Source organism: Euprymna scolopes, chromosome 42 (genome assembly GCF_053919585.1).
Source record: "Euprymna scolopes isolate OS-2025 chromosome 42, ASM5391958v1, whole genome shotgun sequence".
In the NCBI taxonomy this organism is placed as follows: Eukaryota; Metazoa; Mollusca; class Cephalopoda; order Sepiida; family Sepiolidae; genus Euprymna; species Euprymna scolopes.
Genome location: NC_136523.1, coordinates 29660495 through 29804673, shown reverse-complemented (window position 1 = coordinate 29804673; position 144179 = coordinate 29660495). Strand labels below are relative to the sequence as shown.

The 144179-nt window shown below is 34.1% G+C and overlaps 2 protein-coding genes across 2 annotated transcripts; both read left to right on the top strand.

The window, feature by feature from the left end:
* The first annotated feature begins 9923 nt into the window (after positions 1–9923).
* LOC145267207 (uncharacterized) lies at positions 9924–12915 on the top strand. Its single transcript, XM_080123271.1, has 2 exons — positions 9924–10061; positions 12068–12915. The coding sequence occupies exons 1-2, from the start codon at positions 10046–10048 to the stop codon at positions 12451–12453; spliced, it is 402 nt and encodes a 133-aa protein (XP_079979397.1). The 5' UTR covers positions 9924–10045; the 3' UTR covers positions 12454–12915.
* Positions 12916–24741: 11826 nt separating this feature from the next.
* LOC145266977 (insulin-degrading enzyme-like) lies at positions 24742–134819 on the top strand. Its single transcript, XM_080122817.1, has 29 exons — positions 24742–24969; positions 40903–41109; positions 45053–45129; positions 45731–45757; positions 50639–50742; positions 52389–52558; positions 60504–60626; positions 64174–64286; positions 66199–66288; positions 66935–67007; positions 73281–73373; positions 74688–74779; positions 74977–75057; positions 77032–77135; positions 89977–90079; positions 93292–93387; positions 93918–93944; positions 94957–95039; positions 95484–95628; positions 97686–97796; positions 101295–101415; positions 102206–102297; positions 105488–105596; positions 118241–118408; positions 118810–118934; positions 126070–126217; positions 130195–130256; positions 133645–133779; positions 134673–134819. The coding sequence occupies exons 2-29, from the start codon at positions 40944–40946 to the stop codon at positions 134772–134774; spliced, it is 2940 nt and encodes a 979-aa protein (XP_079978943.1). The 5' UTR covers positions 24742–24969; positions 40903–40943; the 3' UTR covers positions 134775–134819.
* Positions 134820–144179: the final 9360 nt, after the last annotated feature.

Below are 144179 nucleotides of genomic sequence, written 5' to 3'. Positions count from 1 at the left end.
AACCCCAACCCTAATCCTAACCCTAACCCTAACCCCAACCCTAAACCCAACACTAATCCTAACCCTTACCCTAACCCTAACGCCAAGCCTAACCCTGACCCCAACCCTAACCACAACCCTCACGTCAACCCCAACCCTAACCCTTAACCGTAACCCCAACCCGTACTCTAACCCAACCCTAACCACAACCCTAACCCCAATCATAACCCTAACCCCAAGCCTTACACTAATCCTTTACCTAACCCCAATCCTAACCCTAACCCTAACCCCAACCATAAGCCTAAGTCCAAACCTAACCCTTACCCCAACCTTAACCCTAACCCCAACCGTAACCCTTACCCTAACCCTAACCATAACCCTAACCCCAAACCCTAACCCCAACCCTAACACAAACCCCAACCCTAACCCTAACCCTAACCTCTTACTCCAACCCTAACCCTAACCCCAACCCTATCCCTTACCCCAACCCAAACCCAAACCCCAACCCTACCCAAACCTTAACCCAAACCTGACCCTAACCCTAACCCCTAACCCTTACCCTTACCCCAATCCTAACCGTAACCCAAACCTTAACCCTAACCCCAACCATACCCCAACCCTAACCCCAACAATAAACCTTACCCCAACCCTATGACCCCAACCCTAACCCCAACACCAACCCTAACTCAATCCTAACCCTAACCCCAACCCTAACCCCAAACCTAACCCCAACCCTAACCCTAACCCTAATCCTAACCCTAAGCCCTAACCCTTACCCTAACCCTAACCCTAACCCTAAACCCTAACCCCAACCCTAGACCTAACCCCAACCCTACCCCTAACCCTAACCATTACACCAAACCTAATGCTAAGATTAACCCTAACCTTAACCCCAACCCTAACCCCAACCCTGCCCCTAACCCTAACCCTAACCCTAACCATTACACCAAACCTACCCCTAACTCTCACCCAAACCCTAACCCCAACCCTAACCATAACCCCAACCCTAACCCTAACCTCAACCCTAACCCTAACCCCAACCCTAACACTAACCTGTACCCTAACCCAAACCCTGACCCTAACCCTAACCCTAACCCCACCCTAACCCTAACCCTGATCCCAACATTAACCCTAACCCCAACCCTAACCCTAACCCCAACCCCAAATCCAACACTAATACTACCCCTCACCCCATCGCCAACCCTAACCCTACCCCTAACTCTAACACCAACCCAAACCCTAACTCTAACCTTAACCCCAACCCTAACCCCAACCCTAACCCTACCCCTAAACCTAAACCCCAACCCTGACTCTAACACTAACGCTAACCCAAACCCCAACACTAACCCTTAGCCTAACCGCAAGCCCAACCCTAACCCCTACCCCAACTCTAACCCTAACTCTAACCCCAACCCTAACCCCAACCCTTACCCCAACCCTAACCCCAACCTAACCCCAACCCTAACCCCAACCCCAACCCTAACCCTAACCTTAACCCTAACCCAAACCGTAACCCTAACGCCAACCCTAACCCCAACCCTAACCCTTACCCTAACCGTAATCCTTACCCTAACCCTAACCCCAACCCTAACTCTAACACTAACGATAACGCTAACCCCAACACTAACCCTAAGCCTAACCCCATGCCTAACCCTAACCCTAACCCCTAACCCTAACCCTAACGCTAACCCTAACCCCAACCCTGCCCCTAACCATAACCCTAACCATTACACCAAACCTAACCCTAACTCTCACCCCAACCCTAACCTTAACCCCAACCCTAACTCTAACGCTAACCCTAACCTCAACACTAACCCTAACCCTAAACCTTAATCCTAACCCTAACCCTAACCCCAACCCTAACCCCAACCCTAACCATAACCCCAACCCTAACCCTAACCTCAACCCTAACCCTTACCCTAATGCTAACCCTAACCCTAACCCCAACCCTAACCCCAACCCAAACCCCAACACTAATCCTAACCCTCACCCCATCGCCAATCCTAACCTTAACCCCAACCCTTACCCCAACCCTAACCCCACCCCTAAACCTAAACCCAAACCCTAACTCTAACACTAACGCTAACCCAAACCCCAACACTAACCCTTAGCCTAACCGCAAGTCCAACCCTAACCCTTACCCCAACCCTAACCCCAACCCTTACCCCAACCCTTACCCCAACCCTAACCCCAACCCGAACCCAACCCCAACCCTAACCCTAACCTTAACCCTAACCCAAACCGTAACCCTAACGCCAACCCTAACCCCAACCCTAACCCTTACCCTAACTGTAATCCTTACCCTTACCCTAACCCCAACCCTAACTCTAACACTAACGATAACGCTAACCCCAACATTAACCCTAAGCCTTACCCCAAGCCTAACCCTAATCCTAACCCTAACCCTAACCCCTAACTCTAACCCTAACCCTCAACCCTAACCCTAACCCTAACGCTAACCCTAACCCCAACCCTGCCCCTAACCCTAACCCTAACAATTACACCAAACCTAACCCTAACTCTCACCCCAACCCTAACAGTAACCCCAACCCTGACCCTAACCCTAACCCTAACCCTAACTCTAACACTAACCCCAAGCCTTACCCTAACCCTAACCCTAACCCCTAACCCCAACCCTAACCATAACTCCAACCCTAACCAAAATTCAATCCTAACCCTAACCCTAATGCTAACCCTAACCCTAACCCCAACCCTAACCCTAACCTGTACCCTAACCTAAACCCTGACCCTTACCCTAACCCTAACCCTAACCCCACCCTAACCCTAACCCTGATCCCAACACTAACCCTAACCCCAACCCCAACCCCAACACTAATCCTAACCCTCACCCCATCGCCAACTCTACCCCTACCCCTAACCCTAACACCAACCCAAACCCTAACTCTAACCTAAACCCCAACCCTAAACCAAACCCTAACCCTACCCCTAAACCTAAACCCCAACCCTAACTCTAACACTAATGCTAACCCAAACCCAAACACTAACCTTTAGCCTAACCGCAAGCCAAACCCTAACCCTTACCCCAACCCTAACCCTAACTCTAACCCCAACCCTAACCCCAACCTTTACCCCAACCCTAACCCCAACCCCAACCCTAACCCTAACCTTAACCCTAACCCAAACCGTAACCCTAACGCCAACCCTAACCCCAACCCTAACCCTTACCTTAACCGTAATCCTTACCCTAACCCTAACCCCAACCCTAACTCTAACACTAACGATAACGCTAACCCCAACACTAACCCTAAGCCTAACCCCAAGCCTAACCCTAACCCTAACCCTAACCCTAACCCCTAACTCTAACCCTAACCCTAACCCTAAACCCTAACCCTAACCCTAACGCTAACCCTAACCCCAACCCTGCCCCTAACCCTAACCCTAACAATTACACCAAACCTAACCCTAACTCTCACCCCAACCCTAACCTTAACCCCAACCCTGACCCTTACCCTAACCCCAACCCTAACTCTAACACTAACCCCAAGCCTAACCCTAACCCTAACACTAACCCCTAACCCCAACCCTAACCATAACTCCAACCCTAACCCAAATTCAACCCTAACCCTAACCCTAATGCTAACCCTAACCCTAACCCCAACCCTTACCCTAACCCCAACCCTAACCCTAACCTGTACCCTAACCCAAACCCTGACCCTTACCCTAACCCTAACCCTAACCCCACCCTATCCCTAAGCCTGATCCCAACACTAACCCTAACCCCAACCCTAACCCTAACCCCAACCACAACCCCAACACTAATCCTAACCCTCACCCCATCGCCAACCCTAACCCTACCCCTAACCCTAACACCAACCCAAACCCTAACTCTAACCTTAACCCCAACCCTAAACCAAACCCTAACCCTACCCCTAAACCTAACCCCAACCCTAACTCTAACACTAATGCTAACCCAAACCCCAACACTAACCTTTAGCCTAACCGCAAGCCAAACCCTAACCCTAACCCCAACCCCAACCTTTACCCCAACCCTAACCCCAACCCCAACCCTAACCCTAACCTTAACCCTAACCCTAACCCAAACCGTAACCCTAACGCCAACCTTAACCCCAACCCTAACCCTTACCCTAACCGTAATCCTTACCCTAACCCTAACCCCAACCCTAACTCTAACACTAACGATAACGCTAACCCCAACACTAACCCTAAGCCTAACCCCAAGCCTAACCCTAACCGTAACCCTAACCCCTAACCCTAACCCTAACCCTCAACCCTAACCCTAACGCTAACCCTACCCCCAACACTAACCCTAAGCCTAGCCCCAAGCCCAACCCTTACTCTAACCCCAACCCTAACCCTAACCCTAAATCCTAACTCTAACCCTAACCCTTACCCCAACCCTACCCCCAACCCTAACCCTAACTACAATCCTAACCCTAACCCCAACCCCAACACTAACCCTAACCCAAACCGTAACCCTAACCCCAACCCTAACCCTAACCCTAACCCTAACCCTTACCCTAACCCCAACCCTAACCCTAACCCTAAATCCTAACACTAACCCTAGCCCCAACCCTAACCCGAACCCTAACCACAACCCAAACCCTAACCCTAACCTCAACCCTTACCCTAACCTCAACCCTAACCCTAACCCCAACCCTAACCCTAACCTGTACCCTAACCCTAACCCTTACCCTAACCCTAACCCTAACCCCACCCTAACCCTAACCCTTACCCCAACACTAACCCTAACCCCAACCCATACCCTAACCCAAACACTAACCCTAACCCCAACCCCAACCTTAACACTAATCCTAACCCTAACCCTATCGCCAACCATAACCCTACCCCTAACCCTAACACCAACCCTAACCCTAACTCTAACCTTAACCCCAACCCTAACCCCAACCCTTACCCCACCCTTAACTCTAAACCCCAACCCTAACTTTAACACTAACGCTAACCCAAACCCCAACCCTAACATCAACACTAACCCCAACCCTAACCCCAACCCTAACCCTGACCCCAACCCCAACCTTAACCTTAACCCTAACCCAAACCGTAACCCTAACTCCAACCCCAACCCCAACCCTACCCCTTACCCTAACCCCAACCCTAATCCTAACCCTAACCCTAACCCCAACCCTAAACCCAACACTAATACTAACCCTTACCCTAATCCTAACCCCAAGCCTAACCCTGACCCCAACCCTAACCACAACCCTCACGTCAACCCCAACCCTAACCCTTAACCGTAACCCCAACCCTAACTCTAACCCAACCCTAATCCTAACCCTAACCCCAACCCTAACCCTAACCTAACTTCTCATGCAAGTATAAAAATAGAGAGATTAGTTAAAATGAAAATAACACGAGAGAAAGCAGAAATCGAACCCTGGACATAAGTTTTAAAGAACAATAGGTTTAAATAGAATGTCCAGTAAATTGTTAATTCGAATGAAATAAATAATAAATAAACTATTCAATTGTTAAAAGAATGTGGATAATAAAATATTGGTTAAATAAATTAGATATGTAGGTTGAATTCCTTTGTAAAAAAATCAAAGAAAAAATAGGTTATTGGGAAATCATAATGTTCGGGAAACGTGCGACTCGCGCATGTGATGGCACATGAGTTTCGTCACGTTGGCCGGACATGCATGCATTTCTCAATATAGGAAGTGAGAGTTGGTCAGGGGACAGTCAGGGAGAGACTCAGAGGGTCTGGGAATTCGAAAGTCTGGGAAGCGAGATGATCACTTTGAAACTAAAATGTGAAGCTTTGAATTCTTGATGATGAAAACCACGGCCGGTCTCGTGTGAAGAATAAACTCATCATGTGTTTTTTGTAAAACGTCGTCTTATGATTCTACAAAAAGGTAAATTGAATTGTTATTATATGTCTGTGTTATAAAATGTCGTGACATACACATCTCATATCTACACTAAGACTGTCTGAACACTATCCCCTTCACTCAAAGAGTTTCCCCTTCTCCTTCTTCAACAGATCAAAGGAATGAACATTTAATATATAAGAATCATAACATAAACAATCTTTCTCTCTGAGTCTTTCATAATCCTTCTTAATAAATCTCTCTTACAAGAACATCTCTCTCTCTAAGATAAGCATCTCTCTCTAAGATATAACAAGACTCTCATCTCACTTAAGACTCATATCCTTTATAACATGTAAACAAAAGAACATACATTATCCTTACTAAAAAGAACACATTGAAATGTATAACTATATAACACCCTAACACCAACACTAACCCTTACCCCAACTCCAACCCTAACCCTAACCCTAACTTTAAGCCCAACCCTAACCACAACCCTAACCCAAACCATAACCCTAACCCCAACCCTAACCCCAACCCTAACCCTAACTCTAGCCCTAACCCCAACCCTAACCCTAACCCCAACCCTAACCCTAGCCCCAACACTAACCCAAACCCCAACCCTAACCCTAACCCTACCCCTAACCCTAACCCAAACACTAACCCTAACCCTAACCCAAACACTAACCCTAACCCCAACCCTACCCCTAACCTTAACCCTTACCCTAACCTCAACCTTAACCCTAAACCCAACCCTAACCCTTACCCCTATCCTAACACTAACCCCAACCCTTACCCTAACCATAACCCTAACGCCAAGCCTAACACTAATCCTTAACCTAACCCCAATCCTAACCCTAACCCTAACCCCAACCATAACCCTAACTCCAAACCTAACCCTTACCCCAACCTTTACCCTAACCCCGACTGTAACCCTAACCCTAACCCTAACCTTAACCCTAACCCCAACCCTAACCCGAACCCTAACCCAAACCCCAACCCTAATCCTAACCCTAACCTCTTACTCCAACCCTAACCCTAAACCCAACCGTATCCCTAACCCAACCCAAACCCAAACCCCAACCCTACCCCAACCCTAAGCCAAACCCTAACCCTAACCCTAACCCCTAACCCTCACCCTTACCCCAATCCTAACCCTAACCCAAACCTTAACCGTAACCCCAACCATACCCCAACCCTAACCCCAACACTAAATCTAACCCCAACCCTATAACCCCAACCCTAACCCCAACACCAACCCTAACTCAATCCTAACCCTAACCCCAAACCTAACCCCAACCCTAACCCTAATCCTAACCCTAAGCCCTAACCCTTACCCTAACACTAACCCTAATCCTAAACACTAACCCCAACCCTAACCCTAACTTCAACCCTACCCATAACCCTAACCATTACACCAAACCTAACGCTAAGCCTAACCCTAACCTTTACCCCAACCCTAACCCCAACCCTGCCCCTAACCCTAACCCTAACCATTACACCAAACCTAACCCTAACTCTCACCCCAACCCTAACCTTAACCCCAACCCTAACCCTAACGCTAACCCTATCCCCAACACTAACCCTAACCCTAAAGCTAAATCGTAACCCTAACCCTAGCCCCAACCCTAACCCCAACCCTAACCATAACCCCAACCCTAACCCTAACCTCAACCCTAACCCTAACCCTAATGCTAACCCTAACCCTAACCCCAACCCTAACCCTAACCCCAATCCTAACACTAACCTGTACCCTAACCCAAACCCTGACCCTAACCCTAACCCATACCCTAACCCTAACCCTAACCCCACCCTAACCCTGATCCCAACACTAACCCTAACCCCAACCCTAACCCTGACCCCAACCCCAACCCCAACACTAATCCTAACCCTCACCCCATCGCCAACCCTAACCCTACCCCTAACCCTAACACCAATCCAAACCCTAACTCTAACCTTAACCCCAACCCTAACCCCAACCCTAACCCTACCCCTAAACCTAAACCCCAACCCTAACTCTAACACTAACGCTAACCCACACCCCAACACTAACCCTTAGCCTAACCGCAAGCCCAACACTAACCCTTACCCCAACCCTAACCCTAACTCTAACCCCAACCCTAACCCCAACCCTTACCACAACCCTAACCCCAACCCTAACCCCAACCCTAACCCCAACCCCAACCCTAACCCTAACCTTAACCCTAACCCAAACCGTAACCCTAACGCCAACCCTAACCCCAACACTAACCCTTACCCTAACCGTAATCCTTACCCTAACCCTAACCCCAACACTAACTCTAACACTAACGATAACGCTAACCCCAACACTAACCCTAAGCCTAACCCCAAGCCTAACCCTAACCCTAACCCTAACCCCTAACCCTAACCCTAACCTTAACCCTACACCCTAACCCTAATGCTAACACTAACCCCAACCCTGCCCCTAACCCTAACCATTACACCACACCTAACCCTAACTCTAACACTAACGATAACGCTAACCCCAACACTAACCCTAAGCCTAACCCCAAGCCTAACCCTAACCCTAACCCTAACCCCTAACCCCAACCCTAACCTTAACCCCAACCCTAACCCTAACGCTAACCCTAACCCTAACCCTAAACCTAAATCCTAACCCTAACCCTAGCCCCAACCCTAACCCCAACCCTAACCATAACCCCAAGCCTAACCCTAACCCTAACCCTAACGCTAACCCCTAACCCTAACCCTCAACCCTGACCCTAACGCTAACCCTAACCCCAACACTAACCCTAAGCCTAGCCCCAAGCTCAACACTTACTCTAACCCCAACCCTAACCCTAACCCTAAATCCTAACTCTAACCCTAACCCTTACCCCAACCCTTACCCCAACCCTAACCCTAACCGCAATCTTAACCCTAACCCCAACCCCAACACTAACCCTAACCCAAACCGTAACCCTAACCCCAACCCTAACCCTAACCCTACATCCTAACACTAACCCTAGCCCCAACCCTAACCCTAGCCCTAACCACAACCTAAACCCTAACCCAAACCTCAAACCTAACCCTAACCTCAACCCTAACCCTAACCCCAACCCTAACCCGAACCTGTACACTAACCCTAACCCTTACCCTAACCCTAACTCCACCCTAACCCTAACCCTGAATCCAACACTAACCCTAACCCCAACCCTAACCCTAACCCCAACCCCAACCTTAACACTAATCCTAACCCTATCGCCAACCCTAACCCTACCCCTCACCCTAACACCAACCCTAACCCTAACTCTAACCTTAACCCCAACCCTAACCCCAACCCTAACCCCACCCTTAACCCTAAACCCCAACCCTAACTTTAACACTTATGCTAACCCAAACCCCAACCCTAACCCCAACCCTAACCCCAACCCCAACCCTAACCTCAACCCCAACCCTAACCGTAACCTTAACCCTAACCCAAACCGTAACCCTAACTCCAACCCCAACCCCAACCCTACCCCTTACCCTAACCCCAACCCTAATCCTAACCCTAACCCTAACCCAAACCCTAAACCCAACACTAATCCTAACCCTTACCCTAACCCTAACCCCAAGCCTAACCCTGACCCCAACCCTAACCCCAACCCTCACGTCAACCCCAACCCTAACCCTTAACCGTAACCCCAACCCGTACTCTAACCCCAACCCTAACCCCAACCCTAACCCTAACCTCAAGGGCTGTCCCCTTCTCATGCAAGTATAAAAATAGAGAGATTAGTTAAAATGAAAATAACACGAGAGAAAGCAGAAATCGAACCCTGGACATAAGTTTTAAAGAACAATAGGTTTAAATGGAATGTCCAGTAAATTGTTAATTCGGATGAAATAAATAATAAATAAACTATTCAATTGTTAAAAGAATGTGGATAATAAAATATTGGTTAAATAAATTAGATATGTAGGTTGAATTCCTTTGTAAAAAAATCAAAGAAAAAATAGGTTATTGGGAAATCATAATGTTCGGGAAACGTGCGACTCGCGCATGTGATGGCACATGAGTTTCGTCACGTTGGCCGGACATGCATGCATTTCTCAATATAGGAAGTGAGAGTTGGTCAGGGGACAGTCAGGGAGAAACTCAGAGGGTCTGGGAATTCGAACGTCTGGGAAGCGAGACGATCACTTTGAAACTAAAATGTGAAGCTTTGAATTCTTGATGATGAAAACCACGGCCGGTCTCGTGTGAAGAATAAACTCATCATGTGTTTTTTGTAAAACGTCGTCTTATGATTCTACAAAAAGGTAAATTGAATTGTTATTATATGTCTGTGTTATAAAATGTCGTGACATACACATCTCATATCTACACTAAGACTGTCTGAACACTATCCCCTCCACTCAAAGAGTTTCCCCTTCTCCTTCTTCAACAGATCAAAGGAATGAACATTTAATATATAAGAATCATAACATAAACAATCTTTCTCTCTGAGTCTTTCAAAATCCTTCTTAATAAATCTCTCTTACAAGAACATCTCTCTCTCTAAGATATAAAAAGACTCTCATCTCAATTAAGAGTCATATCCTTTATAACATGTAAACAAAAGAACATACATTATCCTTACTAAAAAGAACACATTGAAATGTATAACTATATAACACCCTAACACCAACACTAACCCTTACCCAAACTCCAACCCTAACCCTAACCCTAACTCTAAGCCCAACCCTAACCCCAACCCTAAACCAAACCATAACCCTAACCCTAACCCTCACCCCAATCCTAACCCTAACCCCAACCCCAACCCTAACCCCAACTCTAACCCAAACTCTAGCCCTAACCCCAACCCCAAGCCTAACCCTAGCCCCAACACTAACCCCAACCCCAACCCTAACCCTAACCCCAACCCTAACCCTAACCCTACCCTTAACCCTAACCCAAACACTAACCCTAACCCTAACCCTTACCCAAACCCTAACCCTAACCCCAACCCTACCCCTAACCCTAACCCTTACCCTAACCTCAACCCTAACCCTAAACCCAACCCTAACCCTTACCCCTATCCTAACACTAACCCCAACCCTTACCCTAACCATAACCCTAACCCCAGCCTAACACTAATCCTTAACCTAACCCCAATCCTAACCCTAACCCCAACCATAACCCTAACTCCAAACCTAACCCTTACCCCAACCTTAACCCTAACCCCAACCGTAACCCTAACCCTAACCTTAACCCTAACCCCAACCCTAACCCAAACCCTAACCCAAACCCCAACCCTAACCCTAACCCTAACCTCTTACCCCAACCCTAACCCTAACTCCAATCCTATCCCTAACCCCAACCCAAACCCAAACCCCAACCCTACCCCAACCCTAACCCAAACCCAAACCCTAACCCCAACCCTAACCCTAAACCCTAACGCCAACCCTAACCCTAACCCTAACCCCTAACCCTAACCTAACCCTAACCCTAACCCTAACCTAACCCTAACCCTAACCCTAACCTAACCCTAACCCTAACCTAACCCTAACCCTAACCCTAACCCTAACCTTAAAACCCTAACCCCAACTCTAACCCTAACCCTAACCTAACCCTAACCCCAACCCTAAACCCTAACCCTAACCCTAAAATCCTAACCTAACCCCTAACCCTAACCCTAACCCTGACACTGACCCTAACCCTAAACCCTAACCATAACCCTTACCCCAAACCTAACCCTACCCCTACCCCTAACCCTAACCCCCACCCTAATCCTAACCCTAAACCCTAACCCTAAACCCTAACCCTAACCGTAACCTCTAACCCTAACCCCCTAACCCTAACTCTAAACCCTAACCCTAACCGTAACCGTAACCCTAACCCTAACCCGACCCTAACCCTAACCCAAACCTTAACCCTAACCCCTAACCCCTAACCCAAACCCATTCCCTAACCCTTACCCTAACCCAAACCCTAACCCTAACCCTAACCCAACCCTAACCCTTACCCTAACCAAACTCTGACCCTAAACCCTAACCCTTAAACCTAAACCCTAACCGTAATCCCAGCCCTTACCCTTACCCCTCAGTTTACTTTGCTTAAGTTGTTAGGTCGATAAGCACATTTCCTAACATTCATTCCAAATAATTTATCCTTTGCTAAAAAATAATCTAAGGGAAATAACTCATTTACTTTCCATTTTCGACAAAATGTTGTTAGTTTTGTTGATAATGCAGAGTAAATGAGTCCTTGTCGTACTAGAAAAGACAACATTATTCCAATTTCGTATGATGAAAACTAATTTCTTTTTTGTTTTGTTTTTGGCCAGCTGTGTACCAACGACAATTGGAGCCTGAAAGTGACACGAGTGAGATTGGACGCCGCTGTTCCACCAATCCAAATAATGACAACATGACCATTACCAGCAGCCTCAAAATGCATCACTGGATTCCTACTAATAGGTGCCCAGGTGCCCAGGGTGATGAAAACAAAGTTTCCGGCCACGGTTACGTTTTTTTTTTGTGTGTGTTGTTTCCATCACATCATGCCTACTCATATCTTCGAAGTCGGCTTGAAAATCAATACCAGAGTGTACCTGGATGTGCTGAAGAGTCTGGTGATCCCGGGACCCCCTGCTGCAATAAGATGGCTGTACGTGTGGCAGCTGGACTCAGCGCCGGCCCACAAGTCCAAAAAGACTTAGAGGAGTGCTAGTGCTATGACTTTGTACCCTTCTCTCACTGCCTCCCTACTCCCCCGACATGAACCCACTGGACTACTTCATTTGTTCATATCGAAAACATCACCAACATGACCTCCCACAACACCAAAACCATCCGCTTGTGGAAAAGGCATGCTTCCAGTTCTCTGGACCCGTATCAAGGATTGAGGTTGAAGGTTGCTATATTGAATATATCATATCTACTACATAATCAAGTTACCTCCATTGATTTTTTCAATAAAAATTTTAAAATAAATCTGTAGTGCTGTTTTCTTTAGGACAACACTTTGTAACTACATATTCATATGCGAAACCACTTTTTAACTTCTGTATGCACGCACAATATAATCAACTTGAACAGCTGTTTAGCAGCATTAATATAGCAAAAATGTAAGGGAAATAACTCTATTTAACTTCTAATTAATGTAATTAGCGACGTCAATAATGTGAGTTAGGGTTAGGGTTAACTACAGTGTTAGGATTAACTACAGTGTTGAATGATAAAATTATCGCCCTGAAAAAGACGCATCCATGATTCATAATTTTACTAAAACATTCGTTAAAATTTTCGTTTTTCTTATTCGATAATTTGGGAATTATATTGTAAGAAAAGATGAATGCTACTACTTTTTTTTAGATTCAAACAAAAAATGTATTTCAACTACTCTATTTAATGAAACAAAAATAAAAAAAAGTAAATATAAAAGATAATTTTATAGTTTTTTCTTTTTTTGTAATGTTTCATTTTACAAAACATTGTGTAAGAAAAATTATGATGCTTGTGAATCTATGTTACTGCACTTTAATGTTATTAAGAAGCCCGTTCTTAACATTGTGAGAAGGAGAGTACGCTTTTTAACTAATCTGTATCTTCACTATACATTTTAATTACAAAAATACCGTAAAAATGGACAATAAATTGAAAATAATAGTATTTTAAAGTTAATTTCAATTTTTACGACAATGATGCAGTAACATAGATGAACAAGCACAAAAATCACAATATCGTCGTATTTTACTTTTTTCTTTCTTTTTTTTTCTTATTACTATGCCAATTTGGCAATTATGAAGTTGAACTCTTTGTAAAGAAAATAATTGCTCCTTTCTTTTCTTACAGTTCCTCGAATATTTTGATGTTACAAAAAAGACCGTCGGGTTAGGGTCCAGGTAGGGTTGTTTGAAAAAGAAAAAAAAAAATAGTTGCATCTTTCTTTTCTAAACATTCTTTCAATTTTTTAGCTTCCCAAATTAAAAAAAAAAAAAAAAAAAAAAACGTATCGCTTAGTAAAGTAGTTACTTCAATTAGACGGACAGCATAACTCTTTATTGTATTTATTTGCTTCCCCACCAAAGCAAATTAGGCACAATACCGTTTTTAATGTGGGGTAAAAACCAGCTCCCCTAAAAGTAGGCAAAAAGGGGGCACTCTGGTTACCAAAAATAATAATTGTCCCAGTATAGAGGGTTTTCCCTCCATTGACTGGTACAAATTATCTTAAGTGCAGCATCTGCAGAACAGATACTACACTTTGATCCCAGCCCGAAGGCCAAGAACAATAGGGTATTTATTTGCTCCCCCACCGAGCAAATTAGGCACAAGGCCGATTTTTAATGTGAGGAGTGAAGGGGAAATGGAGACCAGCTCCCCGGGGAGCAGGGGAGCTGGACAGTGACAACTGGTATGAAGGGCCACCCCACATTGACCAAGGTCTTACACGTGAGGTTGCCCCCACATATGGTCCCTACCTGCAGCACCTGCAGACACTACACTTTGATCCCGGCCCAAAGGCCAAGAGCAACAGAAAAAAATCAAGCCTCATAACTCTTTATGATTGCCTAAGATAAGAAATTATTAAGCGACAATTATGTAAGGGAGATAATTCTATTTAACGTCTGTTTAAACACTATAATCGGCCATTAACAGAACTCTTTAGCAGTGTCGATTTAACAACGTTTATATAATAATGTCAGGGAAATAACTTCATTTAAGTTATATTTAAGCAATATAATGTAATGAATTATAGAGAGATTATCGTAATTTACTATTATTTAATCAATATAATCCTCATTTAGGAAATCTATTTAGCCAACTTACTATAAAAAAATAATCTAAGGACTTTATTTAACTATTGCTTAATTAATACAATCTGCTATTAGAAGCTCGGGGAAGGTTATATCACAATAATATATAACTCCAACTTCCATTCAAGCACCATAATTGGCCAGTACAAACTCGATTTAGCCAAGTAATATAAGTAATAATATAAGGAAAATAATTAACTTCCATTTTATTAATATAATTAACATTTGAACTTCTATTTAGCTGAATTAATATAATAATTAGATAAGTAAAATCACTATTTATTGACCTTAATCATACAAGTGTAGCAGCATTATATAGCGACAGATGTATAAAGAAAATTACACTATTTAATATATTTTCCTCCTGTATATAATATTTTGATTGCAGAAATTCCATACTGGACCAAATTACTGTAGATTTACAACAACAGATGCCACATACAAATTTATTGTGCTTAGACTACATTATGTAACTTTACAACTGCATTATAGACAGATTTAGGCTGTATATCAAAAATCCTACAATTAATCCTAGAACAGAAATCATCACTATCGCCAATATCATTAGAGGAAGTAGTTCCTATTTTTTCCTCTAATTCATAACTGCTTTCACCACCCCACTCTACACTGCATAAAATTACACACAGTAGACTTGTAATACCCCGTCACCCTTATAAACTGACTCATAAACTCTTACAAATTCACTTCCGATTTGCAGATTCAGAAAATAATGATTTCTCTCTATGCAAATCCCATCCTTTCCCTTTCTCATTGGATGCGAGCTGTAATTCTCTTATTTCAGATTTTAAACCTTCAACAAAAACGAACGATGATGGATTCTACACAACATGATATCTGCAAACCACGCTTTACGCAAAATTGTTAAACCATGATTAAACCATTGTTACTCATGACACCAACATTATGTGTGAATTATTTACTTCTTGGCTGCTCACATATATTCAAACAAAATCACCAATAAAAACTTACCGAATGGTTACAATTTACTTTACAATTAGTTCATCATCTATTCTCTCTCTCTCTCAATTTCTCTCTCTCTCTCTCTCTCTCTCTATCGCTTTTTGTATTACTAATGTCATCAACTTTGTTACATCAAAAACATCTTCGCTGCTTTCTTTTTTAAATGTTTTCATTCATTAAAAACAAGCCAATTTTATTTTATTTTTTTCATAAGCTACCGTCCGATTACGTTTTTCCTTATTTTCTTTATTGAAGTCATGATGAATTTCGTCTGTCATAAATTACTGACTTTCCCTCTCTCTATCTCTCGATCACTCAATCCATCTCAAAAGTCAACATACGCCTTCAGATGAATGACCTTATATTTTTACCTGTGGATGTCACGGCTCAATGGTTTCCTTCTTTTCCTGCTTCATGTTACAAGTTCGAGCCTGTTTGCCTACAATTTTTTATTTTATTTTATTTTTTTTTTATATACCTAGGCTGCCTACTGTCTATTTTTTTTTATCTTTTTCCCCTCACAGCTATTTTTGTTTAAATTTTCGACTGAGGGGGTTGTTCAATATCCTTACTAAACCATCTCAGTCCACCCGATCTTGCCATGGGGAGGTTGGGGATATCCATTCCGATAGCCATTCTTACCATGAGGAGTTGGAGGTGTCTATTCCAATAGCCTTCTGTAACATGAGAAGGTTGAGGGTTGGGCAGCAGCAACAACAACCATAATTTAATTTATTTGAGGAAGTCAGCATGCTTCCACCTCGTAATGGCGGCTAGTGAGTACTGCTAGTTATTAATATAATTGTCTACTATAACATATAATTAATCGTGTATAACAACGATGCTAATAAGTTAATTATATATTTTCTATTTAATCAATATATTTGCCCATTAAAAATTTTATGTAGGAGCATTAATATTACATAATGTAAGTGAAATTTTCTACTTAACATTTTTTCTTCATATAGTCACCACTCATCAAGACCTCAAGGATAAGGGTTAATGGTATACTGTAATAGAAATTTGTTAATAATTTATTTTAGAGGACAGCTCTTCAAGAACTTGAAAACAACCATGTTATAAGGACTTGAAAACAACCATGTTATAATCAACTGAACAGCAGCTCCATAATATGGAGTTCCACAGACGATCAGTTCTGAAAAAAAGCTCTGCTTATGGAATTTACTGATTTATTGATTCAGGCACAGATAGTAAGAGAAATTGCTGATGGTTGTTGAACATAGTCAGGTATTTGCTGCAAGTGACTTATCAGGGGAGGAACCATAAAGTGAAGGTCAGTCGAGCACATGCCATGAAATTAACGGTAGAACAATGTGATATATAATAATTTATAACAGATTCCAACTGACAACATCTCTTCTATGAGACAGAGGCTGCAGAGAGGAGAAAAGGACATCACCAACCAGATTCTGAAGTCAGTTTTGTACCCTGTTGAGGCAGATGAAGATGCTCTGAGCAGCTCTTCTCCAGATGTGGTAATAGTACTCCATCCTAGGATGTACTTGGCTCTTTTACAGGTAGAGGATTACATCAGTAGTGAGATATCAACTGGAGCGGCAGAATGATCCAACCAGTTTCCCGGCGATCTTAGCAATGGATTTGATGTATGTGTTCCATTTCAGGTCACGAATCAAAGGTTGTCAAAACAGACAGCTTGTCAAAACAGGGTGCTTGTCCAGAAGCTTGTCAAAACAGGGTGCTTGTCCAGAAGCTTGTCAAAACAGGGTGCTTGTCCAGAAGCGTGTTAAAACAGGGTGCTTTCCCAAGGTGAGAACAATTCATTTCAACTGGGGCAAAGTGAGGGCCAGAGCATTGATAATGGAAAGGAGAAACTTGGTTTTAGATGCATTAAAATTAATTAGCCACCTTTGCCTTCATTGCACCATGTTCTCAAGGTCAGAAGAAAGAGATTTTTGTTATTGCCGACCTTTGAAGTATTGCCATAGATGGTAGTGTTGTCTGCAAATGTCTATAAATGATCTAAGTATGTGATTTAGGAGATCATTGATGTATATCAATAAAAGAGTTAGGCCAGGATGGAACTCTGAAGGGACGCTGGTGTTGATACTATGAGCTTCTGATTTCTGCCTCTTATAAATCTAACAATGGGAAAGGATTTAATAATAAAGAGGATATTTTTCAACTATTCCGTAGTTGGAAATCTTTATACTATACTCTATCAAAAGCCTTTGATATGCCAAGAGCAATTGTATGCCTGGGAAACGCTGGGCGTCTAGCTTGTATTGTAATAATTTTCCTTTTGAAATGTAGTGAACTACCAACTAAGGAGAATTGATTTTGGATTTTTGAAAGTCTGGAAAGGGATTTTGCCTACAACACGTGTGGAAGTTCTTTCTTTATTCTTCTGTATGAGTGTTAAACTCTCTTCCTTTTTTCCCTTTTTCTATATTTCTTTCTGTTGGTGTCTCTCACGACTAGCTAACCATTATTAGTGTTAGAAGGTTGTTCCATTATAAATACTAAGGACTGAACCGTGTATAGGTCATTCCACATATTCCAGAATTCTTTGATATTGGGTTATGTTATGCTCCTTATGTTCACAGGGCTCAGGTATTGATAATCTGTCTTAGCCTCTTGCTGTATGCATGCCATTTTGATGTGGGGGAGGGTGTTTCCTGATTGATTCTATGACAGCTTGCAGTGCTTCTTCTAGATTGTCTGATTCAACTGCTGTGACTTTTCTGATAAGTGCAGGGATCTAAGACATTGCATTTGCCCCACCATTGGCATTGCCTGAATTGGTACATCAAGGTCTGTTCTCTAACGTCTAATATCCTGGGGTTATTAATCTCATCTAAACTATGTCCACTGAATATTGATACCAGGGGTTTGTAATCAATAGCAATTATCAGGTGAAAGTAAACCATAACAAATATTCTACAGCCTTTAAAACCAAACTTTCTCTTTTGATTAGTGTGTAATGGCTTTCAGTAACCGAGAGTCTGCCTAAAAACCTCCCAGTGCCCTGGTCAGCAAAGATAGCTTATTGTAGATGAACAATCGAAATGCTTTGGGAATAACTCCAATATATGTCCAGGTATGCTGAATAACTTATCTTGAATGTTTGAACATCATCCTGGATGTTGTCTAGAGTTCTATCTTTGGATTGTTAAAAGAATTGTTTTAAGGTATCATCCCAGTAAAATTTGCTTATACGTTTAAGTAGTTTTTTGAAAGGTGACATGACGGGCATCTTGGCAAATGCATATGATATCCAGTTAATCAGCCAAAAGAAAGACCTAACTCCTATTATATTTGTTGGGATAGGAAATCTCTGATGTCCTCAAATAATTTTGGGAATAGTTTATACCCTATTTGGATGATATCAATACCAGCAAATTCCATATTGTCTTTTGCAAAATGAAATTTATCTGGGTTGAAAACAATTCCATTTTCAGCACAAATCATGGTGTATCTAATAGTGTGTCAAAAGGATAGTGCTTTATCATCATCCCATAAAATGGAATCATCCACACAATGGACCACACAAGGGAAACCTTCTATAATGTTCTTGAATCTCCTTAATTGGATGTCTAGAAACCTCACGAATATCGATATCTGCCTCAGAATATTATAATAGTGGTAACATTACACACTTTCACAGCAAGATGTAACCTCTGATATTCATTACAGGCATTAAGAATGGTTTTCTTTTTCCTTGGGAGTATTGTATTGACAAGGTTGAATGGCGAAGGTGGGTGGTGTATCTCCTGTCTTATTTCTGTATTCAAATGAGAAGTAGTTTTTTCTTTTGCATTTATGGCATGAGTTACCTCAGGCGGGGCATGGTCTGTGGCCATTTGGGTGTGCCCTGTGACCGAGCCCTTGCCTTTGTTGTTATTTTTTATTTTGTTTTTGTTATATGATGGAAATCTTTCAACAATGAAAATTTGATTGAGGCAATTTATGGAGTCTCTGTTTGTTGAAATGGTTTGTTGCTCTAGCAATTGATTCACAGGCATCCAATTAGGTTCTGGTAGAAAGTGCCCAGTAGTCTGGTAATAATTTAGGGTTTAATCATATCCTCAGAGAATGAAATACATTGCTAGTTATCACAACCACACTGTCTTTTGAAGGTGCAGAGCATGGCCTGAGATTTCAATCTGTATATGAATGACATAATAGGTCCCCCTTCATCACAAAATATTGTTGACTGTTTATCTCAAGGTGGATGGATTTTATTATGATGGATGTAATGTATGCCAGTAATTGTTCCTCTGGGGCATTATTTAGGTCATCAGGGTCAACGAAATTAAACAGCAACCTACACATCTCTGAAAATGATCCATTTATTATCTGACTGACGTTAAATTTGAACTCAACCTTAGATCAAAAGTCTCAAACTCAAATCCAACTGTTCTCTTCTCTCTGCACTTTCCACACTGACGCCCAAAATAAAGAAGACGGCTCTTTTATAGAGAGACCCACCCACATCTCATTTGCATACCCCCTCCCCCCTCTCGTCACATCACATGATTTTCAGTCCATAAATACCAGGGGCGACCATTTTTATTTTCTCTTTTTTTCTTTCCTAACACGAGCCGCACGATGCATGAGGTAAGGTTCTTTACTTTTAACCACATGCCCCCTTGATCTCTAAGATCAATAATTAGTATCATAGTCTGCCATCCATGCTGGGCGTCTTCGTTCATGGTGCGATCGTCGAAGAGGCTCTTCTTCAGACACTTCAACATCAGCATCAACCTCCCCTTCCTCTGATGGCAAGGAGACTCTCCATATACCTAAAATGTGACGAGGCATTCTGTCAATCGCTACCTTGTTTTTGGAGAGTACTTCAGTCACTGTACCTTTTCCCCAGCGAGTCGTGCAACGAGAATTGGGTGGTTTCACCCACACCTCTTCACCAACTGCGATGTTCACGCAGGCCTGTTCTTCTCTCTGTGTTACAGTCAATGGATGTCGCCATTCATAAGAAAAAATAGACCGGTGTGGCACTGAAAATCACCCCTTCTCAGGTACATGCTATTATAAAAAACCTAGGCACCTCAAAAGCATGTGGACCAGATCTCATCCCGGCTGTGCTATTAAAAAAATGCTCTGCCGAGGTTGCTCCAGTTCTGTCCAAACTTTACAATAAATGCCTTAACGAATCTTGTTTTCCCGACTGCTGGAAAACCGCCTCTGTGGTACCAGTCTTCAAGAATTCTGGTGAAAAAACTGACCCACTAAATTATCGCCCCATTAGCCTCCTCCCGCTTTTCGCCAAAATATTTGAATCCTTAGTTAATCAAGCCCTAGTCCAGCACCTAACAGCTGCTAAACTCCTGACTGACAAACAATATGGATTCAGGCAAGCCCGTTCAACAGCAGATATCTTAACTGTAGTTTCTGAACGTATATACCGTTCATTGGATAAAACAGGGGAGGGTAGAGCGGTGGCCCTTGATATATCTAAGGCTTTTGACAGGGTATGGCACAATGGTCTTCTAAGGAAAATTAGATCATATGGAATCACTGGAAGAATTCACAATGTAATTAAATCCTTCTTAAGTAATAGAAAAATCAAAGTTGTCCTCGACGGTCGTACATCCAAACAATATGACATAAATGCGGGAGTACCTCAGGGGTCTATCCTTGGACCTCTATTATTCCTGATATTCATAAATGACCTCCCTGATAAAATTGTTTCGGGGATGGGTATATTTGCCGATGACACCACTCTCTATAACAGATATGAGGGGAAAACAAATGAACACATATCCAAGGAAATGGCAGAAACACTAGAGGATGACCTCCAATCCGTAGTGGAATGGGGACAAAAATGGTTGGTCACATTCAATGCTGCTAAGACTAAGCTTGTTTCCTTCAATAACTACAAGAAACCTTCCCTACCACCAATTGCAATGGCCAAGAACACATTGCTTGAAAGTACTTCTTTTAAACTCCTCTGCCCAACGTTTACAGGGAATATGAACTGGAATAGATACATTGAGAGCATTGCCAAGGCTGCTGCAAGGAAGGTTGGCTCCCTCTACCGTGCTAGAAAACTACTTACGCCTGACAGTATCCTATACCTCTATAAGGCAACCATTCACCCATGTATGGAGTACTGTTGTCACATCTGGGCTGGTGCATCTGCTGCTTGTCTCTCGCTCCTTGACAGGATTCAAAAGAGAGTCACCAACCTGATAGGTCCTGAACTTCAGCCTCTGTCCCATCGACGAGATGTTGCATCCCTCTGCCTATTCTACGAATACTTTAATGGTGAATGCTCTGACGAACTGCAAACATTTGTACCTCCCCGACGTAACTACCCCCAACAAACCCGACAAGCTACTAAGTCTCATCCCTTTACAGTAGAGATCCCTAGGTGCAAGAAAGCCTTTTACTCCAATAGTTTCTTCCCCAGAACTGCGGGTCTTTGGAACTCCCTTCCGGGATTCTGCTTTCCCAACTGCAATGATATGCAGAAGTTCAAGTGTAATGTTAGCAAACATCTTTCTACTCTTCTCCCTTCATAATGACCCCGCAAATTAAGTCCCTAATAGTAGCCCTCTGCTTCAAAGTGGCACTGTTCCTTGTTTGGGGTGAAAATTGAATTAAAAAAAAAAAAAAATTTTCATCTTGACCAGCCTTCGGCGTCATATTGTACCAAAAAACTGCTTCTTGGTGCGAAATCTGGCTTCTTGATGCCACAGCTTTTATAGTGCGATGGTGCCTCTCTATAATTCTACCTGTATTGACAAATCGGGTCAGCTGCTACAAAAGCACACTGAAAGGAGATGCGGAGCTGCAGTTTGAAAAAGAAGTTGAGAGATCGATAGATGAAGGAATATTAATACTGTGGTCAGGGAAAGTTGAAGGAGTTTTGCCACTCATGGCTGTGGTCTAAGCTATTAAGAAGAAAGTTAGGCCAGTGTTGGATTTCCGTGAGCTGAACAAGTTTGTCGCTTGTCACACAAAAAACGGAATTGACGTGTGTGAAGAAGTCGTAAGGAAATGGAGAAGGATGAAGCAAACAACTAAAATTGTGGACCTGAAGTCAGCCTACCTCCAACTTCATGCGGATGAGAAATTGTGGAAATATCAATTGGTAGAGTACAAAGGTCAAGTTTATTGTCTGACCAGATTAGGATTTGGTCTGAACTCCACACCAAAGATAATGACGGCAGTTTTTTAAACATGTTTTATCAACTGTTTGCTCTTATTATAAGCTCTATCTCCTATTTGATTTTATTGAGCTTTTACATCTGGTTGAGATTACTTTATAAATATTAATTCTTTAATATTTATAATATACTTTAGCTTTACCATCTTGGATCATTTTGGTAAATGTAATTGTAATTTTTATTTTATATATATATATATATATATATATATATATATATATATATATATATATATATATATATGTATATATACATACTTCCTATGCAGAAGGTTAGATACAAGACTAAATGAAGTTTTGAAAACTAAGACATTAGGTGAAATGCACTCAGCTGATTATAAACTAACCCTTTCTCAGAGAGAAAGTAAAGTCTGGTAGAGAGAACCTCCTAGAACTGAACTGAACTATACTTCAAGCGGACAGCAGCAAAGCCATTGTCAGTATTTACTACTTTCCAACTGCAAGAAGATGTGACACAGGATCAGAAGGTGTGGAGTGCAAGCCAGTATAAAAACCTAATACATAATGGGGAAGGGACATCCTAGCCTCATAAAATCGCCTGGGCAGTTTTGTGAGTGTTCTCCATTCAGAGTATCTCACACAGTCAGCAATCAACTAATTTTTCTCAAGAGAGGGAAGATAAGGCCTGGGAAGATGGACTACTCAAGACTATACATTTTATTTGTATTATTTGGACTACTGTTTTCATTTTGAGCATTCGTTTTGCGTTTTCGGTTGATGTAATTGCCGATCTTCTTCAGGTATATCTTGTTGAATTCAGAAATCTTTCTGTTGAGCTGAAAGATCTGCATAGAATTTAGAATGGAACCTGTGCCAGTTGGCACAGTTTAATATTCAAATTTAAAATTGTTAAATACAATTTAGGCGCGCAGTGCAATTGATTGTTTCGGCGCGTTAAAAAAATGAAAAATGACACCCACGCAAATTCCGGCGTGACCTTTATATACCAAAGGTGCGTACGTAGTTGAAAGCACCCCATGTGATGTCTTCCGTCCAATGGAATTCCTCCTAGGACACATTTTAAAACTGATTTTCTAGAGCTCGTTTGGAGCCAATCAAACCAAATATAAACATGCACAAACACAAAATCTATCTGTTTAGTCTCTTAGCCTTTCGAGCATTCTTTCGTCTCTTTAAACTCTTCCGACTCATTCAACGCTTTCTCATTAGGACTTACCACGCGTGCAAACATCAATTATTTCATTTCCACTGCTCCGCGCATTAATACTCTCTTTTAACAGACGAACATTAATATTGTCTATGTTACATATTTGAACATTCAAAGAACACAAAAAAGAGACTCTCCACCTTTCATATGAACTCAAAAAAAAGAACTCTGAAATATTGAGAACTATGTTTTAACTTGTTATTATTTGTTATTTCTATTCCGGAAATAAACCTCCGTTTGTGTTGCACATAAGATTTCTTATTTTTATTTTTATTCTTTGTGGAGGAAGTCAGTTCCCAAAAAAAGGCCAGGCGACCCCCACAAACCCTTTATTTAATCTACGGGAGTAGCATGGTTTTGTTGCATCAGTTAAAACTGTGTAGAATTCCTAAGTAATTTGCAATGGTATTTTGAGTGTCGCCTGCAATAAACATTTAACCGTGTACCTTATAGCTGAATTTTATTCACTACTCCATGGGTTTTGTAGACTCAAAATACAATTGCAAATTACTTAAGATTTTTACTCAGTAATGGCGGACGATACGAGAGCATGCTACTTCCATGGATTAAATAAAGGCTACCATTCGAAATTTCGGGCAAATTCCCGAATTTGACAAAATATACTTGAAAAAGGTCGGAGACTATATTGACCGAAACGGCGAAACGTTCTACAAATATAACTCAAGGTGAGAATAATAGTCCGAATAATCAAAATAATACGAATAAGCTATCCTTATCGCAAAAACTTAGAAAAATAATACCCATGACTAATACCTCAGCTCGACAGATAAAAGCTAACGAAATAGAATAATATCTGCCATGATCATGATCATTGAGAATCGATCATATTAGTAATATAAAAGAACACGTTTTCGCAAGCCAATCAGCCGGCCTTTTTTTTAAGAGGGTGATTTTTGGTGTATCACCGATGTCGATTTGGAAACGAGTCTTACGGAAATTGCTGTATAATCTTTCTCTCTGATTAGTTTCCTCCTTTAAATTATTTTTTTCCATGAAAATTAAATAGTCTTCCTCAAATATTTAGTTTATCTACTTAATTTGAAAACAAAGAAAAGCTTTAAAGAGGTAAGTATTAATTTATTCATTTACACACACATATTTATATATATTTTTCAATAAAGATTTATGACCCTAAATGGAGATTTAAAATTAAAAAAAAAAAAAACGAAAAAAAAAAAAAAAAAGAAGAACGATGGACACAAAAGTAACCTGTTTATTTTTAACTTTGACTTATCAAAATTATATATATATTTTTATTAATTAAAAGATATTGTCTGTGGAATTAATACCTCTATGAAAATATACAAGCCAAAAATAGATTTTATAAATAAATTTGAAAAAAATCGATCAATTTGAAAAAAATTCAATTATGAAATTTATTTCAAAATATTATTTTAAGACTGGAAAAAAATGTTGAATTCGTAATTAATTTAGCATACATTTTTAAAAGTATAATTTAATTATTCATGTACACTCATAGATACAAAAAAAAAATAATTAAAAATTTTCATACAAAACATTTGTAAAAAAATCTTCCTTGAAATCTAAGTTTCTTTTAAACATATGGACTTAAATTTTAATTTGTAAAACAAGAATTGAATTTTTGTGCCCTTTTAAAGTAGTTTATTAAATGACATTTGTCTACTTTAGATGAATCCATATTAAATTTGCAATAAATAGTTTAAAAATTATCAATAAGATTTTCTACATATTTTAACTTACATTTTATGTTTCGTTGTGTTTCGATATGACTAATAATGGCATACGTTAAAGAAACAATAGCACATGCATAATACGATTGTGTGTGTATGTATTCCGTATGTATTATACAAGCTTGCCGTTAGAATTTCCTTCTTGCTGCCTGTTTCTCCGACAATATCAACATGCAGAAATTTAAATGTAATGTGAACAAATATCTTGCTTCCTAAGTTCTTGTTCTCTACTCGACACTTCTAAACCCTTACCTCTACCACAGTAGGTCTATACGTTTCACTGACAATACTGCCTTGTTGATGATGAATTGAAAAAAAAACAAAAACGTTCATTTGCTTGCCTCCCCACGAGGACAGAGAACACAAGGTTGGTTTCTGATGTACAAGGAAAACCCAGTTCCTTCACACCCAAAAGTGTTATCTCGATTGGAGCAATAACAAATGTAAAAGAAAAAAAAAACTTCCCCAATCTAGAAGGATTTCTTCAGTAACTTATCGATAACAGAAACGTGAAACGAGATGTGCAGTAAACCGGTACTAAATCTTGAACCGTTTTATTTACAAAAATAAATAAAGTACATTTTGAAAAATCAGGCGCAAGGCCATCAAAAAAGTTTTGTTCAATGAAAGTAGGTTCGGTTCAAATTCTGTAGAAGAACTGATTAAACAAATGTCTACTTTCCCCAGGTTCCATATTTCTGGAACTTCAGATGCTTCCATTAAATGTTTGGTGCTTCTACAATTTACAGACCATGCTATTTTTTTTATTTTATTTTTTTTTTAATTTTTTTTTAGATTTTTCAAGTTAAATTCATTTTTTTACGGTATCTTTATTAAATTGTGAGGCGAAAGTACAAAATGTTCAGAATTTTTTTTAGTTAAAAGAAAACAAAACTTCTTGATCAATTTACGTCAGGTTTGGAATATGACATTTTCGTTCCGTGACGAGTAGGTACATCATAAAAATTTTTCCGTATTTAATTTTTTTTTATTTTCTCAAATAAGTATAATACTGTATATAAGTAAAGTAATGTTTCGATTTTGGAAATTGGTTTAGTTAGTAGTTACAGTCACAGACTTTTTACTTTGCATGCTGGGTTTCGAGTTCTCTCTGGACTAACGCTTCGTTGCTTCGCTTTTAATAATATCCTCAGGAAAAATGTGATTCCAGTAAGTACGTGCAAAATTAATGGCTGATCCCTAAAATGTATAATTCTTTTGATCCCTCTCTTCACTTAAAAATTCACCCAAATTCAGGAAATCAACCAATTTTAATGAAATTTTCAGTATTTATTAATTAATGATCACAATATAATGAACCGATTATTTTTTTTAAATTTTAGTGAAAATGTATTATTTTGTGTAAACAAAACAAAAAAAAAACCTTTGCTAAAGTTAATGTTTTAAGTACTAAAAAAAAAAAAAAAATGACGCATGACTTTAAAAAAAAAATTTTTTTTTAATGAAAATAAAGCACCGTAATATTTTTTATTTCCAGAACAATACAAAATATCCTAAAGTCCGTGTTAATGAAATCAATGTAATGCGAAGAAAAATTAATTTCTCGAACTAATGATATTCTCATTGAATTAAGCATTTTTTATTCAATAGTTTCACCCCCCCCCCAAAAAAAAATGGCAAAAAATATTTAATGTGATTTTAATAACAATTCTCGCGAAAATTTCCAATGTAAACTTGATATTTTCCTTCTACACATGATGATATAAATATCAGTAGAATTTATTTATTTTTTTTTTTACAATCTTGAAAATAAAAAGAAATGAAAACTTGAAATCCAGGAAATAATTTTAAAGATTGTTTTTAATAAATATTAATTTCAACAAATTTGGATGGACACCAGTGTAAAAAAATAATAAATAAATAAAATTACAAAAAAAATTGTCTGTGTAATCAGTGAGTTTAATTGATTTTTTTTCACACTTTATTTTATACTAGCGGGGGTACCCGGCGTTGCCCGGGTATTTGGAGGTGTGTGTTGGTGGAGGGGGGGGTAGATTAAAACAACCCTGTTAAAAAAAAAAAAAAAAAAAAAAAACGTTGGCCGGTTGTTTGGAGGTGTAAAAAAAAAAAAAAAAAAAATAGTTTTAGTATAAAGGTAAGCTTGAACCCCGAACGTTTGATGCGGAGGTGGAAAGGAAATGGAAAAAAAAGCCCTGCGACCTAACTATCTCGACCACGGGAACAGATGAATTGATAAGTGTGTTAAGTTGACGTTTATAAACCGAAATTAGCAGGTGTCACAAAGTCAAGTTGCGGAAGCCAGTTTCTTTTTTCCCCCCTACGCAGCGATCAAACAATAAAAAAAAAAAAAAAAAACTAACGTAAGGCAAACGAACGATGAAAACAGAAAAATGAACACGTGAAAAATGGCTTAAATAAGCCTGTTTCAATATTAAAATTTAAAAAATCGGTGGGTACCCGGGTGTTTTTGGGTGTCGCTAAGAATAAGCGAAGTAAAAAAAAAAAAATTAAAAAAGCAGAAAAACGAACGTTATGTGAAAAATGGCTTAAATAACACTGGTTCAATATTTAAATTAAAAAAATCGAAAAAAAAACAAAAAAACATCTCACACCACAATTCGAACCCAAAACATTTAGATAATGAACCAAGGCCTTAACCAACTGAGCTAACGCAATGTACATGAAATTTGTTCAGTTTTTCAACTATTTAAAGTAAATCAGGTCATGACGTCATCTGACGCATGCGTAGAATCAATCATTGTCACGAGAGGACCGTTTTTGTTCTCCCCCCCCCCCCCGGTCGAAAATTGTCAATTTTGGGGTGAAAAAGTTAACGTTGTTGGCCAATTTTTCGATATTTTTCGAGCAAAGGATGGAACTTCAATGTGATACCGAGTTTATGAATTTTCGTCGCGTGTGTTGAAAGTCTTTAGCAGACATCCAAACATACACACACACATACATACATACATTTTCGCTTTTATATATATAGATAGATGCACTTTTACTTTTGTTTAAAAAGGATTAATTTCATTTATCATCACAACACATTTAAGAATAGTCTTGATGTAAAAAGTAACTAAATATTCTAATTAAACAATTCTATTTTATTACAACAAAATAGGATTACCTAAATTAATGAATACTTTTATAATCTTCAAAAATACAGAAATTAAGGTATAATAATGTTTCCATTCCTAATTTCCACCAATCTTTATCTGTGCTTCTCTTAGAACTACACACTTGTGGAACGGAACTCTCTTCCGTTTACCTGCTTTCCAGCTAACTACAATATGGCCATCTTCAAGTTTAATATAAGCAAGTTCTTGATGAACTTTTCCCCTTAAATAAGCCAATTTACCAAATTTACACTTCTAATGATTACGATGATATTGTCTTTTTGACCAATGTACACTCTTTAACCCTTATCCTCGAGTGGCATCTGAACCTTGACAAGTGGTAATTCCTTCGTAAAAATAAAATAAATAAAATAAACTTGACATTTTGACATTTTGGACTTCCATAGAATTTATGTACAACACTTTGTTATTTTGATTGTGTGAAGCTGGAGGAATTTAACATTACATTTAATACCGGCCAACGTCATGTACATCTTCATCCTGAAAAAAAAAATGAAAAAATTGAGACTTGGAATTACTAGCAGTGTCAGAAATCGTCAGTAAAAAATCGCGGTAAAAACTGGAATATTTAGACTTACTGTCTTTCGAAGTTTATAACTTCTTGAAAAATGTAATTTAAACCCTAATTTTTTTTAAAATTAAAGTAGCAAAGACCAAAATTTAAAATAACCGGTTTAATAGCTAATTATGCAATATTTGTCTTTTTAAATCGGTTTTCCTTAAAATATTAAAAAAAACGAAATTTTACTTCCTTCGATTATAAAAGATATATATAAATTCCAAAAAATTACTTACCTATAAAAACTAGTATTTGATGAGTAGTTCAGTTGTTCATTGTTAAGAATTTATCCATATTTATACTTATATTCCATGTCCTTTTTTAATAAAATACTTTTTTAAACAAGGATTAAAAACAAACACGAACTCACATTTTTTTTTTTTTTTTAACTGTTCAAATAAAGGGAGACAAGTTTGATTTTATTCGCCTTTATATTCAGGTGCCTTGAAGGGAAATAATTTTTTTTTTTTTTTTTTTTTTCATACTGTAAACCAAATTTAATATTTTGGTCCTCCGTACTTAAAAACCGAACATATTCACTTACAAGTTTTTATTATTAACCAAAAACCCAGTTGACCGATTTTTTTTATTTTTTATTCTCTTTATGAAATACATGAGTTTTTGATTGATATTTAATACTTCTTTATCGACTGAATTTTTTGTTTTTTTTATATCTAAAAAAGAAAACATTGAATGAAATAGAAAAATTGTTGTAAGCATCCCATATTTACTTGACATTCTAAGCATAACATAAGCTTCCACTTAAAAATAAAATTCAACGTATTTAAAAAAAGAAAAAAAAAAAAAAGGTTGACCTTTGGACTTTACAGGTAAATTTCCAAAAAAACTATTCTTTTTGTTTTGAATTAGAATATTTTATTTATTGATCTTTTATCTTCAATTTGTGATTTATAAAACTTTGGTACATAAATTATTAAAATTTTAATAGACATTTCAAAATGGGGGGGGGTGAATTTAAAAAAATGAACGTTTGTCCAAAATATTATATTTGGTTTATTGGAAAGAGCATAAAATTTCGCATTGACCCTGAAAATATCGTAAAAATTGAACCAATAGAAAAATTTTGATAGATTTTTAAAGTTTAAAAATTGAAAAATATTTAACTCGTAAAATTCAATTGATTTCATTACGTAAAAAAAATGGCTGCATGAAGGCATGCTGGCACTTTGTAAACACTGTTTTTAAAAAAATAAAATGTAACATTTCTATTATTTTTTAAACAACTTTAATAAAGAAAATAAACAACCCACTTTAAAAAGAGAAATTACGAGTTTTTTATATTTTATTTGCAGTTTTGTGTGAGAGGTGTCAAAAATTCCCTCAAAATTCTGATACACCTACAGAATCACTAAGAAAAAACAAAAGGGAAACAAACAGAAGTTGCATCCCACCCGCCGTATTCTCTTTAATTATTAATAAATAATTGTTTTTGCTTATTTTTTCCAATAAATTCTTGGTTTAATCAGTGATTTTAATTGAGTTTTTCTACATTTAAAGTGCACTTTTACTTTATTTTAAAAAAGGATTAATTTCATTTATCATTACAACACGTTTAAGAATAGTCATTATGTAAAAAAGTAACTAAATATTCTAATTAAATGAACATTTCTATTTTATTACAACAAAATAGGATTACCTAAATGAATATTTTTATAATCTTCAAAAATGCAGAAATCAATGTATAATAAATGTTTCACTTCCTCTATAAATTTTGAAATAAAATTGACTTTTCAACATTTTGGGCTTCCATAGAACTTATGCACGACACGTTGTTGTTTTGATTGTGTGGAGCCCGATCTATTTCTAAACTCTCATTTTTGAGACTAATTAAGCAATTTTTTTGTAATAACTGCGTTTTTTTTTAATTTTTTTTTTTAATTCAATATCTTAAGACTTTACTAATTATCTTTGAAATGTCTCAGAAAACTAATATTTATTTTTCAAGAGATTTTTACAATGAATTTATTTAACTTTGAAATTTAGCTGATCTTGGAGTTTTCAAAGCTACCGTAAGAACATTTTTCATTATCACATTTTTTTTTCTCTCCTGTAAAAATATATTTTTTCTATTTAGAAATTAACTTTAGACTTTAATCTTTCAAACACAATTAAAAGTAATTGGAAACTTACAACAAAAAAAATTATTAATAAGCTGGCTTTCAAAACCATTGGCCCTATCAGTTTCCACCATAAATTGCATGTAATGATTCCAGGTAATGATAAAAATCGAGGGTGCAACAGTTTCTTCAAAAGTTTGATTAGAATTGGTGTATAGTCAATAATATATTTTAAAAGATTATGACACTAGAAAAGTTTTGGAGTTAAAATCAATGTATTATGTAGTAATAGGTAACAATGTTTTCATATTTTTTTTGTCTTAGGCGATACACACGCACACACACACACACATGGTGGCAGCCACTGACTCCATTTTGTGAAAATCACGACTTTTGAAGCACATTTACACACTTCAAACATATTTTCTTCCAAATAACTGCGTAATATTAACATAGATTAACTTAAAATGGTTCTTCATTTAATAATATTGAAAAAAATAAAAATAAAAAAACATTTCTCTGCTCCACCACCGGCTGAGGATGTGACACAAGATTGGAAGTTGAGGATTGAAAATTCAGCAAATAAGAGGTGTGTGCAATCTGATCGTCCAAAAGATGTCTGAACAGACCCGTAAGAAACCCAAGTGATTAGCAATAAACTATCCCCATTTTAAAAAGAAAAGGTAAAGTCTGAGAATGTGGAACTCTTGGAACTTCACAGGACCACTATATGAAGTACATGACAATAAAATTTTTCAAGAGAAAAAAAACCCAACAAAAAAGCATTTAAAATATGCTTCTATTAAACAGGATCTTTATTGATGCAAATGTATGATTGTTTCCAATTGTGACTTGAGCAACAGATCGAAAATTGCTGAATCAGTTTATGATTTGAAAACCATGAAAAATAATTGTACAAAAAGGCAGACGAAATTAAGCATGCAAAAACAATATTCGTTTATCTACAGAAATTGAATCGAACTACTTTTCTATTTTTCTGTTAATCTTAACTCAACCGTAACTTAAGTTTTAGCTTTAGTTTGGTAGTTCAGTAAATTCTGTAAAAGCACCACAAAATCAAAAGGGTTAGTTAGAAGAAAAAAATAGTTAAACACAACAGAAAACTCTGCAACGCTTTTTATGCCCACTTCTGACTGCTATTATTCACAACCAATTACAATAAAAAATTTACCTCAAATATGTCAATCAAATTAATCACAATCATCAAAAGAGAAAAAGAATAATCTGCCTTCAATATTAAAAAAATATATAAAAGTCGATGCTTGTTTTTATATATCTCCTCTTGATCATTGACTAAATTTACAATATTTTTACTTTTCAATGTATTTTTATTTAATTACTTTTCAAAATAGAATTAACGTTGACGGATTTTCCCCACTTTAAAAATCTTTTGTCTAACTCTGCTGCTGATTTAAATGTTTTTATTTTTACATTTATTTTTTTTTTTACTTTTCAAGATAGAATTAATATTAATTTCTCATATCTGTTCTGATCATATATTTGATTTGGTACTGATGTTTTTGAGTAATCCCAAATTTCTGGTCTATGAAAATTTTAAGTAAGGTGATATTTTATTTTTATTGTTTTTGCTTTTGTGGTGTAAACTAAAAAAGTATCCCGATCTAAAATTTCTACATGCTATTTCATCAATTTTTTTTAGAATACATTATAACTACGTTTTTGATACATTTATTGAGTGGGAAAAATCGTTTTCATCCATTGAAACATACTATTTTTGGATAGTGTTTTCAAGTTAAAGTCAATTTTTATGTTATCTTTCATTTATTAAATTGTTAGATGAAAGTACAGAATAGTTAATATTAAGAATGGTTTTCTAAATAATAATGTTATTATTTCAATACTGTCCATAAACTGCATAACGGTGTAGAGTCATAGTAATAATCACTCATGGCGTGTGCCAACTGTAGAGGAGCACTTACTTGAACATGGAAAACTAACACAAATGCAAATTTAAACTCTGTCAAGATTCGAGGTGGCAGCATAAAAAGAGGCATTTTAATTTTTTTTAATGTTATTTTGTTTGTGTGCGTTCGTTGTTAGCTGGGAAGAAGTTTTAGTTTGGCAGTTCAGTAAAATTCTGTAAAAGCACCACAAAATCAAAAGGGTTAGTTAGAGTTAGGTTATTCTCTCTCAAAAAAAAAAACTAACAACAAAAAATAGTTAAACACAAAAGAAAACTCTGCGTGCGTTCGTTGTTAGTTGGGAAGAAGACTAAGAAAAGGATTACTATAGCTTGGATGAATATAAGAGCGAGTTGTGGAAGAGGAAAACCTTTTGTGCTGGCCAAGTACTATGCTGAGAATTGATGCAGTGAACTGAGAGTTAAGAGGAATTAGTGAGAAAGAGTTCTGACTCTTTATTTCTGCTTTCAAGCTATTTCAGCCATTATTATAGTGAAATTACGAATCAGCAGTGATATGGTGAAACCATTTATTGGCAAGGGAGATATGGTAGCTTGACTGAAAAATTTGAGGTTAGTAGCAAGACTTCAGAAGGTGAATGATGTGGTGAACCTATACACATTGTAACTGGAGAGGGAGGCTTTGGTCCTCTTCTCGAGATGAACAAGAGTGACCACCTCGACATTGAGAAGATAGGGACTTGGTTAAAAGAGGCATTCATGGATGGTGCTTTCACACCCTATAGGAATTAACCGTCGGCTTAGATATGTGGAATATTGCTATCCTGGAAAACGCTGGATGGCCTAATTGAAGCAAAAGTTATCAATGTTTATTTAATAGAAAATATTTCGATAACAAAAAGGAATTCATTAAAAAAATGTTTCGGTAGCAAGAATATATGGAAGGACATATTTACAGTTAGATATTTATAATGAAAGATTTAGGAATTTTAGTTCATAACAAATCGAACATCAGAGAATCAAAGTACCAAAAAAGGTTTTTTTATATATTCACAGGACAGACCAGACAGTTAAGTTAGTCTGTTAGTTAGAGATGCAGAGTTGTGAGCCATCCACAAGAGGAGGTTGGCATTGCCAGTTAGGAAGCGTTTGGCGAAGATATAATAACAAAAAAAAACAAAAAAACAGATGTGCACTCCGAGAAACAGATTAAGTCATAGAATAAATGTTATGTGTAAAATATAATTGTCATTACGAGTTTCTTCAGAAGAAAATTATTTCCACTTTCAGGAGCACGTCGAAGAACTATTTGTTAAAAACTTGTCTCTTTGTCTGATGTTGACACAAAGATATTCATCTTTTTGTAAACAAATGTCCATTAACTGTTATGTATTGTTCCATTATGAAAATATATTGAATGTATATACACCTACAAATTATATAGACTAGATGCCACAGAACTGCATACGTTATATAGACCATATACTGTTATAAATATACACAACACTGCTAGATGATCACACTTACTGACATGTACATACACTCATAACTCTAGACAGACACACATGTATAAATATACATACTGAGGGAGATGACTGGTCACCTTCTCCACAAACAAAAGTGACTATGTGAAGATCGATGGTCTGGTAGTGCATGGTAAACCACCGGGGTTTGATGTGTTGTTAGGGATCGATGTGTTAAAAGCATTGGGAGGCAGGTGCAGTACAGATCAGCGGCAGAAAAATCTCCATGTGTGTGGCCATCTCCATCAGTGAACCTGCTTTTACTGGTACATTTGAACATAGGAGATGGATATTGATTACTGCAATGGGACAATGACTGCACACTTAAAGGACTGCCCAATGGAGTGCCTGAATAGTGAGTAACTGTGGAAATCTGACCAGAGTATGATCAGGAACTCTGGGCATGAATGAGCAAGGGTTGACTTATGCCATACCTAAAAGAAAGATACAGACCTCCCAATAGGTTAATTCCGTTAATAGCCGTGATACAGTAGAATGAGGCAAAGGTGCAGCCAGTGATGGACTGTCGCGAACTTAACCATCATGGGGACACATTCACACTAACACTCAAATCTGGAGCCATTTTGATACAAAAATAATATGAATGCAAATTTTGGCACTGTCAGGATTCAAGGTGGCAGCATAAAATAACATTTTGTTCAACAAGCAACTCTTTTTGGACATTATCTCATTCGTGTTAGTTCATTGTCCGTTAGTAAGAAGATGAAGAAAAGTACTACTACTGCTTGGGTGTATGAGTTATGAAAGAGAAAGCCTTTTGTACCGGCCAAGTACAATGCTGAGAGTTGGTGTAGCGAATCGGGAGTTAAGAGGAGTTCCAACCCTTTTTTTCTGCTTTTGCTGCAGAAGTACCAAATGTAATTTCATTAAAGAAAAATGTACACTTTCTCCTCCCTTAACTGTAATTTTGCATATGTAAGTTATACTTTTGCAGTTTACAGACCATGCTGAAATAAAATTATTTAGAATTACATTAATAAACAAAATATATTGTAAAAATTGAGTATGATTTAAAAATACAATGTTTTTATTGAATAGGCATCTAAGAGATATATTAACAGAGAAAACCAAATCCATTTTCACTGCTTCTAAATTTTAATGAAATATACGAATGGCACTTGCTTTTCTCTAACTTTTGAAGTAAAATGATTAATTTCCAACTGTAATGCTTTTCACAATTTATATTTTGAAATTGTTGTTACCAAATGATATTTCTATTCAGTTAGAAAAATATCTAATAAAGTAAAGTGAATTTTATCCTGTTCAAGTTTCCAAAATTAGTACAAGTGGAGTCACATGAATGAGATACGTATCTTGAGATACTTGTTTTGTCTACTTAACATTCATAGTATTTACAATATTATCTATTAGTAGTAATAGATAATATCAACCAAAAATAATGAATAGTTCAAGGTTGCACATGAAATTTCTTGAGTTAGTCAACTTTCTCAGGCAATGCTGAGACAAGGGCCAGCTAGTATTTTTTTAATTTTTTTTTTTTTTTTCAGAGTATTTGATTTTAAATTATTTAGGTAACTGAAATAAGAATTAACTTTCAGTTTGTGGCTCTTATTGTATTTTCTGATCCCAAAGTAACCATAACTCTCGACTAATGAGTTAATTCAGTAGTGCTCTACAGAGCGTTATCTTCATTCTTAAACTTGTTACGAAACTAATTTACCCTTTTAAAATTTATTTTTCATATTGTCGTCCAGGACTTAAGGTGAGTGCTTCGGTTAAGTGATTTCTGAAGCACTGGAAATAGCCAAATCAGTTTTGGATTTTAAAACTTAAAAAAAAAAACAATGGTAAAAAGATAGATGACACTAATGCATATGAATACAAAGCTAAGTTTGATTGGTGGGAGGTGATATATCATTAAAAAATCTTCCTATAAAAAATAATAAAGTTTAATCACATACTGATTTTTAAGAAAAAATTATTAACGCAGGTTGATTGAGCTTTTTCTTTTTTTTAACTTTTATAATGACTGTTTCATTTGGAAGTGAATGTCTTCAATATAGCCAAGAATTATTCTTTTCTGAAAACAGTGTGAAGCATTTGTATCAATAGGGGTCCTGCTCTTCAGAATAACAAACATTTTTTAGTGAGGCGGGGTAATTGACTATTATGTCAGGGAAAAAAAGTTTTTTCATTAAATGCCAATACTAACTGAATGGTCTTCTGTTATAGAAGTAAATACCCTTCATTAACTCTAATCCTAAGTTTGGATTAGCAATATGAGGGGGAAAAAAACCCAGCAAACCCAGAAAACAGCAATTCTTCCCCCTTTTGTCAGAAACATAGCTCATGAAATGTGAGGACTAAAGGTCAAAATAACCTCATGATTCTCGCTTTCCTCTCATGCAGCATTGCATTTTTGGTATAATTCTGATCAATAGTTTTTAATCCATACGCCCTATTGCTGTGAGTAGTAGTGTGACTAGTATTATCATCTTGACCCTCGTCTGACAGCTGGTATCTTACGATTACATCATACCAGATTTGGTGAAATTTAACAATTGATCATGAGTATTTATTATCAGTATTAGTATCGGACCCCCCTCCCTTTACCCCAACCTCTCCAATGATATATTTGGCTTGCCAAGAGTTCTATATGCCAAATTTGCAATTCGGGTCAATAGTTCTGGAGTTTAAGTGACCGATTAAAACAGAACAGAATTTCTTAATTATTATAACTAGCAGATGTGTACTTCCTCCAGATGCATATTTTTGCTAACGGACATATATCCCCACTCTCCGAGTTACGGTGGAAAAAAAAAAACCCCTATTTTTTTTCTTTTTAATTTTCCAAATTTTCTGTTTAATTATTATAGATAAATTTTATGATTTACAATTGCCAACTGTCACCTGTTGTCTTGCAGTCTGATTGGCTAAAAAAAGAAAAAAAAATTTTTCTTTTAGGTTTCTAATATACAATAATATTGTTTTTTTTTTTTTTGTTTTGTTTTTTTCCAAACGTAACTCAATTCCAAAACTAAAGAAAATAATATTGATTCATTCAGATTTATATAGAGATAAACAATGACTACATATAATTGTAACTCCATCCTTTTATATAAATATAATAATAGTGACAGAAATGGTATCAACCCCATTTCTTTCTTCTCTCTCTTTCTCTGCTTTCTTTTGTATCACTTAAAGAGAGTAAAAAGTTGACCATGGATTTACTTTCAGCAACTTTATAATTTTTGCCTTATAATTCTTTTGTCCTTTAATTCTCACATTCAACCATGAATGATGATTCTGAGAAAGGAGGAAGAAAACTTTTCTTTTTTTTTTTTTTTTTTTTTTTTAGAATAGGTGAATACAAAGATCTGGGATAATATTTTGTTGGAGTACAAATTCTCAGTCAAAACCATTTTTTCATAAATCTAGTTTCTATTTTTCTATTTCAACTACAATACAAAATTCATGTGGCGACATGTATCACATGATTCAGCATGATTAAATCTTGAGCCTCAATATAACAACTTAGGAGATTGACAGATAAGCAATGCAATTTACATACATGTGATGATTGAATTAAATACCTGGACCTTCAACTTTGAGTGTCTAAAAACAAAAATTCTGCCAAATAAATTAAGCAGTGAGTGGAGTGACAATATTAATGACAGTACTGGAAACGGGTTATCTTTATCAGTTTAACTTCCATTGTACCTATTTACAATGCCTCCCCACAGGACAGAGTTAGACACCAGGGTCGTTTTTTAATGTGGAGAAAGAAAAAAAATTCATAAAACCATTAGACAAGATCTTGTTTATCTGTACATTTCTATCTGTAACTTTAATATTTACACATTGAATTACTTTTTTATTATTTATGGGAATATCTTTTATTTACAAAAAAGGAAGGTTTTGCTAAAAGTTAAGAGATGTGTCTTTTGCTAAAAGTTAAAAGATGTGTCTTGTTTGATTTTAGGCTAGGATCACAGTGTATTATCTGTCCCGTCAGTTAAGAAATCAACTTTTCTTTCCTTTCACAGAGAACAGCCTTTGCTAGGTGATTTTGTTAAATGACCGATCAACCTCCAGGGCATATTAACAAAAACGGTCCTCTCGTGACAATGACCGATTCTACGCATGCGTCAGATGACGTCGTGACCTGATTTACTTTAAATAGTTGAAAAATCGAACAAATTTCATGTACATCGCATTAGCTCAGTTGGTTAAGACCTTGGTTCATTATCTAAACGTTTTGGGTTCGAATCGTGGTGTGAGATTTTTTTTTTCTATTTTTTAAATTTAAATATTGAACCAGTGTTATTTAAGCCATTTTTCACGTAACGTTCGTTTTTCTGTTTTTTTTTTTTTGTTTTTTTTTTCTACTTCGCTTATTCTTAGCGACACCCAAAAACACCCAGGTACTCACCGATTTTTTAAATTTTAATATTGAAACAGGCTTATTTAAGCCATTTTTCACGTGTTCGTTTTTCTGTTTTCATCGTTCGTTTGCCTTACGTTAGTTTTGTGTTTGTTTGTTTTTTATTGTTTGATCGCCACGTAGCAGGGAAAACAGAAACTGGCTTCTGCAACTTGACGTTGTCACACCTGCTAATTTCGGTTTATAAATGTCAACTTAACACACTTATCAATTCATCTGTTCCCGTGGTCGAGATAGTTAGATCGCAGGGTTTTTTTTTTTCCATTTCCTTTCCACCTCCGCATCAAATGTTCGGGGTTCAAGCCTACCTTTATACTAAAACTATTTTTTTCTTTTACACCTCCAAACAACAGGCCAACGATTTTTTTTTTTTTTTTTTTTTAACAGGGTTGTTTTAAACTACCCCCCCCCTCCAACACACACCTCCAAACACCCGGGCAACGCTAGTTCCTATATAAAAGATGTTAACGATTTTATATAGATTGCTGAATGTGATTATCTTATGTCTCTTAAGAATCATTTAGATTAGCCAACCTTTGTAAACATAAATGCTTAGGTTTCCAGCCTCTTTTTCTCATTTTCCCTAATATGATTGATGTCTGTTTACAATTGACTGCATTATGACTGTTGCAAGCAAAACCTAAGACTGAAACGGAAAGAACCAGGAATTGTTTCAGCTGAAGCATGTTAACCTGTTAACAGAACACTTCTTGACATAAGTTTTATAAATACAAAAGTTTTATAAAAAAGGAGTAGGCACAGTACACAATTTTTGTGTAAATTTAAATAATTATTTTTGAATAGATACATGTTTTATAAAGAAAAATTCAATCGATCAACTTGCTCTAAATTGGAAGGAATGGAGAAAAATAAGTCACGTGGGTTTGCAATCTGCACCAAGCGGAAACTGTGATGTATGATGAAAGAAAACATAAATATTACATTTTTTTTTTTTTTTTTTTTTTTAACTAAGTGAACATTTTTCTTTTTAATCTGCAAAGGAAAGTAAGTTTAAAGTGTGTATGACATTGAAAGCAAATTATTTTTACTTAAAAACAAAATTTCTGTTTTTGAATTTTTGAGATGAGGATTAATTATTTGTATTTAGATTATTCAGAATACTGTTCTCATCTTGAATGTTATTCTCACAATGTTTTGGTTGATGGTGTAACGGATGAAATATTAGGTAAAAGTGACACTCTTCTCCAGGTTGAAAGTTCAATCTCCAGTGCGGATGATACTAAGAAATATAATAGCGAATTAAAACTGACTGAGCAAGTGCATGCTATCCCTCTGGATTAAATAATGGGCTCCATTTGAAATTACATTTTTATTCCCAAGTTAAACAGGATACACCTAAAGAAGGTTAGAGGTTACAGTGGCAAAAACGTGAGAATAATACTCAAGATGAACACAATAGTCTGAATAATCCAAATAATACAAAATTTGTTCTTTTTGCAAATGAAAATATGTGAATACATTTATCGTAATTACTTACTCTCTTATGCAAATACTAAGTAGTATATTTTTTTCCACAAAATTTAAGGCATTTTTTTCTATACTAGCTATAAAATAGTAAAAGTAAGGTAAATGTGATAATATCCATGTACTGTACCAATCAACAGATATAAATTAGTTAGTCTGTAAAAACCTTTCTTAAATTTTTTTTCTACAGGTATTTTTCTCATAAAGTCTTCAAAAAGTCTTTGGAGCAATATGGTGTCGAGCACATTTAAAGCCAGGTTTGAAGATGAAGAATTCAAAAAGTCTGATGGTGACAAAAGGTGTTATCGTGGTCTTGAACTGGATAACGGCATGAAAGTACTGTTGATTAGTGATCCAGAAACGGATAAATCTGCTGCTTCACTTGATGTTCATATTGGTAAGTGTTTCAGATTCTCAAAGTATCATTGGGTTAACATTTGTTTTACATATTGCTATATACTGGACACCTATTATAAATAAACCTTCAAACTAATCCATCTGTCGCAGGTTTTTGTGCCTCTTTCATCTCTCTAACAACTCAGCATATTTTGGCATTGTTAAGTATAATTATTGGTAAATTAAGGGAGGATAACTAGTAGTGGTGGGATGATTAATCGGAATCGTGAGAATTGTGTATTGGGGGGGGGTATCGGAATTGGAACTCCATCATTAAAAAATACCTTAGGTTTACGATTCTTTCATTACGATTTTCTTATATTTTTAAGTTGAACTGTTTGTTTGAAGTGAGATTAATGCTCTCAAGAATTTATGATAAAAACATCATAGAACTTTTCATAACATATTTAATATGATGTACAAGAATTTTATTAACTACTTTAAAGGTAATTTTTATTTATCTTAATGAGTTTGTAAATTTTTTTCTTTCTTAATTCTTTGAATTAACTTAAAAAAAAAAACAGGAAAAGCATTTTAAAATAGTAAAAACACTAAAGCTTTTTTTGTTTTGGAAAGTGATTTCAGGCGCCCCTATTATCCCAAAGAACCAGCTATGTAAACACTTTGCAATATTTTTTAATAATTATTTAAAAAAATATTCTTTATAATCAATTTTTATTTAAAATGAAGAAATTGTTTTCTAAAATATTTTGTTTATATATATGTTTACATTTTGTTTGTAAGTAAAATTAAGAAATTAATTTTAAAACTATTGTTTATATCTATCTTCATTCAAAAGGGTTACTTTTCGGTAGCTTCACCGGTTGTTAACTTAAATTTTCCAAACGTCAGAATGAGGCTTGTCTGCGGGACCTACTTATCTAAGCTTCACCGATTTTTGTTATGATTTTATCTTTTTTTTTTGCCGGAGTTTATGTAATTCTTAACAGGAAAATTGGTGAAAGTCAAAATAGAATCCGCGCTGTTTTTAAATATTATTTTCAAATTTAATTAAAACCCTTTACTTATTATTGTTTTTGTATTCTTTATTATTTTTATTTATTTATTTATTGTTAGATTTAACAAACAAACAAAATGAAAATAAAATAAACAAAAAAATTTGTGCTTATGAACTTATGCTACCGTTATTTTTTATTTTTATTATTTTCTAATTGTTTATTTAAGGAAAATTGGTGAAAGTCAAGATTAGCACTTGTGGCGATTAAACAAAAATAAACAAAAAGCTTCAGTGTGTATGTACCTCTCATGGAATGTCGTAGCTTGAAACACAGTGAAATGTTATTTGGTGCTAGTGCACTTATTGATCCATGCTATTTTTAAATAGTACTTTCAAGTTTAATTATAGTTTTATGATACCTGTTCTTATTAAATTGTTAGGTGAAAGTACCCGCACTATTTTTAAATAGTATTTTCAAGTTTAATTAAAGTTTTACGATACCTGTTTTTATTAAATTGTTATATGAAAGTACAGAATAGGTACACAACACCATCCCATCCCCATGTTAAAAATGGCTTTCTAAATAATGTCATTATTTCAGCATGGCTCAATAAGTGCATGAGTACCTTTTTATTTTCTTGAATAAAATAAAAACTACTCGATGAGAACACTACTGTTTTTGTTTTAATAATTATTTTTTATTCAAAAATAAAAATTTCAATTGTTCAAAACATGTTTTTTTTCCCCAAAACTTATTGGGATTTTTTTTAATTACCATATTTTTCATGAACATGCTCTAAAAATGTTTCAAAATTATCTAATATTTTTTCACTTTTCATGTTATAAGCCCCTCTATACATGGCCTCATCGACATGAGACCATTTAATTTCTCCTACTGATCCCTATTTGTATTTCAGCCTTCTTTTAATACGAGACCAGTAGGCTTCAATATTGTTGGTGCAAACACCAGTAAGCACATTTTTAAATAAAAAATAATGCAGGTATCGTAAAACTTTAGTTAAACTTGAAAATAATATTTAAAAATAGTGCGGATTCCATTTTGATTTTCACCAATTTTCCTGTTAATAATTATATAAACTCCACCAAAAAGAAAAATATCCATACCCCCCCCTCCAAAAAAAAACAGGTAAAATCATAACAAAAATTATGTGCAAATTTCAAGCCAAAATAAATAATAAAAAACTAGGTCACATGCAAAGATTCTTTCCTTGTAAAAATAACTTCTCCCTCAGTCGAACAACGTACAACATCAGCGCCGATGCGTATTTCGCTACAAAGGTAGCATTCGTATATGTTTGCCCTTTTTCTTTATATTTTTTAATATATAAAATAACTCCTTAAATTGATTGTTATTAATTTCATGGTTAAAATATTTGTTTTGACTTATCTTCAATGAAACAAATTTTACGAAAAAAAATCAAATCATTTTCGAAATTTCCTTAATTATATTTCCACTTTTTCGCTATACCAAATTTTTCCACTACACAAACTTTCTATTATATAATGGTATATTTCAAAACAACAATTCCACAGGAATCAGAATCGGAATCGTACTTGGTATCAGAATCGTTAATCAACATTTTCCTGGAATTGGAATCGGAAAAGTTTAGGAATCGTCCCAACACTAATAACTTGTTTGCAAAAAAAAATGTAAGACACTGGATGCGAATGAGAATTCAAATGTGGCGAAAATATGTACAGATAGCAAAGTTTTTCAGGTTGTTCAGAAATTTTGTCCTCAACCCTCACTGACCAGGTTCCATTTCCATAAATCACACTTCATACACATGCCTGATAAACTCTTTCCTTGGTCAACATTCCTTGACCATGTTGATTGGAGCAAAATGTAGTATTTGTACCTGATCTTCTGATAGTACACGGTTTTCAATCAGTGAAGAAATTCTTCTAGACTAAAACAATTTTTATTTTTATTCCAATCTAGTATGTCTTTTTGAGAGCTTGTGTTTCCCCTTATTAATATATTTATATATAAGAAAAAATATTATATATATCCTAGTATTATTTACTTGGCATTGTGGAGATATTTTGCTAGTGGGAAGATTTCTTAGGAAATATAATTGTGGTTAATTATAAAAATAAATTGTAAATATTCTCGGCTTTCATCTAACAAATTTGTGGTTAAAGTCGTCATGCTTCAGTACTGTACTTACACATGCTGTAGTCCAAGCTCACAACTAGCAAAATCAGTCACCTATGAAAATAGGTCTTTTATTCAAGATGATACTGTCTTATTTGCATGCGAGTAACGAGAATTTGTGTTATTTCGTGAAACTCACCAGCATATAACTAAACATGGATGAAATTGTTATTTTTTTTTTTATTTTACCTGTAACTGGACCTTACACGTTACACAAAATGAGAAGTTTGTACCAATTTTTAATTATTTACTATGAGTGGCAACAAGGCATTTTATCACAATTTAAAATATTGTCATGTCTATAATTTTATCCTTGAAAAAAGTTAAAAATAAATAAAATTTCCAATAAGATCCAATAATAAAAAAAAGAAAAAAAGAAAACTGTCCGAGTGGTGATAAAATTACTTTTGATGCTGTATTTCTTAATATTTCTATAAAATTGCTTTAACGAATCCAAACAAATTCCTTTTTTTATTTCATTGTAAATCTTAAAAATATCATTAAAAACAACTTTAAATGTTTAAACCTTTTTAAATACATTCTTCACTAAGGTATTCTTTGTTTAATTTTATTTTTGTTTTATGAAATGGAGAAAATCTATTTACAAAATTGAATTTCATTTTTTACATTCTAATATTTCAGTTATTTTATGGACATTGACCTCAGATGGAATTGAAAGAGTATTCCAATGGTATCTTTAGATTCTGTGAATATTAAACCTTTATCAAAACTTATGTAGATGTTCTGTTAACATATCGATTTCCATAACACACACGTATTGACTTGTATATTTTTATTTTTTTTCAGGTGACATGTGTGATCCTAAGGACTTGCCAGGTCTTGCACATTTTTGTGAACATATGTTGTTTCTTGGAACTAGCAAGGTAAAGTAGTACTTTTGAAGATTATTGTAACATTACCATCGAAAATACTTTGGATCCAAACAAATATGCCAACATTGTAACAGCTGTGTTGTTAACATGCCTTGTAGTAGTAACATTGTTTGTCTCTTTTTTGTAATAGCTGTTGCCATCTCTATAAAGTTGATGTTCTTTTATAATAGATTTGCAGTCTAGAATTTCTTATAATTATTAATATATTTTAATCTTGTTTAGCTATAATAAATTATCCATCTTAACAATACATATTGATGCTGGTTTGTTTTGAAATAGATATAATGTAGGTACACAGCCAACAACATTATTAATATCAATGTTTTTCTTATTGCCTCATTTCTATCAGATTTCAGATAAACTATTACAGTTATTTAAATTAAATGTTAATATTTTTATTTCTTAACATTATTTTTATCTAATAATTTCCTTGCAAAAACCTATTTAGAATGTTGCTGATTTGTTTTGAAATAAAACTAGCACACATGTAGATAATGATAGATTTGATTAGACACCAAATCTTTATCCAAAAATTTGTAAAAAAATATATTTTACCTCATTTTATGAGAAATTATTTTATTTTTTTATCCAGTATCCAGAAGAAAATGAATATACAAAGGTCAGTGTTTTTTTTTCTTTTTATTAAAAAAATATTTAGATTTTAAAAAAGACTCTTTGGTTCTTATTAGTTTATATCAACGAATAAAATACTAATGAATAATATTTTTATATTAAAAACAAAATAAACATGAACCAGTTTCCATATCATTCTCTTAATGGCTTGAAGGTGTCTAGATTTCCCTTGCAATTGGAACTGTAACATAGTGGATGGATCTTCAAAATGTAAATAAATATTGAGGTAACATCACTGAGTAGGTGCACCATTCCTTGTATGAGCCAATTGAGTGGTGGTGTGAGGGCTTAGATAAACAGCAGCAGCCCAAAACAAAATATTATCAAAAATAATTCAAAATACATGTGAACAAAGTTAGGTATATGGTGTTCTAACGACCTCTCCCCAAACAAAAAATGTCATTCCTTTTATTGAGGTTATTTGTATGGCAAAAAGACATTATTTTGCAATAATCAGACAATTCCAGGTTCTCTCCAGCATGCAGCTATTGCTTCTTTAAAGTGAGTGCATGCTAATCCTGGCTGCTTATCCCTCTGTCTGCACCATCACAACATTTATTTTTCACTAGAAATACAAACTGCATGAATTGAGATGAGAAGTAGCAACTCTCAAATAAGAGAAGTTAATTGTTAATGACACGGTTGCCCCTTCATTTGAATGAAAGTTCCTTTTATTCCAACTGGTCCAACACATGCCAGTATCTAAAACATATTAAACTGACAATGATAATGCTGTCACATCAAGTTCATCCCTATAAGAGACTACAGAAATATAATATTTTGCAATCTCTACTCATCATCATCATCATCTGCTTTTGGTATTTAAAGTGTCCCCAGATTCCATAGCAGGCAACATTTTATGCCTCCTCTTCATACAATCAAATCTATAGGGTTGATACCAGTCATTTTGCAAGCAACCAAATCACTTTGTATGTACTTAAGCCAGATTTTTGTTGGTTTTCCTTGTGCCTGGGCTGTCTTTCCATGTTATTGAGTTTATGGAGAAGACAAAATGCTGTACATGGCCAAACCACCTGAGTGCATAAGACATCTTACCAATACCAAGCTTCTGATAGAGCATGGCTGAAGAAAATCTGTCCTAGTTTGCTGTGACATATCCATCTGATAATGGTATAGTCATTACACTGGAGTCATTGCGAGTCAGCAATGATTGGGGCCCGTGTCTCATTGCTATGCAAGATGGTGGAGCAAATAAAAGTTAAAGAAACTTTGCCCCAAGTTTTGAAGGAAATGTGTCTGGATGTGAGAATTAGTAGCAGTTTTTTTAACCTTCCCGAAGCAACATAAGAGGAGCATTAATAGCACATTCACAACCACCACCAATACAGGGTGGAACGATAAAATTGTTGCCATAGAAAAGACATCATGATTTAATTTCTGTTTGATGAAAACCGGTTTTCTGCTTTTGTTGCAGACCATCTACTAGTTGGACAGTTGTATACAAATTCCAAGAGTGATAGGAGCCTTCTATCATGGCTGAAAGTGACACAATGTTCAACGAGTGAGTTCAGAGATGTGCCGCTGTACAACTACTGATCTCTACCGATCCAAGTTATAACAACAGCACCCTCAAAATGCATCGCTGGATTGCCACGAATAACAGGGATGTGCCCAGGGTGATGAAAAGAAAGTTTCCGGTCACCATTTTGGTCTGATTTCAAGTGAGGGTCACGTCATGCCACCTCACATCACAAAGTTGGCTTAAAAATCAACACCAAAGTGTACTTGGATGTGCTGAAGAGTATGGTGATCCTCTGGAGCAATCAGGTAGCTGCTAACAGACCCTGGTTGTGGTAGCAGGACTCAGCACCAACCCATAAGTCCAAAGAGACCCAAGCTTGGCTTCAGAAGGAGTGCTATGACTTTGTACCCTTCTTTTACTGGCTCCCTTCCCTTTTCCCCTGACTTGAACCTGCTAGACTACTTTGTTTGATCATATGTCGAGAATATTACCAACATGACCTACCACAACACCAAAACCAGCCTGATCGCCACCATCCACCAAGTATTTGCCATGCTCCAGCCGGTGCTTGTGGAAAAGGTATGCGCCCAGTTCCGGACCATATCGAAGCATTGATTGAAGCAGAAGGTGGCTACATTGAATAGATGTCAGTTCTATTACATAATCAAGCCACCTGAATTGATTTTTTTTCAATAAAAATTTTAAAATAAAGTTTTAGTGTTTCCTTTAAGGCAACACTTTTATCGTTCCATTCTGTATTTAACATGTTGCAGAAGTTAAAGAAGGTAGTTTTTTTTTTTTTTTTTTTACAAGGTGATCACCACTTATTAAGGCCCGGAAGCCACTCAGGGATAAGGGTTATTCCATGTACAGTACGTTAGTGTGGAGATTTGATAAAAATGTCTACTTAAGGGGGCGGTTCATCAGGAATTTGTTTACGTTGGACTTGAAGACATCCAGGTTGTAGTCAGGTGGGAAGCAGGCAGACAGAACAGAGTTCCACAGGCGTGCAGTTCTATGTTTTGATTTAGGCACAGATAAAGAGTGGGGAAAGTTTTTGACAGTGGATTCAGCTAGACGGGTGTTTTTCGTAAAAGATTGGCGAAGGGGGACTAGAAATTGGAGCTCAGACAAGTACCTGCCATGGAAATAACGATAAAACAAAGATAGGCTCGAAACGTCTCTTCTGTGGGAGAGACGTTGCAGGGAAGAGAAAAGGGCATCCCCCACTAAGCCACAAAGTCTATTTTGTACTCTGTCAAGGCAAGATAGGCTGTTTTTAGCAGCTCCTGCCCAGATATGGCAACAGTATTCCATCCTTGGGCGTACTTGGCTTTTATATAGATAGAGAATTGCATCAGTAGTGAGATATCTTCTGGAGCGGTAGAAGGATCCCACCATCTTTCCAGCGACCTTGGCAACAGACTTGATGTATGTGTTCCATTTCAGATCAGGAGTAAAAAACATGGTGCTTCTCCTAGACGAGAGCCATCCATTTCAATTGATACCAGATGGGGATCAGAGCATTGATGATGTATAGATAGGAGCTTGGTTTTAGATCCATTAAAGGTAACCAGCCACGTCTTCCCCCACTGAACCACGCGCTCGAGATCAGAGGAGAGAGAATCAGAGAGAACTTTGTCATTTACAGCCTTTGATGTGTTGCCGTAGATGGTCGTGTCATCAGCATAGATGTCAACGAATGATTTAAGCATGTGTTTAGGGAGATCATTGATGTAGATCAGGAAAAGAGTTGGGCGCAAGATGGACCCCAGCATTAATACTGCAGGCTTCTGATTTTTGTCCATGGACCACTACTCTTATGAGCCTATCAGAGAGAAATGATTTAATGATAGAGAAAGCATTTCCAGTTATACCGTAGCTGGAAATCTTACGAAGTAGGCCTTTATGCCATACCTTGTTGAAGGCCGTTGATTTGTCAAGAGATTCACTAATCCTATGAGATATAACCATTAGCTCATCTGCAGTAGATCTTACAGAACGGAAACCGTATTGCATGTCACTAAGAAGGTTATTTCTGCTGAAGTGGTTGACTATTTCTCTATTTAATATGGATTCCAGCAACTTACACACAGGAGACTTATTGGTCTGTACTGAGAGGGAGATGACTTATCACCTGAATTCTTAAATACAGGGCATACTGATGATGTTTTCCAGGGTGTTAGAAAGCACTTCTCCTTAAAGCAACGCTTAAACAGTTTCGTAAGTATGGGAACAAGTTCTGGTGGAAGCTTTTTTAACACTGTAATTGGGATACCGTCAGGGCCAGTTGCTTTACTGGAATCAAGGTTCTTGATTAGCTTGGCGACCTCATGCTCAGATATTTGTATGTTACCTAGCATGTTCTGTGTTATAGGAGAAAATATGGGGAGTTGATGGCCTTCATCGCATAGGGTAGAATTAGCTGCAAAGTTCTTGGCAAATAGTTTGGCCTTGTCAGATGTTTTAGCTACTAAAATTTTATTCCAAAGGCACACTTAGAATTAAATTTCTTGAATAAATGAGACTGTCACTCTATTTGGTTGCATAGGTATTGGAAACAGAATTTAATTTTACTGAATATAAAATAATTTTTTGAATAAAGTTAAATTTACTAGATCTTCAGTTATTTTAGAAGTTTTCATTTTATGGCTCATGGATTATTAAATAGTTATTCAAAGGACTACCAAAGTTGTGGGAATTTTGAAAATCAATTTTGAACTTTTTATGGTAACTAGCGGGGGGTACCCGGCGTCGCCCAGGTGTTCGTGGGTGGGAGGTGGGGGTAGATCAAAATAACCCTGTTTGGAAGAAAAAAAAATGTTGGCCGGATGTTTGGAGGTGTAAAAGAAAAAAAAAGTTTTAGTAGAAAGTGAGCTTGAACCCTGGACCTTTTGAGGTGGAAAGGAAATGGAATAAAAAAACTCTGCTACCTAACCATCTCAACCATGGGAATAGATGAATTGATAAGTGTGTTAAGTTGACGTTTATAAACCAAAATTATCAAGTGAGAGAACATTAAGTTGCGTGATGTTTGACCTAGTTTTGCGCTGGAAGCCAGTTTCTGTTTTCTCCACTACGCGGTGATCAAAAATATCTCGAAAATAGCTTGTAAAAGTTGGGTAAATTAAAGATAGCTGCAACCAGAGTTCCTTAGTCATACATATTATTATTTAGATAGCATATAAAAAGTTTTAAGAAAGAGCGAGCCAACCGAAAATCACGGCGAAAAAAGTCTTTTGTAGACATACACAAAAAGCGAACATACATCCATACACACACACATTTTCGCTTTTATATATATATATATAGATTATGAATCCTCACATTGTTTTCTTTGATGTTTCTTTAAGTGGCTAATTTGTTTGCGTTTTATCACTTCAGTTTGTTCACGAACATGGAGGATATTATAATGCTTTCACTTCCTTTGAAAACACGAACTATCATTTTGATGTTAGTCCTTCTGACCTTGAGGGTGCCCTTGACAGGTACGTACATGTGTAATATTACTTTGATCCAAACCAATTATCTGTATAGTAGTTTTTCAGGTGAAATATTAATGTGTAGGTGACATGCATATGCAATTCATTTCCTCTCCTCTTTCTCGTTTTAATCGTTGTTGGCAAAATTATTAAAAAATACCAGCATAAAATAAAGATTTTGGAGATTTATATTTAATAGGGAAAGGCAAAATATATTTATGGGATTTAATTTCATCATTATAATTTATTGCTAATTCACATTTTTCAGTTACATTTTTCATTCTACTCTATTTTATTTTTAAAAGTTTTTTATTCATCCCAAACGAGGAATATTGTCACTTAAAAATAATGAGCTAAGGCATCTTAATGTGGAAGGAGGGGGGGGGGCAACAAGATGTATGTTCATATTACATTTCAATTTTTGCATGTGCTTGTTGAATGTAAACTATATTCACATAAGTAGATTATTTTTTGTTTTTAATTTAAAAGAATTTTTTTTATAAAGGAGTTACCACTTATCAAGGTCTGGAGGCCATTCAAGGATAAGGGTTAATGAGTGTATGGAAGTCAATGGGAAAATATTGTAGTAATCGTTAGTAATGGAAATTTGATAAATTGGATTACTTAAGGGGACGCCTCAGCAAGAACTTGTTCATGTTGGACTTGAAGTTAGTTGGAAAACAGGAAAACGGAACACAGTTCCACAGGAGTGCAGTTTTAAGAAAGAAGTTTCGTTCATGGAATCTATGTTTAATAATAGATAGATAAAGAGTGGGGGAAATTTTTGATAGTGGTTTCAGATAGATGAGCGTTTTTCGTGAAGGTTAGGCAAGGGGGGGACCATAGATTCGAGCTAAGACGAGTACTTGCCATAAAAATAACAATAAAGTAGAGACAGGCTTGCAACGTCTCTTCTGTGGAAAAGAGGTTGCAGGGAAGAGAAAAGGGCATCCCCCACTAGGCTATGAAGTCTATTTTAAACTCTGTCAAGGCAGAATAAAGTGCGTTTAGCAGCTCCTGCCCAGATGTGGCAACAGTACTCCATCCTTGGACGTACTTGGCTCTTATACAGATAAAGAATTGCATCAGCAGTGAGAACCTGCTTTACATTATATTAGCCAAGTTTTTGTCAATACAATTGTAACCTTGGGAAAGCCCTCCCTCTCCCGAGATAAGTACAAGGTTGATTTCCATGCCAGATATGTCACTATATTTATTCCTATATTATACAACTGTTGAAAGGGCAACCACTCTTAGCACTACCTAATAATTAGGGCACCTGTACTACCAGTCGAAAATAGCAGCCAGACAAGCTGTCAAACATGTACCCTCAACCTGTTGCAACAAGAGTGGTCTAGAATAATAATGTGAATTTTAGTGATCAACAAGTGTTAATTTGCCTAGTTAAAGAGAAGGTGGTACATTTATTGACATCATCAGAGTAATAAGGCAGAGAACTTAATGCCTTTAGAATGTCTCTAAATGTACCTCTGTGCCTGGCTAATAGACAAAGGAGTACAAGCTAGGTCATAGGTAGACTCTACCTTTTTTTATTTGTATCATGTTTCATATTTTTTGTGCCTGTTGGTAAATCTTACATTGTGCTTTTTCATTTCACCCAATATATTTTTTTTCTCTACATTTTTCTGAAGATTTGCCCAATTTTTTATTGCTCCCCTATTCACTTCTTCCGCCACTGAGAGGGAAGTAAATGCTGTTAATTCTGAACATAGTAAGAATATTCATGATGACAGTTGGAGACTGCAACAATTGGAGCGTGCCATGTCTGATCCGAATCATGACTTCTGTAGATTTGGTACAGGTAAGCATAATCTAACATAATCTCTCTCTCATATATATAATCCTGTATAAAGTATTTTGATCGCAGAAATTCCTCTCTGGACCAAATTACCATAGGTTTGCAACAACAGATGCTGTATACAAATTTATTGTGACTATTAGCCACTACATTATGTAACTTTACAACTTCATTATAGACAGATTTAGGCCTTATAATAAAATCCTAAAATTTATCCTAGGACAGAAATCATCACTATCACCAATAACTATTAGAGGAAGTAGTTCCTATTTTTCTCTCGAATTCATAACTTTTCTCACCACCCCCACTCTACACTGTAAAATTACACCCAGTAGACTTGTATTGCCCAGTCACCCTTATTAACTGACTCATAAACTCCTAGAAATAACATTCACTTCCTATTCGCAGACTCACAAAATAATGATTTCTCCCTTCACCCATTCCACTCTTTCGCATTGGATGCCAGCTATAATTCTCTTATTCCAGATTATAAATCTTCAACAAAAATGAATGCTCACAGATTATGCACAACATGGCGTCTGCAAGACAAACGTTATGCCAAATTGTTGCATCATAACCAAAATTATGTTTAGATTGTTTATTTCTTGGCAGCTTGCGTATATTTCAACATTAACTACCAACACAAATTTACTGAATGGCTACTGTTTACTTTGCTTTTAGTTTATCATCAATGCTGTCTTTCTTTGTAAAAACTTCACGAAAAGGGGGGGTGAGTTTCGCTACCTGCTATAACAAAACACACACAAATGTATTGTTCTTGTCTTTTTTGCAGTAATGATTAAGTGTGTTTCCTTATATACTTTGAAAGTAACAATCATTGACCACTACCAAGGAAGAACATGAAAGAACAACATTTTTATGTTATTCACTTTAGAGACGGGGGGGGGGGTAATTTCCCCACCATTTGCCCAGCGTTCCTTTTTGGATCGGAGGGGAGTTGTTAATGCTTGCATAGTTATGTTTACAGGAACCTGTTAACTTTTTTTTTTTTTTTTTTGCATTAGACCCAACTCCAAGTTTATAAGTTTTCCAGTATACTCATTAAGACAAGATCATTTGTATTTGGTACAGACTGGTAGTTTTAAAGATATAAATACCTGGTTGGAGGGTCTATTCCAAAAACTGTTCTTAACCTGGGCAGGTTGGGGGGGGGCACCAACAACAACCGTACTTTACTTTTTTACGCAGGGGTGGGGGAAGGTAGGCAGCCTAGGTGGATATAGGTGTAAAAAAGAAATAAAATACAAGATAGTAGGAAAGCAGGACCTGTAACGCGAAGGAGGAAAAGGTGCCAAAAAAAAAAAGTAACCATTGAGCAATCACATCCACGGGAATAGAAATAAGGTTACTTATCTAATGGCATTTGCTGATTTTTAGATGACTCAAGCGATAGAGAGAAGGAGTCGGTAATTTATGACGGACGAAATTCGTCATGTTTTCAATAAAGAAAATAAGAAAAACATAATCGGCCATTTTATAAGTCTGGTAGTCCCCCCCCCCCAAATATACCTCATTAATTTGGCTTGTTATTAATGAATGAAATTATTTAAAAAAGAAAGCAGCAAAGATTTAAAAAAAATTTTTTTTTTTTGATGTAACAAGATTGATGACAGTAGTAATACAAAAAGCGATAGAGAATATATGACAAACTAATTGCAAAGTAAACTGTAGCCATTCAGTAAGTTTTTATTGTTGGTTTTGTTTAAATATATGCAAGTGGCCAAGAAGTAAACAATCTACACGTGATATTGGTGTCATGTGTGTATATGGTGTAACAATTTGACCTAACGCGTGGCTTGCAGACGCCATGTGTCTAATACATGAGTGTTCGTTTTTGTTGAAGGTTCAAAATCTGGGATAAGAGAATTACAGCTCGCATCCAATGAGAAAGGGAAAGGATGGGATTTGCATAGGGAGAAATCATTATTTTCTGAATCTGCAAATCGGAAGTGAATTTTAAAAAGTTTATGAGTCAGTTTATAAAGGTGACGGGGCAATACAAATCTACTGCGTGTAATTTTACGCTGTGTAGAGTGGGGACGGTGAGAGCAGTTATGAATTAGAGAGAAAAATAGGAACTACTTCCTCTAATGGTATTGGCAATAGTAATGATTTCTGTCCCAGGATGGATTGTAAGATTTTATTATAAGGCATAAATATGTCTATAATCAAGTTGTAAAGTTACATAATGTAATGGATACTAGTCTAGACATAATACATTTGTATGTGGCATCTATTATTGCAAACCTACGGTAATTTGGTCCAGAGAGGAATTTCTGCAATCAAAATATTATATACAGAATAATCCCACTTTTGCAGCAGACTTGACAATATTTTCTATGTATTTATTCCAGTTGATGTTGTTTGTGAATGTTAAGCCAAAGAATTTGTTGGATTCTTGGCGAGGTACTCAGTGGTTAGGCTTTTTTATAATTGTTAAAGTAAAGAAGCTTTGTCTGAATAGCATTAAATGTATCAAATCAAACCCAAACTTTCTTGTAGGCTTGTTTCAAGTTCTGTTGGAGTTACTGCATCACTTTTATTTATGCTCTTTAGCAAGGTATGAATCCATGTATTCTCTCTCTAGCTACGGATTAAATAGTAATAGCATTACAAGCGTATGCTGTATTTTCGTGGACATCGGCAATATTGCATACCTAATGTGCTTCAACAAGTCATATCGTTTTTATTTCTTGGTCAATTTTTTAAAAGAATTACATTGATGGAAAGAGAATAAAATAAGCATTCCAATGATGTTAATTTATTTTTCTTTTAGTCGTTCAATGTTTTTATGCTCCAAGTTAAAAATGAAAAAAACGGTAAAAAATGACAACAAAAAGGGAAACCCTTTTTTTTCAATGTTTTCATTTTATACGTTATGTTTGGACACATACACGGGGTTGAATTTGATTGGATATGGCCGAAATTTTACAGGCTATATAAACAAAGAAGTCCATCTCTACTGGTATTTGATTTTTATTTTTATGACCACAGGAAGCAAAGTTATGACCGAGCAAAGTTGACGAAATCCATTTTCATATAAATAATAGTTTCAGAATTATTTTTATGTATAATATGTAAATATTTGATAATTATTAATTGTGCGGAATTTTCTTTAAAATGTTATCTTTTATAGAAATCAAACCCGCTTACAGAAAACAGTCACTAAGTATGTCATACGCTGATCTGACTAAAGTTATTCTCTTAAAAATAGAAAACTGCCTTAGTCATTTTTTCTTCTGAATTCGTCAATTTAAAAAAATCATTTTCAAGTTTTTCAAATTTGATTTCCAAACAATGCTATTTTGTTGTTTTTAACGCTTTTAGTACACTTGCACTAAAAGCGTTAAAAAACAAAAAAATGTACTAAATACATGTGTTTAACTTCTTATTTGTACTTAAGGTAGAATTGTTTTAGTGGTCAAAAACAACAAAATCAAATACATCTATATATATATATATATATATATATATATATATATATATATATATATATATATATATATATATAAAAGGCAAAATGTGTGTGACCATTTCGTGTATGTCTCGCAAAGGCTTTTCTCGCACATGATCCGGGGGGGGGGGGGTTACGATCGCTTAGAAGTGTTTATATAGGCCGTAGATAATAATATCTAGGATTTGGGAAAGTGTTTCGTGTCTAGATTTATTTACGACTTTTACAAAAATTATTGCTATTTTGGCTTCTCATGTGTTGATTCGGCTTTTTTGTATAAAAAGTGAAACTAATTCAAAAGCTAACAAGTCGTTCTCAGCATCACGCCGGGAAACATCCAGAAGCAATCGGCTTTGATCAATGTGGGGCAAAACGCCTCTCATATCAGACAATTGCTATTCAATCTGGACAATGGGGAGCTGGTTTCCCCCTCCCCAACATCTTGGGGGGAAAAAAACAGTCAAAGTTGGGTAAACAAACCCAAGTTAACTGCGTGACTTCTATTTGACCTCAATAATTAGGTCAAATAGAAGCAGCAGAGTTAACTTTTCTTGCTACCACCTGTCAATAGTTAAATAAGGGAAACACGTATGAATTCATTTGTATGTCTCTGTGGCCCAGTGGTTAACATCGTACGTCTTTTTTTCACACTTTAATTTGCAACTTTGCCTCAAGGGTTCGGGTTCGATCCTCATACTCACCTACCAAAACTTTTTTTTTTTATTTTAACCCCCAACCACCCCCGGAGTTTGGATTTACCCAAAACCACACACATCTCAAAACACCCAGGCATTATTAGTAACAAATAAAAGGTACTTGTGCACTTATGCTACCATGCTGAAATAACTACGTTATTATTTAGAAACCCATTTTTAACATGGGGAAGGAAGGTTATTTTTTTGTTAACTATTCTGTACTCTCACCTAACAAGTAAATAAAAAAGATATTGTGAAACTTGAATTTATTTTTAACTCCTTGTCAAGACCATTTTTTCGAGTCTGTAAAACAAACCCGTTTTTTTTTTTTTTTTAACTGAGGATGTCTAAATAATAATAATAATAATTAGGCGGTTCGATAAAGAATTTCATTGTAATGCATTTTTTAAATTTTTACCTTGTTTCCACCTTAACATTTTTCTTTAAAATGACTACCTTTTAAAGATTTTCGAGTATGCTGAAAACGAATATCGCATTTAAATTTTCCGCAAATAGTAGCTTTCCGGATATTAAGCAATGTCATTTCTTACGTTATTGCTGGTGGCCATCTTGGTATGCGCGTTTGTGCATAGTTTCTCTGAGTTGCGTTTGTGCGCTTGCGCGTACCAAGATGGCCACCAGCGATAACATAAGAAATGAAATTGCTTAATATCTGGAAAACTACTTATTTGCAGAAAATTTAAATGCAATATTCGTTTTCAGTATACCCTAAAACCTATAGAAGTAATCATTTTGAATGTTAAGGTGGAAGCAAGGTAAAAAATTACCATTTTATTTCTTTGTTTACAGAACAGAATAGAAATGACAAAAATTACCATCAACTGGTGAATATATAGTTGTTGCTTATCAGGATTTCTGGTATCCTGGTACTGTGAAAGTTATATCAAGAATTCATGTAGAGTATGATTTATGGTTGCATCTCAGAAAATAGGAATATATTTTGGGCCAGATAGAGAAAATTTACAAAATTGAAAATTGGACTGGTCCCAAAATGCATAAGTTCTGGTCGACTATGGGAATTTCCATCTTTTACAGAAATCCAAAATCTATATGAAAAATTTTCTTTGATTTATTTCTGAGATTAATTCATATCTACTCAATTTTTTTTTCTTTGAGGAGAGTAGTAAATACCGGCCATGAATGCTCTTTAGGCATTCAATGGCTACACCCAAGATTAAGCTTTGGTGAAGAGGCCAGAAAATGCCTATTCTATGATACCATGCGCCAGTTTAAAAAAATTGAAATTTGTACATCTGAATTTATAATTCATGACTTATGGTAAAGAGATGCATCAGATTTGATTGCATAACAGAAAGAGCACACAATTTTACATAAGAGTACCAAGTTTTATGAGAATAGCTTGAAAAATAAATAAATGGTGGCAAAATTACCAAATTTCTTGAAATGTTGAGGTCCGTAATTTAGCCCACTTTTTCTAAAGAAAAATGTCCTTGGAAAAACCTAAATTTTGGCACTTTAAATTCTCATAAATTTTGAACTACTGATGGTATTTGCATAATTCAAACGGTTTTAAGCATCTTTTACGTAATTCTTTTCATGCAAGTTGATAAAATAACAGGTTGAGTAGATTCTCAAACCTCATACAATTAAGCAAAGGAAAATACTGTAAAAACACTAGTCTTCTCTGCTTATCAGGATGTATGTTCTCTGTTTTTTAAAGTGGCATCTTTTTTAAGTCCAGAAAAGGGGGATTTCTGCTTAAATCGCTAGAACCTTTGTTATTTTTATTTATTCTTTTAAATTTTCTTATTAGTTTGTGCTAGCTGGGGATAGGGCATCCTATCAGACACCAAACATTCACCTGCTATCTCATATATTCCAATTGAGAGGTCTTTTAAATTCTGATCATCCCTTTAAGTGCAATTGTTTAAATCTCTCTTGCACTTGGTTTACCAGGTATATTTGCCAGGTAGGTTTTGAAATTCTTTTTTATGAGTCCAGTTGATCCTATAATAACTGGAATGATTACTGTTGGATAATGATTACATTAACTGATATTAATCTGGACACGGTCAAAGTGACACTAAGTTTGGGAAATAAATTGATTCTCATGAAAGATGGCAGATGTTATGTAAGATCAGAATAGAATAAAAGCAGATCGATGCCAGCTGACACGACATAGCATCAGATATTGAGATCAACAGAGGAAACAGGTTTGAGACAGTATGCTTATGGGACATACACGAGGCAGATACCATTTGAAATCCCAAAGTGTGAAATAACCTCACCCAAATTTCTGCTCATTTTATCTACTTATTTATCTGAATAAGATATTTAATTAATTACTTAAAACAATACAAGTCTCTCTCTCTCTCATCTGTTGGCTATTTTTCTCTCCAATAAACTTAATAGTAAACTCCTAACAAATGTCTTGTTGTACACACAAAAAAGTTGTATTCGATGAGCTCACCTGATGACAGATTAAAAATGGCTGCATATAAATGTTTTAATGAAAGCATTACACCTCCCATGGATGTGTTCTCTACTTTTGATTGAAATCTATTATTTTTTTGTTTTTTGTAATACCAAAAAAAGATGATTTTTTTTTTTTTAATTATAACAGTTCTCTTTGAAAACTAAAAATGTTAATTTTGCTGTACAGGCTGACAATTCAAGTAATTCATGAAGCGAGTAGGGGAGATAGATGATTTCATTTTAATCAAAGAATAACTTCCTTGACCCCACATTCTCTTAATTTTGACTTTCTTAGTTGAAACTGCTTGGATTTGTTTAGAATAAAAAAAATAGGTTTTTGTGCTGCCTTCTCTCCACACACACACACACACACGATGTTGTGGCCCAGATTGGGAAATTCATCTTGATTTCAGCATTTTTGCTGTTGGCTACTCTCATCCCTGGCTTATCCTGATGTTGTTTCCAGTTATCCTGGACTTTTTCCCACTAAATTCAAGCAATGCTTGTTCAGGAGAGATGTAGATAAAATTGCACAACCTTTACCAATCCATAGACTGAAAAGAGACTAAAATAAAATTTTCTTGAATTCATATGAAAAAAAATGGATACACAATTAGGTTAGGCTTCGTACAGACTTGAAAACTTTTTGAATTTTGATTTTTGCCCTTTTCTATTATTACCGTGAAAAATCCTTGAAAATATTGAAAATGTCTTGAAAAGGCCTTGAAAATCTTATTCTTTATATCCAGTAAAAATTTGTGTCAAAATATTAAAAAATAAAATCAAAATAAATACTATAAAATTATTTCTTAAGTATTAATAAAAACAGTACCATTAAACTATTTTTTAAATATTGAAAATAAAATCGAAATAATTTGGACAGAATTTCAAGCGGAACCCTTCATTTACTTCATGGGGATAGCATGCTCTCGTTCTGTCAGCCATAACTGGATAGAAGTCCTAAGTATTTCGCAATTGTATTTTTCTGTCGCCTCCAGGAGAATATCACTTTTACAATTGATTTTTTCCAAGTACTCTAACCACTGTGCCATGTGTCCTTGCGAATAATTCTGGTACGAATTTTGGAAGCCTTAAACCTATTTAATTTCTAGTTGTAAATATCACTATTTGTTACTAATTATTACTATATATTAACGTGCATGTGTATTCAGTTAAACAAAAAAAGCATAGAAACCTCAGCACCACTACCCTCATCAACCACTTGCATTTCTAGGTATTTGTTCTGTCCATGCAGTTAAGGTTTTGCCATTTAAAGCTTGATTTCAACTAGATTTTTGTTTTTGTTTTGCAACCATTTTAGGAAACAAAGAAACTCTGGAAGCTAAGCCAAAAGAAAGAGGAATCGATGTACGTGACGAACTTTTGAAATTCCATGAGAAGTTCTATTCCAGCAACATTATGTGCCTCGCTGTCCTCGGAAAAGGTTAGTAATTTGATTTTGTCCCTTCCAATATTAATCGTTAAAAACTTTCTTTGTCACTATTTGTCAGTTTTATGATTTTCTAAAAAATTAAATTTTAGATGTTTTGTCACTTTTTCCATCACATACCAATCCTCAAATTTTAATATCTTTGTAAGTTTTGTGTACATAGTCTCTTCTTATTCTTCCTGCATTTTGTATTCATCTTGAACAATTGTTATATTATTTTATTTATATATTAGTGTTGGGATGATTAATCGGCATTAGGAATCGAAAGAATCAGAACTTTTTGGGGTATTAGTATCGGAATCAGAAAAATTATAGCCTAATTTCCGATTCCAAACCGATTATTTCTTTTAATTTTTTTTTTTTTTTTTTTTTTTTTTTTTTTTGACAATGAAAAATGAAACAAGCACATTTTTTTTTTTTTTTATTATAAGTTGTTCATTTACAACATAAGACTGAGAAGGACCAGAGAATGGATTATAAATCTCATTTACAGATTGAACATTGATTCACAGAGTTTAATTTATTTTATTTATTGGTCATTTATCGAGAGACAACTTTCCTATTCCCTTTGTAAACTTTTCGCATCTATTTGCTAAATGTCTATATGTCCTCACACAAGGGAGTTCATTTGATTATTAAAAGTTTTTAAATGCTCTGGGCGGGGTTTTAAATTTTGTTGTGCCAGCTGTACATTAGCAGTGTTTGTCATCGACTTCTCCTGAAATAATTAAAGTTTTATGGCATTACACCTTGGACGCAAGTGAAAAATAAAGATGGTTGGATAAAATGCATAAAAAGAAAACATTCTGAAGATTTTCTTAATTAGAAAGAAAATTATATCTACATTTAAACTTCCTCAAAAAGAAGAATGGAATTTTGACATTTCTAACTGTAATTAAAAGAAAAAGAAAAGCAAAAACAAGTATGCAATAAATAAATGTTACCAAAGGAAAGACACTTCTACATGCCTGAATAAATTTATTTGTGTTTAAACTTCTTTAAAGTGTATTTTTGGTTTAAAACAAACTTAGTGTCAACTGCTCAAAATTAAAGAAGCGCTGGTAGAAACACATAAATAAATGTTAACAATCGATTGAAAATGTTATGATGTACAAGTATTTTGTTTGATTTTCGATTTTTGTGCAATTAAACAAAAATAAGTTAGAAATGAGTATCATTTTACATTAATTTTATGTGCAAAACAGTTTTCCTACATAAAATTTTAAAATATTTGTTTTGTTTGTTTTCTTTTTTGCCACATAATCATTTAAAAATGTAGAATCCCATTCTGAGAAAGTAATTTAGCTAAAGGGATTAATATATTTGCTGCTATTATTAGTAGTAGTAGCAGTAGTATCTGTAATTTGTTTTTCTTTTACTGTAACACAAATCAATCTAATAATTGACCAAATGCATATGATAATGAGAAAAAATGTGAACATTTTTTTAAAGAGGGAAGGTACAGAATAATTAACAGAAATCCCTACTAATGTTAAGAATGCTTTTCTAAATAGTTTGTTATGTAGAAACACTTTCTTGACATGGGATGGGCTTTATTAACTATTCTCTCCCTACACTGTTTTCTTATTTTGCATACCTATCGTTGGGTAATTATATTTGGAACGCCAGCATGCCAGATTTCAATCCGCCATTTTGGTATGCCAAAATGTACGCCAGTGCACCAAAAAAATCTAACAATGGAACTGAAGTCGATGTTTTGCTTCTAAAACAAAATGGATTTTTTTTATTAATCTGTGTGGTGTACCAGGAAAAAATTTTCTAATAAATAAAATTTATTTTTACAAGAATCTTTATACATTTATCTAGCTAAATAATAAAATGATTGCTTTTCTTTTTATCATGTTTTTAAGGGTTCACATGTAATCCCCTATAAAAGTAATATTTTTGGAGGGAATGCGGATTTAGCTGAGTGTTATATTAAAAATTTGTCATTACTATTATTATTTGCATCTCGTTTTTGTTTTTGTTTACAGAAAAGAATATCAATAAGCAAATTTTTATAATTAAAATAAAATTTTAACTTCTCTTACAGAAAGAAGGTACAGAATAGTTAACAAAGCCCACACCCTGTCCATGTTAAAAATGATTTTCTAAATAGTAACATTATTTAAAAATTAATTGGTAACAATGGTAGGGGCGTTAAATATTTTGTTCTTACATTTTCTCATTTTGCCTACCAATCGTTGACTATTTTCAACTGTTTATGAAAACTTTCAAGTACTATGTTGTACACTAACAACGAACTGATACAATCGTGCTTTATTTTAAAATCAAAATCTTTTGTTTTACAATTTTCAATCAATTGCAAGGAAAACATTTGAGAATTTGAAATCCCCCCCCCCCCCCAAAAAAAAAAATAAACAACAACAAATCTCTAATTAATATTAATAAATTTTAAAAGAATCGAAATTGGGAATCTAGACCGGAATTAGTAATTGTATTGGAATTGGGAAAAATTTTGGAATCGTTCCATCATCACTATTTTTATATATATATATATATATATAATTTATTCATTTTGTTATTATGATACTTAACCAAATATTAAATGTTTTATTAAATCATTATTCTTATTCTATCTTTCTATAGAATTCAAAAATTCAACATAAAAAATAGTTTGCATATGATCATTTCTGAGATCATATGGATTTTTATTGATATCAAGCCATTTCATTAGCACTCTGTATAGACACCAACTATTTTGGTTCAATTAATAATTTAATGACCAAATGATGATATAATAATTTAACTTTCAAAATCCTAATCTAAAGTGTATCATTTAAAATGTATAATTTGATAAAAACAAACAAAAAAGTTGTATTTAAAAATAACAAAAAAAAATGAAGTAAAAAAAACTCTAATGTAACATAACAAAGGTATAATTAGTTTATTATATGTATGTAATATATATGTAATTGTTACGAATTTGATTAGCTGATAATATGTAGTGTATTTACAAATGTATAGAATAGTATGTTGCAGAAAAACTAGTTATTTCCTTCCCACCGTAGAACGATGTGGCACAAAACTGGAAGATGGGGAGGACAAGTCAGTATCTCTAAAGAAGGGCACTCTGACCATCTAAGAATAGCCCAAGCAACCCTGTCAGCATTTTCCAATCGGGCGTCTGAAGCAGTTAACAATAAACCCTTCCCCAAAGAGGGAAGGCAAGGTCTGGAAATGTGGACCTCCTAGGACTATTCAGGATCAATACCTCAGTCTGGCAGATAAAAGGCCATTGAAATGGCCCAGTTTTTGTTGAACTAATTGTTAAGAGTGAATCTGACTGTTATGTACTAGTGGAGCACCTCTCTTCGACAATGTTGCAGAGAAACTGCTTCGAGCTTCATTGTAGGCTCCTCTATAGTATCTCTCTATATACATCCTCTTCCTTCGAGCATCCTCTATGCATCTTGTCTAGAAAAGTACATATAGTGACAAAATAAGGCATATCACCATAACAGTGACATAAAATTTAACACTTTTTCAAATTGTCATCTTTTTTGAAAATTTTTTCTAGAAACCTTGGATGAGTTAACTGCAATGGTAACTCCTTTATTTGAGAAAGTCATTAATAAAAATGTGCCAATTCCAGAGTGGCTAGATCATCCATGTGGCTGTGATCAAGTAAAGGTAAAGATTTCTCTTTTATTTTTGTGGTAGAAAACTAACGTTGCTCAGGAACACTAACTTGAAAATTGGAGACACTTTTCTTTTCCAGGGTTTTATCATGATTTTTTACAATATTTTAGATTTCATGATTTAAAAAATTTTTTTTTTAATAGGTTAATGTAGTTTTCTTGAAGAATTTTGTGTAGTGTGTTTGTGTGTGTGTATATATATATATATATATATATATATATATATTATAGAACACCAAAAGATGGAAGTGAAGAGGCATCGCTTTGGAAATCTTTTTACCCAAATACGATGTTCAGCATGTTAAAAATATACCTTTTTGTTGTAAAAATCTAATGGATAAACAACTAAAGAAGTTGATGGGGACAGGACATTTTTATGGAAACATAAATCATAAAAATTGTCTACTCATCAATGAAACGGAATGAAATGTAATGGAAAACATCCAGGAAATAAACAAAGGTTATAGAAAAAGAAAAAACATGAGTCTTTGAATTTTCAACAAAATTTTACACTATATATATATATATATATATATATATATATATATACACACACACACAAATACAAGGGATGTTCCAAAAGTAACATCTATTTTTATTCCGCTTGAATGGATCAGAGGGGATTACAAACTACATTGTTATGATGACTAAACTCGTGCATTCCCGACCTGAACATTTCATCACTCTGTTGCAGATATTAATGGTATGAGACTCTAAGAAAGCAACCTCTGTGATGGACATATGTCAGAAACAGATGCGTAATTGATTTCCTCCAGGCAGAAAAAATTGAATGTTTATGAAGCCAATGCAGGTGATGTCAGCACAGAAGATGGGTTCTGACAGACGTGAGTGACAAAGTGCGCTCAGGATGTGCATCACAGCTACCACCTATTACTGGAAAAAGTGCATTGAAAATATTGATGACAGTAGATGAACTTTGAAGCACAAAAGGTTGCTCGTTTTAATGGTACCACTCCCGTCTTCATAGCTCTTAAACTTTTTTAGTTAAAAAATAGGAAGCTTTACTTTTGGAACAATCTTCTTCGTGTATATATATATATATATATATATATATATATATATATGATGATTTATAGGAAGCGATTCAAATGCAGAGGTATAACGGATAAACACAGATTGAAAGCAAATTAAAACATACAAAGTGAAATGAGTCTTTTTCAGTTTTCAACCTTTTTTATTATCAGTTTTAAAGAATGTAATTTTCCATTGGGAAGAGTGGGGCTTGCTATAATACTTCCGTATGGGAATATGTACTTTAATACCTGCTTTTCACCATTCATTTATCCTCTTGGCACACTGTTCAGCAGGAAGAGATATTTGTTCATGGGACATTTCTGGTGTGGAGACCATTGAGTTTAGTACAACAGCATGAGTTTAAATTTAAAATGCTGGCTTCAAATATTTTGTGTGCTTTTCATTTTTAGTGTCGTTATTGTTTTTCTATAATGCATATTTCATAGTTCAAAATTTTTGTTTTCCATTTCTTGTATTCAGTACTTTATTCGAATCATTTTTGTTAGTGTGAACATTGGTGGGTTACACTGTTCAGAGTTGTCTCAGTTTAGGTTTAAGATTTAGTCTTTAATTTTTAAGCACTTTAAAAATATCTAATTGTTTTTATTATTCTTAAAATTTATTCTTTTCTATTATGTTACATTAAATGTTTTGTAATAATTAATTTATGATTTAATATGTATTCATAGTCAATTCTATATTAAATATTTTTAATTGATTATTATTAATATTTCAGATTTCAAAATTTCTACCATGTATCCATGTAGTGTTTAAAAAACAATCATACAATTTAAAATGCCTTAAAGCAATACCATATCAAAGTTTATACATTTTTAAATTTCCATATTCTTTGAATTCTATATCTGCAGAGAAAGATATGCGCAGTTCCTGTGAAAGACATTAGAAATTTGGCAATTACTTGGCCCATTCCTGATCTACAACCATACTATACCTCCAATGTAAGTATTATAAGATGTGATGTTGCTAGTCTCAGTCTTTTTTTATTTTTATAAATACTTTTATGTCATGTGTTTTTCAGAATTGTCTGATTTATTTTCTGCTTCCTTTGTTCCAACTTGTTTGAATGATGGTATCTATCAATTTTCTGTTTTGATACTTTGTATTACAAGTTCCTATTCTAGGAGCTACTTTCCAAGAACTGCAAGCTTGTGGAACTCATCTTCCTACTGGCTGTTTTCTTATCTAAAGTCTTGGTCTTTTCAAGACTAAGGCTAATAGGCATCTGTCTTTGTAACAATCATTTTTTTGTTCTTGTTAACTTCTTAAATTAAGTGACTTTGTGCTTTCTCTGAAATAATTTTCTTTTTAAACAAGCAAACAAATTAAAAACCTTTCCATCATTGAACTCAATTGAGAGACTATGGTTCACTTAGTTGAGTCATGCCAAAGGCTAAAAAAATGGTACTTAATATCTCCTTATTTAAACTCTCAGCATTATAACTTGCAACAATTGCCAGCATAGCTTTGAAAGAGTATCATTATCTAACATTACCTCTGTATTAGGTTAGCAGTTTGAAAATTGTAAATATTAATGAAAACTCCTCATACCTAAAATACATTCTTCTCTCTTTCTCTCTTCTGCAGCCTGGTCATTATCTCTCTCACCTCATTGGACATGAAGGATTGTATAGTTTACATGCTGAGCTAAAATCAAGAGGTGAGTTGCATTTTTTGTGTATGTGTGTTTTTCTAAAACTAAGAATTTATATCCTTTTTAATCAAATAATATATTCCTTTTTAGTGCCTTATCACTGTCTATTTTTCATCATACTTAACAACCTTAGACGATTGTTAAAAGTAGCAATGTCAGTAAATATTATGTATCGATTTAATTAGACAAAATCTCAAATAAGTACTTTTGCCCAACCAAAGAAGTGAGGATATTCACTGCCAAAAATCCATGCATATTATAAAAACCCAAACAACACTTTCTTTCTCTCTTTTCCTGTATCTTTTTGTTTCAGACAACGCACATGTAGGTACGTTCTTGAAAACAAACCTTGGCGTGTGGCTGAGGATTTCTAAGACTATCACCAACACATGATGCCAGCACATGCACACTGCTCACCAAATGCACCACTTTAAAAATGCACTCACTTTCTCTCAAACAAAATGGGCATGCTAATAAGCACACATATCTTCATACCTCTCTGTAAGACCTTCATAATAGTAGGCCCAATCACTGAAAAATTTGGTCTTAGCAAGCAAGATCTGTCAGTTAGACTGTCGATAATGAATGAGAGCGTTTTACAGAAATATTAGAAAACTTTAAAACTTGCATTGAAAAAGAGAAAAATATGAAACACAATTTATACTGAAACTGAACTTATTCAGTATTAAAAATAAGAATTAATTCAAAAGGGATAAGTTGCTGCAAAAAACATTTATTAAATAAACATTGTTATTTCATGGATTTAAGATTAAAATTTGTTTATTATTTACTTTAAAATTATATAAAGAAAATAATGGAACACGGTTCAATTTTTTAGTGAAGCTGAATTTTACTCAATATAAAATTTAGTTTCATATAATATAAATGTAGCAAAATGTAGTTGGGCAAAAATCAGGAACAAAGATAGGAAATAGTCAGTTTCGTCCTGCACCGCCCACCTCTAGAAGAGAGGGATTTCTTGGCTGTAATGACCGTAGAGAAAGGAGACAGAAAAAAAAGAGCAGAATAAAACCTGCCTCTCACAAATTTGTGGTTCGTCACAAAGAACAATCCAACCACAAGAACCACCTACGCATAATCTCCAAAACCCCCTGACTGCTTCCCAACGTCCTGCCTTTATAACGTCCGGGAATTATATATTTGCATAATTGCGCAAGAGCATGCGCGATTCTGCAAGAATTGCATGGGGTCAAAGCCATGGATGCCATCTTGGAACTCTCTTCCGATTGCCCGCAATACAACAACAGACGTATCCGAGGTAAGCTCTTTATTTCCTCCCCATTTCGGTTATTGCCAATTCCGCTACACTCCCCCCCTCACAAACAGGGCAGGAGGGCAGTCGTCTTTGTCGGGTACTTCTTTGAAGAATCGAGGGCTGCACTTCCTCATTACCACTGTTATTGCTACCAGTCTGTTCCATTATCCCCTCTCGTGGTTCCATAGGCGGTGTTTCCGTCTTTGGCGGATACTCCTTGTAAAGGCAAGAGGGGTGGTCCTTCTTCTGCTTCTTCAGTATGGGTATTATATGGCTCAAAATCCTCTCCGTCGTCCTGCATCATACTCTCTGTCCTTTCAGAAGACATCGTACTGTCTGAGTCTTCCTCTCCCTCCGATGTAACAACATAATGGCAAGGGTGCAGATCCTTCAAATGGCGAGGCACGCTGTCCACCAAAATCGATGGAGGGCTGATTACCTTGGTCACCTCACCCTTGCCGAACCTCGTGGTACATCGATTTTGCGGTCTTTTGACCTACATGCGATCTCTAACCTGGTAAGAGCTGTTCTTGCCACCTAGGGACACAGTTGCAAGATTGGTCTCTTTTATACAAACTTCGTATTGATAAATCCTGTTGACAGGCACAGTGAAGGGAGTTGTGTCGTCTCTTGGTGTGATGTTCTACCAGTAGACATCCTCCTGTATGGGACAGCACATTCTAGCTGCTATTCGTTTCACTGTACGGTGACATCGCTCCGCTATGCCATTCCCGGCTGGAGCGTATGCACAACGGAATCGCAAGTGAACTCCCCATTTATGTGCAAATGCTTGGAACATGTTGCTGCAGAAAGCTGTGTCATTGTCTAAAAGGATTTCATGTGGCGAGCCACATTCGAGGAACACTGCCTCCAACTGATGGATCACGCTTGCCAAATCCTGCCTCGCCAATTTCCTCCAAATAGAGAAATGCGATGGACCACACTCTGTTAGAGTTAAAAAATGGAAGGTGCCATAATGCGTGATATCCATTCCAATTCTCGTTCACTTCCAGCTTTCGCTTTTCCCACTTGACCGGCGCTGGGTCAATGGGCTGACATTCCTCATATTTCCGTATGACTGTTTTAATGGTTGCTTTTGTCGGGTTCGAGCCTGCTACTACAACTTTTTTTTCTCTCTCTCCACTGCTACCACCACCTTTTTAATCACCTCTCCCCAGGGAGTGGGGTTCCTTACTCGACCTAGGCAATGCCGGGGAAACCTGCTTCTACCATATTTTTTTAACACCTCTCTCCACTGGGGCTGCCTAGTTAATCAATCAAAAATATAAAATTAAATAAAATCGTCAATAGGAATTGAAAATGCAAAAAAAAAATAAACCCACAAATATAGTATCATGAAAGGTTTGATAATCATTCAAAAATAGAAAATTAAATATTGGTACCCGTAAAAGAATTAAAAAAATTTTTTTATTAGGGCCTTTTCTTTTTTTTGAGGTGGTGAGGATAGTGGTGTATCAGTATTTTGTACATATTTGAATTCCCAAACCAAGGATGTGTTTTGCATTTTGTAAGTATTCCTTCTGTGCAAGGAAAGAGCAATATGTGTTGTTTACATTTCATGGTAGTTCCGTCTGTGCAAGAAAAGAGTTAACAATGCTTGGTAAAATACCAATAATTCTTTAACTGTAATAGATTTTTAAAGGTTCCAGTATTTCATTTTTAGGTTTTTTAGAATTGTATCATGTTTAGAAGTTGATTTTAATTTATGTTTGTGCTTTTATTGAGTGTTAAAAGATATTATATATTTTTTTTACATCTACATGTATGTTAACATACTGAACTGTTTAAGCGTTGCTTTAAGTGCTTTCCAACACCCTGGAAAACCTCATCAGTATGCCCTGTATTTAAGAATTCAGGTGAAAAGTCATCTCCCCCTCAGTACAGACCAATAAGTCTCCTGTGTGTCATGAGTAAGTTGCTGGAATCCATATTAAATAGAGAAATAGTCAACCACCTCAGCAAAAATAACCTTCTTAGTGACATGCAATATGGTTTCCGTTCTGCAAGATCTACCGCAGATGTGCTAACGGTTATATCTCATAGGATTAGTGAATCTCTTGACAAAGGCTTCCTTTCTAGGGCAATTGCTCTTATCAAAGGCCTTCGACAAGGTCTACTTCACAAAGGCCTACTTCATAAAGGCCTACTTCACAAGATTTCCAGCTACGGTATCACTGGTAATGTTTTCTCAATCATTAAATCATTTCTCTCTGATAGGCTCATAAGAGTAGTGGTTGATGGACAGAAATCAGAGGCCCACAGTATTAATACTGGAGTCCCTCAGGGGTCCATCCTGGGCCCAACTCTTTTCCTAATCTACATCAATGATCTCCCTAAACACATACTTAAATCATTCGTTGACATCTATGCTGATGACACTACCATCTACGGCAACACATCAAAGGCTGTAAATGACAAAGTTCTCTCTGATTCTCTTTCCACTGATCTTGAGCACGTGGTTCAGTGGGGGAAGACGTGGCTGGTTACCTTTTAATGCATCTAAAACCAAGCTCCTATCTTTACATCATCAACACTTTGATCCCCATCTGGCATCAATTGAAATGGATGGCTCTCGTCTAGGAGGTGCCCCATGTTTTGACAAGCTTCTGGGCTTGACCTTTACTCCTGATCTGAAATGGAACACGTACATCAAGTCTGTTGCCAAGGTCGCTGGAAAGATGGTGGGATCCTTCTACCGCTCCAGAAGATATCTCACTACTGATGCAATTCTCTATCTATATAAAAGCCAAGTATGCCCAAGGATGGAATACTGCTGCCATATCTGGGAAGGAGCTGCTAAAAACAGCCTATCCTGCCTTGACAGAGTACAAAATAGACTTCGTGGCTTAGTGGAGGATGCCCTTTTCTCTTCCCTGCAACCTCTCTCCCATAGAAGAGACGTTGCGAGCCTATCTTTGTTTTATCGTTATTTCCATGGCAGGTGCTCGTCTGAGCTCCAATCTCTAGTCCCCCCCTCGCAAATCTTTTATGAAAAACACCCATCTAGCTGAAACCACTGTAAAAAATTTTCCCCACTCTTTATCTGTGCCTAAATCAAAACGTAGATTCTATGAACAAAGCTTCTTTCTTAGAACTGCATGCCTGTGGAATTCTGTTCCGTCTGCTTGCTTCCCACCTGACTATAACCTGGATGTCTTCAAGTCCAACGTAAACAAATTCCTGATGAACCACCCCCTTAAGTAGACATTTTTATTAAACCCCCACACTAATGCAATAACCCTTATCCCTGAGTGGCTTTCGGGCCTTGATAAGTGATGATCACCTTGTAAAAAAAAAAAAAAATTGTTAAATATTAGTTGCCAGTATTTATGAAACATTAGGATAATTTTAAGGTTACCAGTATCTAATTAGTAATTAAATATACTTTTATTTTCCTAGCAGAAAATACCTTTTTATTGCACATCTACATTTAAAATAATTTTTTATCTTTTGGAAAATAAGTCGCTTTTAGAACAGTTTTATAAATCCTATGGCAATTTCCTTGGGAATTGTAAGAAAAAATAGTCCATACTATGTGTCTGTGACTGTAGAATTTTATTTGTGACATTGGCAAGTCACATGACTTATAGTGACGTGGCCTGCTATATTTATGTCAGTTTCTGCCTATCCTATTACACATACATAAATGCATATGGCGCCAGCTGAAATGACCACATGTACTTAATTCCTTCTTACATACTGAACGACTTCTTTTCACTCAAAACATTCTTTGAACTGTCAATCTTTACTAAACTTTATTTTTAATTCCCAAAATTGTTGTCAGTACTTCTAAGCTTTCTTGCTTGTAGCAATTCTGTTTTGGTTAATTTGGATTCTGTATTATCTATTACTATTGAGTTACCATATTTTCTTTATTTAAAAAAAAAATATATATATATATATATATATATAAAGACCGAAACAAGAAAAATTATTTTTATGTATTTAAAAACATATGCCAGAAAGAATCATTAAAAATATATATATACTTTACAATTTACAATAAAGGGTAAGTTTTGTATTTAAATTTAATATAAAGTAATTTCACATTTCCAGGCCATTTTAGCATTTTATTTATTTATTTTTTATTTTTTTCCATTAACCTGAAGTCCGAGTGGCAAAGTCGTAAATATAGTATACATGAGTTGTCTAAGTATCTGTATTGGTTATAGCGGCTGTGGAAATTTAGGAATGATCCTCAAAGCTGATCATTACAAAATTCTTTTTTCTTTACTTTTTTTCTTTACTTTTTTTCTTTACTTTTTTTTTCTTTTTTTCTTTTCTTTACTTTTTTTTCTTTACTTTTTTTCTTTACTTTTTTTCTTTACTTTTTTCTTTACTTTTTTTCTTTACTTTTTTTCTTTACTTTTTTTCTTTACTTTTTTTCTTTACTTTTTTTCTTTACTTTTTTTCTTTACTTGTTTTTCTTTACTTTTTTTTCTTTACTTTTTTTTCTTTACTTTTTTTTCTTTACTTTTTTTTCTTTACTTTTTTTTCTTTACTTTTTTTTCTTTACTTTTTTTTTCTTTACTTTTTTTTTCTTTACTTTTTTTTTCTTTACTTTTTTTTTCTTTACTTTTTTTTTCTTTACTTTTTTTTTCTTTACTTTTTTTTTCTTTACTTTTTTTTTCTTTACTTTTTTTTCTTTACTTTTTTTTCTTTACTTTTTTTTTCTTTACTTTTTTTTCTTTACTTTTTTTTCTTTACTTTTTTTTCTTTACTTTTTTTTCTTTACTTTTTCTTTTTTTCTTTTTACTTTTCTGTTTCTTTTTACTTTTTTCTTTTCTTTACTTTTTTCTTTACTTTTTTCTTTTCAATTTTTCTTTTCTTTTTTCTTTTCAATTTTTTTTTCTTTTTTCTTTTCAATTTCTTTTTTCTTTTCAATTTTTCTTTTTTCTTTTCTTTTTTTTCTTTTTTTCTTTGTACCTTTTTCTTTTTTGAATTTTTTTTTTGTTTTATTATATTTTATATTTCTTTGTCAGGTTGGGTTAATACATTACTTGGTTGTCAAAAACAAGGTGCAAAGGGTTTTATGTTCTTCACTGTGACAGTAGATTTAACTGAAGAAGGAATTGGTAAGTTTTATACTTTGCCTCTCTTTTTTTGTCATTAAGGTCAAGAGCTGCTCTAGAATAAAAGTTAATAAGATGAATGATTTTTAGTAAAAAGATAAAGCACATTATGGAAGTTTAAAAATTGATCAATGCAATAAACTAGGTTTAATCATTTATTAAATGGTTTGACAAGTATATGATATTGAATTTAAAATAAGCTATGTTGTACTCTGCAAAGAAGCAATTATGCAGTACCAGACAGGAATGCAATCATATAGAGATACAAGTTCTTTGCATGTTAATGGATTTTTTTTTTATTCAGAAAAATCACTAGAGCCTTTCATGAATGGGAATTCTCTATATTTTAATCCAAAATCACTTTTTTTCTTTCTCTTTTCCTATATTTTTTCTTTTTGCTTCCTCTTTTCATCTTGTCTTACCTGCCTTTTCCCTCTTTTGGCAATTTTCTCTAAAAACTGAAAATACTTATTTTGCCATGAGGGCTAAGATTGCAAGCAATTCATGAAGGCGATAAGAGAGATGACTTTTATTTCATCAAAGAATGACTTCCTGTTTCCTTCCCCACACATGCATCTTAATTTATAATTGTTTAATTAAAATTGAATAAAGTTGTTCAAGAAAAATGTTTCTTTGCGCTGCTTTCTTCACAAACATCTTGTATCTGTCTAAAATCACACCTTGTTAAGGAAAAGTGTGCATTCATATGTCTTTTTTTTCTCTTTTAAATCAAAATGAAATATATTTATCTATATACTCTGGCTGTTTATTTTGGATAAATATGGTCATGGGAGTCTATCTCCAAAACATTCAATGACTTTTGTTCACAAATAGAAACTACTTTATTATATAGCCTTTCAGTTTGACCATTTTACACCAAAATCTGATGAATAAAGTCTTTGACATGCTGTGATTGATGTGACCTTGTTCTGTCAGTTTAAGGTATGGTTCTGTGCAGTTCTAGGATGTCTACATTCCCATGCTTTAACTTCTTGTTCTAAGATATTATTATTGATTATAGTTGTAGTGTGATGGGTTGTGATAAACTATTTATAGGAACAATTTCTTTATATTTTGAGCTGTTTTTTCTCTTGCTTCATATTACATAACTTTGGAAATATTTGAGTGCCTGTTTTAACATTGTTCATTGACCGATTACAAATAATCTTTGGGCCTTATTTTTTTTCATTATAGTAGTCTTCAGTTGAGATGCTTTTGTTCATATTTTTATCCGAAGCTGTCCCCTCTATCATCATATCTGATTGCATAACTCCAGCCATAATAAAATAATCGTAATTTTTACTCTTGCTCACTCAGAACATGTTGATGACATTGTTAAACTCACGTTCCAATATCTTGAGATGTTACGTCAACAAGAACCGATGGAATGGATATTTAAAGAATGTCAGGTGAGTGTTGGTGATTTACTTCAATCTTAAACTTGATAGAAAAATATAACTGCACTAATATACACAGCTTTCTCACCTTTTACCATTTATACACTCCAGACCTCTTTACAAGCCTACACCCTAAGTAGAATCCACATATTTAATTATTGAAACTTGCATATCCTTAAAATATTTTTCTTAAATTTTTTTAAATGTAGGATCTTGGTGCCATGACCTTCAGATTCAAAGATAAAGAAAAACCCCGTTCATATGTCACTCGATTATCTGGTAGCCTCCACGTAAGTATTATAAAAAACAAAAAAAATCTATTTGAAAAATTTATTTTGTTTATTGTTTTTAATTTATTTTTTTCTAACAATGAAATAAGAAAAAAAGAGAACCACAAGAAAGCATAAATTGGTATATACGACAAAATGAAAACTAAAATGTCCCATTATAGAAATAGATTGAATGCGGTGAGAGTGTTTGACTTGTTATTTGCTTTCATGTCCTCTAAATAATAAACAATTTTACATTAAAGAATAAATTTGTCTGACAGATTTTAATTCATGTATGTGTATGTGTGTGTGTGTGTGTGTATATATATATATATATATATATATATATATATATATATAACAATAATTCACATTTTCCTTTATTATAGTGAGGAGGATTTTTGGACAGTTTTCCACGTCTTGATTGCTGTTATCAAAACATTTTTGGTCATTTTATCTTTTGACCCTCTCCAAGTGCTTTGTGTTGAACTCAAGAATTGTCATTGAATTTTGGGCTAAACCCCTTCCATTTTCTAGTTTCAGTGATATTCTTTGAGTTAACATTTTAAAATAATCTCATTGCCGTTGCTCAAGATTGATCTCTGAACCTCCAGATAATCTGCATACTTAAACTAAAAGATGTTGCTTATACTGTTGCCTTATCTCAAATGTTGTGAATATAACAACCAAAATTAAGAATTAACAGTTCCTTGGCCCTATGAATAAAAAAAACTCTAAAAACTGGGGTTTTTGCTAAGTAGTGTTGCCTATGGAGTGAATGATATTTTACTGGTTGGAACTAGGTTATAGAATTGACAAAGGAGACAATAGATAGAACACTTCCCTCCCCACCCAATTTTTGCCTTGTGTCACATCTTGTTATTTTATGAATAAAATTACTTTGTGAAGGAAAATTTTCTATGATTAATAAATTAGTCATTTACCTTGGAAAAATTTTTAAAAAAATATGTTCTGATACTACACTTAATCTTTTCTGTCCTCGGTCAACGAGGCAATTTTTATTTTTGTTTTAATCTAGGCCACTTGATTTCTCCTTATTAAAAAATAACTGACCTTGTATCTAACTTTGCTCTCAAGGGAAGCAAGTAAATAACAACAACCAAGATTAAAATAGTAGTCCATATAATCCAAGATCTTGTATATCTGTGTTTCTCGCCTGTATGTAACTTTGATAAACACACATTGAATTATTTTTTCTACTTCCTATTAATTCAATATTTATCGAAATCAACAAGGTTCAATATTTACTGTAGTTTATAACAATTAAGAATAATATAAAATAACTTTTACCCAGTCATGGCTGAATGAAGGAGAACAATCAACCCCAATGATCTAATCTAATTATTTAGGACAGTGTTCACACATACGCAAGATATCAGGGTCATAGGGTCAGCAAGTATGCACTCAAATGTCACTGCAACTAGATAGCCAGAAACTGATGTCACATGGCTAAAAGAATGTGAGAGAAGTAAGCAGTTGGTTGGAAGCTTCAGCGAACCAAACAAGTAGATGACCTAAGATTGACGATAAACTAAAGGGTAAAATATTTGTAGTTCAGAATATCCCCTATGCTGCTAAAATAGAAAGCAATGCCATTACCTCGATATAAGGTTCTTTCTTCTAATTGATAGTTTTTCTGTGCTATATGTGAAACAAGTGCCTTGGTTATATGAGTGGTTAACGCAAGATAGGATTTAATTGTACTGCTATGATTTGTGATGACATTGTTAACAACACATTTATTTTATTTGGTTGTGACTTGTGAGACATTTTTACCTACCCTTGGAAGGGAGGTAATATAAAACATGGATTAACTGCAGGGTTCAGTACAAAATACTGTATAGATTCGTGAATTCAACAAGATTTACCCTAAAACAGCACTGCAGGTTACATAGACCAAAATGTGAATCTAACAAACCAAGATGAGAATAATAGTCCATATAATCCAAATAATATATATTTTAATTTTTCCAGGATTATCCAACACCTGATGTCCTATGTGGGCAAGACATTCTTCGTGAATTCCGTCCAGATTTAATAAAAATGATTTTAGAAAAACTTACTCCGGATTTTGTCAGGTAAGTTTTAGGCATTTAATATTTATTTTGTAGATATTATTTTCAATTTTCTCTCTTGTAGAATTACTAAAATATAACATTGGAGCTGAGATTTGTCGGTGTTCATTATGGTATTGTTTAAGAAGAGTTTCATTAATTTTACGGAATTATATATTCCTATTAAACTTTCCTGTCAACAATATATCTCTGCTCGGGCAACACCAAATAAATAACTCTAGTGTGATTCTCTGGTTGGACTAAGTAGTTTTAAAAAATAAATTGTAGCAAGTACCTTATACTAGCAATACACATGAAAAAATTGAAATAGCTTGAAATATTTCAATATTGGTATGCATAGAAAGAGCTTGATGAGCTAAGAAAGAATCGTTTTAAATTTTTAAAATCTGATTAAAATTAAGGAAGTTATGGCTATTTTTGTGCCTCACACGTTTGGATATTTTTCCCTCTTTAAGACCATATGCGTTTCGTCACATTTTTTACACTACTTTTTCAGTAAAAATGTCATATCTTTGTTAAAACACAAGACTAAGAAATGAAATTTACCATATAAGTGTATTTTTGTACAAGGAATTAGAATATGCAACTGAAAATCTCCCAAAGTTTATGGTTTCCAAATAATCTGCAGTAAATGTGCATAAATATGCAGCAATTCCTTAAAAATGCCATGTATCCATAAACAGAAAAGAAGTTGGAGAACTCAAAGTTGAATTGTAATGTGCTTTATGTACAAAAAACTTAAATCTAAACATAAGACCATTTAAAAATGAATATATTACAATATTTCTTTGGTATTATTGTAGATTAACACCTTCTGTTTAACCCCACTCAACTCCTTCTGACCACCCCTCCAAAATGTGATTCTACCTTTTTAGGAAATGATGTATAAAATGCCATGAAAAACTTTAATGAAAGATAAACAAATTATTTTAGAATTGAATGTAAAATAATTTCCTATTACAGGTCATTCTAGCATTTTAGGGCAGTTAACTGTTTTTTTTTCTATGGGAAAATATGCATGCTTTTTTTTTATTTATTTTTTTTTTTAGATGATTATGTGTAGTTTTAAGAGGGTTTCTATGCAATGAGAATATGGGGAGGGTTGCCATTCGGACTTTGAATTAATTGTAGGGCTAAGGAAAATTATGTGTGAACATACTGAAAACTTGACAGAGACAAAGCTAACAAAAACAATATTAGAGGGGGGAGCGGTTAGTTTCACAAAAATTTAATGTAAAATAATTCACCATTTCCTGGCCATTCTAGCATTTTAGGACAGTTAACCAATTTATTTTTATGTGTATTTTTCTTTAAGGAAGGATCTATTTTTTGTTTGTTTTAGATGCTTGTATGTGGCTTACAGAGGTATTTTGTTGGGGGGGGGGGGCTTGCCACTCGAACTTAGTGTTATTGTTAGAGTTAAAGAGTGTTTTAGGAGGAGACTTGCCACACATAATTTGAATTAGAGGTGAATTAAGAGAGCTTTTTTTCAAAGAGAGCGTTCACTCATATTTACTGTTAGCGGTTCATAATTATTGGCTTTTGAAAAATAAGTAATAGGTAAATAAGTCAGCAAATGTTATATTTAGTTTTAATTTAATAAGAAACTGCGTTGCGAAATTTCAAAGAAAATTCCATAAATTTGTTGATTTTTATTTTCGAGGTTGAAGGTGTTAATTCCATAGGTCGTTTATACTACGCTGGAGCAGGTTGTAAAAATATCTTTCGCTTAATAAGTAGAAAAAAAAAATAACGAAATAAAAAGCTTCCTAATTGTAGTTTGATGTGTTTTCTAACTGCTTTTAAAATTTCAAGAATATTGATATAGATTTTGAGGGTTTGTATTACTATACACAGATTCGAAAAAGTTGTCAAAAAAACAAATATATAACAAATAAATGTTATCAAAAGCAAGTTACTTTTCTACCTAACTGGATAATTTTTTAGTGTTTTTATTTAATGTAACATGTTTATTCAGCTTGAAAACAGTGTTTACCGATGTTTTGGAAAATTTAAAATGGCGCCCAACTGTCTTGAAATGGTAAGCTTGGGGAAAAGAGTTAAAAATAAAAAAAGTAGACAAAATACTGCTAGAAACTTGCTCAATATGTTACTGTGACATAGGCTGACATATATTCGGTGAGTTTTTAACAGTATTTTGTATAGATTTTTTTATTTTTAACTCCTTTTCTCAAACTTACCGTGTCAAAGAGAGTCGGTCCGGCGCCATTTTTAATTTTCCAATACATCGGTAAACACTGTACGTTTTTCGAGCTGAATAAACATGTTACATTAAATAAAAACACTAGAAAATTATCCAGTTAGGTAGAAAAGTAACTTATCTTGCCTTTGATAACATTTATTTGTTATATATTTGTTTTTTGACAACTTTTTCGAATCTATGTATAAACGAGATTTTGATACTTATTTTGAAAAAAAACATTTGTGGCTGTTCGCAGTAGAACATTGTTTTAATTCGCTGTTCAAAACTAATTTAAAGAATAAAAGTGCATGCAAGCTATATATCTACAAAAGTTTATTTTGTTTTTTTAACCATGTTTTTAAATTTGACGAGAAATGTGAGAAATTACAACAGATTCATAATGCCGAATTGGTTGGGATTGTTGTTATTATACATTCTAAAAACCGAATAGTTCTAAACTAATGTTATTCTGATAACAAAATAGCTCTAATTAAACATAAGAACATTTATATTCATATTTTCATGTTTTTCTTAATTCGTTCTTGAATAAAAATTAAAGAACGCGTGTTGTTTACACTGTGCTATCGCTGATTCTACAGGCTAGAGCTGCTGCTGCTTCTAGTAATACTAACTTCCTTTGACCAAATTCGAGAAATAGAAACAATTTTTTTTTCGGGTAGGTCCTTTTAAATTATCAATTACCGCGGTCCTACTCAACATAAAATAATACTTTTAATTGATAAAGATAGTAAAAAGATTGATTTACTTACTACTGGGTGTCCGAAGAATTTTTTTTTCAAAATGTTCAATACTCGTCATATTAAAGTCTTATTTTTAACATGACAAAAAAAGAAATGGTCAAAAATATTTTGGACACTTTACAGTATTAAGATTAACACCTCTTCTGATTGGTTTCCAAATTTCATAACGAAATTCTTCATACAATCACGGTACGGACCTTTAGAAAACAGGGGGGGTCATTACAAAACCTTACCAAAAACGCCATTTTATGACGTTCACATTTTTATCACTTTATTTGCTTAAAACTCTTAAAATATATAATGTACATTCATATTTATTAATTCATTTGAAAGTATATTCATTTCCGAACAAAACAGTAGTAATTTGAAGACTTGAAGTGCTTTGGTTTAAAAAATATGGCTATTTTAGTAGAACTACCTTGAAATCTGTGATTATCCAAAGCGTTTTTTCATCCGTGTGTATTACTACTTATACTGTCAATAGCATGATATAGCTCTCACTTCTCTTATTTTACTCTTTAGTTCTCACATTCCAGGAGCAATGTTTTTTTGACAAAGTGGGAAGAATTGCTGTTTTCTGGGTCAGAATCTATTCCATCTAACACCTACCGTTGGCAAGTTTTGGACCTTTAAGTAATATTTTTTTGTAAGCTCTTTACATGAATGGGCTTCATGCCTTGTCTGGAGCAATTTCCATAAATAAAATACCAATAATTAATAAAAATTGGCTAGTATAAAGCAAAGTTTGGCTTGTGGGCTTAAATGTCTAACTTTAAAAATTGGGAGATAATTTTAAATGTTAGATTAGATAACATTATCAGTTTAATATCTGTTTTACATGCTATCATGTGGAGAACAGCTTTTAAAAATTGATTTCCAAATTAACCTACTTCTGGTCAGGCTTTTTTTGTCCCTCTTTCTCTCAAATTCATTCTGCAAATTAACTCTATCATCTTCATTGCTCTACATTTACTAACTGAAGCACTCCCATCCACTTTTTATTTCAATGTGACTAAAATCTAGTTCCTTTTTGTAAAATGTTTGAGACTAGAACTTGGCTAATTACTACTATTGCAAAGAACTTTCCATTCTTCTGTAGAAATAATTTTTATTTAAACTTTTTTATGATTATAGCCATCTTCCACTGCGTATCTAAAGCCAATAGAATTTTCATGAGCAGACTTTCTTTTCAGAGCTTCCTATTGGTGAAAAATAATACACTAAACTGCTTTCATGAAGTTACAATATGGGTGTTTTAAAGTCCAATGTATTACTTGCCGAGTTGTCCTTAAGTAATCAGATTCTACCCATTCCACCTATTGTTTCCAATTCTTTCATAGTATTGTTCATTAGCCAACTGATACATTAATTCTTATCCTTGTGTGGCATTTTAGTTTTGATTTCTTAATATAAAAAAACAAAAAAGAAAACTCTCCTGTATTGTACACAGCTATATATACTATGCAGATTTAATCTTCCTCTCAATTCATAATTGCTTTTAAATGTTAGTATTTTATTACCATTGTAGCATGCAAGATAGCCATGTTTGAGTGTTCAATTCTTTTAACAGTTGGATTAAAGGGAGATAATTTTGGAAATTTATCAAAACACCTTTCCTGTGACTTTTTAATTTTTTTAAAAAAACTTTCCTTCATTTAGCACAAAGCAAATGAGATATGAGAGGCTAGAATAAATTAGGGATCATACCTACCGAGGTATTCCAGGTGGAAACCTGAGCAGGTAGATTCTTGTTCATATTGTACTTTAAATTTAGCATGTGGGTAAAGTCAGGAAATTCCAAAGGCTAAAATTTGAGGAAAGGAACTATTTATGTAGAGAACCTCTATAGTGAAAGTGTGTGATTTTACTGATTGTTTGGTTTGTTGGAGGTGTTTACCTAGCAGGGGCACCAGTGCAGCAAGTTCGTCAAAGCACCTTCCATTGAAGGATTTGTAAAATGAGCATAAGATTCTAACTACTTGCAACTGAACTGGCTAACTCGCAGCAGAAAAATGGTAAAAACCCTTTATTCCTCACTCCGGCCCACTGCTGAAAAGGGCAGAGGAGGTGACTGCTGAAAAAAGATGATGATGCCAGGTGACTCTAATTTATTTATTTAGAAATGATGGAAAAAACAATGTAAAGAGACATATTGATGAAAGATTAAGTGCAAAATGTACTAAGAAAACTGTCAAGTTTGGGGACGGAAGCTTGATGGTATTTGGAATGTTTTCTAGTCAAGGTATAACGCCTCTCATCCAGTTATAAACTCGTGTAAACGCGCAGATCTATAAAAACATTGTTCAAGATCATATTGTGCCAATCATACAGAATTCAGGTTTCGATAGGGCTAGCTTTATGCAAGATAATGCCCCATGTCACAAGGCAAAGGTGGTAATGACTTACCTTAGCGAGCAAGATTTCAAAATTATGGATTGGCCAATGCAAAGTCCTGACTTAAATCCAATAGAAAATCTTTGGAAGACCTTAGGAGTGAAAGTTATGAAAAGAAATTCCACTAACACAGAGGATTTGTAGTTGAAGCTTCAAGAATGGTCTAAAATTAGTATCAAGGATTGTCAAGAACTGATTCGTTCTTGTAGTCAAAGATGTGCGACTGTCATTGAGAGCAAGGGCTCATTTACTAAATATTGATTGTACATGTATTTTTATTGTTTTTTGGTTGTTTACATGGGTTTTCTCAATTTTGTCCCTTACTTTTGGACGTTCCTATTTTGAAAATAAATAATTAAAATTCTTTTTCTATCCTTTGCAAATGATTCACACTTTAGTATATTATTATGAATGATAACGACTACCAGTTGTTAAAATTTCAGCTTTTCAGTTATTTCTAACAAATATGAGGTTTTAAAAATTTGTCCCTTAGTTTTGGACGCTACTGTGTGTGTGTGTGTGTATATATATATATATATGTGTGTGTGTATATGTAGTTTTTTTTATTTATTTATTTTTTTTTTTTTATTACATTTTCACCCCAAACAAGGTACATTGCCACTTTGGTGTAGGGGGCTACTATCAGGGGTAACATCTACTGGGGTACTATGTGGGTATTTGGGCAGCAAGATGTCTGTTCACGTTACACTTGAACTTCTGCACTTCAGTACAGTTGGGGAAGCAGAGACCTGGAATGGAATTCCAAAGTCTAGCGGGTCTGGGGAAGAAACTACTGGAGTAGAAAGATCTTTTACATCTAGGGATCTCTGTGTGGGGGTGAGATTTAGCTGCCTGTCGGGTTTGTCGAGTATGTTTACGTTGTGGGGGCACAAGTGCTTGCAGTTCGCTAGAGCATTCTCCATTAAAATACTTGTAGAACAGGCAGAGGGATGCAACATTTCGTCGATGGGACAGAGGCTGAAGTTTAGATACCAGTTCAGGTCCTATCAGATTGGCGACTCTCTTTTGAACCTTGTCTATGAGCGAGAGACTAGTAGCAGATGCACCAGCCCAGATATGATAGCAATACTCTATAAATGGGCGAATGGTGGTCTTATAGAGGTACAGGATACTTTAGGGTATTAGTAATTTTCTAGCACGGTAGAGAGAGCCTACCTTCTTTGCAGCGGCCCTGGCAATGCTTTCAATGTAATTGTTCCAACTCATGCTTCCTGTGAACGTTAGGCCAAGGAGTTTGAAAGATGTACTCTCAGATAAAGTGTCATTGGCCATTGCTATTGGTGGTAGAGAAGGTTTCTTGTAATTATTGAAGGAAACTAGTTTAGTCTTGGCGGCATTGAACGTGACCATCCATTTTTGTCCCCATTCCACTACAGATTGGAGGTCATCCTTTAGTGTTTCTGCCAATTCTTTAGATATGTGTTCATTTATTTTCCTGTCATGCCTGCTATAGAGTGTGGTGTCTTCAGCATATATACCCATCTCAGAGGCAATTTTGTTGGGGAGGTCATTTATGAATATTAGGAACAACAGAGGTCCAAGGATAGACCCTTGGGGAACTCCCGCATTTATATCATATTGTTTAGATGTACGACCGTTGAGGACAACCTGGATTTTTCTCTTATCTAAGGATTTAATTATGTTTAGTATTCTACCAGTGATACAGTATGATCTAATTTTCCTGAGGAAACCCTTATGCCATACCCTGTCAAAAGCCTTAGATATATCTAGAGCTACCGCTCTACCCTCCTCTGCTTTGTCCAGTGAGTGGTATATACATTCAGAGATTAGTTAGAATGTCTGCTGTTGAACGGGCTCGTCTAAATCCATATTGTTTGTCAATCAGAAGTTTAGCATCTGTAAGATGATGGACTAGAGCATGGTAATTAAGGTCTCAAATATTTTGGAAAAAAGCGAGAGGAGGCTAATGGGGCGATAATTTAATGGGTCCGTTCTTTTGCCAGAATTCTTGAAAACTGGTATCCCAGAAGCAGTTTTCCAACAGCCCGGAAAGCAAGATTCATTAAGGCATTTGTTGTAGAGTTTGGTGAGAACTGGAGCTACTTCAGCTGAGCACTTTTTTAATAGCAAAGCTGGGATGAGATCGGGTCCACATGCTTTTGAAGTGTCAAGGTTTTTTATGATAGCATGCACCTGAGCAGGGGTGATTTTTAGATCATCTAGCGTGGCATCTGTCCGCATAGGAAAGTCCGGTAGGGGTGCTTGAGAGGGTCTAGTGTGGAGTTTGAGGCAAACCGACTGGCAAGCATATTAGCCTTGTCAGTTGCTGAGCAAACAACCTCGTGATTGTTGGTTAGTGGGGGAATCGTTGATTCCCCATTATTTACTACACTGTTGTAGATTTTCCAGATGTCACGAGTTCCTAATTTCTGCGCTTCGATGCGTTTTTTAGTGGTTTCAGTAAATTCTCTCTTAGCTGTCACTATTTCATTCTTAACGTTACTTCTAGCTTCTATGTACTTCTGTCTGAACTGGACTTATGTCGGTTAAATCTGCGGTATGCATGCTGCCTTTGAGCAATGGCATTTGCGCAAGTCGAAGTAAACCACTGAGGAGAGTAGGGCTTGCTATAAAATTTCCACATGGGGACATGTGCATCAATTGCAGTTTTGAACCATTCAGTGGTCTAATTTGCGCACTGTTCAGCAGGAAGAGAAAAAATATTTTCCCATGGGGCATCTCTGATAAGATCTCTGATGGCTTCCCAATCAGCCTTTTTATAATATCTCGTTGTTTTGAGCACTGGCTCCTCAGTTTTGGCTCTAGAGTTTAGGGCGATTTCAACCATTATCACTGCATGATCAGCGTTCCCAAGTGGGCTGTCGGCATTCGTTATACAATCATTGGGAACTGTGGTCAAAACAGATCTAGAATTGATGCGTGTTCTTGCTGATCAGGTTAACGGGTTGGGAACGTAGCCATTTGTGATAGGGAGTGAGATATAAAGAAGCTATGTGTTGTGCTGCTCACTGTGTCTGTAAGTACAGAATCCCAACCAGTTTTTGTGGTGGACATTAAAGTCACCAAATACATGTACTTGTGCACTAGTGTCGAGGGAGAGTGCTGTGTCTATGCTGTCAGAGACTTTGTTTATTGTGGTGCAGTCTTGGGTCGAGGGAGAGCAGTAGAGAAAATAAAAGTAGCTAATGTTGTGTTGCATGATTAGTCTAAAGTATGTAAAGGGTTGATCGTCCAATTCTAGGTTTGTTTCTCTAGTCAAGGGAAGGGTATTATGAATGTAAACTACAAGTCCGTGCATATGTCTGTCAGTCTTTACGGCAGAGTGGGAGATATCCAGTCATGTTAAAGTAGTTAGAGGGGATGGAGGAGTGTAGGTTAGTCTCACTTAGTGCTAAGATATCCGGGGTATTTGTTAGGACAAATGCTTCTACATCAGCTAAATTAGTTCTAAGCCCACGGATGTTCGTGAATGCAAGCCTCAAGGGAGGAGGCAAGTTGGATTTGTTTGACCCTAAGCCTGGTTTAAGCTTAATTTTAGATTGTACTCTCGTCATACTTTTTAAAGAGTTTCAGTTTAGGTAAGGGAGAGCTGAGCAGGAGGTTATGAAGAGTATCACACATGCAACACAAGTAGACCATCAGCTGACCTTTCTTCAACTAGGATTGTGTCCTCAGGAAAGCCCACCGGGGATAAGTGCAAGGTCCCTTTCCATGCGCGACATGGCACTACAAACATCCTGATATTATACAACTGTTGATGGAGCAACCGCTCTAAGCGCTACCAAAGAATTAGGGCCCCTGTACTACCAGTCAGAAACAGCAGCCAGGAACTGTCAATCCAGTACCCTCAACCCATCAGAAGAAGGTTAACCCAATCTAATTGCACAGGCATATGTGGTACTCAAGCACTCTCAAGTGCCCAGTTTTGAGGGGTGGGATGTGTCAGGAGTGAGGAAAACGGTGTTCATTGCCCTAGACAAGAAACAAGATCTACCACTGTGTGTTTTTGTCGAATAACTGTGATATCGTCTCTGTACTTGACTAATAGGCAAAGGAGTATGGAAGCCGGGCGATAGACAGAGCCTATCTACTCCTTAAGCAGTTTATGTTTGCAAACCGGTAATTTGTTTGAGTCACCAGCTCTAGGGAGGTTGTTATCCAAGACTGAAGAGGCCTCCCTCCCCTTTAGTTTAGTTTCAGAGTTTTCCTTCTTCTAGACGGATGATCTGAGAAGATCTACTGGGTCCGTCAGCACTGAGAGGGTTTGCTCCACGCCTGGGTCCTGATCCAAGTATTTCTGTGACCCCGCGTGGTTAGTTAGTGTTACTGGGTTAGTTTCTAGAGGTTAAATATCTGCTGAATAGTTACACTCCTCAAAATGATTAAGGGACATTGCTATTTCATTGTTACTGGATAAAGAGGGTAAGTAAAGCTCATGCAGTTTAAGCAACTAAGTTTGTAAGCAGGTTTGTTAGGAGTTAATGTGGTTTGAGGCTTTTCCTTTATTTTATTTATATGTTAGCTTAGGTATAGGATAACGTTACAGTATGAGTAGGTATTAAAAATTAAACTAAAAGGTGTGCTGTACCTAATCTCTGTATATTTTAGATGACAGGAGGGTTAAGATGTAAGTGCAATATAGTATGGATAAAACAGTAGGTAATTTTTGCGTATTAAGTATGTGTCTATTATTAAAGGAAGATAATTTCAGCTTTCAGTTAAGAGTCATCGGACATTTTGCATAACAAGAAGTATCGGTTCAGTTTCATATTAATCATTGCAAAACTATCTAGGAGGAGACATAGTTATTTAATGCAGGTCGCTTTGCTTCTGAGTACATACTTTGGCTGTTAAGTATCTAACTGGATAGGAATGAACTCTAATGCATGTCTTAGAGGTAGAAATGTATAGATGTTTAATGATGACTATTAAGCAGTTAGCATGTGAAGGTTAAGGGCTGGAAGTTAAATTCCACTACAAAGGCGTGTGCAATGTAGGAGTTTAGTGGCAGCTTGGGGTGGGGGGGGGGGTAGAGCAGATTGTTAGCTTTCAAGAGACGGGGGTTATTAACTTACAAATAACAGTAGATTTCCATTAGGATGCAGAATTTCAAGTAAGGTTTGGTTTGGAAGGATGGATTTTTTTTTTTTTTTTTTTTTAAGCATGCATGTTAGACAAATGCAGTCGCCTTGGAGGTAAAATGTATATTGGAATTTCTTAACTAGCTGTCAGGTGTTTTTTCAGTTACGAGAGAAACAATTGGTTCATGGTGATTCGTATTCCGTATTTATAGGCAGTCATTTAGGTGAGGCTTAAAGCATTGTATCTATTTAGAATAATAACCCTAGTAACACAGCTAAGATAACTATATTTCAGTCACACATATAGTGAAAGTAAAATATAAGCTATATTCGGTGGTTTGGTTTTGGATACTAGTGCAGAGAGTGATCCAAACGTAAATAACGTTACTATTCAAAAAGCCACTCTCAACATGGGGAGGGGAGGGGAGGGTGCCCTCCACCTACTCCACACTTCAACCTTAAAATTCAATAAAAGAACATATCATAAAAATTTAAATAAACTTGGAAATACGCTTAAAAAAAAAAACAAAAAAAAAAAACAGTGCAGATCAGTAAGTGCACTAGCACCCGGTATGGATATCATGAAGGCCACTTTATTAATACAAGCGAGTATATGGTAATTGCAGATATTCAGTATATTACTTAAAGTTCTTCTGATGTCTACATTAGAAAAAATAAATCCTCGCTTCTGTTAAGAAATCTCTATTGCCTATGCTTTCCAATTTTTCGAGTCGAATTTTAAGAACTACATAAGAGGGCTCGCAAGGAACTCAAAGAGATAAAGACAATATATACGTATATAATTAAAATACATTAAAATTAAAAAAATAAAGTAAATTTAAAAGAGAAAAAGTATAAACAACAGTTGGCAAGAAAGTAAAAAAAACAGTTGGCATTTTGTTAGGAAAGGATGGATTAGGTACACTTAGCTTTGGACATCTTCAGTTCTTGACTTGCCTACCAGCATGTGTAACCATGTTTTAGGTGGAAGGTGCTTCTATCTTCGGTCTTTCTATCTATTTATAGTGGGCGCGCATGCGTATGTGATTAGTGAAAATTAGTGAATTGATTTATAATATAAATCGATTTAATTTTTTTTTTTTTTTTTTTTAATAATATTGAATGAAAGGCATTTTTTTTTTATTTTAATATAGTTATATTAAATTAAAAATTAATTATTAGTCGAATTTGGAAGTCTATACGTTGTGAAAATAAAAATTAATATATATAAGTAAAGTTAATTTCGTATAGATTTGTTCCAAGGGGAGTAACTCTGCCTCATTTTATTTTATTTTATTTTATTGACAATTACGATATAAAAGAATTTTCAGATTATTTTTAAACTTAACAAAACGTATAATTTTTGAATTGTATGATTTAAAAAAATTATAATTGTAAGGATTGATGAGTTTGATCACAATAGCTAATAGATTTTAATTATGTATGGGTTTTCAATTTGGGTCAATTTGTTTAATTATGATAACCGACTGAAATGATCAACCGTCTTTTTTTTCTTTTTTTTTTTTAGCTTTAGTTTTGTATATACAAACATGTATAGTAGTTTATAATTTGTTAATATTTTTTACATAAGTATGTGTACATAACTTAGAATTAATGTATTTACTAATTATTAAATAGAACATTTTGGTAGAAGATTCATAAATTAATTAAAATTGTTAGTACAAATAGTTGGGTTTAATGACTTTGTTTAATAAAAATTCAAGATGGCATAATGGAAAAATATAAAGGTAACTGCAGCTTCTCTTCCAATTTTCGGATTTTTACCATGTCAAATCACATTTTAATTCCTTTTGGCGCATTGATTGTTGCTATTTCTTCTGATGAGTTAAGGGCATAATAGATTCACTGATTGATATGATAATTAAGTGATTGATTTTGTTCTATGAAACAGATACTGTCAAGAATTGTATAAGTCAACTGAATTAAAGGAATAAATTATAAGATGGTCAACATCATGAATTTTGGAATATAACTGTTTGTCATTTATTCTCTATATTGCTCTGTAATTACATTGAGCTTCTTAAATAAGGATTGATATATAATAAGAAAATATTTCTACAGAAATATATATTTGAAACCTATCATAAATCTACAACATCAAGTCAAAGCTATAATTATTTTGTTTAGGTAATAAGGAACTCTAAATGGCTCAATTCATCTAACTGAAGCTCACAAGGTTTTGTTTTTGATTTCCAGTCATAATATCCACTTTTTTCGCTGGGAATTTAATGCAATATTATTGATTTTTAAAAGGAGTTAGGATGTTACAATATCAAAATGTATTTTTTATGTTTACAAAAATTCTGATTGATAAACAGACAGAAATACCTAGAAAGTGCCCCTTCTATTATTAGTGGATGCATTTTTTTTCCCTTTGCCAGGATTGCTGTGATATCTAAACATTTTGAAGGTCAGACAGACCAAAAGGAATATTATTATGGAACCGATTATAAAGTGGAAGAACTTGAAGAGGCAACGCTGGAGGTTTGTTAATGTTTTTATTATTTCATGGTTTTCTTTCAGGAATTACAAAGTAAATAATGCCTCAACTTGAACTTTTTAATTATGCATTTTTACTTTGAATTTTTGTGTGAAATTTTTTTTTTTTTTCATTAATAGGGGGAGATATTAGATCTACTTTGATCAACCATATTTTTTAAAGTGTACCAAACTACTGAAAATTGAAAAAAAAAAAAAAAGAAATTATTTTAGGGGGTAGAAAATAGTTTCTAGGGATCTACTCTCAAATTTAGGGGTAGCACCTAACAAACAGACCCCTGATCCCAAATTTCAAAGATTTTTTAAGTTTTCAGAACCTATGCATGTGACCTCTTGTTTTAAAGCACTTTTAATGCATATTCTTAAAAACAGGTATAAAGGACCTCAAACGGTGTGCAAGTCAAATTATGAGGGATAAACTGATTTCCATTTTCATTCTTTTTCTTCAAATTAGGCAGGCTGTAGAACATTCATAGCATAATCTTTATCTTTCTGTAAATTGGCTACTATGTTACAGCTAATTATCCTGGGCCTTCATTGCTTGTTAAATCATGTGTATTTATCCCTCAGAATAGTCACAATTAATGAGCAAGCTGAGAAGGTATGCCGGTCTAAGAAATTTCCAATTATAGGACTCAACCCCACTAAAATGTGCAGAACTCTGAATTGGACAAGATACCCTAAAGCAGTGACTTTGAAACACCAGACATAAGAACACAAGTAGGTTTGATTAGTCAAAATTGACCTTTTTAAAGTCCATTAACATACTGTAGAAATGTGCAGTGATATTTCAATATATGATCTAGTCGGTCGGAGTTGGAACTGGATCACTATCATCATCCGGAAAAGTCCATGAGGTAATGTCTTTGCTCTTCCTGTGGTAATAAGTGACGTCAATCTTGTCATCCCAGACAAAATTGATAACACCAAGAAACCAAGTTCGGTCATTATCTTGCTCATCACCCCACATTGCTGCAACATGTTAATCTGGGCTGAATTCTTCTTTTCCATACAGTTCTTTGCTGGCCTTGTGCGCAGGTTCTGGCACAATTTGCTGCATGAATTAAAATATCATATTTAAGCATATTTTACAACTGGGCAACACTAGGCAGCCTATTGTGTGTGTGTGTGTGTAATCTGTACCCGGACACATGTTGCAGTAACTCGGTTTGTTTAAATGGAAAACAAACCAAAGAAAAAAATAGACAAAATGTATGTGTTTTATAAGAAGGAAATAGTGTAGCAACCTTTTTTTTTTTTTTTATTATAAAAAAAGGTCCTTATTTTTCACTTGTTTTTTGACAGAAAATAGTACATTCAAATTTAAATAATGATAATGTTCGTAAATATTTTGGTTCCTCCTTGGTATTGTATCAAAATTCAGAAATCGAAAAAATGATGTTCAAGTGTAAGCAATAGTATCCTTTGAATAGCCATATCGCATTCACCACAAAAACTACGAGATATAAGTTAATAAATACAGAAAATAGTTTATTTATATATTTATTTATTTGTGGACTGTTATCCTCATATCTTACAGTTGTTTCACGTTTTGGCCAACTATTCCTCTGGTCTTCGTCAGGTGGTTAACTGTGAGGAATAGGAATGCTGAATCTTTTAATTGCATCCTCAGCAATTACTGAACTCCATATCTGTAGTCGTCTCACCACGTTTTTGGACAACCAATCCTCTAGACGGCTTTAGGTAGGATTGTAACTGCTATCCTCAAACAATGCTCACCTGGAATTGTAAAGACTCAATGCCTCTATCCACTGCGTCATGGGCCTTCGGAATAGTTGGCAAAAAACGTGGTCAGCTGACAACGGGTATAGATGGCAGTAATCCCTTAGCAGTTAACCACCTGACGGAGGCCGGAGGAATACTTGACTGAAACGTGAAACGACAACTATAAAAGATGAGGATGACATTCCGCAAATAAATAAATATACAAAGTACTAATTTGAAGAATTACAGTAAATAAAGAAGCTAACAAAATAGTTGTTCGGAAAAAAATTAGTAACAAAATAAAAAAAAAAAAAAAGAAATTAATAAAAATGTATAGAAATTAATCAGTTCAAGAATTCCTGCAAGTCAAATGTAGTAGATATCAATTTTTCATATTGCCTGTGAATATGTAATTAAACGCAAAATAACAATTAGGTAGGTAATTTTTTTTTTTTTTTTTTTTTTTTTTTTTAGCAATCTATTTTAGCGATCTGAATGGACCAACAAACACAGATGCAAACCATACACAAGAAAATGACTCGCATATAGAAAGAGAGAGATGTCACGTGATCAAAGCAAACGTAGTCAATATCTTTTTTGTGTAATCTATGAATTCCTAATTAAATGTGGAATGAAAAATAGGTAACTGAATACGTGTTTGTATTTTTAGCAATATATTTTAGCAAGCCAAATGGAGACATGGACACAAGAATACAAACCATACACAATAGAAAAACTTGCAGTGATAGAAAGAGCAAGAGAGAGATGTGAGGGATGAATATAGAGTGAGTGAAGAAAAAACAGTTTTACATAATGTTGATACGCTAGAATACAATCGAATTTCCATACCAATGTAACAGAAAGAAAGCTGAAAAATAGTTGTTGGAGAAACAAAATATGTATGTCAATGACGCATTGTTTACAATTCACTAACCATTCATTTATGCAGTGAAGAATCGAATAATGGAATATTAAAATTTAAAGAGCTTAGCCAATCAGAATGGGCAGATTTTTGGCAAGGGAGATATTAATTATGAATAGGAAAATGTAAAGATTATGTGATGTCTATTCATCTAATAACCAGTTAATGGCGGTGCAATCACAGTATTGGAGGAAAATTTAGAATGGTTCCTGGTGTCAACTGGTAGTGGTGGGAGCACTAAATATTGAGAGAAAAATAGGAACTCCTACCTCTGAAGATATTGTGATGGTGTTGCTTGTCGGATTCAATGTAGCAATATATTATCACAACTGAATGGGTTTGCAATGATGTTCAAAAGATAGTAGCTAACAGCCTAGATGTATTCAATTTGTATGTGACATTTGTTGTTGCAAACCTACTATACTTTGATCCAGAGGGAAATTTCTGCAGTCATTTTATTTTATATTTATCAATGTTTGATGAAAAACAGAATTTTTTCATTTTGTTATGTTTTTTTTTTCTTATTTTTTTTTGTTTTTTATTTTTTCAGAGTTGGAGAAATTGTGGTTTACATGAAAACCTGAAGCTTCCAATTCCTAATGAGTTCATTCCAACTAATTTCGAGCTTTTTGAACGAGAAAAAGATGTAAGTGCCTGTCTTTCACTCAATCTTTTTTACAGATTGCCAATTTAATGGTTGTACAATTGCTGAATCAAAGTTATCTCTCTTAGTGTGAAATTTTTTGCTTGTCTCTCATGTGTTGAATATTTAAGACAGGAGATGCTTCTTGGTACAATTTTCAAAGTTATCAGATAAATCTGACCTAATCTTATTCTAAGCATGTTTTAAAACTCTAATTGTTGTTTGTGTGGTTATCTTTCTGAGAGTTGGTTAAATCTATAAAAAAAATTTTTTTTATTACATTTTCACCCCAAACAAGGCACAGTGCTACTTTGATGATTGTCAAAGATATTGATATTGCCAAAGAACAGGATGACTTTGACATATTATTTTCTGAGGGATATAGTGCAATCCTTGCACTTTTGTGTTGTTGTATGGACAATTCTTGTTTGAATTTCAGTTTTCAGTTAATTCCTTTCTATACTTTCATGTATTACACATTTTTCTAATATCCTTATAGATTTGTTAATTTACTAATTTTTTTACTATTGCAGTCAGCAGTTCAGCCAGAAATCATCAAGGTAGGGAGGAATTATTAAACTTTTATTTTTGTTTGTGTGGAGATATATATATATATATATATATATATATATATATATTCATTCATGGTTATCAGAATGGTTGTTGAGAATAACTTTATCAGCTGTTTAAATATCCCAAATAAGTGTCTCAAAGTAATGTAAAAGGTGGGTCATGACTTGAACTCGGTTTACTTTGGCTGACAGAGCTAGTTAATCTTTTGTGACTGTCTATAAAACAGATCACTTTGATTTCAATCCGGTAGTAAATGGAGCTTCATATTCAGGTTTATGATATCTAGGTAAATATATGTAAACTGTGTATATGTATGCATATGTGTGTGTGTGTGTGTGTGTATATATATATAATATATATATATATATGAAGAGTTCAAATGAAAATTCCAATGAATGGCACTTTCACTATTGCAAACCCGTCACTACAAGACCTGTTGTATTTCAACATCAAAACTGTTTTACATAATGTGACATTCATACAATTTCTTTCTTGTTAATCGAAATAATCTTTTAATCAAAGTTTAGATTTGATATGTTCATCATTTTATTCCTTATTTAATTTTAAGAAATTAGATTTGGTTTGCATTTAAACTCTTCAAAATATATATATATATATATATGATGGACACAGAAATACATATAGTTATTCATTTTTATTAAAAAAACTTATAAATATACTTTAACACGACAGTTATTGTTAAAAAATTTTTTTAATAAAAACATTTTTGGAAATTAGATCAAATATACTTTCTTGATAAACCTATTCCTTTCAAATGTTAGAAAAAATTAATATTGGATTAAAAATATTCTATTATGACTTGCTCATTTACCTTCATCCTGCTTCTACTGTGTTTTCTGCAAGAAAATAGTGTTATTTGCTTAGGCTTCTTTGGAAAGAAAAGCCTTATTTCAGCCAGTTTCATTGGAAACAAATTTAATTACATTTCCCCACTTTTATGGATTTTTTTTAATGTTTTATGTTTATTTAACTTTTCAGGACTCAACAATGTCGCGATTATGGTTTAAGCAGGACGACAAATATTTTCTTCCAAAGACATGTTTAAACTTTGAAATTAGAAGGTTGGTTGTAATTTTTACTTTTACATAGACTAGAAAATAATTGTTGGAAATTTTTTAACATTTAAACGAGGGATGTCTCCTCCCTTTTTTAGTGAAGCTGCATTTTTTTTATTCATAAAAAAAACAGACTTTTTCTTAAATTGTTAGAACCTCCTATTGTTGTGAGTTCCTCACTTTTTTTAATAAGAAAAAAAAGCTTATTTCTGCTAAATCTTTAAGAGTATTACCTCCTTACTTTTTTTTATCACTTTAGTTGGACTTTAGTTTTCTTTCTCATTTGCATTTCTTGCTGATTTCTTGTTTTTTTCTCTTCCTCTTTAAATCATTTTTTGCTGTACCCCTTATATAAAAGAATCACTTTTTACTGTGCCCCTTTATATAAGAGAATCACTTACTCAAGGTTAGTGAACATGATTTTTTTAAACTTTTTTTTTTTTTTTCTAGTCTTCTTTCAAATGTTGACCCAGTGCATGCCAATATGACCAAACTATTTGTGTTTGCATTCCGAGACGCCCTTAATGAATACACTTATGCTGCGGAAATTGCAGGCCTTTACTACTCTCTTGATAACACGCTCTACGGTTTGTCGGTGAGTATCTTGTTTTATTTTTATTTATTGATTTTTTTTTACATAAAAGATAAAAGGGTGACATCAAACAATACCCAATTTAGGAAATCTGAAATGTCTATCTTCATTTTAGGATAATAACCAGTAAAAATAATTATGCCTTCATAATCTCTGTATCTTAGTATAGCAAACTTACTGATCTACCCATTAAATCCTTTGATCTTTACTTGGAAGAAACAATAAAACCACTTACAGAAAACTAAATAAATCAAACCAGGAGTCACGAGAAAAATTTCAAAGCTCCCACTCTGGCTGTTAAATCAACCTAAAGCTGTACTAGACCTGACAATATATACTAAATCCAATACTCACTCCTCAAACTATAGAGAAAAGCTAAAGAATATTCTGGATTCTTACCCAAATTGGACACACATTTACATGGATAGTTTCAAAGATCAGAACAAAGTAGGATGTGCCGCTATTTCAGAAAACTCTATTCGGCAGAAAAGATTGTCAAATAACTCCTCAATTTATAGTGCAGAAATTACAGCCATAAACTTGGTTCTGGATATCACCAACCAAAAGTCGAAGAAATTTATATTTGTAAACTCATTACCAGAATCATTAAAAAATCAAAAATTAAACAAACCCTTATTAATCAAACTGTTATAAATGATCCATTCTATCATACAACACAACTTTCTTCTGTTGGATTCCTAGTCACAATGGTTTCCGTGGAAGTGAAAAAGCTGACATGGTGGCCAAAAATTCCCTAAAACTCCAAATAAGCGACATAAAAGTCCTATATATGGACTACAAGCCTTCAGTAAACAATTTTATTACAAAGAAATGGCAAGAAAACTGGAGCAATTGGCAAAACAACAAACTTGTAAATTACAACTGTACTTAAGAAAAACCTATTAGATGCCAGAAAATCACATAAAGTAGTCTTATCACATATCCGGATAGGACACACATATATAACTCACTCCTATTTACTAAAAAGTGTAAAACCTCCCAAATGTATACCATGTCACAAACCTTATATGGTGAAATACTTTTTACTTGACTGCTATGACCTCGTACAAGGCCACAAACTTAAAAGAACTCTTTAAAAAAGAAAACCCCAAAAACCATTCTAAATTTCCTAAAAAGAGTAAATCTTTACCATAAAATATAAATACCATTGAATAACAAACTATACCAAAGCATTACTCGAATATAGCCAGCGAAAATCAAGTCGAAAGCATCTAAAAATTAAAATTATTATATACAGTATTAAATGACCCAAAGAAGGTGGATATGCTGGTTAAACCGACATGTATTTAAAAAACTGAACTTTTTTCTTTTTTTTTTTTTTTTCACAAAAATCTAATTTGAATGGAATTTAACAAATTTAAAAGCAAAAGTGAAGTTAAAACATTTTTTTGTCATACTGAAAGTATTAAAATATTTTTGATTCTGAAAAACTTGAAGATGAAATAAACAATTATTTTAGAATTTAGATGGAGTGAGGTCAATTTAACATAAAATGGACCAGAAATACAGTATAATTTCTGCTATTAGGGCAGTTAAACAATTTTTTTGGCTTTGGAAGATAATCTTTTGTTTTATTTTAGAAGGCTACTAGGGCTGTTTTATAATGATGCATAGTTTAATGAAATTCATTGTTTGGGGCATGTGGCACCTGCCACTCAAACTTAAGGTGATTAAGGGAGAGTTCTTGTAGGAGAGAGGATTTCTATTTGAACGTTAGGATAATAATAGGGTAAACCACTTAAAGACTTACTACTGTTTTATGGTAGTATAAGTAATTATTTATTATTTTTACTGATTTTTTAGCGTGACGCCTCCTCCTCCTCCCCAAAACAATTCATAGAATTTATCACCCGTATCAATTTAAAAAAAAATTTTTTCAGGAGAGTGAGATTTAACTGCTTTAGAAAGGTAGAATGATTTGAAAATGTGGCTTCATTCTGTTAAGTTTCACACAAAATTAATCATTTTAAATTTTTTGCCATTGTCCACTCATATCTGTGTTTTGTAATTATTTATTATTCATTTGTTTTTCTTTGCAGCTGTGTGTCAAAGGTTACAATGATAAGCAATCTGTGCTCTTGAAGAAAATCATGGAAAAACTTGTCAACTTCACGGTCGACCCAAAACGTTTTGCCATCCTTAAAGAATTGGTAAGTGTTTTTTATGTCTATCAAGGTACTCTTCAAGGGAAATATCTGTTTCTATTTACTTGCTTCCCCACAAGGCACAAAATCATTTTTTAATGTTGAAAATTCTATCTAGTCTTATTTATATTTTATAAATGACTCAACAGTTTTCTTCAGCCATATTTGATCTATAATGAGAAAATATATTAGTGATCAGAGGCTTCCAATATTTTTATCGATTTTGATATAGTTACCGATTCTGTATTAAATACCGGATTCCGATTCTTTATAAATCTCTAAATATTTAACTGTAAAGTTATTTTTCTTGATTCCTGTAAAAACATGTTAAATGTACATATATTTTCTCAAATGTAAAAACACGTGTGGTGGAGGATGATCTATAGATTTTAGCTATACTGGTAGTTTAAAATCAATAAATATTTATTTTATTATTACCAGCAGTGGAAGATTTTGTTTTAAACAAAATTTATAAAAAAGATAATTAAAGGAATCCTTTTTGACATCGGAAAATATGCACCAATTTTTCAATACTGTCTTCAATACCTCAAAATGTTTGGATTTTTCCAATTCTGGTTCAGATTAATTATCCTAACACTAATATATATATCATTCAAACACTACTGTGTTTGAATGATATATATATATATATATATACACTTAATATATATATATATATATACACTTAATCATATATTCAAACACTACTGTGTTTGAATATATGATTAAGTGTTAGTTTTACTCATTTAGAACTGCTTTAAAACTTCACCGGTCACTCATTTTGTGACCAAATTTCAAACAATTGTTACAGTTCATGGGTCACCTTCTCAGCTATATTTTGAAAAAAAAAAGTTTTAATAAAATTACTGTGCTAAAAAATTCTCAGAATTTGTAAGGAACATAGCTACGTTTTTTTCTGATTGGCTGTTGGTTACCATAGCAACCAAATCTGTTATGCTACCTCAAACCAGCTGGGAACAGCGTAGATGATGACGTAACAAGATATAAAAAAAACTGCCGCTAATAATTCACTGCTGTCCTGATCTGTCGCTCAGCTGTACTGTCACTGATAATTCACCGTTGCTGTGTTTAAACACTAATCTTTGCTCACTGGCAAAAACTAACTGCTGAATAAACTCCACAATTCAGAGAGAGAAAAAGAGAGAAATCACAGAGAGAGAGAGAGGTAACAAATGAAACAGAGAGAAAATATTATTTCAAAGCAAAGTCTGGAAAAATCACGGATTACATAGAAAAATGCGAGCATGAAAAGTAATATGGTTAAGATTAAACCTGGAAAAGTAAAGGATTAGTTGTTAAAACTGGAAAAGAAAGACAAGATATTCTAGTAAAAAATATAATAAATTTATAACTTAAAATATTACAGTATTAAGAATTGATTATATAATGTTAAATTGAATTAAAAAAAATCTTAATATTTTAAGTTATAAATTTTTTATATTTTTTTTACTAGAATATCTTTTTTTCTTTTCCAGTTTTAACAGCTAGTCCTTTTACTTTTCCATGTTTAATCTTAACCATATTACTTTTCTGGGTAACATTTTATCCTTAATACATGTTTGATTAAACAGAAGTGAAAGTTCTTGTTTGCTCCAATTTAACAATCTAATGTGCTTCAGTGAAAATAAGAACTTGCCATATTTGCAAACATTTTTGACTCTCATGAGTAATTGTCAGGCTCATTATGAAGTTATAAAATGAAAACTGAATTTATTATGAAAGTCAAATAAGAACGTTTTATAAACATTTTAATATACACTCTTCTCCCTTGTATTGAGCTTGGTTGATGGTGATTTACATGCTTGAATGAATAAGGCTTCAGTATTGGAAATTGAAGGTTACAATTTAAAACAGTAAAGATCGCAGTATATATATATAATTTTGGAAATCTTTTGGTAATGTTGTGTGCAATTAAATGTTAGATGGAGCTGAGGTGATATTTTAGACAGTGAAAGATATGTGTCCTAGTCATGCCAATATATATGTATTATTTGTAGAGACATATTTTCTTATTAGGTATCTGAACATGTATACAATGTTTCATTGTCCTAGACAAGACGTTAAACTGCATCCAATGGTGTTATCAGAGAAGGGTGTCTGAAAAACAGTGGTGTTGTTTTTCTTCTCTTTTTCACAACTCAACCATGTTTTGCAAAGCCCAAAAACAACAGCCCATTCTCTCCCTTTTTCTTTTTCCACGCCCACTTTCCTACTGGATTTCTAAAACATTTGAATCCATTAAAAAACAAAATTTAAACAACCGACTAATCATCAACCTACTACAGAAAATACCTTCTCTCAAAATAAAAACATTATGCTGAATCCCCAGTCATTTTGGTTTTTAAGGAAATGAAAAAGCGGACATAGCTGCCAAAAACACACTAAAACTTAATATAAGCAATATGAAAATTCCACATACAGATTACAAACAACTCATTAATAATTTCATTACCCCAAAATGGCAAGAGCAATGGAACAACCTACAAAATAACAAACTCCACGAAGTCAAACCCATATTAAAAGAATCAATACCAGAATACAGAAAATCATGCAGAGAGGAAGTAGTTCTGTTCTGCACTCAAATAGGGCATACACACATAATACACTCCTTCCTGCTAAAAAAGGAAGAGCCTCCAGAGTGTTTGGCATGCCACAAATCCTTTATGGTGAAGCACTTCCTTCAAGATTGTAGCGACCTCTCACATATCCGAAAAAAATATTACAATGTCAACTTTGAGGGAACTTTTTGAGAAAGTGAATCCAAAGACTATATTAACATTTCTTAAAAAAAAATACCTAAAAATATAATCTTTATCTACAGAATGAGTTTAAATAACTAATGCAAAAAAAAAAAAAAAAAATTCAAATCGCTGTAATCGGCATCAAATTAATAAAAATGAAAATTGATATGCTGTAAAACAAAACCAAACGAAAATTTCCACAAAATTTGCATGACCTTAAATGACCATAGAAAGGTTGATAGGTTGTTAAACAAAAAGAAAGAAACAAACAAACCAAATGATGTTACAGTTTACAAAAAACTAACTACACACATATGTGCATGTTTAACATGTCAAGTTTATACAATGCTTGTGTCTGTTTTTATTGTAAACTATGACTTTGCACTTTGAGACCAACCATACTGGAATTCCATGGCCAATATGATGAAGAAACCCCACAATACATGTTTTTGGGCTATAGCAGTCAATCACAGATGCTGGCATGATTTCAGAAATGATTCCTACCTCCCACCCCCACCCACCAATTCATTGGCCTAAAATATTTTAAAAATTTATCTTTTCCATTTATTTTTATTTTCAGGATGATTACATGTAATTGCTTGAAAATGGTAACGTCTTATTTTTAGAAGAATTACCACAGGGTACATGGTTGCAATCAGACCCAATATTTATTTGAGAATTGTTTTTTTTTTTTATATAGTGTGAAAATATATAGTTAATTGATCTTCTTTTTTTCTTATAGTATTCCCGTTCATTGAGTAACTTCAATGCAGAACAACCACATCAGCATGCTATCTATTATACGTTCATGTTAATGAATGAACAGTTTTGGAGTAAAGATCAACTCTTAGAAGCTGTTGAAGGTTAGTATTTATTACATCATTGGTTGAACATCTATTTTACATGCTGGCATGTGTTGGGCAGCTTTTAGAAAATGACTTCCAAACTAACCTATCTCTGGCTAGGTTTTTATTCTTTTTTCTTTTTTTTCTATTGTCATTACTTCCTCTTATGATTTTCTTGCCCATCCCATGTGCACAGAATCTGTTATCTTAACTGTTCTACATTTATTCTCATCCATTCTTTCAATGTGGCTATAACATCAAAATCTATGTTCTGCACGCATCTTTCTATACTGTGACGATTTAATATTCAGCTGAGGTCATCAAATATAAATCTATCTTATTTAGGAGTAGACATTTTTCAGCCTTGTAACCCTTTCCTATTGGGCTAGCCTGTTTGGAATCAAAGGGATTAAACATGGGTGGTAGGAGCTTTTCCAGGCTTAGTTTATCTTGAAATGATTGTACTTTCCCCTCCCTTTTTATCAACACGATTAGTTCCTTAGATCAAGTGGCTTTATGCTTTGGCTGGAGTGACTTCCATAAGAAAATGTTTCTCATTACACATTTATCATATCATTCTCGTATCGCGTCTATTCATGCAACACATATCCTCAGGTTAACGTATCAAAATTTCTCTTTCATTCTTCATTTTTATTTATTTATTTGCGGACTGTTATCCTCATCTACATAATTGTTATTTCACAACGTTTTGGCCAACTATTCCTCTGGCTTTCATCAGGCCAATAAATATTCAAATTACTTATCTCATAGGATTCTAATAATAAAATAATTTTTTTTATTTTTACAGACATCACATGTGAACAATTGCAGGCTTTCATTCCACTTTTATTGTCGAAAGTTTATATAGAAGGTTTGGTTTATGGCAACACCACTAAAGAGGTAATACACTTTTTGATTTTACAAACTGACTGTGTGTGTGTGTGTGTGTATATATGTATGTGTCTATATATATATATATATATATATATATATATATATATATATATATATATATATATATATATAAAATTTTAGTCATTCAATAAATTAAAAAATTTATGACGTGAAATGTTTAAATTTCAAATCAAAAGATTTTTATTATTCTATGTAAGACAAAGAATACAATTGAAATATAACTCCTTATCCTATAGGATTTCGATGTCTACCATCTCTTCAGAGGAGAAAATATTAGCAAATAGTTATAATGGTTTACATCTTATTTGCTAAAGTCAGTAAGACATGGAAAATCACAATTAAAAATTGTTTAAGTATTTAAATATCATAGAGTAAGAGAAGTTAATGAAAAGGATATAAAAATTCACATCCAAATTGCATGGTAAAATCCGAAGTGAATGTCTTTGATAGCCGTGTGGTAAAATGATCCAGACTGTATTTTGAGTAATCCATGTCACAAGGTAATTGTCCGAAGTAGGCATTTTCCTGGAGCAATTTTCTTTGTTTATATAATGGGTCTGGTAAAAAAAATTTTTTTATATAGGTCCGGTGAATCTGTTTATTAAGAAAATATAATTTAATATATTTTTATAATTATAGAACATGAGCTTCAAATTCCACTCCAAAATAACTTCAAATTGTTAATAAAATAAAAATAAAATCGCTTTCAGTCGACAGGCCACGCGAATTAACGGATATAAAAAAAAATTTTTTTTTTCATTTTTCCAATCCATACACAAGTGTTTGCGAACTTGAGAGATTGGAAAACAAAAAAAAAAAACTGGTAAATTGATGTCTCACGAATTGAATGACAACTAAAACAAATGCTGTTATGAAGTGTCATTTTCCCTTTTACGAAACAAGAACAACCCGTGTCTCAACCGGGTTGTGATTTGCGATGTAAAGCGCGTTTTTTACGAGAACTGGTGATGCTCAGTTCAGTAGTTAGATGCAGACAAAGCTCCATGACACTTCCCAAAGCCAGAGTTGCATCAAAAGAAGGTCATGCTGTTTAGTGGTCTGCAACCAGTCCCCGCCATTAGTTTTTTGAATGCAGGCAAAACCATTAACAAATAGATGAAATGCATCAGAAACTTTGACAAAAACAATCAGAATTAGTTAATAAAAGGCTCAATTCTCCTCTGACAATGCCCGACTGCATGTTGCAGAAGTTGAATGAATTGGGCTACAAAGCTCTGCCTCATCTGCCATACTCTTCAGACCTTTCACCTACTGACTACCACTTTTTTAAGCATCTTGACATCTTTCTGCGTAAGAAATGCTTCCAATCAAAAATACCTTCAGCAACTTCATCGCTACCAAAACGCAAGAGTTTTATGTTGCTGTCATAAATACACTTGTTTGTGTTGTCAAAAGTGTGTTGATTCTGATGGTGCTTATTTTGATCAATAGACTTTTGAGTCAAGATATGTTCATCTGAATTTAAATTAAAAACTGTGAATATTTTCTTGTCAACCTGATATATATATATATATCCTTGTTTTATCTTAACCAAGTATTATTAGTATGGCTATATATAACTACCACCGGTTGCAAGATCTGAACTCCAGACTTCTCACCTTTAACTTTGATCAGCCATCTTTACCTCATGTCCACTGAAAGAAAATATAATCATTAAAAAAAGTCAGTCTCCATAATGTATTTAGCCAAGGGTGGAGAACTTTAAAATATGCTTTATTTACTTTGGAGGGTTATTTTTGACAATTGAAAACTCTTTTCAAATCAAGTTCCAAATAAATAGCATACACAAAGGTATTATGGTCGTTTACAGCTGTTTTAAGGTAACATTTACTTTAGGACATGACATGGAATCATAAAAATTATAAACGCCACCTTCAGAACATAACTTTTCAAGTCAGAATTTTCAGAAGTACCTTACAAAAAGCACTTGCAATGTCTGTCTAAAATAGTCTGAAATTCCATTAAAAAACAGAACTAAATCACAGAAAATGTCTTAAAAGAAACACATATGCAAATACCATAAGGTATTAAACTCGATTCTACAAGAAAATGCATATAAAAAATCCAAAAGTAAAAAAACAGGTGAAACGGTCATCTTTATTTATAAGACAGTTAAAAAATCAATAACTGACATAACTACAATAAAGGGAAGCGACTCCAAAATCTTAAAATTAAAACAACAACGTACCTACTTGACTCGGATAATAATCCATACCCCTATACACACAAACATGCATATATATATATATATATATATATATATATATATATATATAACAAAAAGTCTATATCCTAAGTTTCATGATGTTGGCTATTTTACAATTTATTCCTTCAAATACGTTGGCATTCACAATTCTTGACAGCACCTGTTTTGTAGCACAAAATCATTCAGTTAATTATATCAGTGAATCTATTTTGCCCTTAACTCCTCAGAAAAAATAGCACCTATTAACCCATCAAAAGAAAATAAAATGCATATGGGCATGACTACAAAATCCGAAAATTGGGAAAGTTACAATTACCGTTTAATTTTTCTTTTATTACGATATTTAGGAATATAGACTTTTGTCATCTATTTGTTATATGCTCTGTAATTACATTGAGCTTTATAAATTAACAATTGGTATAAATAAAAGGTTAAATATAAAAAGATATTTCCACAGAAATATATATATATATATATATATAATCTATTGTGTGTATATAGTTGCAGTGTTTACTTAGCATGACAGTAGTGAGGAAAGCTTATGTATGAAAATACACCTATTACAAGCAAAATGCATGAACATCCATGTTTTATTTTTACCGGAAATAATCAGGCTAAATTTTCATGCTGCTACAATAGACACACACACACACACACACACACATGTATGTATTTTACTATTGATTATTCTAATATATCTGATTCTGATTGTGTTTTAAATTCCTGATTCAAAATACACACACACTAAAGTGAGAGTATATATATATATATACACACACACATCTTTATTGAAAATGTGTCTATATATTATTGTAAACAAAATCTGCTTTTAAATAACGGTTTATAATTTTATTGTTTTATTTATTTTATTTTTTTCTTTATTAAATTTTCTATTTAAATTTATTATATTTTATTTTTACTTATTTCTATTTGATTTTTCAAAATTAGAAAGCTCTTGATCTTCTCAGTATGATGGAAGAAACCTTTTTGAAGAAGGGGGTGAAACCTCTTCCTCGAAGTCAACAAAAATGGTACAGAGAGCATCAGTTGCGTGATGGTAAGTTTTTATGCATTTACTTTCATTGGTCTATTTCATCCTCCTACTTTATCTTTAAAACATCCTTCTGTTAATTCTTAATAGTTATTGTTCACTGATGTTAATTTTTAGACAACCCAACAGCTATATTCTTTTATACTAAGGTACCAAACCCAGGTATGTGAGTCTCAGCTTTCTAGTGCAATTTTGTCTTTCCTAAATCTCGACAAAGTGGATTTTCACTTAAATCATTAGAACTTCTCGTAGATTATCAAAATCTGCCATGAGTGGCGATCTGTAAATGCTTTAGGATGGAATCCTGGTGGTTGAAGGACTTGGAAGTCGGTTTAGCACCCCCACTTCACAACACACCACTTGGCCCTTACCTGAGTTAGACGGGCAGTCAGAGAGGCAAGATCTGATCAATCGACTAGTCACGTCAAGCCTCAATACTTGCATAACTCATCTACTTTGGACAACATAAACCATCAGACAATATCCAAAATCGTCTGACTCTTAATCACAAACAAGCAATAGAGCATAAATAAGTACCAGAAGGTTGTGGCAAGAGTCAATCTACTAGAGCTGTCATGAATAGATTATAAAAATTTCATCAAAAATGGATCAGGAAAACAGAAACTTGAAATGCTAACAGTCACTTACTAGTGTGAGTGTACCTTCTTTGTATCCTTGGAATAATTGGGTTTTCCTCCTTAACATTTCCCACTGTTGGGTTCCAAGAATACACCGGCTGCCCTCCTGCAGAGAGTAAGAGTCCCTCGATAGGGCCACCTGTTGGCCGTAGGTGGCGACCTGTAATGCTCTAGAACGGGATCCTGGTGGCTGAGCACCTCACAACATGGATCCAAGTGTTTGCAAGACTCCACTTTGGCCCTTACTTTGGCTTGATGGGTGGTTGGAGAGACCCAACTCGATCAATCAGCTACGCTTACTGTTTGAGTGTATCATTCTTGTAACCCTGAAATGCTTGGGCAAATGGGTTTCCCTCCAACTATCTCTCAATATAGGGCTCCAAGGAGGGTGGGAATGATGAAAGAAAATAATATTTTGTATGGTTTCTAAAAAATATTAAAAAAAACTCATCCAGATTCAAACACAGAAAGCGATGAAGATGAAAATACAGTCTTTCTTGAATATATAATCTTAGAATCGCAAGACAGTACACAAATAATCAAAATGTCTCCATTCCTAATCAAAAAATTATTAACAAAAATATAAATTGAAAGCAAATAAAAAATTAAAAAAATGGAACCTTACTTGTACAAGTATCTACTAAAAATAGTGCCGAAAAAATTTCAACATAGACAAAGTTCCATGATATAAACATCAAAACCTACCGTCACAAAACCTTCAATACCTCAAAAGGAGTCATCAAATGTCCAGAATTAAACAACTGTTCTCTATAAGAAATAAAAACAATCTACAAAAATCAAAAAGTCATAGACCCTGAACCTCCGTAATGGGGGGGGGGGGGGGTCACCTTAGAAACACAAAAAAGGATTATCATTTCAGAAAGTATCTCCACTCCCGTTGCGCCAACGCTCCTGCCCAATCTGGAGTCACCCCGCACTGAGAAATGAAGCTTGTTTTGTAGTTTTCAGCTTCACGTGCACACGAGATTATGCGAGAACGCACGTAATAAAATGCTGGCCGCCATCTTTGTTTTTCCTTTTCTCTGCCTGAACTCACTCACTGAGCACCCACGTTAAGACTTGTTTTTTCTTAGCTTCTAACCACAGACCCCAAAAGAATTACAAAAAAAAGAAATGTACAAACAATAAAGAAACACATATTAACCTTCAATACTCTCAGCCCATCAACTAAATCAAAATTGGATATGTTAACATTAAAGTAGAAACATATATCCCCAGACCACTTTGCTGCCTAAACTGCCAAAAATTCGACCACGATGAAGAATACTGCACCAGGAAACAGAATGCCCAAACTATGATGAAAATCATCCAGCATGCTCACCTCTCTGCCAAAACTGGATCAAAGAAAAAAGAGTAAATGAATTAAAATATACAAAAAGCATAAAATTTACTGAAGTCAGGAAGATCATTGAAACCACCATCCATGACGGAACCAATTAGATTGTATGTGGGTGCAACCAAAAAACAAAACCCAGAACAAAACGGAATCACAACCCTAATAAAGACATTTCAAAAACTACTTGAGGCATTGAGGGCCTCCTTATGACAACTACCATAACTCAAGCTGTACTTTAAAAAATTTTTTTTTTATTACATTTTTACCCCAAACAAGGCACATTGCCACTTTGATGTAGGGGACTACTATTAGGGACACAGGCTACAAGGGTACTAAGTGGGGAGTTGGGCAGCAAGATGTCGGTTCACGTTACACTTGAACTTTTGCATGTCAGTACAATTGAGGAAGCAGGAACCTGGAAGGGAATTCCAAAGTCTAGTGGTTCTGGGGAAGAAACTACTGGTGTAGAAGTCTCTCTTACATCTAGGGATCTCTACTGTGAAGGGGTGGGATTTTACTGCTTGTCGGGTTTGTCTGGGGTATTTACGTAGAGGGGGTACAAGTGCTTGCAGTTCTTCGGAGCATTCACCGTTAAAGTACTTGTAGAACAGGCAGAGGGATGTTACATTACGTTGATGGGACAGAGGCTGAAGCTTGGATGAAAGTTCAGGACCTATTAGGTTGGCAACTCTCTTTTGAACCTTGTCTAGGAGTGAGAGACTAGTAGCAGATGCACCGGCCCAAATATGACAACAATACTCCATACATGGGCGAATAGTAGCCTTATAGAGGTACAGGATACTTTCGGGCGTTAGTAGCTTTCTAGCATGGTAGAGAGAACCTACCTTTTTCACAGCGGTCCAGGCAATGTTCTCAATGTAATTGTTCCAACTCATGTTTCCTGTGAACGTTAGGCCGAGGAGTTTAAAAGATGTGCTTTCAGATAAAGAGTCTTTGGCCATTGCTAGTGGTGGTAGAGAAGGTTTCTTGTAGTTATTGAAGGAAACAAGTTTAGTCTTGGCAGCATTGAATGTGACCATCCGTTTTTGTCCCCATTCCACTACAGATTGGAGGTCATCCTCTAGAGTTTCTGCCATTTCTTTAGATATGTGTTCATTTGTTTTCCTGTCGTGTCTGTTATAGAGTGTGGTGTCCTCAGCATATATACCCATCTCACAGACAACTTTGTCAGGGAGGTCATTTTATGAATATTAGGAATAATAGAGGTCCAAGGATAGACTCCTGAGGCACTCCCGCATTTATATCATATTGTTTAGATGTACGACCATCAAGGACAACTTGGATTTGTTCTTATCTAAGAAAGATTTAATTATGTTTAGTATTCTTCCAGTGATACCATATGATCTGATTTCCCTGAGAAGACCTTCATGCCATACCCTGTCAAAAGCCTTCGATATATCTAGAGCTACCGCTCTACCCTCCCCTGCTTTGTCAAGTGAATGGTATATACGCTTGGAGATTAGTTAGAATGTCTGCTGTGGAACGGGCTTGCCTAAATTGATGTTGTTAGTCGGTCAAAAGTTTAGCATCTGTAAGGTGATGGACTAGAGCTTGGTTGATTATGGACTCAAATATTTTGGCAAAAGTGGGAGGAGGCTAATGGGGCGGTAATTTACTGGGTCGGTTCTTTCGCCAGAATTCTTGAAAACTGGTACAACAGAAGCAGTTTTCCAGCAGGCAGGAAAGCAAGATTCATTAAGGCATTTGTTATAAAGTTTGGAGAGGATTGGAGCTACTTCGGTAGAGCACTTTTTTAATAGCACAGCTGGGATGAGATCAGGTCCACATGCTTTTGAAGTGTCAAGATTTGAAAATAAGTTTCAAACAGCTGAAAGTAAAATCCCACCAGACCTCAAAAACCGAACACAGCTTTCAAATAAAAACCCACGTAAACTAACAACATTCCAAAACTAAATGAACTAACACCTAGTATACCCCATAAAGAGAAAAAAAATCAAACCCCTCATCAACCAAACAAAAAATACTGAAAATTCCAAAACAGATCCTGCTCCATATTAAAAACAAGACCTACAGACCAAAATAAACTTAAACATTGGAAACAGTGAAAATAGATGACAGACTAATCAAATAGAAAATAACGACCCCCTATTCTCAATAAGACAAAAGGAAATCAAATAGATAAAATTAAACTGACCGACAAAATAATCCAATGGATCTCTGCCCTACAATAATATGCCTACAAAAGACCTTTTTATAAACCATTTGAAAATCAATCTCCATGGCTTCACTGAATACAACCACACAACAAATAAATCAAATAGTTTCTGGAGGAACATCTATTCCATTAACAAAAACACGGGACAAAGCCAAATAAATCTACAAACTAACTTACAGGCAATTACTGTCACAACCACCTACATCTATCTCCAAATGACTCTATGAATAGAAAAACTTCTCAACCAACTCCCTTAACCCTTTTTATTATTAGGCAACTTTAACAGTCATAATGCTAGTTGGGGATGCTCAGACACAGACAGAAAAGGAATCATTATAGAAAATATTAACAACAACAACCTATGCATTTTTTTTTTTATACACATGGGGGTCACCACTTATCAAGGCCTGGAGGCCACTCAGGGATAAGGGTTATTGCGTGTACAGTAATCAATGAGATAGTATTGTAGTAATCATTAGTATTGGAGATTTGATAGTGTCTTACTTAAGGGGACGGTTTCTCAGGAATTTGTTTATGTTGGTTTTGAAGACATCCAAGTTGTAGTCAGGTCGGAAACAGGCGAATGGAAGAGAGTTCCACAATCGTGCACTTCTGAGAAAGAAGCTCTGCTCATGGAATCTACGTTTGGATTTCTCATGAAAGATTTGTGAGGGGGGACGAGAGATTGGCGCTCAGATGACCACTTGCCATGGAAATAACGATAAAACAAAGACAGGCTTGCGACGTCTTGCTGTGGGAGAGAGGCTGCAGGGAAGAGAAAACAGCATCCCCCACGAAACCACGAAGTCTATTTTGTACTCTGTCAAGGCAGGATAGGATGTTTTTAGCAGCTCCTGCCCAGATATGGCAGCAGTACTCCATCCTTGGACATACTTTGCTTTTATACAGATAGAGAATTGCATCAGTAGTGAGATATCTTCAGGAGCGGTAGAAGGATCCCACCATTTTCCCAGCATCCCTGGCAACAGATTTGCATATATAATAACAAAAAAAACAACCTTTAACAAACTTGTAGCAATTGACCTCTGTCTAAGTGATCCTAGTATCTTTATGGATTACAACTAGACATGAGGCATGAGGACATCTATAGAAGTGACCACTTCCCAATAACATTAGAACACTTTGGTTCTGAAATAACCTAAAAATTCCTTGCTGGAACCTTAAAAAAAGCTAACTGAAATAAATTCAAATTATTATGCAAACACAAACTCCTACTTGGAAAGACCTGATCATTCACTACAGATACCATCATCTCAATAGCTGAGATATGCATACCTAAAACAAAATCATCAACCAAGTATAATTGGCTGTGGTTTAATGGCTATCAGACTATGACATGCTGCATTAAGAAACTTCAACAACCAACCAATTACTCAGAATTTAAACAACTTTAAAATATGCAGAGCTAAAGCATGCCAAACAATAAAAGAGCCAAATGGGAATCCTGGAAGAACCTTATGTCTAAAACCAATAATATCAAAGACAAAACTATGGAATATGATATGGAAAATACCAGGAAAAAACACAGTTCCTCTCTCAAGCACCTCTGTATAATAATAATAATAACAAAATAACCCCAAAAAAGGACATAGCCAACATGCTTGCAGATACTATTGCAAATAGTTCATCATCCAAAAATTACGATAAAAAATTCCAGACTATTAAACAGGAATCAGAAAGTAATAATGAGGAAGAATACAACACACCTTTTACCATTCATGAACTAAAGGATTCATTAAAAAAGTGTCAATAACATGAGGGACCAGATGAGATAACATGAATTCTCAAACAACTACCAGATCAACCATTAAAGTATTTACTTTCTTAATGACATCTGGATCAATGGCAATCTTCCAGCTTTATGGAAACAAGCCACAGTCATTCCCATACCAGAATAAGAAAGCCTGCACAGACCCCTTAATTATCACCCAATATCACTAACAAGCTGTGTGTGCAAGACAATGGAGAGAATGGTAAACACTAAACAAATTTGGTTTCTTTAAACTAATAAAATAATAACCAACTTTCAATGCGGCTTCCAAAATACCCGCGCACTACAGATCACTTAATGATTGGAAACTTTTATTAAAAAGTCATTTATAAAAAAAAATTGACTGCTATTTTCTTTGCTTTTGAAAAGGCGTATCATACCACATGGAGGTATGGTATCCTGAAAAATCTCAAAGAAGCTGGACTGAAAGGAAGACTACCCATCTTCATCAACAACTTTATCAACAATAGACTATTTTATGTCCATGTAGGAACATTCCTCGTGGACATCATGGAACAGGAAACTGGAGTCCCGCAAGGAAGTATTTTGTCTGTAACATTATTTAACCTAAAAATTAACAATATCATTGGATGCATAAACCAAGGCGTGGATTATTCACTATATGTTGATGATTTCTTAATTGCGTATAGCTCAAGGCATATCCACATAAGTGAGCATCAACCTCAACAATGCATTGACAAAATAAAAAAAATGTACTACTGAGAATGGATTCAGATTTTCCACTAATAAAATAAAATGCATGCACTTTTGTCAGTTTAGAAAACTCCACCCAGATCCTCTTAAAATTGGATGATACCCAGATTCCTGTTGTAGATGAACATAAACTTTTTGGGCTAATCTATATATATAAAAGAGAAAATGTGTGTATGTATGTGTGTTTGTTTGTATGTATATGTGTTTGTATGTCTCGCAAAAACTTTCGACACGGGTCACGGATTTTTACCAGATCGGTATCATTTTAAACTTCCAACCTTCGCTCGACAAATATTGAAAAATTGGCCAAAAACGTTAATTTCTTCACTCTGAAATCAGCAGTTTCCTATAGAGGGAAGGTCAGCAAAAACCGTCCTCTCATGACAAGTTCGGTTCTACGTATGCGCAAATAACGTCGTAACCTGATTTAGTTTAAAGATTAAAAAAAAGATCTAATTTCGTGCACGTTGTCTTAGCTCAGTTGCTTAGAGCGCGGCCTCATTATATAAAGGTTTTGGGTTCAAATCGTGGTGTGAGATGTCTTTTTTTTTTTTTTCAATTTTAATATTGGAGCAGGGTTATTTAAGCCATTTTTCACGTGTTTTCAGATTTTTTAACGTTCGTTTTTCTGTTTTTTTTACTTTGGTTATTCTTAGGTTTTCATTAACACCCCCCAACCCCTCCAACCACACACACCCAAAAACACCCGGGCAATGCCGGGTACCCCCCTCCCCGCTAGTATTAGACAAAAGACTTACATTCATCCCTTGCATCAAATACCAAAAAAATAAATGTAACAAAACTCTCCAGCTAATGAGTCATTGCCCACGCAGATTGGGGAGAAAAACAGATAAACCCTATTAAAATGATATAGATCATTTATGGTGCCACTAGAAAGTCATACATAAAGACATTCAATATCAGGGCCTAAGGCTTGTACTGGAAACCTTCTGAACTTCTCCCATCAATAATCTCTGTAGAAGCTAACGAACCCCCATTATCAATTTGACACAACAAACTAGCCTTACAATACTTGACCAAAATTTTCTCTTGCCCAGACAATCCTGCCTACGACTGTATTGCAAACCCACTAAATTACTATCTCTGTGATAGGAAAAAATCGCAACCAACAAATCCAGCCCATAAGTGCATCCACAATCCCAAATACTAAAACCTATTTGACCAAAAAGTAAAAGCTATAAAACCTTTAGTCTCTATATAAAACCACTAGTGGAAGACGCATGTATCACAATCACCAACATCCATGATGTCAACCAACTAAGCGTTCCACTCTAGCTACTAAAACAGTCTGAAATTATCCTTGAACTAAACAAGCTCCCAAAAGGTCAAACTGATCCACTAACCTATCAAGAAAAACTTAACATTTAGGGAAAAATACCCATACCATCAGCATATCTACGCAGATGGTTCCAAAGACAGCAACAGAACTGAATGCGGAGTAGTATCCAATAACATTACTTTACAGGAGCAACTACCAGACTATTCTTCAGTTTTTAGTGCTGAAGCCATAACTATAGACCTGGCTCTATACCTCATTACTGACCTCACCCACATTAAATTTATAATTTTTCAGACTCCCTATCAGTACTCAAATCCTTAAAGAACCAAAATTTAAATAACCCACTACTCCTTAACCTATCACAAAAAATACTCTTTCACAAAACAAAAATAAAATTCTGCTGGATCTCCAGTCATTTTAGAATTCAGGGCAATGAAAAAGCTGACATACCTGCCAAGAATGCACTAAAACTCTATATAAGCTATATAAAAATTCCACGCTTTGACTACAAATTAATAATCTCATTTCAAAGAAATGGCAAGAACAATGGAATAACTGTCAAAATAGTAAACTTTTCAAAATCAAACACACAATAGAAGAATGGTTGCCAGATTTCAGAAAATTGCGCAAGGAGGAAGTGGTTTTGGCCGGTATTCACATAAGACACGTGCACATAACCCACTCCTTCCCACTAAAAAAGAAAACCCTCCAGAATGTTTAGCATGTCAAGAACCCTTTATGGTAAAACACTTTCTTTCTTTTTCTTTTTTTTTTTTTTTTTTTTTTTTTTTTTTTACACAGTGATCACCACTTATCAAGGCCCGGGAGCCACTCAGGGATAAGAGTTATTGCAAGTACACCACGTCAGTGTGGAGATCTGATGAAGTGTCTACTTAAGGGGGCGGTCCACCAGGAATTTGTTAACATTGGACTTGAAGACATCCAAGTTGTAGTCCGGTGGGAAGCAGGCAGACGGAACAGAGTTCCATAGGCATGCAGTTCTAAGAAAGAAGCTTTGTTCATGGAATCCGCGTTTTGATTTAGGCACAGATATAGAGTGGGGGAAATTTTTCACAGTGGATTCAGCTAGATGGGTGTTTTTCGTGAAAGATTGGCGAGGGGGGACCAGAGATTGGAGTTCAGACGAACACCTGCCATGGAAATAACGATAAAACAATTGTGATGTTTGGCATATCTGGCAAAATTATTTCAATGTCAACAATATGAAAGAACTATTTAAAAACATAAATTCTAACAAAATGCTAACATTTTTGAAAAAGTAAATTTATACAAAATAATATAATTTTAACTCAATCCAACTTTACCCTCCCTCCCCCCCCAAAAAAATACACATCATCTAATGATCCAAAAAAAGTCTAACTTGTTTTACTGACTAACTTAAAATATCTAACACATGACAAAAAAAATTTTAATTATGAGACTTGGCATTAAATAACCAAAAATAAAAAGGTTGATATGCCATAAAACCAAACCAAGCCAACACCCTCCCAAACGCTGGCTTGAAGCAAATATCATCCCAATTTCTAAACTATGAAATGACCACTCCAACCCTATTAATTATTGCCCATTATTCTAACAAGTTGTATCTGTAAAACAATAGAAAGGATGGTATGACATATGGAAAAATATAACGCTTTCCAAACACGAAAGTGGATTCAGACAATACCAAAGTATTAACAACAATTTATCAAACTAGAAACATTCAAGCATATTAGTCGAATAAGAAACAATCATGTCTTAATCTTTTTTGATCAGGAATGCATATGATACTATATGGAGATACGGGATATTGAAAGACATCCACAATATGGGAATCAGAGGAAACCTAGCAATGTTTATCCAAGAATTCCTTTCTTACAGAACATATAAAATATGCTTAAGAAACAGAACATCAGACCAATACATACAATAAACAGGGATACCATAGGGTAGTGTACTATCCATTACTCTATTTCTAATTAAAATCAATGATATAACTAAAATTATTTACATAGGATTTGAAACAAAAACACTATTTGTTGAAGATTTTTTATTACTTGTCCATCACCTAAATATGCCAATTATAGAAAGACAAATGCAACACTACCTCAACAAAATAGACAATTGTATTAGTCAAAATGGATTTAAACTACCCAAAAGCAAAACCACATGTTTCCACTTCTGCAGGAGATAAAAATACCACCTTGACTTGCATCTCAAACTAGATGGACAAATAATACCAGTAGTACAACATACTAAATTCTTAGGAATCACTTTTGATAATAAACTGAACTACAAGCAGCATATTAGCAACTTAAAACAAAAATGGTTAAAAGCAATAAAAATCTGAAAAATAATATCTAAAGTAGACTGTACTGTACACATATCAGATCCAAACTGTACTACAGTTATGCCATATACAGATCCTCTTGCAAATCTTACTTAAAAAAATTACTAACCATACAGGTTTGAAACTTAGTCTGGAAGCCTATTGAACATTACCAATGGAAAACCTGTATGCAGAAGCCCATGAATCACCCTTACATTTAAGATGTTAAAAAACTAGCTTTACATTATGCAGTAAATCTGCAAAGCAATTCTGAAAACCCAACATATGAAACCACCTTAAACCCACAATTGGTAAATTTTTGTTCAGGGAAACCAAAAAGCATATTCTCCTTCAGATACAGAAGATAAGTGATATTCCAAATCAATGAAAAACCAGACAACATAGCTACACCAAAAAACAAATAACAGACCACAATGGACATTATATAAACCAACTTCCCTCCCAGATCCCTGCTTCCCTGACTGTACTGACATGCAGAAGTTCAAGTATAATGTGAACAGACATTTTACTCTTCAACTACATTACATCCAAGTGGCACTGTGCCTTGTTTGTAATTATAATAGTCTGAGCACCAATCCATGTTAGTGTTCCAGGAAATGAAAAAAAAAGACAAACTAGCTAGAGATGCTACAAATTACCAAATCCAAATATCAAAATCCCACATACAGACCTGAAAAGAAAAATTAAGGAATATCTGGAAAACAAGTGGCTAGAAAATGAAATACATGCACAAAGGACAAATTACGTGAACATCAATCAAAAATGAAAATCAAACAGCTTTGAAGGGATAAAGAGAGGAGATTGTACTGAACTGAGTACAAATCGGACACACAAAACTACATATTGCTACCTAATAAAAATAGAGGAAGCACCAAAAATGTACATTCTGCAACCAACAAATAACAATTAAATATTTATTGATAGTGTAGAAGACACAAACACATTTGACAATAAAAACAATTAAATCTTTTCTTGCCATAAAATGACCTCCAGAGGTTGAAATGCCATTCAACAAGCTCACTCACTCATCCACATGCAAACTCAATGTCTTTTTCATAATTTTGATTTTGTTAGCTGAAACTAATTGGAGTCGTTTAGGAAAAAGTTTTTTGCTGCACTCTTCACACCCATGGAGGGTATGGCATTAATCTTTGTTGGTCCCCCCCCAAATTTATCGGAGAAAGACCTATGTTTTCAGTGGTTTCCATGGGTCAGTTAGTTCGGACTATTGCCATTAGTTTTTCCTGAAATTTTGCCACAAATTGTAGTTCATTAAATAGATGTGTACAGTAAAAAAAAGTTTTTTTACAAAAATTCCCGTTATGTCCCCAAAATGGCCAAAAATGACACATTTTGCCCCATAACTTTTGATCCATCCATTAGAATTTTTGGAAACTTGGCCAAATTGTGGAGACCATTGTTCTTAATATAAATCCAGTATGGGTGACCCTGGCAAAATTCTGGTTCGCATCCCTGGAGACTTTCAGTGCTAAAAACGCATCTTTTTATGGCTCTTTTTTCATATTTTTTAACAAAAACTTGATATTTCGGACTATATACTTGTTTTTCACAGTAGTCATCTCAAATATATGTGTGTTAAGGCCTGAAACTGCACTGTTATCCATTTACACTGGTATTCATTATCCCCAGGGGTTCAAAAGAGGTCAAAAATGCCTCAAAATGATGCTTTTTTACCCATAGCGTTTGATCCATCCATTAGATTTTCCTGAAACTTGGTCAAAATGTGGAAGCTATTATTCTTAATATAAATTCAGTATGGTGACAAAATTCTGGTTCGCATCCCTCTGGGATTTTTAGGACTAAAAAAACATGCATTTTTGGAGTTCTTTTTTCATATTACTCAAGAACTTGATATGTATACCTGTATAGTAGTTTTCCATGGTGTTGAATTAAAATATACATGTCTTAAGGCGTGAAACTGCATCGTCTGTCACTGGGATTCAGCATCCCTAGGAGCTCAAAAAGGGTCACAAATGCCCCAAAATTGCAAAAAAAAAATGACACTTTTTACCCCATAACTTTTGCTCCATCCATTAGATTTTTCTGAAACTTCACGAAAATATGAAGGCAACGTTGGCCCTTCACACTTCTCACATTTATTATTTCTTCAATATTTTTTGTGGCGTTATCTCACAGGCAGCACCAGAAGGGGACCATGCACATGCGGCTTGTTTCAGCTGGTTTTCCAATTAGTCACATCCATGCTTTTTTTTCATATCACATACCGTCATAATTCCCTACCCCCACTGGGCCAATCCTTGTTTTTTCTTTATCATTTCAGGTGATCATTACTTGTATAAGATTGACCAAGATGTCTGGAACAGTTCATCGGTGGAGATGTATTTTCAAACGGGTGTTCAGAGTACGGAGACGAACATGATGTTGGAACTTTTTTGTCAAGTCATTAAAGAAATTTGTTTCACTGTATTGCGAACACAAGAACAACTCGGTAAATAAGATGGGAATCAAATCTGCAGTTATTTCTAATGAACCTTGTTTTAATTTTGCTTTATCATATTTTTGTTTTATTTTTTTTCAATTATTTTTACTTTTTTTCTTTCTTTTCTGTTCCTGTATTTATCTTTTGTTTTTTCTTTTTTGCTATTCTCTTTGCTTGTTTTTTTTTTTTTTTAGTCTTGTTTACGTTTCTCCCTTTTATATCCTCTCTGTTGTCCCCCTCCCCTCTTTCTCTTCCCCTTGTTTCCCCTTTTCTATTTTTAATGTTTTTCTTTTTTTCATTGAATTATGTTTTTTTTTTAGTTTTATTTTGATTTTGCTTTTCTTTTTTTTTTTCTTTAATTACTAAATGAAAAAAAACTTCTTTTTCATTTAATTATTTTTACTTTTCAGGTTACCTTGTTCACAGTGGTGTTCGTAGATCCCGTGGTGTCCAAGGTATGATTCTCCTTGTCCAAACAGATCACTCAGCTGACCATGTTGAGGGCAGGATGGAAGCTTTCTTACATTCCGTTGGGGTGAGTATTTATACTTCTTTCCCTTTATAGCTCTGTAATAAAATCATTCTTATTTGGTATTTCTTGATGTAGTACTTTCAGCACCATCGGCCCTGTCGGTGAGGTATTAGAATACGCCGACTGCCCCCCTGCAGAGGGTAACAGTCCCTCAATGGGGGTCCTGGATATGACCTTAAACTATATCCAGTGGTGAGGCCCCAGCTTGTGGGCTTTGGGGAGTGTGGAGCCACCCTTTAATTACCATTGCTTCCAGGTCCACTCTGACCCGGAGTGGTAGTACCTGTTAGGGTCCCAACTATGGGTTAAATAGAAACCGACGTGAAAACAACAAATATATTCTATTAAAAAAATTTTTCTTCAAAATCTTTGGATTCAGTATTAAATAACCCGAAAAAGGTTGATATGCCGTAAAACAAAAACAACCAACCAACCAATCCAGCACCATCATCTGAAATACTATTGGCAACTAGCAGGTCTTGTGTACCAGCGTTGCCTGGTGGAAAAATGCCCGAACAGATTTGTTAAAAGAACTCCACTCCTTTAAAAACAAATTAAACTATAATTATCTAGTGCATTATTGGTGACTGAGGTAATTTTGTTTTATTTTATGAAGTGGCTGGTAAGTATTGATATCTTCCAATAAAAAGAAATATTAAAAATATTAGTTAACATTAAAATGTGTGCATATGCACATGACCCCCCCCCCTCCCCATAAGAAAAGTAATGAATAAAAAATGTTTGTGAAGACATATTTTAATCAATCCTGAAACCTTGGTTCTAGTGTTTTTCAATGAAGGATAAACCCTTATAAACTGAGTTAATTTCATTTTGTTTTGATGAAGTGATTGGTAATGACTAGGGCTGTGACAACAGAATATTCTTTTTATTCTCAAGTATATATCTGACACAGTAAGACAGTCAATCAACCGAGAACCACAGTCTATATAAAAACATAAGATATTAATTGATATATACTCAAGAGTCAAAACCATGTCATTACTAGGGCTGTGACAACAGCCCTAGTAATGACCTGGAATTGTAATTCACTCAACTGAGTTTGTAGCTGGTGTCAGGAAGAAAAAATATACAAAAAAGAAATGCTGAGACAGGTGAGTTAAAAAGAAAAAGAGAGATAGGTGAGTTAACATTTTAATAAAAAATATTGACAAAGAAATATAATCAATCATAAAACCATTCTGGTGTCTTTCAATGAAGAAGAAATCCTTTCAAACTGTGGTAATGTGTTTTTATAATGTTAAAAAGCATGTTAATTAATGTTTAAAGAAAATGTGCATAACAGCCAATAAGTATGTTCCCCCCCCCCCCAATAAGAAACAATGAATAAAAAAATGTGCATGGATGAAATTTTTGTCGTGTAATAACCTGGAATTGAAACCTCGCAGAGCTGAGTTTCTAGCGCATGTAAAGTTGGAAAAATATATAATTATTATAATAGTAGTAGTAATAACAACAGTCACAATAAGTCCCCCTCCTCCTCCAAAATAAAAAGTGCCCCCTCCTCAATAAAAAGGGAATCGATCAATAAAAAATTTTTACAAATGGATTAGTAATAGTAGTTGCTATCTACAAAACAATAAGAGGCAAAGAGAAAGAAGCTCTCTATCTTACTTGTAGACTGAGGTATTTTTTTTTGTGCTTTTATGAAGTTGTTAAAAACTGAAGCCCTGCTACAAAAAATGTTAAAGCATTGCATACTAGTCTATCCTTTTCAGCTGCTCTTAATGATACCAAACATACGTCCAAAGTATTGCTATGTTTATCAAATAAATGACAAATTCATTTTATCAAAACAATGTTGTTTATTTGATAATTGGACGTGTGGTTGGAGCAGAGAAAGAGAGGAGGTAACAGACTGATTTGTACAATCATCTCTTGGCTAAGCTCGTCTCTCATGACCAACTATTCCCCTCTCATGTTTTACGTGTATACATTATAACCATTTCTTTCCTACATAAGCGTTGTCACAGGTCATCTCAGTTAATCCTTTTGATTATGCAAATATTTTGCGAAACTAAAATTCTAAGTCTTTTATTATATAAATATTTAACTGGCTTTTAAAATATTTGACCTGGTAAATATTTTCATTGCAACTCATATTTCAATAACATTGAACATATCAGTGTTATCTTTTGTTTCACTCACTCTTTATCCATGTGAACAAAATTTATCTCTCTCTTTACCCTGTGACACCATGTGACCCCACCAACAAGTTGCCGACCCCAACATTGTGTGCCATGGATTTCTTTTCCATCTTCTGTTCTGACGGTTGTCGAGTGGAACAAACAGTCTGACAAGTATAAAAATAAAATAAAACGGGAAAAGAAAATGCAGACTCTGATGCTTTACACATATATTGGTTGTGTGTATGGCACCATCAACCTTCTATACGCTAAGGTCCACATCTACGTCCTGTCAAGGCTGGGTTTGTTTGTTGCTGTCAGTTCATTTCGATCTCCCAAAGCTTTTCTGAACTGACCCAAGCCATGATCTGTTGCCAACTGCATTCAGCTCATGACTGTCATAAGTATCCAACTCTACTGTCGTCAGTTGACCATTGTCAAAAACCGCTTCTAACATTATCAATTGGAAACTGTTGTAAAAACACCCCTGTCTTAAAAACTAATTGTCAATCCTAAATACCCACAAGCCAAATCTTAATATATCTCAGGTCCATTGTTCAATCCCTTTTGTTATTATCCTGGCCAACAATCCCATATCAATGCTTACATTGCTTCCTATCTATTGTCTAGTAATAAATTTTATTTCCTATTTCTTTTGTTACCTGATAACCTGCTTCCTTTTCTTTTATATATCTTTTCTCTCTTACTTCCTAAAATTTGGGTTCATTTATAATATCACAACCCATATAAACAAAATCTATATAATAATTTGATTGCAGGAATTCCCCTCCGGATCAAATTACGATAGGTTTGCTATGACAGATGCCACATCTGAATTTATAACGTCCAAACTTTTACCCACCATCTTATGTAACTTATGAACGCTGTTAAAGATACATTTATTAGATATAATAAAATCTTATGTTATTTCCTAGGAGCAACATCATCACGATTGCCAAGACCTAAAGACAAAGTAGCTCATATTTCCGCCTCTAACTGAAAAATCATCCCACTCTTCTAAACAGGACTGGGTACTTCTACAAACATTATTGCCTATATTGACCTGAGACTGTTATTAACTGGATTGCACACTCACTATTCAAAAATACTGATTTCTCCACCATAACAGTCCGCCTATTGTCAAACATACAAAAAATGAACACAGCAGCCCTAATTCACTACGGCAGTTCAGTTGCCACACATTGTTATACATCATTTATTCCATTTAAACTTACACATGCCATCACGCCTTGCTACGAATCATTTAATCACTGTAAAGTTACACATGGCTTTTTCCATTACATGCACTACCATTATTTACATATTGTTAGAACTAAAACAATTACGTTGCAGCTTTCTATACATCATATCCGGTTTTAGCGTCCTATATTTACCTCAATTGCATTTTAACCAACTAGAAAATATGAAAAAATAATTAGCACCATATACAGTATACTAACCATTTCTTGTATTTTTCATTTCTTTATATACTTTTTCTTTCATCTGGAAGGGAGGGGGTAAGGTGGGATTCATTTAGAACTGTTCGCTCACAAGTTTTAAAGCCTTTGATTTCTGATTACAACCGTTACATTTTTTTTTTTTGTGTTTTTGTGGGCTTTTCATTTGTTTTGTTTTTTTGTTTTTTTTTTTGTTTTTTTTTTTGGTGGGGTGTATCAAATACAAATGAAAAACCTTCATTTGTTTTTATTGTTTACTTTGCGGGGGGGGGGGGGGGGGTTATAGATTGTTATATTTAAATAATTACATCACAGATTTCTTTACATCATATCAGGTTTTACCGTCCTATATTTAGATAAATTACATTGTAACCAAATAGAAAACTTTCAATAAAAGACAAAATATATAATCTACATTTATTGTATTATTCGTTTTTTCTTTTTATGGGGGAGGGTTTTTACTGTCCAAAATTATTACATGACTAAATGAACGAATCAGTAAACAAGACAAACTTTACGTTTTTTATGTTTGTTTTTAGCATCGAAAATTATCACATAAATGAACAAATCTTGAACGAGAGGAACTTCATTTTTTAATGTTGATTTTTAGCATCCAAAATTTTCACAACTAACTGAACAAATCTTAGTAAACGAGACGAACTTCACTTTTTCCAAGTTTGTTTTTAGCATCCAAAATCATGAGATGACTAAATGAATGAATCTTAGTAAACAAGACGAACTACAATTTTTAATGTTAGTTTTTAACGACCAAAATGTTGACATTAATAAATGAACGAATCTTAGTAGAGGCAAACTTCACATTTTTAATGTTGATTTTTAGCGTCCAAAATTAATACGTTAATTGAACGAATCTTACTAAAAAAGACGAACATCACTTTTTTAATGTTTGTTTTTAGCGTCCAAATTTATGAGATTAGTAAATGAACGAACCTTAAACAAGACTAACTTCACTTTTTTTAATGTTTTTTAGCGTCCAAAATTTTGACATGACTAAATAAATGAATCTTAGTAAACGAGACAAACTATTTTCTTAATGTTTCAGCGTCCTACATTATGACATGAAAATTTGAACGCATGTCTTCCCACTCGCAGGATGGGGTGTCTATTCCGAGAGCTGTTCTTAATATAAGGATGTTGCGGCTGACCAGAGAAGGTTGGGGGGAGGGGGGGGTCCAAAAGTCGTTATTACGATGAGACCTTGGGGGTTGGGCGACAACAACAGCAGTACTTTACTGTTTTTACGAGGGAGGGGGTTATAGATTATAAAGCATTTTTTTGGTTGCAAAATTTTTACCTTAGATCCACCTACATTTTCTTTTAAAATGATGCCTTTTATAGGTTTTCAGCTATGCTGATTAAGAACGTCCAATTTATATTTGCCGGATACAAGTAGTTTTCCGCATATAGAACCTGTATTATGCACTTTATATCACTGGCTGCCAAGGATCAAATCTAATTATATCTGACCGACACTGCCACCCCCCTAATTCATTTCCTGGTTCATAGTATTTGCACGTGGGGATCTTGACAACGACTATACAAGTTAAATTTTTGGAAAATATTTTGACAGTCAACCACACTATCAAAATGGGTTGACCATTCTGAAAGCCGTTCTTAACATGAGGAGGTTGGGGGTGACCATTCCAAAAACCTTTCTTAACATGAGGAGGTTGGTTGTTGGGCAACAACAACAAAAACTGTGCTTTCAATTTTTTGTGAGAGGGGCATGCTTCCATTGGACAATGCCGGTTAGCGGGTCCTGCTAGTCTATTGATAAAATGAAAGCATATGTTCGAAGGGTAATTTAATGATTATCTACTTTAAAGGTGAAGAATCTACCAAAGTTTTGTTCACTCTGTTGAAGTATGCAGTTCGTATTTAGATTAAAGACAGCAGCCATCTTGATTAGAAAATTAAAAGTCGTAAACAGTTAATATTTGAGATGAAATAAAAAAAAACATTTAAAACTGTTTCAATGATGCAAAATAGCTTATTTGCTATGGTAACATTTATTTGTTTTATATTTGATTTTTGACCACTTTTGAATCACTGTGGATTGTAAAACAAACCCCAAATTTTGTTGTGAAAACTTTAATTTTGTCTGGAGAAGGCCTTGAAAAACTTTGAAAAGTCCTTGAAAAGGAACATTGAATATCTGTACAAACCCTGTAGAAGCTTATGAAAACAAAAACAATTTCTCAAGGAATGTGACATTTTGCCTGAGGCAAAACAACGGTCTGAGCATTGGTAAATAGAGGAGAGAAATTTGGTTTTACGTTAAATCTAATAAAGATGATAGAGTAAAGAAAGAATATCAGCATCTCAAAAAATGGGGAATTGCTTGAAATCTCGAGTGGAAGTCGATTCTAGGAGCTTATCAAAACATTCATTTAAAAAAATCTGAGCCTTCATGGTGAAACAATTCCGAGCTGCATTGCAGTGGGAAAATAACAAAGCCAGATAAGAATTTAAAATGTCCCCTCTCTACTTTGATAGATTCTATAATGCAGATCTGAACATAAAAATCAATGTTTCCTTCCATAAAAGGTCCTGGATATGACCTTAAACTATATCCGATTGTGAGGCCCCAGCTTGTGGGCTCTGAGGAGTGTGGAGCCACCCTTTAATTGCCATTGCTCTCAGGTCTACTCTGACCCAGAGTGGTAGTACCTGTTAGGGTCCCAACTATGGGTTAAATAGAAACCGACTTGCAAAAAACAAATATATTCTATTAAAAAAATTTTCTTCAAAATCACCGGATTCAGCATTAAATAACCTGAAAAGGTTTGATATGCCATAAAACAAAAACAATCAACCTTCCATAAAAAAATCTGAAAACAAATTTTTAGTAACAGCATTAATAATAAATGTCTTTTAACCAAAAGCCAATATAGGAGAAAGGAATATTGACCATTTACATTAGTTTATATGCTGGTTGAAGATATCTTAAGATGTCTATTTTATGGTGGTTGAAAATATCTTAGAATGTCTATTTTATGCTGAGTTATGTATTCTTGTCATGAACAAATTTATTTATTTTTTTTTTTTTTAGAAAAAATAAAATGATCAACTTTGGAAGAGTGAAAATTTCTTGCTCAATTTTTTTTTGTCTTGTCTCAGAATTCATCACTTGCATAGAATGTATTTCTTGAAATGTCTCCAATCAGCGTTTTAACTAGTACATAAAAAAAGAAGCTATTTTGAAATTGTAAAATGTATTTCTGAGCAATACTCGTTTTCATTCATTAAATGTTTCCCTTAAAAAATAAATATTATGAAGTACTATAATTGATTTTCAAAGTCGTTTTAGAATTTTCAACATGCCTTTTCTTGTACAAGATTGCTTACTGATGCATTGTGGTTGATGGTTGTTTTTTTTTTGTTTTTTTAATAAAATTGCATATTTTAGAGCACTGAAAGATGCAATGACCAAGTTTATTAAATTTTTTTCTTTTGGATATGTTGTTAATTATATTTTTGAACTAATTTATCTGCATACTTTTCTTTCTCTTGAAGGACTATTTAAATAATCTAACTGACGAAGAAGTCGAAACTCACATTAAAGCACTGGCAAGTAAACGATTGGAGGCACCAAAAAAACTGTCAGCGCAGAATTCCAAATATTGGATAGAAATTTCATGTCAAATGTATAACTTTGATCGCGGTAAGAGCTTCTAAAAAATGTTGTATATATGTATTTAAAGTAATAGATATGTATATCTATCTCTTTATCTATACCTAAAGCAAGGTATGTGTATATATATTTCTATGTACTGTAAAATCGCAAACTAATGAACGGCTCATTATGAATTTTGGAATATATATTCTAGATAAGTAGCATAAGCTCATGAGTTTTTGCCTGTTGGTACTTTTTAGAAACTTTCAGAATTGATGATATAGCATCAATTCTCAGTTTCATTGTAGACTACAGAGGCTGTCTAATGTTAACAAACGTATCCAAATAAACTGAATGTATTAAATATTTTCTTTAAGAAGTTATTTAATGAAAAAAACACAATTTTATCTTGTACTTAAGTATATTCTGTTTAAACGATTTTTTAAAATTCTAATCTAACCTTTTCAATAAAGGTAAATAAAAAGGCATAAAAAAATCCAAATGAAAAGTTTTAAAAGTAATTAAGGGAATGCAAAAAAAACAAAAAATAAAATATATGTAAAACTTAATCTTTTTGATTGATTGAAAAATAGTTTACTGGCAAGTAAGATTACTTTTTTTTATTGATATATGATTGGTAAAGTCAGAACTTTATCTGCTTTTCCTTGTACAAAAACCAAACTGCTTAAGTTGCAACCATAAATTTCTTTATCTATTCCTAAAAAGCATCTTTTTGTAAACTTTAACATTTGGGAGGAAGGAGGATTTATGTATATGAAGTTAGGTTTGTTTATCTTTGTGTATTTCTATGTATAGGATAAATTCCTAAACTAATGAATAATTATAAATTTTGAACTATATATTTTTGACAAATAATACGGACACCTTATTTTTATAAATTTTAACATTTAAAAGGTTCATGTATGTTAACTTAGAAATATATAACCACATGTGCATAAATATTTCTGTGAGATTCACTCCTAAATTAACTAATCATTATAAACTTTTGAACACAGCTACTAGATGTAAGGGTGGAGAATGTGGACTATATTTAGTTTATGCAGAGGAGACAAAGAGAGTAAAACATGTTTGAAAATTCTGATTTTCATTAAATTTTAATAGGTATTTGTGGAGATATGTGTGCCAGGTTTATTCCCTCAAATTTCAGTTTCTGTGAAGTATATTAAAAGGTTTTAAGAGTTATAATATGAACACAACCTCCTATTTGAAAATTCAGATTTGCATTAAATTTAATTGATAGTCATTAGACAAAATTAATTTCAATTTTTTATTAAGACTCCTTAAGCTTGAGCAAATTTGAGGCATTTTTTAGAATCAAAATCATGTGATGAATTTTTATCAAAATTGAAGTAAGGATTCTAGACATTAGGTTTAGTATCATTTTAATTTGATTTTAATTTTTGTTAGGAATCATAAAGCTGTTAAAAAAACTGGGAATTAATTTTACTCATCTTTGGACAGATATTCACCTAGTGTGTGTTCTTATTGATAAGAATAAAATAAGCCATACAAACAAAATAAAACCTTTCAGTATTTTGTTTCAATTGCAAAACTTTATTGTGGATAAAGCATTTCAAATCACTTCAGATTTATTAGCAAAAAAAAAAGAAGTGCAACTAGCTATGTGAAAGGACAGATGTGTACAGCTTCTATAATATAAATCTTACCTGTCAATTTAAATGTATGTATGTCTGCCTAAAACTTTTCAAACTTCACCCTCACCTAAGCACTTTTCTACAGGGAGGGGTCGCTTTTTTCGTTGATATTTTCTATTTCTATTCCCTTCTTTTCTATTGTCTAGTCTTAAATTAAGCCTACATCACTTCTGGTTTGATGATGGGCGCAACAGCAAAGACATCAGTTTTTTTTTGTTTTTTTTTTTCACGTTCTTTGCCTCCTTTGCCTGCCTACTACATTTTTTTTTTTTTTTTTTTCAACACACACCTCCAAACACTTGGGTAGCACTGGGCACCCAGGCTAGTCTTTCAGAAATCTGAGCTTTCTGCTTTTTAGTGGAATTCCAACTTTTTTTTTTTTTTTTTTTTTTTTTTTTTTTTTAATTTGAAATCTAGACAAAGCGAATTTGCATTTAAATTGTTGCAATCTCACATTGTTGTGAGTTTTTAGCATATTGATTAAAATAAGTTTTTTTTTTGTTTTCTTTTCTTTTAAAGAAAAACTAAGGCAATTTATGATGGGATATGGGAATTAGATGACTTTTGTTCCATTAAAAATGACTGTTTCTTGCTCTTGTATATATATATGCACTCAGTATGTGTTTCTTAAGTTGAAACTGAATGGAGTTATTTAGGGAAAAACTTAATTTTGTGTTATCCTCTCTATGTACACAGGGGTTCATGGCCCCATGGTGGGAAATTCATCTTAGCTTTATTTATTTTGATTTTTGCCATTGGTTACTCTTATCCTTGTATGTAACTGTGTGCATGTTTGTTCAAGACTGCTTTAAATCTGGATACGATAGATATCGCCGCTATTGTCTGGTAAGCTTTTCTACAGAACAGAAACACTAAGATTGCTGCCTTTTTTTTTCTAATGCAATGAAAACTTCTATGATACATTTTCTGCTGAGTCCCATGAAAACCACGACTTGTGTTTCGATGGAAAACTCTTTAAAAGGTATATTTTTAATTTTTTTTTTTTTTTTTTTTTTTTTTTTACACTAGAACTGCATCCTCTCACATCCTTCACTGCTCAACTGAGGGAGACAATTATATAAAGATTGGCTATTATAATGCATCTAATGCTGCCTTGAACTGTTTTTTGAATAGAAGTTAGATTACTCAAAATGTTGGTAGTAGTTGTAGAAGTGAAAAACAAGGATGCTAGTCAGTATGAGATGTATTGTAAAATGATCATTGATGGATTAAGTAGAATGTGTAGAGGAACAAGTAATTTCATATACACAAGTAGGTGGAAAAAGTTGTGATTTTCACCCATCCACCTACTACTTATACAAAACCGTTTTTCTTGTACATATTAATTACTTGATATTTCTCCAATCATTTTTCAACATTCATCCATGTCTACAACAAACCTCATTGCATTACCAACTTGTATGTGTGTATATATATATATATATATATATATATATATATAACCTTTTATTCAGTAAATGCATGTGACAGTTTTGTAATTGAAATCTACATGAAATTTATATTTTGACCTGAACATTTTATATATTAGTTTTCTGATTTTTATTTTTAAGACTGAAGGGGTGAGAGGAAGGGGATAACTAATGTACTATTTTTTTTTTTTTTTTTTAACCCACCCATACGACCCCCCACCTTTCCTGTACATACTACAGGGTGGCTCACTTAAAAGTAGCCCAGAAAAAATGTAGTAGAGAGGAGGAACATTGTTTTATTGTTTAAATTACTCATAGCATTGTTTAAAATTACCTGTAGTGTTATAAAAGATGCAAAAGTGCTCCCCGTTGACATCTATGCATGTTTAACAATGTTTGCAGATACTGCCTGTAGATCTTCTCCTGATAGTGTTGGTAATGTTCTCGTTTAGTTAGTCTAGATTATAAGGATTATTTGCATAAATTTTTTGTTTTAAAGTCTCACAAATATAAAAATCACATGATTACAAGTCCAGGGAATGTGGTAGCGATAACCCTTTGCTTATTGTTCTCTCTTCTGTAAACTTATCATGGACTCATGTCAGTGATCTGTGTGGCATGTAGCACCATCTTGTTGGAAAAGAAATTGGATTTTGTCTTGTGTCAGTTGGTCGTTAAGAGAAAGATTAGAGAGATCGGGCTATTTTAAGTGGTCCACCCTGTATTTAATCTTTCTCTAATAATTTTTGAAACTTTCATATTCATACTACTAATTTCCATTTCTATTCAATAAATACCTAATCTATGACAGTTTTACGATTGTAACCTATATGAACAGCTCTGAATATTTTTATATTTTATTCTAAAAAATTAAATATTTCAGTTTTGTGATTTTTAAACCTTTTGTATTTTCTTGTAGATAACATTGAAGTTTCTTACTTGAAAACTCTCAAGAAATCAGATTTGATAAAATTTTATAAAGTAAGTAATCATAATTTTAATAATGATTAATTTTTAAAATTTGTGTTTTATTGTTTGGTTTCAAGTTTCATTCCTGCTATTCTAAAAAAAAAAAAAAATGGTTTGCAAATACATGCTCTCTTGGTACACATTTTTGATAGCCCAAGAGGAAGATATAACAATAGAACATAATTGCCCATCGAAAGGAAGAGGTAATGCCTGGGAGGATAAACTAATTACAACACATACTTTACTACCCCCTTCCTTACCATCAATACACACGGACGGTAGAGCGCTTTGAATAATTACAGATTCAATGGGGTTCTGCTAAAATCATCATATTTTAAAAACCAAAGCACCTTAAGTCTTTAAAATACCATCGTTTTATTCGAAAATTAATATACTTTCAAATAAATTAATAAATAATAATGTACATTGTATATTTTAAGAGTTTTAAGCAAATAAAGTGCTAAAAATGTTAACATCATAAAACAGTGTTTTTGGTAAGATTTTGTAATGACCCCCCCCCCCCCCGATTTGTAAATGGTCGTACCATGTTTCTCTTAATAATTTCGTTATGAAATTTGGAAATTAATTAGAAGAGATATCACTTTTAATAGATTCGGTTGTCCGAAAATATTGTGACAGCTCATTTTTTTTGTGTTAAAAAAGACTTCAACATGAGTTTGGAAAATTTGGAAAAAATTTCTTTGGACACCCACTGTTAAATAAATCAATCTTTTTACTACATTTATTCATTAAAAATAAAAATGTAACCAGCTTTCTCTTGTGGTACTGAGCAATTTAAAATCATGATACCTGGAAAAAATCATTCCATTTTTAAAAAGTATCTAAAAACGATCTGTAGAAGCAGCAGCAGCTACTATCGTTGATATTAATTTGCTGTTAACAAACTTTTTTTGTTTTTGTTTTTTATATTCCAGAACGAATTAAAAAATAAAAAAACTGAAAATATGAATATAAAAAAAATGTTCTTACATATTTAGTTGCTCATATTATCAAAATATAATTAGCTTAACTAAAGCTATTCGGTTATCACAATATATAATTTTAAAGCAATCCGGTGTTATTTTTGGTCAAATTTAAAAAATATACTTGAAAAACAATGTATGTAATGTGTGCACTTTAATCCATTACATTAGTTTTTAACAGTGAATTAAACAGTGTTTTGTTTTTTGTTTTTAAAAAAAAAAAAACGAAAATGTGAAATGATTTTTTTGCTTCATGTGTGCGAGCAGTACTCCCCCCCCCCCCATATTTTTTTCGTATTTTTTACAATTTTTTTCAGCGGATTATAATCGAATGGACACTAATCTACCCAATTATATATATATATATATATATATATATATACAAAATTCATATTTAAATATTTGTAGGAGGTGCTCAGTTTCTAGTTAAGTTCCTATTTACTTGCTTCCCCATGACGACAGTTAGACACAAGGTCAGTTTTTAATGTGAGGAAAATCCACTTTCCCAACAAAAACGGTCCTCTTGTGACGACAACCGGTTCTACGCATGCGTCAGATGACGTCATGGCCTGATTTACTTTAAATACTTGAAGAACTGACTAAATTTCATGTACGTCGCGTTAGCTCAGTTGGTTAGCGCGTTGGTTCGTTATCTAAACGTTTTGGGTTCAAATCATGGTGTGAGATGTCTTCTTTTTTTTTTTTTTTCGATTTTTTAAATTTAAATATTGAACCAGTGTTATTTAAGCCATTTTTCAGGTAACGTTCGTTTTTTTTTTTTTTTTGTTTTTTTTACTTCGCTTATCCACCCCCGACCACACACCCAAAATCACCCGGGTACCCACCGATTTTTAAAATTTTAATATCGAAACAGGCTTATTTAAGCCATTTTTCACGTGTTCGTTTTTTTGTTTTCTTTTTTGTTTTTTTTATTTTTTACATTTAACATCGTTCGTTTACCTTACGTTTTTTTTTTTTTTTGATTACCCCATCCCGCTTAAGTTTTAACGTTCGTTTTTATGTTTTCTTTTTTTACTTCGCTTATAACAAACAAACCTGGTCGTTGACGTCATTTGCTGAATAGCTTCCGTCGTCGTAACGCTCGACAACTTTAGCAAAAAAATGTTTTTTTGAAATTTAAATAAGTGGGCAAAAATACTTAAGTTTTCCAAACGTCACGTTTTTTGTTGGTGACGTCATTTGTTTTAAATGAAATTTATTTTTGTCTATTTGTCGTAATTCTTAAGTTTCACACCCCTTAAGAATTACGACAAACAAACAAAAATAAATTTCATATTTAAAAGTAATTTGATGTCCAAAATCTAAGGCACAATATTTTCAAAAGTCAATACTTATAACCCACTAACCGTAAATGTGAGGGTCAAATGCCTTAAAAAAAAAAAAAAAAAAAACTCCCTTAATCCTACCTCTAACCCTAGGTACGAGTGGCAAACCTCCTCCTCTTAAAACCTTCTTTAGCCCTAACAATAACGCTAAGTCTAAGTGGCAAGTTCCTCACCAAACAAAGTTCCTTGGTAAGCTACATATGTGTCTAAGAAAAAAAAAGAATCTTTCCTTAAAGAAAAGTGCACCATTTATCACCCATAAAAAAATAAATTAGTCAACTGTCCTAAAACGCTAGAATGGTCTCGAAATGGTGAGTTATTTTACATTAAATTTATGTGAAACTAACCCCCACTCTAAATTCTAAAATTGTTTTTGTTTTGTTCCTATCAAGTCTTCAGGGCATTCACACATAATTTTCCTTAGCTCTATCATTAACCCAAAGTCAGAGTAGCAATCTCCTCACCCTCTCATAATTGTACAAAGACCCCCTTAAAACCACACATAATTGTCTAGATAAAAAAAAAAAGAAAAGGTGCACAGGATTTATTTAATGAAACAAAGCATAAGATGAAAAATAATAAAATAGGATAAAAAGCTATTAACAGTTTGATACAAGATCACCATTTGCCCATGTATAGAGTACTGTTGTCACATTTGGGCTGGTGTATCTATTACTAGTCTCTCACTCCTGGATAGGGTTCAAAAGAGTCGCCAACCTGATAGGTTCTAAAGTATTATACTTAAACCACTTGAACATTTTATTTCTTTATTGTAATATCCAGAGGAAGTAGTTTTCCCCCTAATAAATATCTACTACTACCAACGCCATTACCATTCATAAAGAAGCAAAACAAATTTAGTAATAGACTATTTTTCCTATGCACATTATTGCACTTCTGCAGTAAATAGAAGTATCAGAATACATTTTTTATTTTACTATGGTAAAACAAAAATCCATTATTTAATATTAATTTTTTTTTTTTAATGTCTTCACATCTCTAAGAGACTAAGTTTGAAAAAGCATTTTCATTGGTCAATTTTAAAATTTCCTCACAAAATTTCTTTTACAGGAAAACATCGCTCACGATGCTCAACATAGACACAAGATTTCTGTTCATGTTGTACCTTCCAGTTTGGTGCCAAAGACTACAGAAACGTTAGCGCCATCTCCGGATGGAATGACACCAATTCCACCACTGAAAAAGGTAATTGTGGTCTTTTTCAGCATCTTATCTACATCTGTTTTTTACATTCTTTTTCCTTCATCGTTTTCTGTTTTATTGCATGACATCCTTTTATTTCATGATTGACATAAAGGATCTTTTGAACGTCTTCCGTCTATTTTATTGCATAACGGTATCCCTTGTGACCTCAGTTTCTTTCTGATATGTCCCACCTGTTTTAGTGGATGATGTCATCCCTAGTACATGGTAGCAATCAAGATAACAAGCTCCACCAGTTTTAAATATATAAGTAGACTTATAGTAGTTACTTAACTGTTATATCAAACATCAAAATGAGTTGGACAGAGTTCAATTAAAGAAATTTCTTACCGAATCCGTCCTGCACTGTCTACATACTACTGCTTCATACTACTGCTTCATACTACTGCTTCATACTTGTGCTTGTTTTACATGTTACTTTTACAGAATTTTCTCAATGAATTTCTACTTGTACTCTCTTAATGTAAATATCTGCATGTCTCCCCTAACTAGCAACAAAATCCTACTGCCTTCTTTATTGTAGTTATCAGCTCTGAATTATTTCCTTAGACAATTTGCCATTGCAATTCCCTTCTTGCTTCCCTGACCATAATAATATGCAGAAAATTAAATGTAAATGAATAAGCATCTTGCCACCTAACTCCCTATCCAGGTTATAAAAAAAAAAAAAACTTTTCCCAACATTTTTCTTTTACTTTAAAAATATTTATCTTTTTATTAAAACCAATAAGCCACTCATTGATAACTGTCAGTTGGTGATGAGCAACATCTTTAGAGAATTAGAAACCCTGTTTCAGTGATCAGAATTTGATTATTCAAGTAAATTCCTTAACAAGAACTTGTCCTTTAAAAATTTTTTTATTTTTTAATTACAGGTTGTGGAAGTAATGGATGTCGTCCAATTCAAACGTGGGCTTGCATTATTTCCCTTGCCAAAACCATTCATGGACTTTCAGACAACCAAATCCAAGCTGTAAATTTTCTGTAGTTCATTCACTGAATAAACTCTTCCTTATTCAGTATTGCAGGACTTTCAAGCACTGGAGATTGAAGGGAGATAATTAGGGTTTTGATGGGGTGTGATCTGGAGACCTTTTGTGTGTGCATCGATTGCAAATGATATACTTGGCTCGCAGCTTCACAACTTTTCATCTTACAACCATTGTATATGTATGTATCTATATTATATATATATATATATATATTTCACGATTTTATGAGGGAGGGCTATTTCATGCCTTCTCACAATCAGGTGTAGAGTGTTCATCTTGTTTGTAATATTAAATCAGGGATGTGAGTTATTTGAAACTGCTTTAAGTTTTTTTTTTTTTTTTTTTTTTTTTTTTTTTAGAAAAAGTTATTTTTATGCTGCCTTCTTGACAGATGTTGACAAGGAGTTGGAGTGCCCCCCCCCCCTTCATATTTGGGAAATTAATCTTATTTTTGCCATTGGCTACTCACATTCCTACAAATAATAATAATAATAATAATACAAAAAACAAGGCTCCATTTTCACCTGTAAAGAGATAATATATATATATATATATATATAATATACATGCATATTTATATATTTACATTCTATAAAAATTATTACATACATACTTTTTAAGAAATATATGAAATTTAGAATATATATGTTTGTGTATATTTAGGCAGCATTCCTTCATTCAAGTTGATATTATTAAACACAGGATTCTTCTGTTAAACTATCCTGTTCTTGATTGTTGATTTTACTGGCAATCTTTTTTTTATTTCATAATCCAAAATATTAATAAAGTTTCCAAAAATATGACAAGTATTTTCAATTTAATCTTGCAACAAAAACGAAACTAATAACTATGTAGGTTTTACTACTATAAGTTTTTCATGTATATTGAAATGTAGCTTAATTTATATTAATATATATTGAAATGTAGCTTAATTTATATTAATATATATTGAAATGTAGCTTAATTTATATTAATATATATTGAAATTTAGCTTAATTTATATTAATATATATTGAAATGTAGCTTAATTTATATTAATATATATTGAAATGTAGCTTAATTTATATTAATATATATTGAAATGTAGCTTAATTTATCAACAACAAAAAAAAAAAAATTTTTTTTTAAAATGTAAACATTAGAAACTTTTTGGTCTAATCACATTAAAACAAGTTCCTGCTAGATCACCAAAGTTGATGAACATTGAGCCTTGTTGAATTTTGTTATATACTGGGTGGTATTAAGATGACGTATAGTCTGTATTGTTGTTGTTGTTCTTCTTAGGAAGAGTCTTAGTGTTTCATCTAGAGACAGGGTACATTCTACTACATGAGCACCATCTGTAATTCAACTATAAGAGATTTTTGAATATATCGATGGATAGACTGAGAGATAGTGTGTTTGACATTTATACATATGTTTGTTATAAATCGTCTAGTTATTGGAATGACCGCTGTTCATTTATCAATGAATAACGAGACACTTTGTTATAAACAAACTTGGTTTATTTAACAAACATTCATATATACACAATACGGTGGTGGAGGTGGTGGAGAGAGGTGTAGGTTGCGAACGTGACAGACAGTTCCTCGTTGTCTGTGCCTCGTTCCCCATCTCCGCGTCTCTGCTTTATGGACTTTCGACCTGGTAACCCATAAACCAATTGACGTCATTGACCCATATTTTGACCAGCCCGGCGTTTGCTTTTGGTCTTACCCCCGACTGAATTACGTCATCTCCAGGTAATCACAATTCCCGGGTTACATTTTTGTCAGCCTGGACATGAGTTCATTCGCACCTTGCTCCATAAAACAGCCTGACCCATAAAATGATTTGCGTCATAGGACCAGGTCATCACAATTCCTGGGTTACATTTTTGTCGGCCCGGATTTTGAGTTCATTCGCACTTTTCCTCTCCCTAACAATTACACTTGTCGTCTCTAAGAATATTATCAGTGATGTTACTTCTACATTGTCGAGACCCGGAATTTCCAGCAGACTTCCTCGGTGGGTAACTCAACTGAAGGTGATCAACATTTGGTTCATACTCGGAGCTAAATTTGCTATCCATTCATAACTATTTATTAATACCTGGTCAGTATTAGATGGGTGATCCTTCATGAATACCAAGTGCTGTATGTGGACACCTGTCTCTGGGCAAATATCATTACAACCCTGTAGTGCCTCGCATAGCAACTATGGCAAAACCCCTGTATAAGTCATCAATAAGATGGAAGGAAATTGGGAAATGGTTCGTCCTCAAGGGCTGATCAAAATTTTTGCTGGTGATGATTTATATATAAAAAACCCACCCACAATCAATAATATTATCTTGTAAACAAATCAAAACATTTTGAAATGGTTAATGTAGATGTATTTATTCTTTCACTCATCCAAATTATATAGATTTGCTGCTGATTTAAATCACGCCATGTTTTGGTTGCTTTCATTAATTTATTGCCTTTTAAAAGAATTGGAAGCAGCAGTAAAATTTAAAAAACTTTGAATAAACAAACTATTTTGAAAACACATTAAGATGCAAATATTTTATTAAAAGAAAATATTCAGATTTTCTTTTTCTTTGTAAAATATTTTGTTTGAAAGGAACAAAAAGGAAAGCTCTAAATTATTTTTTTTCTTAAAATATTTGCATCTTAACTTTTCAAAACAGTTTGTCTGTTTCTCCAAAGTTTTTAAATATAGTTTTTTTTTTCTCTCCAGTTATTCATCTTTTTTAATGTTGCCTGAAAAGGATTCATGAATTAATTGAAAGTACTCAATCTAATTTTGAAATTTATTACTCTTAATCTTTTCAATTATGAAACAAAAAAGATTAAGAGATATGGTTAAGCAGAAGAATTAGGTAGTGTTTAACAATCTCTGCCTGAATATATATATGTGTGTGTGTGTGTGTGTGTTATATATGAGTGGATGGTTATAAAGCATAAAACAATGTGATGTTTTTAATTTTATATTATAATTCAATATTTCAGATGTCCTGTGACATTCAGTTCAACAAAAAATTTAAAAACTTCTTTTGGTACTTCAATCACCACCCATTCACTATCAAAAATAGCTCCAGAAGTGTATGTGGAGCATCAAACTGTTCTTTCACATATAAGAAAGATAGCATATGAAATAATTAGTGTATAAAGAGCAGAAATACAAGCAGAAGTTTTCTTTTCCATAATTAAAATTTAGATTTGTCGAAGCTTAAAGTCAAACTTTTTTCTTTTTACTTAATTTGTTTCTTTGCTTATTTCATTCTATACACTAGCCATAACATTTTTATAAATTGATTTTCCTTCAAACAAACTCCTACACACACACACACACATATATGTATGTATTTATTAGTTATAAAGTTTATACAAACATAATTTGGCTAAATAAAAATGTTATTGGGGATTATTCTATAAAGAGTAAAAGTTGTGTTTTTTCTTTTTTTTTTATACCCTGTGGATATGAACTTGGAATGAATTTATATATAAAAAATTATTTTATGTAGCCATGTTATGTATCGATCTTTCAGTATTCAGTTCGACATTGCTCAATACGTGGTTTAATGTATCCATTAGCCAATGGTAGGGTTTCTCTCAGACAAAGACTCAATTGACTTTAACTTCCTCTTCCTTTGTTCTATTTTGTATAGTGGTGACTCCTCATAAATTGTCTTTTTTCTGTGAATATGTCAAATTTAATAGGTGACCTTGTTTTAACAAGTGTTTAGAGTAGTTTTTTCTTATTTAAATTATAGGTGTTAGATTAGCTCTTTATTTAATAATTACATTTTCTGTGCATTGCTATCCTAAAGTAAAATTTATTCTATGTATACAGTTTGCTTTTTTTCACTTTTACAGTTTAATAGATTTTGGTGGGTCTTTAAAGTTTAGAATTTCTATATGGACTGTCTAAATTTCTACATATGCTAGCCTGTGGTACTATTTTCCTCTCAATTATTGGCAACTATCTGCTTTCTTTGGGCTCCCAAAGTGCTGTCTTTACTTGTGATTTTATGGTCATAATATCTGGTTTTAAAATCTAGAGCTCATAAATACATAATAATTCTTGTTATTCAAGCTTTCTTTGACAAATATTGTGGTTTGGTAAGCAATGCTTTTTTGATTAGGCTTTTATTTTGTAGTGGACAAAGTGCACAAATTCTACAGTTGCAACTTTTCAATTACAACTGTCTTATTTCTATTTGGGAGTTGCTATCATCAGTTTGTTATTACCATTTCTAATGATTATATTTCTATTCTCATAATTATTAGATAAAAAACTAGTCCAACATCTAAAATAGAAATAGGAAAAAGTACTACTCCAAGCATGCATGTGTTAAAACAAAATCAATTAATTCAACGCATTCACAGAAAAAAAAAAAAAAAAAAAAAAGGAGAGGTGAGTAATAAAACCGGAAATAAAATTTATTTGAAACTTTGTCCGACAGAAGCCCAGCCATCAGTTAATCAAAACATTAAATTGTACAGGTAAATAACAATGAATCTGATTAGTTTAGTTAGCTAACCAAACAGAAGTGCATATGTAAAATACTCGATAATATGAATTCCATTAATTTTAGCCTGCATATTCTCTATGAAGATAAAACCGGAAAGACTCCAGCTTAATTGCCATATATTATATTTTCATAACACACATGTATTAAACTACTAAATTTTATGTTATTTGCAGAGATAATATTAGTAAACAAAGATAACCACAACTAAAAGGATTTAAATCTGTGCCTCAGAAGAAGAAATACCTAACATAGATATCATTTTAGACCATTTGTCTAACGAGCCATTTATCCAGAAAAAGCTTTAATTGTACAAATGATTGATTGGTTTTATGGCATATCAACCTATGTGGTCATTTAATGCCGGTCTTTTTTTTTTATATACAGTAATAGTCATAAGTTTTATGATTGTATCTGGTATTCAGTGTCTGTTTATATAGTTAGATAAGGTATTTAAATTTTTTTTTTTTTTTATTAAATTTTGTTGAGTAACCCTGTTTGTTATCTTCAAATATTTGAGAAGAGTAGTTGGGTCTACATGAGTGAATATGTTTTTTACAGTTTTTTCATTATATAGATTCAGTCGGTTTGTTTTCAAGTCTTCGCATCTTGTTAATATGTGATTTACTGTGTATGGTTCCTGGCAGGGTATGCAGAATAGGGCTTCTTCTTTTTTGAGTAGGTAGGAGTGTGTTATAGAGGTATGACCTATTCGGAATCTTCATCCTTTCTGGTCATTCTTTTGTTTGGCTTCTGTTTTTCTATGGTTTCCTCGATTTGATATAGCTTGTTTTTAGTACAGAAGTTCCACAACTCTTGCCATGTGTTTCTAATATATTTGTTAATGCTTTGTTTTCGATCGGTATGAGGCATCTTATCTTTGGTTGGGGTCAAATTAATATTGCTTTTGCTACTTTGTCAGCTCTATCCTTACCCTTTATGTTGTTATGACTGGGTGTCCAACAAAAAGATGTTTTTATCGTTAGGAATGTCATCAAATCTATTTAGGGTTTTGGTGATTATTGGGTTCATTGGTTTCCTGTTTTCCAGTGTTTTGAGTACTGATTTGGCATCTGAGCAGATAATGAATTGTTTATCTTTAGAAGATTCTATAAGATCAAGTGCCATACCAATGGCTGATACATCGGCACTGTAGATCGATGCTTTGTCTGGTAATCTTTTGATTAGGATTGTTTTATTGTGTATGACTGCACATCCAACATTATCTCCATCTTTTGAACCGTCTGTATAAATTGTTGAGTGTTTGGAATACTTATCTTTAATTATTTGGAATTTTTCTTGATAGATGATCGGATTGGTTTTTGTTTTAGGGTATTTAATTAGGTCTGATATTATTTTTTGGTTGTTTTGTCAGCCAGGGGGGATATTTAGGTTTTACAGATTCGTGTATTGTTGCAATATCTATCTGGGCTTTATTTATGGATTCTTCCATACGTAGGCTAAATGGTTTTATAGAATTTTCTTTTCTATCAAAGAGGCTTTTGTATTGGGGGTGGAAGACACATTTGTAGGCAGGATTAGTTGGACATGAAGCCAATTTTGTATAATATTGTAGTCCTAGTTTTTCTCTTCTAAGTGATAATGAGGGTTCATCTGTTTCTACATATAAACTTTCCACTGGGGAGGTGGGGAAGGCTCCTAGAGCCAATTTTAGCCCTTGGTGGTGTATTGTGTCTAATTCCTTTATGTAGGACTTTCTTGCGGATCCATAGATATAGCATCCATAATCCAACTTGGATCTGACAAGGGATCTGTATAATTTAATTATTGAGTCTTTGTCTGCACCCCAGTATGTATGAGCTACTACTTTTAAGAGTTGGATGACTTTGTTGCATTTTTGTTTGAGGTATTTAATATGGGGAATGAATGTTAGCTTTTTATCAAAGATGATGCCCAGATATTTATACTGATCAGCTATAGGTATAATTTCATTATCCAGTTTCAGTATTGGGTCATGGTGCATTTTCCGGGTTTGGCAGAAATGAATGGCTTTTCTTTTTTCTTTTGAAAATTTAAACCCATTTTTTGTTGTCCATTCATTGATTTTGTTTAGACACAGTTGTAAATGGCGTTCTATTCTTGGAATATATTTTGATCTATAACAGATCAGGAAATCATCCACATAGAGGGCACATTCTGTTCCTACATTTATATTTTTAATGATGTTATTTATTTTAATGCTAAAAAGTGACAGACGGGATGCTTCCTTGTGGTACCCCCGTTTCTTGTTTTTTACTGATGGATAAGGTATCACCTAATCATACATTAAATTGTCTATCATTTATAAAATTTGTGATAAAAATGGCCATTCTGCCTTTTAATCCTAGTTCTCATGCTGAGTCATATAGTTTTTCAATATTGAAAAAGACTGCAAGATATTCTTTCTTGATAAAGGCTTCTCTGATGAAGGTTTCTAGCCGAATCAGGTGGTCCATGGGGCTTCTTTCATTCCTAAATCCTAACTGATAATCTGTAATCAGATTATTTGTCTCAAGGTACCATATTAATCTGCTGTTAATCATTCTTTTCATTATTTTGGAAATACAGCTAGTGAGTGCTAGAGGTCGGTAATTCATGGGATTTTTAGAGTCCTTTGATGATTTAGGTATAGGGATTACTATGGCCTGCCTCCATATTTCAGGGAGGTTGCCACTTTCCCAAATATCATTGAATATTTGTAGTAGGTAATCTGTAGACATATCAGGAAGTTTTATAAATTGATAATGGATTTGATCAGGGCCAACAGCTGAGTCATGAGCTTTGCCTAGGGATACTTTAAATTCATTTTTAGAGAATGGCTGGTTGTATTTTTCTTTATTTGTCTGAAACTGGAGTTTTTCCTTTTCTTTAATAATTTGGAATTTTTTGTTAGAGTTTTTTGAGGAGGAGTTTATTGCAAAAGTTTCAGCAAGACAATCTACTATTTCTTTCTTGCAAGTAATTTTTTGGTCATTATAGGTCAGGTGTTTAGTAGGGTTGCTGTTACTTTTTCCTAAGATTTTTCAGATCATGTCCCAAACCTTTTTACTTTTTGTATTTGTATTTATTTTTGATACATAGTTTTTCCATGACGTTCGCTTTGATTCTTTAATGATTTTACGAGCTTTAGCTCTACTGTTTTTATATTTATCGAGATTTTCTTTAGTTGGTTCTTTTTTGAATTTCCTTAGCATAGCTCGACGAGTTCTGATGGCTACTTTGCATTTTTCATGAAACCAGGGTTTATTATGTTTTGGGGAGGTAAAGCTTTTTGGAATGCATTCCTCCGCAATATTATACAGTGTATTGGTAAAATGTGTGATATTATTTTGGTTTGGGTTATTATCCGATGTTAGTTTAGTCCGGCATAAATTTTGGAATTTTTCCAATCAGCCTTCTGTAAGTTCCATTGGGGTATTTTGTTTTCTGGTATTGGATCACTGTTTTCAAGTGTAATGGGAAAGTGGTCACTTCCATATGAATCTTCTAGTACATTCCATTTGTAGTCCAAGGCAAGTGTTGGATCACATAATGTTAAATCAATTGATGTGAATGTACCAGTTCCTGCGTGTAAATAATTGTGTGTTATATCATTAAACAGATATAGGTTTTCATTATTTATTATATTTTCTATAGCTTTTCCCCTTTTGCTTGTTTTTTCACTTCCCCATATCTCATTATGTCTATTTAAATCTCCCATAAGGATGTATGGCTTTGGAAGTTGCTGTATTAGTTTGCTCAGATCTGTTTCTGTGATGCTTTCATTGGGGGGTATGTATAGTGAGCAAATGTTGATGGTTTTGTGGAGTGTTGCTTTTATTGCAGTAGCCTGCAGTTTAGTATTAAATTGTATTTGACTTTGGGATATGTCAATTCTAATAAGGCTTGATGTACCTCCAGAGGCTCTGAGTCCAGTATTGTGTATATAGTTATACTGATTGTAGTTAATTTTTATATTATCATCCGATTACATAAAGGTTTCTTGGAAACATACTACTACTCGGAGTAATTTATCAAGTAGAATAGTGAGCTCATTTAGGTTTGCCTTTAAACCATGGCAATTCCACTGGATTATATTATTTGTCTTATTTCTATCCGGTATGATTGTGTGTGTCATGTTTTGTATTTTAGTTTGTTTGGGTGTTTTGGGTTTAGTTACCTTTTTTTTTTTTTTTTAGTTCTCGTCTGTCTCCATCTCTTTGGATGTGGGTGGGGGGTGTCTCTTGTTAGTGTCCGTGTCTCAGCTGAAAAATCTTGCTGAGGTTTTTTTATTTTTTTGTTTTGATTTGGGGCTTCTTGATTTGCTCTGTCTTATGTGTCCTTCCCGGCTCTCGATCAATTCAAATTTATTTTCGTTTTCAATTAATACTGTTTCTGTTTTTTTGTTTATTTTGATTTTTGGAAGGGGGTTTTGTGTTTCCCTGTTCTGCTTCCATCTTTTTTGATATTGTGTGTTTACTATCTGCTATTGTCCTTGTTCATAACTTGGATCTTTCACGTTGGTTTATTTGTAGTTTTTGTTGATCGGATTCTATTTTGCTCTTTGGAGCTTGTTTTTGGTTTTGGTCACTTAATTGAGTTTTCAAGGATACTAGTATTTGTTTCTTGTTAGTTTTATTTTGGTTTGTTTTTAGAGTTTCAATTAGATTTGAGTTCAGAAACTAGTTTATTGAGTAACTCTTGGTAGTTTATTTGGTTAGTTTGGCTTGAATTTTTTGTGATGTTTACATAGGTGTTTACTTTTTGGTAGGAGTCTACCATTTTCTTTGCTTCAGGGAAGGATATTTGTTTTTATTTTACTTCCACAATTTGTTTTTCCTTTTTTAAGGTTTTACATATTTTAGAGTATGCAATTTGGGCATTTAGTTTCGTAG

Excerpts from the sequence above, each read along its gene's own strand:
- LOC145266977 (XM_080122817.1), top strand. The coding sequence starts at position 40,944 with ATGGTGTCGAGCACATTTAAAGCCAGGTTTGAAGATGAAGAATTCAAA. Across the intron at positions 97,797-101,294 it reads TTGCCATCCTTAAAGAATTG|TATTCCCGTTCATTGAGTAA; the intron begins GTAAGTGTTTTT and ends TTTTTCTTATAG. Across the intron at positions 102,298-105,487 it reads ATGGCAACACCACTAAAGAG|AAAGCTCTTGATCTTCTCAG; the intron begins GTAATACACTTT and ends TTTCAAAATTAG.